The sequence below is a fragment of the Ictidomys tridecemlineatus genome, chromosome 10, assembly GCF_052094955.1.
Source record: "Ictidomys tridecemlineatus isolate mIctTri1 chromosome 10, mIctTri1.hap1, whole genome shotgun sequence".
Lineage (NCBI taxonomy): Eukaryota > Metazoa > Chordata > Mammalia > Rodentia > Sciuridae > Ictidomys > Ictidomys tridecemlineatus.
The window spans coordinates 3,125,244-3,247,139 of NC_135486.1; the positions used below are offsets into that span (position 1 = coordinate 3,125,244).

General features: G+C 54.8%; 3 protein-coding genes, 1 long non-coding RNA gene and 1 other non-coding gene across 8 annotated transcripts; 2 read left to right on the plus strand and 3 right to left on the minus strand.

Moving 5' to 3' along the window:
• Positions 1 to 12,215: 12,215 nt before the first annotated feature.
• On the plus strand, positions 12,216 to 64,684 carry Rcsd1 (RCSD domain containing 1). Of its 4 annotated transcripts, none has more exons than XM_005319844.5 (7): positions 12,216 to 12,368; positions 48,809 to 48,910; positions 49,798 to 49,887; positions 53,748 to 53,819; positions 56,470 to 56,673; positions 57,993 to 58,649; positions 63,307 to 64,684. In XM_005319844.5, exons 1-7 carry the CDS (start codon positions 12,363 to 12,365, stop codon positions 63,337 to 63,339), a joined length of 1,164 nt encoding a protein of 387 aa, XP_005319901.1. In that variant the 5' UTR covers positions 12,216 to 12,362; the 3' UTR covers positions 63,340 to 64,684. The 4 variants fall into 4 exon arrangements, with proteins under 4 accessions (XP_005319901.1, XP_040132810.1, XP_040132809.1 ...); XM_040276874.2 differs by lacking the exon at positions 12,216 to 12,368 and adding an exon at positions 42,576 to 42,684; XM_040276876.2 differs by lacking the exon at positions 49,798 to 49,887.
• On the minus strand, positions 50,059 to 73,666 carry LOC120887240 (uncharacterized). Its single transcript, XM_078022251.1, has 2 exons — positions 71,250 to 73,666; positions 50,059 to 55,586 (listed from the first exon to the last, which is right to left on the minus strand). Exon 1 carries the CDS (start codon positions 72,648 to 72,650, stop codon positions 71,517 to 71,519), a length of 1,134 nt encoding a protein of 377 aa, XP_077878377.1. The 5' UTR covers positions 72,651 to 73,666; the 3' UTR covers positions 50,059 to 55,586; positions 71,250 to 71,516.
• Positions 73,095 to 73,166, minus strand: Trnap-agg (transfer RNA proline (anticodon AGG)). The gene has a single exon. It is a non-coding gene; the product is annotated as a tRNA-Pro (tRNA).
• A 1,187-nt stretch (positions 73,667 to 74,853) lies between the features above and the next one.
• On the minus strand, positions 74,854 to 76,867 carry LOC120887470 (uncharacterized). Its single transcript, XR_013426323.1, has 2 exons — positions 76,179 to 76,867; positions 74,854 to 75,710 (listed from the first exon to the last, which is right to left on the minus strand). It is a non-coding gene; the product is annotated as an uncharacterized LOC120887470 (long non-coding RNA).
• A 132-nt stretch (positions 76,868 to 76,999) lies between these two features.
• Mpzl1 (myelin protein zero like 1) lies at positions 77,000 to 121,480 on the plus strand. Its single transcript, XM_078022252.1, has 6 exons — positions 77,000 to 77,224; positions 104,313 to 104,479; positions 109,205 to 109,418; positions 110,069 to 110,201; positions 112,666 to 112,768; positions 118,972 to 121,480. The coding sequence occupies exons 1-6, from the start codon at positions 77,134 to 77,136 to the stop codon at positions 119,071 to 119,073; spliced, it is 810 nt and encodes a 269-aa protein (XP_077878378.1). The 5' UTR covers positions 77,000 to 77,133; the 3' UTR covers positions 119,074 to 121,480.
• Positions 121,481 to 121,896: the final 416 nt, after the last annotated feature.

Genomic DNA, 121,896 nt, shown 5'->3' on the forward strand with positions numbered 1-121,896 from the left:
CCCTGTGGCCAGTGGAAGAGCTGTGCACGCTGCCTTCTGCTCTCCTGTTGCTCCTCAGCCCACTTTTGAGGTTTCAGGTCTCAAATCTGCAGGTCAGAGCTGCCCTGAAAGCCCACCAGCATCAGAACCCGGATGTTTCCGGGCCGGCCCAGCAGTGACGGGCAGCGCTGTCCAGCCTTGCAGCTCGCTCCTTCTCAAGCTCCTTCCAGCTGGGCGCTGGGCCTGTAAAGGTGTTTTCTGTATTGATGTCACACCTGCTTTCTGAGAATTTTTACCCAGTGAGCACTTACCTGGCCTTTGACCCGAGGAGTGGCACTGATGTGGCAATTTGTGGTCAGGCGTATTCAAGCACTAAACGTCTTCTTTCTCTTTCTCTTTCTCTCTTTCTTTCTTTCTTTCTTTCTTTTTTACTTTCAATTGCTCTGAGATACAGATGCGTGCACGCGTGCACACGCACACATACATGTGTGTGTGTTTTGAACCAGTTTTGAGTTCTGTAGCACTAACTGTACTCGCATTGTTGTGTAATAGACCTTTAGCCAAGTGTGGAGGTGCACACCTGTAGTCAAGCTATTCGGGGGCTGTGGCAGGAGGATCAGTTGAGCCCATGTACTCAGGACCAGTCTGGGCAGCAAACTTGAGGCCCTGTCTCAAAAAAAAGCAGATCTCTAGAAGATTTCATCTTGCAAAATTGCAACTCTAAACCTACCAAACAATCCCCTCTCCCCCCACCCCCAGCACTGGCAACCACCATCCTACTTCCTGTTTCATTATTTGACTGCTCTACATATAAGCCGGCTGGGTGTGGCAGCACATGCCTGTAGTTCCTGCAACTCAGGAGGCTGAGGCAGGAGGATCTCAAGTTCAAGGCCAGCCTCAGCCACTTAGAGAGACCCTCAGAAACTTAGGTATTTTAGTTTTCATCTAGTTGTTATTTTAGAAAAATAAAGAGGGTGGAAGATGTAGCTCAGTGGTAAAGCATCTGAGGATTAGATCCCCAGTACCAAAATAACTAAATAAATAAATATTAGCGGAATCATATGGCCCTTGGTGACAAGCCCATTTCACTCAGCATAAGGCTCATTCATGTTGGAGCCTGGGATAAGATTTCCTTCTGTTTCAAGGTGACATAATATTCCTCTGTATGAATGTAACACATTTTCTGTGCCCATTTATATGTAAATGGTATTTGCTTCCATATTTTGGCTGTTGTGAATAATGCTGAAATGGATGTAGGTTTGCAAGTAATTTTTGAGATTCTGCTTTCAATTCTTTTGGCTGTGTACCCAAAAGTGGGATTAGGACTCACATGGTAACCCAGTTTTAGATTCCTGAAGACCTCCACATTGTTTTCCACAGGGACCGCATGGCTTTATAGCCCACCAGCTGTGCACAGAGGTTCCAGTTTCCCACAGCCTTGCCAACACTATTCCTTTCTGGTTTTTAATCACCTACTTTTACCAGCAGTCCTTCTAAGTGGATGAGTGGTTTTGATTTTCACCTCCAGAGAAGGTGACATCGAGCATCGCTTCTTATACTGTGGACCCTCTGTGCCTCTTCTTGGAGTCATTGTCTGTGTGGGTCCCTTCCTGTTCTGTCTCACTGTGGGGGGCCTTTCTGTGTCCTGGGTGTGAAGCTCACAGCAGAGACGCGTAGACTCGAGCTTCCCCTGCCTGCACCACCTCTTAGCTCTGTCCTTTGCTTCGTGGTGCAGGGTTTTCAGTTTGGTGTGACCCCTTTGTCACCTGGGCTTTTGGTCTCAGAGTCAAGGCAGCCTTGAAGATTTTCCTATTTTCTTGTGAGAAGCTTAGGTCTTTGATTCATGGTGAATTGACTTTTTTATTTGATGTAAGGTAAGGGTCCAACTCCATTCTTGTTTTTATTCGTGCTTTCTAGTTAATACCTAGGTCCATAACGACGTGATCCTACAGGGAGGGAATATGATTTGTCCATTCCAGTCCCTATATGTGGATATCTAGTTTTCCTGTTCCAATTTTGAAGGCTTTTTTTTTGGTGTGGGATCTTGCTGAAGATCATTTGGCCAGACACATGATTTCTAGACTCTGTCCTGTGTGTCTGTCTTCATGACAGTAAGTAATCACATTGTCTTGACTACTGTAGCTTTAAACTCAGAAAGTATAAGGCCTCTGACTTTGTCCTTCTTTTTCAAGATTGTTTTGGCAATTTGGGGTCCCTTGAGATTTCATATGAATTTTGGAGTGTTTTTTCCTATTTTTGCAAAAAAAAAATCATTGAGATTTTGATAGGGATTACTTGATACTTTGGGTAGTATGGAAATTTTCATATTATTATGTCTTCCAATCCATTAACAAGATATGTATTTCCATTTATTTTTGAATTCTCTAATTTTTCTTAGCAACATTTTGCAGTTTTTAGTGTAAGGTCTTTTACCTTCTGCGTTAAGTTTGATGCTAAGTATTTTACTCTTTTTGATGGCATGGTAAATGGGACTGTTTTCTTAACTTCCTTCCGGATTGTTCATTGTTACTGTTTAGAAACACAGCTGCCTTTAATATTAATTTTATGTTGTGAACTTTGCTGGATTCATTTATTAGTTCTAACAGTTTTATATGTATACATAATCTTTAGTTGCCTACATATTAGATCATGCCATTTGCAAACAGAGATAATTTTACTTTTTCCCTTCCAATCTGCAAGCTTTCTATTTCTTTTTCTTGCCTAATTGCTCTGGCTAGGACTCCTAGTACCATGTTGAATACAAGTGGCAATGGTAGGCAAACTGACATTGCTCCTGATCTTAATAGGAACGATTTCAGGGCTTGGGGTTGTGGCTCAATGATAGAGCGCTTGCCTAGCATGTGTGAGGCACTGGGTTCAATTCTCAGCACCACATGTAAATAAATAAAAATGAAGTTCTATCAACAACTAAAAAATAAAGTTTAATTTTTTAAAACAGGAAAGATTTCAGTTTTCACTGTTGAGTATGATGTTCACTATGGACTGTGTACAGTTTTACTTGTGATTTATTTTGGAGGACTAAATTTGGCAGGCACTAGCCAGGCATTAAAAATGACAGCTCAGCTGGGGGTGGAACTCAGTAGTAGAACACCTGCCTAGCTTGTGTGATCCCTAGCTCCAAAAAGAAGAAGGAAAAGGAAGAGGAAGAGGAGGAGGAGGAGAAAAGAAAGGAAGAAATGCTAGCCTACTGACCTAGGATGACCAACTGGCAACAGAAGATCATTGTATGGGTTTTCCAGACCCAGCTTCATGGAGACGTGGGGTACCACGGTCTTGTAGGCTGTGTTCTCTCAAACTCGGGTTTCAAGAGACGTGAGTCTTGTGTGCTACTCGGGAAGCATTTCCAATGTGGGTGACGAAGGTGAGCCATTTGCCTGGTGGTCCTCAAAGCCAACCCTGTGTTCAACGGGAGTGAGCTCAGCGGAGTAGCTGCTGTGACAAACAGGACTTTCCCCTTGGGTCTGTTGAAGAAGAAGGAGGACTTGGAAGGACTGTTCACTTCTAGGCTCTTGGTGGCTTTAGAGACTCCGGACCTCCAAGTGTGGAGGTCCTTCTCTCGGGACCAAAGGGGAGGCACTAGAAGGACGAAGAACCAGGAGAGAGAGAGAGTTGTGCTCTGGCAAGTCCCAGAGCCATGCAGAAAGGGTCCTTCGGCAGCGAGGGGTGGAGCTGCGACTGCAGGTGAGGAGAGCCAGAGGCAGCACCTGGAGCAGGACCCGGGAGCTGAGGTGCTATTTCTGTTGTGCTGACTTGGGGTGAAAAGGGGGAGGGAAGCTTCCCTCGGTCATTCACCAACCGTTTCCTGCGGGTGAGGAGGAGTGAAGAGGCAGCTGCTGAGCAGGTGCCCTGGGACACTGAGAAGTCACACCCGCGTGTCCCTGCCACCTGAGCTAGAAAGGTGCACTTGAGGGAGCTGGGACAAGGCACACCGCGCATGACCTGGGGAGGGATGCCTCCTCAGCTCGGGTCTCTGCCCAGCAATGACCCTGGGCCAAGATGGCCATCCTTCCTAGAAGTGCCTCCCCACTGTGCTTTCTCAACACCCACTTCCTTCTTACCAACCCGAGTTCTCCTTCTGGTTGGGGCCTGACTGTAAGAACGCCTTTGAGAGAGAGCACCAGACAAAGAGCCAACCAAGACACAGCCAGAGAGAGCGCGTGAGCCCTCAAACCCAGCTGCAGGATTAAAACACAACAGGAACAGAGTGTTCCAGCTGATGAACTTCCTGTTGATGGTCTCGGGGGGAGCAGGGAGGAGGGCAGGGGCCCGGCGGGGGTGGGACTTGAGTTTCTCAGCATGAGCACCAGGACTGGGTCCCACCTGCAAGGCGGAGACATACTTCCTGAGGCTGGTCAGAGAGGCCTTGGGCCACCCATGTGCCCAACCTACAGCAAAACAGGATGTTAGCTCAGACGTGACTGAGCCAAGAGATGCAAAGTCCTCCTGGCCCACCCCACCCCACCCCCAGCCCCTGCACCCACACGCCGCTGCAGAGCCACGGCTGTCTCCAGGGTGACTGGCGTCTGCGTCCTGGCCAGCCCTGCAGCGGGGGTTAGATTCAGTTCTGACCCATTTCATTAGGGTTTCAGACTTTCGGTCACTCTGACAAGGAGTCCCCTACCACATCCCTGGGGACTGAAGGCAGTTATCCCATGGGGAAGTGAGAGTGGACAATTTGCCCTCTACAGTCCCCAGGAGGTGGCCCCTAGGTGCCTGTGCTCATTGGGCCCTCGGCTGCAGCGTCCGCAGGCCAGCATCTGGGGTCTCTCTCTCTTGCTCACTCTTACCTCTTCTCTTGCTCTTCACTGCCACCAAAAAGTCCCTTCCTGTGCCTTGAAGGAAACAGAAATTACAGACCGGAAACAATTCTGCTCAAGTTCAATTATCTTCAAAATGCAAACATCACTTCTTTTTATGGGCAAATGCCAAGCTTAAAACACCCCAGAACAGCACTCTGGGTGTGGCCACCTTTCCTGTGGAGGTGAGCAGGGGCTCTTGAGTGACCACCGCCTGAAGGCCACCTGTGCCCTGTTGAGCAGGTGCTGTGAGCCAAGGACACAGAAGTGGCCCTCCCCACAAGCTCCTCTGGCTCTGGGGCTATCTGTTCATAGGCTCCTTCTACCCAGAGCTCCGCTGTCCAGTGTCCATCGTCCACCCCACCACCAAGCACATCTAGGTCGGCCTCCTCTGCCTCTCGCCCCTGGGGCTTTCCTCAGGACGGAGCAGCGGTCAGCTGTTGGCGGCCTCGGGACACGGGGTAGTGTATTTAGTGTGCATTCTGATGCAAACACTAGGGACTGTTGTCACTTTCTCAGATAAATGACACCCATAAGGCAGGCTCCTGGGTTTGCCTCAGGGGGGCAGCACAGCAGGGGACACCAAGAAGACTTTTGGAATCCCAAAACCAGGAAGCAGAAAAGGTAAAAGAAGACTGAGGCCACGTGATAATGATCCCCAACAGCAAAAGCACAGAGAAGGGGGGCAGGGGTGGTGAGAGCCAGGGGGTGGGAGCAAGAGAACCAGCCTATGGGAGGCAAGGCCTGGGAAGAGACCAGAGCGCCCCCTCCCTGGGAGGCCGGCACCAGCACCTCACCACTGAGCCACCTCCCCAGCCCTTAGGTTTGATTTAGAGACAGGGTCTCACAAAGTTGCTTGGGTCCTCGCTCAGTTGCTGAGGCTGGCCTTGAACTTGTGATCCTCCCGCCTCAGCCTCCCGAGCCACTGGGATTACAGGTGTGCGCCACGGCACTGGACTCTGTAGACCTTTGTAGATGTGTTAAGTCTGAGCGATATAAAAACCCCTTTCCCCTCCTCCTCCACCTCTTTGGCATGTGCAAGCAAACAATTCAGAATTGCATCTGAACTTGGAATACTCAAGAACCATCACATAAGACAGGTGAGAAGAATTAAGGCAAAGACAAGCCCTTCCGTTGAGTCGGGCTGTAGTCGAGTAGACCCGTTTATAAGTAGAAATCGGAACCACAAGCCGGAGGCTTGGCACTGAGAGGTGAACTTGGAGTCCCGCTGTGGAGGAGACCACGCCTGCTGCCGGAACCTGCCCCTGGCAGAGAGCATGTGGCTGCCCTTCCTGTTGCTGTGACAACCATGACCCACGTCTGTCACACCTGCTACATGTGGACCGTTCCCCTCCCAGCAACCCTGTGTGGTGAGTCCTTCCTCCTCATTCTGCAGATGAAGGATCTGAGCAGCAAAAATGTATCTCGTCCAAGGTCACCGTTGGCCCCGGGCGGCCTGGTGCCAGAGCGGACCCTAAGTGGCTGTGCTACACTCTGTGTCACCACAGTTGTAGGTGGGCGTGGAGAACCGGATTACAGATTTGATCACCCACCTTCACACAGGGATGGTGCACGTTTGTTTGTTCACCAACATGTGTCCTTACCAGACTTGAACCCAGCGCTGCTCATGGAACTTGAAGACAGGGTGGACTGGGCCTTTGTGGGGCTTGGGGTTTGGTGGAGGACACAGCAAACAGGTGGTTCTAAAATCCTCACCATGACAGCAGCAGGAGAGGCAGGAGCTGGCCAGGCCTCCCCCCAGGTGGCCAGGACCGTCTTCGCAGGAGCCTACGCTGAGAGCTGAAGGCTGTGAGAGGCAGCTCCGGGCAAAGCAGGGTGGACTGCAGGGGAGGAAGGAGCCCACCGGGAGGCCCAGTGCTGGGCCGCAGTGCGAGGCTGGGGGTTCTCCGAGGGAGGCCAGGGAGGGTAGCGCTGGAGGCAGGGAGGACAGGTAGGAGCTGCCCAGTCCAGAGGCCAGCGGTGGAGGGAGGCGGAGGGCAGCACCCAGTAGAATCACAGCACCCACTGGGAGAGATGAAGAGGGACCAGGAGGCTCCCCTTTCGCCATGAGCAGAGAGACGCGCAGCGGGACCACCCAAGAGGGAAGAAGAGCAGGAAGGACAGAGGCGCGTAGCTGATTTACCAGAGTCGCACCTGGAACTCAGGTGCAGGGGCTTTTCTCTGCCTGCTGCTGTCCCTGAGAAGACAGGGATGCGCTGCAGGGGGACTCAGCACCCCTCCCAGAGTCCATGCCACCTTATCAGGGTAGAGTCACTGGGAGACTCCAGTGGTGGCCACGTGAAGCTGGGGATGGCCACCAGGCCACTGCGGCTCCTCACCTGACAAGAATCTCACACTGTGCTGCGGCCTGGCTTCCTGCAAACGGACCTTTGTTTCTGTAAATGTCACCCCGCCTCCACTCTAGAAAAATCAGTTCTTTTTCTTTGTAGGAGAATAAGGCAGAAAATGGTGGTCCATGTCACCTGCTGCTCTAAATTTAGACAGGAGCTGAGACGTACGGATTGTGATGATGACTTCAATTTCTCAAATTATTTTTTTCCTTCTCAAAGGACACTAGTTTCCAACCCCCTCTTCTGCCACACACTCTCCCTTCTCTGCGCTTATCTCTCTGTGTTTCTCTTTCTGACCTTTCTGGACAATTTCTTTCTCCCCATCTCTGCTGCTTAGTATTTGGAGGGACTGTCTCTCTCTGTGCTTGTGTGTCTGATTTTGTCATATTGCAAGTTTGTATCTATCTGGATCAGCCAGATACCTTCAGCTATCACAACAACAACAAGAAAAATAACTCAAAAAAGTTTGAACTATAAAGAAATCCCAGAGGGAAATCTCTCCAGGATTGGTCAATTTAGTACCTCAACAAAGTCATTGAGTTCTTTATTAAATGAATATTTACTGAATGCTTATTTGTGCTTGGCCTTGACTTTGGCATACAAAATAGATACCAAGAAAAAAGAAACAAAAGTATCTGTGTTCGGGAAGTTCTGCCTCATGGCAACAAAGTGGCTGCTTCAGTTCCAGTTATCAGGTAGAATAATATTTCTTCCTGCATATCTCTTTAGCATAAAAGATAAACATTTCTCATTTTATCTCAACCAAAATTTCTTTACTTATCCTCCAGTTCTACACAGGGAAAAAGGTATTTCCACAGTTGGCTTAGACTATTCAGGATTTACCTGTCTGCTGAAACTAAAAAAACTAACAAAACCAAGCAAACAAACAAGACAAAGCCCACGGACATCAGGCCTTGCTCCCTGTAGGTCTGGGTGGGCTCACGAACAGGTATTTCTTCAAAGTTCCCTTGGTCGTCCCCATTTTCAGCCAGAAGTGGAGCTCGTGGGCAGGTGGCTGCTTGGCACACTTCCTCAGGCTGAGGTTGATGGGTCTTTGGTAGATCTGCCCAGTTTCACTCCTGACCCTGGGATGGTGCCTCAGAGGGGAAGGGCCAGCCCCTGGGACTCCGTCCAGTCCCCTGGGGTTTTCACCAGTGTTGCTCTTGAGCCCCGGCGGTTGGGCCTGCGGCCTGCCCTCAGCCACAGCCTGGCCAGCCTCCCAGAGCCCCTACTGACTGCAGGGGCAGAACTAGGCCTCCCCAGAGAGACCCAAGGCCTTGAGCACACTCCGATTTGGGTATCCAAGGAGGGGCAGGGGTGTGCGTGTGCGTGTGCATGTGTGTGTGTGTGTGTGTGTGTGTGTGTGTGAGAGAGAGAGAGAGAGAGAGAGAGAGAGAGAGAATCTGTAGAGTTATGAAAGAGATTTTGCTTCTCGCTCTGAATTTTGAAAACAGGTGATCAGCAGAACAGGGTGGCCCCATACGAAAGCTGATTGATCTGAGCTTTCTATAGTTCTGTTGGAAACTAACTCCGTTGCTACTTATCATGGCCTTGATGATCTCTCCTCCCACGGGGTCCTTCCCCCATGGCAGCCCCATTTCAGAAAGGCTCTGTCTTTGATTTAAAGGTAAAGATCCTACAAATTTGCTTCATTCATTCATTCATTCTTCCATGTATCCATCCATCAAATATATGCCAGAGGCCTGGCTGGGCCTGGGGAGCCAGCGCCTAGGGCTCCTGGCTGGGCCTGGGGGAGCCAGCGCCTAGGGCTCCTGGCTGGGCCTGGGGGAGCCAGCGCCTAGGGCTCCTGGCTGGGCCTGGGGGAGCCAGCGCCTAGGGCTCCTGGCTGGGCCTGGGGGAGCCAGCGCCTAGGGCTCCTGGCTGGGCCTGGGGGAGCCAGCGCCTAGGGCTCCTGGCTGGGCCTGGGGGAGCCAGAGCCTAGGGCTCCTGGCTGGGCCTGGGGGAGCCAGCGCCTAGGGCTCCTGGCTGGGCCTGGGGGAGCCAGCGCCTAGGGCTCCTGGCTGGGCCTGGGGGAGCCAGCGCCTAGGGCTCCTGGCTGGGCCTGGGGGAGCCAGCGCCTAGGGCTCCTGGCTGGGCCTGGGGGAGCCAGCGCCTAGGGCTCCTGGCTGGGCCTGGGGGAGCCAGCGCCTAGGGCTCCTGGCTGGGCCTGGGGGAGCCAGCGCCTAGGGCTCCTGGCTGGGCCTGGGGGAGCCAGAGCCTAGGGCTCCTGGCTGGGCCTGGGGGAGCCAGCGCCTAGGGCTCCTGGCTGGGCCTGGGGGAGCCAGCGCCTAGGGCTCCTGGCTGGGCCTGGGGGAGCCAGAGCCTAGGGCTCCTGGCTGGGCCTGGGGGAGCCAGCGCCTAGGGCTCCTGGCTGGGCCTGGGGGAGCCAGCGCCTAGGGCTCCTGGCTGGGCCTGGGGGAGCCAGCGCCTAGGGCTCCTGGCTGGGCCTGGGGGAGCCAGCGCCTAGGGCTCCTGGCTGGGCCTGGGGGAGCCAGCGGCTAGGGCTCCTGGCTGGGCCTGGGGGAGCCAGCGCCTAGGGCTCCTGGCTGGGCCTGGGGGAGCCAGCGCCTAGGGCTCCTGGCTGGGCCTGGGGGAGCCAGTGCCTAGGGCTCCTGGCTGGGCCTGGGGGAGCCAGTGCCTAGGGCTCCTGGCTGGGCCTGGGGGAGCCAGTGGCTAGGGCTCCTGGCTGGGCCTGGGGAGGCCACAGTCCCTCCCTGGTGTTCCTTGCTCTTAGTCCGTGCAGACTCCCACTCATCGCTTGGCTGGTTCAGACCATCAGGGCATGTGCAGGGGAGGCCCAGGGACTGAGGAGGAAGCAGATCCTTTGAGGCCTCAGACCCCACAGGAGGGGGAGGCACTGACTGCTCAGAGAGCCACTTTCCCTTCCCCTAGCTGTCACCTCCTCCCACAGAGCTGCTGCTCATTCAGCAGGCCCCAGCGCTTCCCAGCTGGGTTCTCTCCAAGCTGGCTTCTGGGGGTCTGGTAGAGGTCAGTTCAGGGAGCACACACCCACGGCCACTCACTCACCGCCCCTCCTCCTCCCCTCCTGTCTTCCACTGCGTCCTTGGTCCATGGTCTCTGCCTGGGCCCAGGGAGCTCTGTAGCAGCACCCCACTTTGCACTGGGGACCCAGAAACATGGGAGGGAGGCCATGCATTTGCTTTGCGGGTCATCTCTTCTTGGCCCAGGGAGGGCCTGGGCAGGGCGTGGAGAGCAGCCACAAGGCACCTCGGGTGGCTGTCATGTGGTCAGGGCCTAACGGTTTCCTCTGGGTAGGCATTTCCTCCCTTCTGTTTGTGAAGCCAGACACCTGTATAAGGCTGCCCCATTCTGAGCAGAGAGCAGGATGGGTTGAGGGAGAAGGGAGAGGCCCAGGGTGCCGGGTTAGAAGACATGGTCATACATGATGCTCCGATTATCAGCTCAGTCCTGTGCCTTTAAAAAAAGAAAGAGAAGGGCTGGGACTGGGGCTCAATGGCAGAGCTTTTGTGTAACATGTGTGAGGCACTGGGTTTGATCCTCAGCACCAGATAAAAATAAATAAAGACATTGTGTGTCCATCTACAACTAAAAAAAAAATTAAAATAAATTAAGTAAAGATATTGTGTCCATCTACAACTAAAAATATTTTTTAAAAGAAAGAAAGGGAAGAGTTAGGCACACAATATGCATTGCTACCAGGAAAAGTGCTCTGCCCCCACCAGCCCTAACCTGGAACCTCACCTCTGCAGCTGACAGTCTTGGATGGGAGGGGCTTTGCCTGAACTCCTGGGATGCGCGCTCTTTTGCCCACCCCGGAGTAGCTGGCTCTAAGTGAAAGGCTCTTATCCATTTGAAACTTACACGTGAAGCTAGGGATAGCGTATCCTTCCAGAGCACCTATTACTTCGTCAGGGTAAGGAAAATGAGGACCCCAGGCCGGAGAGGTTAAGTGACCTGTCCAAGGAAACACAGGGTTCAACCCTCCTTCTGCAGGTTGCTGAGATGGGGTCTTCCCCCTGTGCTCAGCTGGGTAGATGAACTGTCCAGCCTGGCAGGAGGGCTGCGAGTGATTTAGAAGGTCAGGCCTTAGAAGTCTCTAGGACAGGAAGGCGGCCACTTCTTTAAGACTGGTGCACAAACTAGCAGCTGAAGTGCTCAAAGGCCCACGTGCGCTGCTTGAAGAAGGGTAAGGGTTGTGGCCAGTTCTCAGCTCCTTCCTCCCCCACGGTGTCCCCATCTCCCTTGGCAGGGCTTGCTCACCTGTCCCACTGTCCACCTCTGGGAGGGACCCCTTCCCTAGCTGAGTTGGGATCAAGGCTTGGAGACAGGCTGGGGGTAAGAATGCTGCAGCAGGACACGGGCACCCAAGTCCCTTCTGCTGGCCAGTCCCAGGGGCATCTCCCCTGTCTCTCTGTCCTGGGAAGCGGGTCCCAGGAGGGGCGCCTAGAGCTGTGGCCAGCACATGAACGGCAGCAGACAATGACCTTGGCACTGATTCCAGTCCCATGTCCTCCCATGCAGACTCTTTGCGGTCCGAGGGCTGGGCCGGCCCTGGGAGAGTTGCAGGCCGGGCCTTATGGGAATGGACGCTCAGGATCCTGCCCTTGCTATATTTACTGGGAAGGAAGGAAGGGCCCTTTGAGGCAGCTGTGGGAGCGGAGATTCCCACAGAACCCAGAGCACAGATCAAACCAGATTTGAGGAAAGTTTTCCAACAGCGACTGGAAAGCTTTGCCTTGATTCCTTACTTTTCTCCTCCTCCCTCCCTGAGACACAGGTGGACGGCAGGTGGGCAGAGCGCAGCGGTGCACAGACCTGGGGAGGGAGGGGCGTCGGGGAAGGTGGCCGCCGCGCCACGCGGAGCCGCGGCCTGAACAGCTCCCGCAGGTGGAGGGGGACCCCGGGAAAACCAGGGTGAGGTTCACTGCGAAGAGAGGAGAGCGCGGAGCCCAAGGCAGGGAGGGTGGACTCGGGAAGGAGGAGGGCGGCCGACGCCCCTGACCCAGGCCGCGCGGGCGGACGCGCAGCCCCTTGTTTGGGCAGATGGATGGAGTCGCCGGCCGCCGGTCCCGCCCGAGCAGGGACAGTGTCTGTTTAGATCTGCGTCTAAATTTAAACGCGCTCGCCCGCCGCCTCCGCCCCGCCCTCGCCCGGGCCCTCCTCCTCCGCGTCTTGTGCGCGCGGCCAGTGCTGCGCCTCGCCTTCGCCCGCCGCGGCGCGACTCGCCGGGGACATGGAGGTAAGGAGCGGCCCGCGCCGCGGGGCGACCTGCCGGGCAGCCGGGCGGGCGCGGGGGCCTTTCCCGGCGCGGCTCCTGGCCCCGCACTCGCACGCTGGAGAGAGACCGAGGGCGGCCACCGCTCTGATGGGACAGAGTGCGGCGAGGACCGGCCAGAGGGCAGAGCCCCAACCTCAGAGGTGGCCCTGAAACTGAAACAGCTGCCGCGAGCGGCTGGCCCTCTTTGCAGGTCTGGGGCTTCCCTTGTCACTTGCAGACTGGCCTTTCCGGAGTCCATCTGTCCTCTTCTGAAGTCCCTCTGTGCCTGCCTCATCTGTCATAACTTTCTGAAAAGCGCCCCTGACCCGCCGTCAGATGACCTTATTTCTAGTGAGACCCTAGGCTCCCGGATGCCCCTGTCCTCTGAGACTGTGTGTCTTGGGACGCGTTGGTCATCTGTGGGGGAGCTCCAGAGGGGACCCAGGCTCCTCTGACTGCTGGGAGGAGGGCTGGGGACTCTCTGTCCCGTCTAGTCTTAGTGGGTGAGGGCCACCACCGTTCCTAAGAGGAGTGGCTTCCTCTGCCCCTTAAAACTGACACCGAACCTAAATCAACCTTAGCGGGACCTGGGCTTTTGGAAAGAGCAGAGAAGCCGCAAATGTCATGCTGTTTTTCAGGTGGTTCCCACTGGTATCTAAAGGACACTGCTCCCCTCTGGGCTGCGGTCTGCCCTCCTCGGTCTGCCGTCCTCGGGATGCAGTAACTGCTGGCTCTCACTAGCCAGCTGTTGCGCCTGAGGCCAGTCTCCCAAGCTGGACTCCTGCTGGCCTTCTCTGAAGGGACAGTGGGTTTGTCCTGCATGTTCACCTCACCCACTGGTCTCCAGGAACTGGGCTCTCCTGGGGGTCTTCAGGGAGGGAGGGACCATGAGATCCACTGGGGTCTGAGAAGGACTGTCTGTGGAAACAATGGCAAAGCAGAGAAAGTCGCTATAGACGCAGGACCCCTCCTCTTGGAGAGCTGGGCGGCGCTCCATCCTCTTGGAGACTTGGGGTGCCTTAAACCTGGGGGAAGGGGTTCAATACGAATTACGCCTTTTCTAATCCCTCCAAGGATGGACTGAGATCAGAGGAAAGCGAATTTACACTTAAAGCCAGTTGGAACTTCAGGAAAACCTCCAAAGGGCTCCTGCCCCTGGGTGACTTTCTCCCCCACTCAGTTGAGGAAGGAGCAGTGGGTGGTGGAGACCCTGAAACAGTCAGCACAGCAATTTCCTGTGTGGTTTGGGGGTGGGGCATGAAAAGGGAAGGCCCACCCTTTAGGAACTGAGAGATGGAGAGAACTCCCTGGAGTTTGGGGGCCTGGGAGGGGCCTGACAGGAAGCCTGGCAGATCACTGTGACTCCCGGGGATGGGTTTGCTGGTTGGGAATGGCTGCTTTTGAAGTGTCTGTTGAAATCTCCTGGAAAAAAAAAAAAACAACAACAATCTGCCACTGCTAGTATTGGTGAAGTGAAGGGGCACAAGGGGCAGGAGATGGCGATGCTCAGCTAGGAAGCTGGCTTGCCCTGTGGGCACAGCATGCTGGTGGGCTTGGGGATTCCTGAAAAGCTCAGAGTGGTTTTGAGAGGTGAAGGCCACTCTTGAGACATGGGGGAACTGCTGGTTTGGGAAGAAACTGAGTTAAATTCCTTCCAAGACTAGGAATTCAAACCAGACCTGTGAGGCTCACCTTCCTCTCTAGAACCCTCTTACCTAGCAGGAGCCATTGGGAATTTTTTTTTTTTAAGTCAGTTTTATCTTGTCCTCGACATGGGTCCTTCCGCCAGCCTGCCGTCGGCCCTCTGGAATAAACAGGAGTCGGGTGGCTGCCGTCAGACCCCTGCCTTTGACACCCACAGTCCGGTAGGATTCGCTGTGTCCCGTCGGGTGTATGATTTTCGGTGTGTGTGCTAAGTAAGTGACTGCTCAGAACCTGAAAGGAGTGCAGAGCAGGCGAGCCTCAAAGGAAGCCTCAAGCAGGGTGAGAGGAAAGCCTGAGGAGCAGGTGCAGGCAGAACGTGCCCCTCTGTTCAGGAGAGTAGACCAGTGGCTGGAGGGAGAGCCAGAGAGGAGGGGCCACTGAGTCACCGCAGGTGCTGCCCAGCAGGTGAGTGGGGGCTGGGACCCAGGCCATCTGCAGGAAGGAAAATCCCCTTGCCTAGCTGTGTGCCTTTTTCCAATTCGTGCAGACTGTCTTCTCTAGAAAAGATTCCAGGTGAAGTTATTGTAGATTCCCGGGGTACCCAGAGGACAGAGCAGTGTAGTGAAAAAGGAGCTGGAGCCTGAGAACTTCAAATTGAAATCAATAGTCTCAACTCCTTCTATGCAGATGGCAGGCCAGCTGGTGTGTGTCCCCCTGGATTCTGCTCCGTGGGCAGTAGAGACTCTGCAGTGTTGCCTAAGAGAGTGGCCCTGAGGCAGCAGGGGTGAGAGGGCAGAGGTGCAGCTCATGGAGTGTGCGAGGCAGTAGGAGCCCCTCTGAGTGCAGGTGTATTCTGACTGAGAGACAGCAAGAATGGAGACACAGCAGAGAGGGAAGACCGTGTGCTGGAGAGACTGCACAAGTCACTTCCTGGATCACCTAGGTTCGCGCGCACCAAGGTGTCCAGGCAGGGGCTGTGTGCAGGTCTGCAGGCCTCCAGAGATTAGCACCGTGCAGGGCCTCAAATCACGGTTCTCAACAAAAGCTCGCTGGATAAATTTAGCAGAAACTGGGAGCTCCTCCCCGTCAATCTGCAGCTCAGAAGCCACCGCCTCTGCAATCCCTCCCAGAATACTTTGTTCAGCCCGCCATTGGGGCATGGGGCAGCTCTGTGACTGTCACCTGCCTGGCTCTCCCTGAAGGTTGCAGGAGGCAGGGCCATTCTGACGTATTCTAGGGTCAGTGCCATCCAATAAAGACTTGTTGGATGAGTAAGTTTGTTGCTAGAAATGAGACAAAGATCAGATTTTTAAAAAACAGTGTTTAGGTACGTTAGCTTTGATGGTTGTAGGCAGAAATTTCCATGGCTCCATGAGAAATACAGACCTCTTATGATACAAATGTGGTTCTTCTGTAGGAAAAAATAACGGGTGAAGTTATCATAGATAGGACCCAGAGAACATAGGTGTTTAGTAAGAAAGAGCTGGAAACTCTGAACACTGAATTTAAATTAGTATTCTCAGTTCCTTATACTCAAACCGTAGGCACTGCCAAGTAGCCTGAGGGTGCTTGAAAAAAGTTTCTTTCTCTGACTAAATCCTTCACTTGTTCAGCTAAATAGTAGATAACATGAAAATCCAAAGTGTCTCCCCACCAAATGGGTCTGCTGTTTAGTTGAACCAATGAAAGGTTTAAATGAGTGAAAACTAAACTTTATCACCACTGAACAAATCAGGAATTCCTGGATGGAGACGGCGAAGGAGCCTGCCCTCCTTGAGGCATGCCAGGTTTCTCCTGGATATTGTCTGCACCGTTTATTTGATATCCGTTGAGCATTTATTCGGTGCCACATCTTGTACTTAAAATGCTACTTAAAAATATAGAGCCTTGGGTCTGGGGCTGTGGCTCAGGGGTAGTGCTCTAGACGCTAGCATGCACGAGAGGTTTGATCCTCAGCACCACATAAATATAAAGGTATTGTGTCCACCTAAAACCTAAAAACAAATATTTTTTAAAAATATAGAGAGCCAGGTGCAGTGATGCACGCCTATAATCCCAGCAGCTCTGGAGGCTGAAGTAGGAGGGTGGTAAATTCAAAGCCAACCTCAGCAACAGCGAGGCGCTAAGCAACTCCGTGAGACCCTGTCTCTAAATAAAATACAAAATAGGGCTGGGGATGTGGCTCAGTGGTTGAGTGCCCCTGAGTTCAATCCCTGGTGCCACCCTCCTGCCCCCCAAAATAGAGAGCTGCCACGTCTTCATCCTCAAGGAGGGACAGTATCGATAATGACAAGAGTCCGCGCCGGTAGACCTGACGTGTCCACTTTGGGATCTGTTTTCATTCATACCGTTTGGCCTTATTAAACATTTCCTAAGGCATTAAAAAATATCACGAGGACGGAGGAGACCCCAGGCCCTAGAAGACGTTATTTGGAGGTGTCCCGGCAGAAGCCCACACTCTCGCTGCCCTCCGCCCACAGGCTGGGCCGCGGGTCATCTTTGGAGGGATCGCAGCCTCTGGAGCTGGAGTGAGGACTGACACAGGCCCTGCCTTCCTCTCGGCTCCACCGAGCTCTGCAGACCCTGGCAATGGCCTCACTTGGTGGCTTGTCCCAGGGGAAGAGGGGCAGTGGGGCCGTGGGGCACCCTGGCCGGCCCGATGAGCACTGGAGGCCGATTGCAGAGCCTCCGTGGGAAATCTGAGCACGGCAGCTCTGCAGCCGGAATCTTATCAGGGCCGCCAGAGAAAGCATTTCAGTTCCAGAGAAATCCGAAGGCAGCTCTGCCCCCCACCCCCAGTGATAACACCAGAGGCCCACGGAGCCAGCCTAGCCGGCTCAGCTCCCTGGAAGTCCTGGAGAAGTCACCCAGCTCTGGGAGGAACAGGGCTCTCTGACTGTCCCCACACACAGTAAAGAACAGAGGTCTGTGGCGGGCAGTGCGGCCCCATCTGGGAAGGTGCGGCCTGGGCCTTGGAGTGGCCCCGGGGGAGTCTTCTTATCAGACTTTCCTCACAACAGCAAGATGCTCCTCATGTTCAGCCTGCAGGATGTCGTGTGGATACTTTTATCTCTCTGTGCCACACTCCAGTCAATGACAATGCTGACAAGGTAGAGACTCAGCAACCCCAACCACATGGCCCCAGGGCCCTGCAGGAGCTCCTCGTCCATGGGGGTCCGCCTGGGCCAGACCAGAGAGGACACTGTCCCTGTCCCTTGGTCTTTGGGCAGTGAGCACCCCATCTGTTTCCTTTTGGGCTTTCTGAATACCTTTCTCCTGGGAATCGCGGAAACTGGGCACACCCTGTAGTCATGTGTTCGGATGCATCAGACCCTGTTCCAGGGAAAGGCCTCACTGCCGATCCAAGCCTCTGGAGTCTCTGAGGAGGAGACAAGGTGGACAGGCAGGGTCCCCTGTGAGGGACCCCTCTGAGATGCCACCGAAGCTCATCCCGTGTGGGAGTGTAAGCAGCCTTAGCCAGACACTGTGAGATGGGACCCTGAGAAGCTGGATGTTGGAGCTGACATTCTCCCCGTCTGAGAAACAGGTGTCAGTCACATCAGAGCTGGTCCCAGCCTTCCTTTCTAATGCGTTTGCCCTGCATGTACACCTGCTGGCACTCCACCAGGGCCATCCTCCTGGCCTGGGGACAGGGCTCACAGCTCTTTCCCAGGCTGGACCTTTGTAATCATGGTGGCAATTCACAGGATGCCACGCTGGCATATTAGACTCAGCCAACACCCACGTGCCCTGGGCCCTCACTGCCCACCAGCACTGGGCATCCAGACCAGAATGTATCTGTCACCTGGCTGGCCCCCGAAGATCCTGCAGTCTAGGAGGGGAAGCACCTAGACCGGATGCCATGCACTGCAGGAAGGAGGGGGCTCCCAGCCTGGGGCTCATCCGTTAGAGATGGCAGAGGTGGGTGTTGAGAGGAAGAGGAGTCAGCCACCCAGCTCTCCGAGGGGCAGGTATCCCAGTCAGAGGGCCCGGCGAGAGCGGAGCCCTGGGTGCCAGCCGGGCCGGGCTCACAGCTCGCTCCTGGGAGAGAAGCCCATAAAAGCGTCTGCAGTGGGAGGACTTGCTGGGGTACACGGAGAAATGTCAGGTGCCATGGCTGCCATAAAAGGCACTGTCTTCTATTTGGGGAAACAAAATATACGCCCATGACATGACATAAAAAGTACAAGATACTATCTTGATGAACTCCGGGGTACGTGGGAGTTCAGAGGCAGCTGCTCTGTCACGGGGTGGAGAAACCCCGCCTCAGCCGGGATTCCTGGGCCAGGGCCGTCCTCCCCTCCTGGCAGCCCTGGGGGTCTGTGGGGACAGGAGACCGAGTCTAAGGGTGAGCACACTCCTGCCTGGGTCTGCACCCCCCAAGGCTCCTGCTGAGGAAGTCGATTTGGAACAGGTCTTGGCCCCAAGGGCGTCCCCCAGCTGGGGGCTCTCAGATGGGGACCCTGAGAAGCTCTGGAAGTGGCAGCTAAGGTTCAAGAAATGGGCGTCACATCAGATGTGTCCCCAGCGTTGTTTGTGAATTCTAGGCCAACCCACCAAAAGGCACCGCAGGCCCTGCACTGCTCCGCCCAGAGGCCTCTGGGAGTAAACCACACACACACACACACACACACGCGCTCCTGTCCCACTCACAGCCACCACAGCCCACTCGTTCCTCCCACTGGGGTCAAACCCAGGGCCTCACACAGGCTGCGCTCACGTCTGCGGCTGAGCTCCCCGCCCCACCTCTGCGCTCTCTGAAAAGCCAGCATGTCCCCTCCGAGCCCAGAGCTGCCCAGGGACGAGCCAGGTGGAGCAGGAGTAACAGCCTGCCACAGGCCTCAGCCCCCACCCAACTAGACCAGGAACGGAAACGAGAAGCAGAACCCGCAGCTGCCATGGCACAACCCAGGCACCTGCCCCAGGGCACAGAGAATTTCATCACTGGAGGCTCCGGCCTCCTTGGGCCTCCCTGCTAGACCTCTGCCTGAGTCGTTCACTGGGCTAGACGGACCCTACCCCCACCCATCTCAGCTCCTGAAGTACATCCCCAGGCCTCAGGCCCGGCTTGTCATGCTCTCCAGATGTGCTCTAGGGATAGTGGGGGTTCTCTTCTGAGCAGCCGCACCGCCGTGGTGTGGGACAGACCTGAAAGCTGGCCGTCGGGCTCCCGACTGCCTCTGCTGAATGCCCGCCATGTGGACTCCTGCTAGAGTTATCATTTTAATCTCTAGGTAAGGATGTTCACTCGGCTGGCGCAGACCTGGAAGGTGGCTGCCAGAGAGCCACACTTGAACCCACGGCTGTGGCTGGGGTCCTGGGCCCTGTTCCCTCCCTTGCCCCCCTCCAGGGCGGTGTGGTTCCTGGAGAAGCCACAGGCCTCCCGGACCCACCCCCGCTGCCCGCCGCCGCGAGGAGGCTCAGGGCTGGGCCTTCACCTCGGGTTGCCTCTTGGCCCTCATCTGCACCTCTGGAAGCCTCCTGAGGCCCTGTCCCTAAGGCGGGGGAAGCAGCGGGTTTGTAAGGGGTGGCAGTCAGGGTATAAGCACTTTGAGCCAGGGGGAGCGTGAGCACTTTTTCTCACCCCCTTAATTTTAAAGATGAGGACATGAGGGAAGGCAGTGGCCCAGCCGTAGCGGGTCTGGGCCTCCTGGCTGCAGCTGCAGCAGGACCCTGGACCCTGGTGCTGAAGTGGGCCCGGGACTGTTTATTTCCTCCCGGCTCTGAATTGCCCCTCGAGTTCTCGGGGGTCTCCCACACCCCAGGTCTCCCCGTCGGTCGGGCACCACCTCCTGTGCAGGTGGAGAGGGCGGGTGAGCAGCAGTGAGCGTCAGAGGGCCCAGCCCCCGGGGCAGCCCGCACCTGCCTTCCTACCCAGAGCCTTTCTCAGGGCCCTGGCCCCTTTGCCCAGTCACGCTGGGTTCCCCTCACGAAGGCTCGGAGTTGAGCGTGGGGAGGAGGGGACCCGGAGGATTGTAAGTGGATTTTCTTAGGGGAGATGGATGGGAGGCGTGGGGACATGCCTGGTGCTCTGGCCAGGTGCTGCGGTACTGCACGGGGGAGGATCCCAGCCCGCCGAGCGGGCAGGCCTACCTGAACAGATGGCCACCCGCTGGCTGGCTCCGAACACAAACGCCGATGCTCTCCATTCTGGAGGCCAGAGTCCAGGTGCCTCCTGCACCTCTTCTGGTTCCTGGTGGTTGCTGGGTCTTGACTTACAGAGGGCTCCGTCACTCAGCCTTTGCTGGTCCTTGCCTGTGTTCCTGATAGGGACGTGTGTCACTGACAATTCAGGATGACCCCTCATCTCAAAACCTTTACATCTCAAAGACCTTCCAGACACGGAGGGGCGGGCTCTGGGGTGATGGGGAGCATTTCCATGAGGCACGGGTCACTTCCAGTGTCTTTCCTGAGAGAGCTGTGGTGCCGCAGGGTGGGGACCTGCTCCAGATCACGTGGGGTCCCCACCTCTATAAAGGACCAGGCCTGGCACGATGCTACGTGATCTCCTTCGACATTTTGCTCTCCCATACCCAATGCCTTCACTGATGAACTTTCATCCCCTTATTAAAGCTGTGTGCTGAGAAATTAGCAGTGAGAATGATTAAGTCACAGTGTTTACCCAGAAGACTCCAGAGGCAGAATGAGGAACAGAGGCAAAAGAAATGGTCACAAAAGAGAGGACTGTAAAGAGCTCCGCAGCCTGAGTGTAGAGAGGCCCGAGTCGCCCTGACACAGTGCCACGGTTTAGTGGCTTCTCACGCGTGCTGTGCGTCTGTCGGGGTGGCTGGGGGCTCTCTCCAGGTCAGTGTTTGTCCTCCTGTGGGACCGAGCTGATGAAGCAGCTACCACCCAGAACATGGCTGGGGATCGGGGCAGAGGGGAGGAAAGTTCTGCAGGACGTGCAGTGGCCATCAGGTGCTTTCTCCTGGAAGGCTCAGCTCAGCCGCAGGGGCCTGGCAGATCTGCAGGCCTCACGGAGCTGGTCTGAAGTGAGACTGCCTCCCGCTGACCTGGCGGGAGGCTGAGGAGGAGCCCTCCCGCCTCCTGACCTGGGCTTCGCGCTGTCCTGGGAGCAGGCGCTCTTCTTGGTTGACCTGAGGGCTCCACCCAGGCACAGGGGCTTCAGTGACGCCCGCTGCACTTCAGGCGCTGAGGAGATCTAGAGAGGCAGGCCGCGTGACTGGGAACCCAGGGGTGCGTGTGTGTCCCATTTCTACAGAGAATGACAGCCATTAGGAGAGCCCTTTAGGCTGCTTCTTGACATCCTGGGACAGTCCAAGAGCCACACCATCCGGAGGAGCCATTGCCCCCCTGGTGGTGCCTGGGACTGTGCTCCTTCTGCTTCTGGTGCTGATGGTAGAGGTGCCCATGGCGGGGACTGGGCGCCTCTTCCTGTGGAGTTGTGCGGCTCCTCGTCACAAGTCCTGCCTCTCGTGCCCATGGGAGGGTTCGTGGAGGTCACTCTGCTGGTCACGTGGGAATGAGGTGGTAGTCTGAAGGACCGGGCGGCCACAGGCTGTGAGAGGCCCAGGGATGGATGGGGTACAGAAGGCAGATGGCGAAACCGGGGTTTCAGGTCCACAGTGGCCGTCAGGTCCTCGTCTGTGACACCTGCTTTATTTCTTTTTTTAAAAAATATTTATTTTTTAGTTGGACACAAGACCTTTATTTTGTTTATTTATTCTTATGGTGCTGAGGATCGAACCGAGGGCCTTGCACGTGCTGGGTGAGCGCTCTGCCACCGCGCCTCCAGCCCTGACACGTGCTTTTCTGACGGACAGGCTGTGTTGAGGAGGCAGCGGGATCATGCCTGCGATAAGTTAGGTGACTGATGAATCCACCTGAAAGACTTGAGCTGTCCCAGAAAACCAAGGTGCTGGTGTTAAATCTAACTGAACCAATACCGCCAACCATCATCACAGCCCGAGGGCGTCTTCTAGTGGGAGGTGGCAGAAGAGGGCGACGCTGATGAGTGTGAGCTGAGCGATGCGCAGAGTCTTCCTGAGCAGGACAGGGAGGTTTTCTACAGCAGAAAAGAAGCTGGGCCTGTGCAGTGGCCACAAAGGAAGCGCTCTTTCCCATATCTCCTCTGGACTCTAAGCTCTGAGACCCCGCCCGCTGTCGGCCTGGTGTCCCACGGTGAGCATAATGTGTGCTCTGCATACCTCAAGAACGAGGGTGGGATGTGGCTGCACACAGTGGAGAGGCAGCCACGTGGGAAGAGCGCAGACGCCGAGCCAGGAGGCTGGGTTTGCATCCCGACTTTCCCATTTAGTAGCTGCAGACCTGCCTGCAGCTTGGCTTGCACGTCTGTCCGTCCGTCCGTCCAATGGAAACGCTGATGGCACCTGCCTGGGAGAGTCCTTAGGAGGGCCGACTGAGTCAGTGCTTGTCCAAAGTAGGTGGTTAGAATGGTGCCTGGCACACAGTAGGCCAGCAGTTCTCGTCATGGGAGGGAACAGCCCACCCTACCCTCCACCGTTAGTGCAGCTCTGTCTGGGACATGGGATGGACGAGACCATCTGGGGTCCTCTCCAGCCCAGGAGTCTGGTGGGGTGGTCAGGGCTGCTGGCTAACTCTCTGTACTTCCATGGGACACTGGGCCTTCTTAGGGCAGTGCTGGGCCAGAGCTTGTGTCTCCTGCATCTGTCCAGACTGCACCCTGGGGAGTCTTGGCATGCCAGTCAGAGCTCAGCTCACAGGGCCTGGACTTTCACGTAAAGGAAGCCCTTCACCTTTGCTTTGGCAGACCTGAATCACCAGCGTCGCTCCTCATGCACTTTGGGCCTTTCTTAAGTAGAATGAGGGTTATTTGAACACAGGCTCTGGATCTGAGCCAAGACAGCTGCCAAGTAACCAGCAGGCAGGTAGCACATACCGTGGGGAAACACTGGACGGAGAATGTGATTCACATGCTGGGCAGGCAGGAACATGGCAGCATGAGATTCCATTGTGGTATTCAGAAGGGAGTGCAACTTCAAACTGATAAACTGTTTATTTCTGGCATTTTTAATTTAATATCATCAGACTGCAGCTGACCACAGGTAACTGAAACTGCAGAAAGTGAAACCCTGGCTGAGAGGTGACCAGTGTGTAGCTTTCCTGGCTTCCCCCTGCCTCACCTGGTTCTGTGTCCTGACTGGTCTTTTGCCCCACGGGGAGGGTAGAGTCTGAGTCCACAAGATACCTGTGGGGAGTGGAGGGTGAGGCCAGCCGTTCACAGCAGAGCCATGCCCCTGCCTCAGTGGGCAGCAGTCTGGAGCTTCCAGTGGGTTTAGGGAGTTGAGTGCCTTCTGGTTTCCCGAACAATCACATTGCTTTTACAACAACGGGTATTTTTGCTAATTGGATTCAGAGTAGTCGGAGCTACCTTGTGGAAGCATCCTCATCCAGGACCCCTGGCCTTTCCTGAGCATAGGAGTCTCAGTGGCAGGACACAGGGCTCTATTCTTGGTCCTGGCTTATTAAACATTTTTGTTAATGACTTGAATGAAAGGTAGAAAGAATCCAGATGACCCACAGCTGGAATCATTAATGGGACACACGACACACTCAAGTCGAAAATGATTAATGCAGGATGAGACACGGGCCAGAACCAACAGTATGAAGCTAAACAGGGAGGGTGCGAAGCCCTCTGCTTAGCTGTAGGAAGGGGCCTGGTCTGGAAGCGCAGGACATTGTTCAACCATTCCACGAACGTCTAGGGCGACCCCAATGCTCGGTTCTGCCCGAGAGAGTGAGAGCCGAGAGGCCTTGTGGAGGCCGAGGGAAGGGGCTGGCCCTGGAGGCAGAGGCCGAGGGAAGTGACCTTCGGGTAGAAGGAGCTGCGGAGACGCCCAGGTGCTGCCACCCCCTTGGTTGAGGACGTCAGCCAAAAAGGACAGCCTCCATGTGCTGAGCCGCACCCGACAGGCGGCCACGGTGAAGAAGTCAGGCGGGGACAGCGGCTACCAGAACGCAGGGGCTCCCGAGTGTGGGCGCGGGCGCACGTGTGGCGCGGAGGGATGGGAGAGCAGGTGGTCACGGCCAGGGGGCTGACGAGCAGGGCTGCGCAGGCCAGGAAGAGGGTGGACGGTGCGCTCTCTGCAGGCTGCAAAGGGGGGCCCTGGATGGCAGGGCTCAGGGCACCACGGGAGCACCAGGGTGGCCCTGCGTCTGGCCCCGCGTGCTGGAGCGCGTCCAGAGGGAGAGCCGGCGAGGCCGCGGGCCGCACCCCTGGGAGGGAGGGCTCAGAAGAGTGGAGGAAAGCCTGCGCTCAGGTTTACGTGAGAAGGCCTGAGCTTTTAGCTGACCACCCACACTTTCATTGATGATTATTTATTCACTTATTAGGAGCCGGGGATCAGATTTAACCCCAGCCCAACAACTTTTTTTTGAGGAAAAAGATAACTCAATCTCAGACTTTATTTTCACACCCCAAATGCAGGATTTGAGTCTCTCCTCCTGCCCCGGCCTCCCGGACTCAACTCAGGTCCTTTTCCCAGATTCTCTCTCTAGCTCCGGAAAGGAGGCCTCAGGGACACGGGAGCCTGTGGGCTCTGGGCTGTGACCTGAGGCTGGAGAGGATGGGAGTGGGGTAGCCAGGTGTCCTCTAAGCCTCCGTGGCACCCAGGCTGTGGTCCTGCAGCAGATGAATCATGAGGCTTCAGCCGTCCACTGACAAAGTCTGAAGGAGGAATGTTCTGGTTCTTGTTTCTCAACCGATGATCAAAGTGTGACCAAGAAAAAACCCTTGGTGCATGCCTGTGATCCCAGCCACCTGAAGGCCTGTCTGCGCAACTCAGTGAGATCCTTCTCAAAAATAAAAAGGGCTGGGAATGTGGCTCAGTGGTAGAGCACTAGTCTGGCATGCATGAGACCTTGGGTCCTCTACCCAGTACTATAAAAAAGTAAGATATTCATTTATTATTAAGCTAATCTTGAACATTTTCAGGTAAACCATAAACCTTCATCATCCTAACACAATGACTATTTCTCTCTCTCAATTAAAAGAAGGGAGAAATGGATAATTCCACTAGGTATAACTACTTTCAGCTTTGGGTCTTTATTATATTTGGCCACACAGGATTCTTACATAGCTGGAGTCAGCATAGACGCAAGTCTGCACTCTTCTTATTTACTGTTATTTCCAAGATGACGTCCTTGTTCTGCGTAGCCATATTGTCATTTCAAACGCCTTCTCGAAGGTCTATGATACTCTACACCATCCTTTATTTAGTCGCTTTTCTATCTTGGGCCATGGCGTTGGCTTCCACTTTCTCCTGTTATAAATAACCCAGCTATAAACAGTCCTGTGTCCTTTTCTTCTTCTGAATGATTTCTTTGGAAGCAATTCCCGGGAGTGGATTATTAGGTCGAGGACATGGATGTTTTTATGGCTTTCCATGCATGTTGCCACTTTGGCCCTGGCCTCCTTCCTTCCTTCCGCGGAGGCTCCCCGTACAGCTTGCCGGCTCAGCAGGATGCTCCAGGAAGGGAATGTGGGGTGAGAGGGCCCAGGAGCCGTGTCCAGCCAACGGCCCTTTCCTCCCAGGGTATTGCTGCCAGCCCGGGCAGCGGAGGAAGGGGGTGTGGACACCCTGGGAAATGAAGCAATCCTCTGGTACTTCCCCCTGGAGCGCAGGCCGCTGGGGGGAAGTTACATACCAGATAGGGGTGGGGCAGGCAGTGACAGTGACACTGGGGACACAGGAACCTCCTGTGGGGTCAGGAAAGGAGCAGAACCTGAGTGTTGAAGCTGGCTTCTAGGTGACGGCTTGCAGTCTGGGGAGCGTGTCTGCTCACTGGCTGGCTGAGATCTGCGACGAGCACCAACTGTGTCGGGTTCTCTGCTGGGACCATGGATACCTTGGGGAATGAAGCTTGGCTCCTGCCTACAGGGGCCTTGCAGCCTAGTCAGGGAGTCAGAAAGGCCAGGTGTGGTTGCAGCAGTTCGGTCAATACTGGGCAGACGCGGTTCTATGTGGCGATCTGCACATCCTGCCTGGAGCAGGAGGAGTCCCGGGCGGGGAGGCCCCCAAGGAGGTGATCCTGAGCTCAGTCTGCAAGGACAGGGAGGAGAGGGAGCTGAAGGGTGAAGAGAAGGGTGCTGGAGGACCGAGAAAGTGTGTGTAAAATAGGACCCTGTTTAGTGGGGGGACCATGCCAGAGGGGACCGGACCTTCAGAGCCTCTCCAGGGCCTGATGGGGAAGGAGCCGGGACCTTCTCAGAGCAGCGTTCAGGATCAAGTTGCCAGGGAGCCTGGAGGACCCACCCTGAAGCTGCGTCCATGCAGCCAGCACACTGTCCCACTGTGCTGGGTACCACTGATGAGAATGTGACACCGAGAGCCACCTCTTGGTGTCACACTCATTTTACTCCTGGAGCAGGGGTGCTGGGAGTTATATGACCAGACCTATCTTAGGAAGCTCACTCTGGCTGTGGCTCTGAGGATGGACTGGAGAGGGATGTCATGGAGGCCTCTGGAGGCCGGTCAGTCACCCACACTAAAGACCAGGAAGCTGGCTGCCCGGGACCAGGGAGGGAGGGGGGACAGGAATTTGAGAGGAGGACCCTTCTTCACGGGGGCAAGATGTAGCTGGAGATTAGGCACGGTTCCCAGGGGCCTGCTCGGACAGGGATGCCCAGTGCACCACGACATTTAAAAAGCAGACAGGCCAGGGACTGGGTTTCTCATGTCTCCCAGGCACCTGGGAAGGTGCATGGTGTGAGTGTGGGTGTGAGTGTGCTGGAGGAGAACCCAGGGAGCCACTCAGGGGGCCAGGCCAAATTCCACTGCTAAAGCATCTTGGATCAATGGTGCAAGATGCAGGGGCCTCACCAGCTTGATAACTCCACCCCATCTGGCTCACAGGGAGAGTTAAGTGAGATAACTTGGAAAATGTGTGTAGGATCCACATGAGCAGGGATTTTACCACCACATCTTGGAAAATGCTGGGGACAAACCTGGAGATAACTTGGCCCATTAGGAGAGGCGGTGCCCTGGAGCCTAGGCGCTGACGTAAGGTAACAGGGTAAGCTGCTGTTGTCCACCTGCACCTAGGCCTCTGCTTCTTCCTCCTCTGTGGCTCCTCTTTGAAGCTCTGGGAGGCCAGATGGGGTGGGGCACTCACCCTAGGCAGAGGCTGTGTGTGATGCCATCAGCTGTGGTGCATGGAACTTCCTGAGTCCCCGGTGTTGGGTTGGGCTCCAGCCTGGGGCAGGGAGAGACCTGCTGTCCACCCCAGAAGGACCACTGCCATCCCTGGCATGAGCTCTGGCCAGTGTCCAGGAGCTACAGGGACTCCGCTCGGTCTAGGGAAGGATTTTGCATTTTCCGTAGAGAAGCACCAGTTAGGACAGAGCCGGGCCAGGATCCCGGCCCTGCAGTGGCTGTGCTTGTGCAGGCCGGAGAGCTTGACCAGGTGGGAGAGGACCCGAGGCGCTCTCGCCTGACGCATGCTGTGAGCCAGGGAGTGTGCCCAGAGGCCCCTTCCACAAGGCCACCATGCCCCAGTCGTCTGCTCGGCTGTCACGACACAGAGAGGTCGGCTGGAGCAGCAAAGCTCTGCTTCCCCACAGCTCTGGAGGCTGGGAGGCCAAGGTCAAGGACTGCAGGTGGCTCCTTCCAAGGCCTTGCTTCTGGGCTTGGGGACGGCCACCTTCTCCTTCTGTTCTCACATGGTGTGTGTCTCCTCCTGAGGACGGCAGTCAAGTGGCATTAGGCCCCCCGTGAAGAGCTCACTCCGACCTAACTACCTCTGTAAAGACCCTTTGTCCAAACACAGTCACATTCTCAGGGGCTGGTGACCAGGCTTCAGTGTGGGGATTGGGGGACACAATTCAGGCCTCACCTTCAGCTGTGGTGAGAACAGAAAGGACATGGCAGCTGTGGGGGCCGAGTGGCATGCCGAGGGCTCCTTGGAGCCAGGTGACCACTCCCACGGGGCCTGTCCAGCCGCAGCCTGGGGAGAGGGCCAGGCACAGTGCTGCTGAACAGCCTCCTGCGCCCGCCCAGGCGCAGTGCCCACCCCCTCCTCCAGGGTCCGTGAGCCAGCACAGGGTGTAGTGTGCTCCGCGGCCACCTGAGCGGCCCCCAGCCGTACTGCCTGGGACGCCCCCAGCCTCTGCCTGTGTCCTGCGGCTTTCTTCCTCTGGGGCCTGTGGTGAGCGGCTCTGCCCAGCCCAGTGGAGGAGACGGGTGGGCAGGCTTGGGGGAGAGCCTGGCTGGGAACGTGCACCAACCCTTATCAGCCCTCTGTCATCCCAGGCGACCAGGGACGGCTCCAACAGGCTGCGTCCCCCCACCCCCCTCGTCTGGGGCTGGGCCCAGATGTTTCTCCTCAGCCGGGACAGGGGACAGGTCCGCTGCCTTTCTCACAGGAGGGCGGCCTGGCTACCAGCTGGGTGAGGAGGCCCTGGCTCTCGTCTCTCCTCACCCTCCATTCCTCGCAGAGGAGCTGCCTCCCTTATCATCAGGACCCGGAGGGGGTTGGGCTTAAAAGGGGCTGGGCCCCTTTAAAACTGAACTGCACGGTGCCCAGACGCTCCAGGGTATTTTCAGCCTGGGCCAGTGAAGAGACACGAAGCAGCCAGACTGGCACCAGGCACTCCTTCCCAGGGCCAGGCTGGGTGGCAGCCCCGCAGGGACACAGGATTGCCAGTGGTTACTGTCTAACTCCGGGAAGCGGAGCAACTTCAAGGCTAGCGCACCCAGTCTTGTCAGGGCGCACACGCGGGTGGGGACGGATCGTGTGGGTACCGATGGCTGGGCCCGAGCTCTGCAGGGTTTCCAGCCGATGTCGCAGTTCCATGTGGACCTCTGTGGACCTCGTAGCTTTAGAAAGTCGAGGTCTGTCACCTGTCACTTTAGCGGGCGCGTGCTGTTTTGTTACTCTTGTGCGTAGGTTCTCTGCAGCTCTTCTCTAAAACAGTATCCAGGTGGCCTCTGACTCCTCGAGGTCATATAAACTGCATTCCCCACTTCCTGACTGTGTTTTCTAAGAAAGAACAAGGCATTTTCAAACTCTCGTGGCACGGCCCCAGGTTATTGTCTCAGAAGAGGCAGAACGGTCAGGGCGCTCGCTGCAGCTGTTTTGAAGGGGCCACTCTTCCCGTGGTGGGGGCACCTTGGTTTACCATGGACACACACCTTTGCCAGCGGCCGTGCAGTGGTGCCTTGCACTGCCCAGTGATGGTCAGGGTCACACCTTTCTTCCCAGATGGAGACTGAGAGGCTCTCCTCCTGGCCTTCTGGGGCTTTCTGGGGCTGACTGCGTAGGTTTCACACTCTGGATGGGGGTTTCTCTGCATCCCCCGGCAGCTTTCCCTCTGCCAACTTGTCTTCAGGCTCAGCTGGGTGGACGCTGGGGTCCATGGGGAGAGGTTCTACAGCAGCCGAGCTCGTGGCTGGTCCTGGGCTACTCACAGAGACGTGAGGCCCAGCAGCAGAGACAGTCTACCATGCAGACCTGCCTTCTCCAAAGGCTGGGGCTTGAGGTCAGCAGATAGTCATTGCACACCTGTCACGTGTGGGTGCTAAAAGTCCACAGTACCTCCTCCACCCGGAGGTCAGGCTGGTGAGAGGGACCGATGGGTCAAGGTTAGCAAAGCAGGTGGTCGTGACGATACTATCCAGGGGTAGGTCCCTGAAGGCTTCCCAGAGTGGGCAGGGAGCTGGGTCTTGGAGGAGGAAGATCCGAGTAGGTGGTGGCAATGAGGACCACAGCGTTGGAGGTGGGAAGTACATGGTGTTCAGAAAGGCACAAGAGGCTCAGGATGGGAAGAGCCGGGGCCTGCTGTCAGATTGCCAGGGCTGAACCCCAGCCCCTCTGCAGCTCAGAGGCCTTGGCCACTCATCAGCCTCCCGATCCCCACTCCCACTGTCCAAAGCCCGACAGCCAAAGCATCGGAAGAGCTGGTCTCCATCAGATGCCCGGTGTGGCCCGCAGTCTGCTCAGCAAGTGCTGCTGCCGTGAGGAGGTGTGACCTCGTGGGAAGGAGAGGGGACTGGGCTCATGGTCTAAAAGGGTGCCTTATTCCAAAGACTTGGGCCCGGGGTGTTTTTGATTTTTAATTTTTCCAGATTCTGGAATGTTTGCGTGTGCCTATCTTGAGAGATTTCAGGGATGAGACCCAAGTACAAACGTGAAATTCATTTGTTTCGCAAGCACCTTATTCATATGGGCCAAAGAGAATTCCATGTGATCATTGTTAGAGTTCCTTTGTTTCAGCCGTGCCCATCCCGTGAGGTCAGGTGTGGACTCTCCCCTCATGGTGTCAGGTCTGGTCGCTGTTGGGAAAGCTTTCAGTTTTGGAGCATGTCAGATTCCGGGTTTTCAGGAAGGTGACCAGGTGAAGACACGGCAGACTTACAGCTGAGAAAGACCAATGGACAGCAGAGGGGAGAATGGAAAAGCGGAAGAAGAGTGGAGACCAAGAAACCCCCCACAGTTGCAGGAGAGATAATGGCATCCTGAGGGTCAGTGGCCACAGTGAGGATGAGGAGACAGAGCAGAAATATAAATAAAGGACAGAAGGACAGGCTTGGTGACCAAGTAGGTGTGCGGAGCCAGGGAGACAGGATCTGATGTTTCCCAGTTGCTGTCCCCAAATCTGCTCGTGAGCTTGGCCACGTCCTGCAGACCCAGCACCCTCGACCTCTCCGGATGGGCCTGTCATCGCTGTTCCTCACGGCTCCCAGGGACAGACTTCCTGGGGTTGAGGAGAGTGTGGGGACAAACACAAGGCCCCTTGTTTCCAGAGCGGGATGGAGGACGCACCTCTCCCCAGGGAAATGAGCTCAGCTTTCCTCCTGCTCCCCGCCTAACGAAACCCGGAGCCTGAGACTTAGCCCCTGCTCCAGGACCCTCGCTGACCGCCACTCTCAGGCCCACGTCCGCCCGGGGAGGGGCGGCTCCAGGAGGGGCGTGTTTGGCAAAGAGGAAATGGCTCCAACCAGATATCGCTTTGTTTGTTTTCCCTGTGAAAAGAAAAGAGACCATTTTTCCTCTCTCATTTATTTTTTTTAGGGACCAGGCAGATATTTTTAATTCCTCTGGTTCCCTGCTGTCTACAGGTGCTTCCTATGTGCTGCTGTCGGGCAGGACAGAGCCCATGACATAACCGCTGTGCCCTGAGATTTCCAAAACCCCAGCTGTGCCTGTGGGTGCCGTCTCAGATCCCCTGGCTGGGCAGGAATGTGCTGCTCCTCCACAGCCTGTCCCCCGTGGAGGAGACAGGGCTGGTTCCCCTAACAGAGTGACAGGAGGCCCCGGGGGCGATTTGGAAGGAGGAGCTCTCATGTGCAGCAGTGCCCTGTGGTTGCTGACTCCCCAGGGATTGTGGCCTCATGGCTCATCAGAAGCATCATCTTTGCTTCTGATCCAGCGGACAGCAATCCCTTCTCCACCCAGTGGGGGCAGCCCCGAAGGACCGGCTGGGAGACAGGCATTGAGAAGATGGAATGCTTGTTCATTTAAAAAAAAAAAAAAAAAAGTTTTACGTAAGCAAAAACTAGGGAGAACAGTGTGTTCTCCATGCACCCAGAGAAGCCCATTATGGGAAATCCTTTCGTAAAGTGAAGAGACTATTAGTAAAACAGCAGTAATCCCTCCCAATTTATTTGTTTACAGTCTGTGTGGATTTATGGAGCCTCGTGTCTGTCTTCTAGAAGGAGTGGAGCAAATATTTATGGAGCACTCTTATTGCACAGCTTGTCATGAAAGCCTCGTGGGCATTCCGTGAGCTGGTCATTCTGACTCATTCTGCTGATTCGGGAACTACCATTCAGGGGTCTCGAGGCTGGCCAAGGGTAGAGGACGCTCACCCAGGTCTTCTCACCCCGCCTGAGTCCTGTGTTAAGATCTGATACTCCTTAGACTTCAGTGAGATGTGGTAGTACCTTTGCTGTTATTTGATACTGAGAACAATGATATAATGATGTGCATAAAATAATTAGAAATAAATTCATATAGTGAACCAGAATTGTCCACCTGGAGTTGTCCAGAGAATGGTAGGGTAGGATCAAAGCATTCTTCCCGGAAACCAGGAGCAGCAGACAGGGGCCCTGGGGATGGAACACGGCAGGCAACACCACCCATCCCACTCAGATTCTCTTGTTTTTAAAACATGGAGCTAATTTTTAAAAAACAAACAGATCAAACTTAAAATCTTCTGTGGAAACATCAGAGCATCTGATGATGCTGGACCTTGAACCATCTTTGGAAAAATGACCCACTGTGCACATGCAGGCGGTGGGCTGGGGCTGGGGGGCAGCAGCACCCTCCTCCCGTAGGTGGACTCAGGTCAGCACCCACCCACTCTCTCACCTCGTCCGCTTGGCCTCTGAGGACTGGAGTTGGCAATGCATCCCCCATGATGGCCAAGAGGGGGAGAAGACAGCTGCACAGGCACCCCACCTGAGCCGACCCTGCCCCATCCACTTGGAGGGCTCGCGGCTCCCAGGAGTCGAGCTGCGTTCCCAGAATGGCAGCTTCTGTTCAGAACTGACACCACTGACACGTGGAGTGGAACCGTGACTCCTGGGACACAGGCTGGGAACTGTCCAGTTATGAGTCCATGCAGACCTGTCCAAGAAAACCAGGGGCACGGGGCCCGGTGGAAACGCCTGTGTGCCGGCTCCTCAGTCTATGGTGAGGTGCACGAGACTCTTTGGGCTTCGGGTTGGTCATTTTCTGGAGCAGAGAGCAGTGGGGCTTGGAGAAGGGACTGTGATTTGGAATTTGCCACTGCAAGTGGGGCCAGCTGCCCTGGACTTTCATGAGGCCTCAAACTTCCTCACAGAGCTTCAGGCTGCGTAGATTTAAATTTAGCTTTTGTAGGGCCCGGGCTGTGGCTCAGAGGTAGAGCACTTGCCTCCATGTGTGAGGTAATGGGTTCGATCCTCGGCACCACATCAAAAAATAAATAAATAAAATAAAGTTACTGTGTCCAAGTACAACTAAAAAATATTTTTAAAAATCTTTGTAGAATTATTAGTGACTCTCCACCTCCCTTATGGGCATGCCTGCCTTCTCCCCAGGCCCCGGGGACTTGGTCTTGAGGTCTTGACATTTTGAGAAGGTTGACAACTCACTGCTGGGGTTTTCCAAGTGTTTGCCCCGGCTCCAGCCAGGCTTTCCCAAAGCAGTTGGAGAGCAGAGCTTGAAATCTCATTTCAGCTTTTCTTTACTTGATATTTTTCATATTGTCAGGTATCTTAGCAACTTGCCTTATAAATCAGCTCTATCTCGTAGAGCAGAGGAAGGAGACAGAGGAGAGAGGAGGGAGGGAAAGGGAGGTCCTGGAGTGTGAGAGTGACCGAATCACGTTCTGTGCCTGTGTGAGTACGTGAAGGTACCCCCTTATTCTATGTGATTAATGCACCCGCAAAAAATAAAATCACACCACAACTGAGAACCCAGGAGAAGATATTGATAAAGAGCCAAGGTCTCTATATAGAAGGTATAACAAACTCTTAAAATTGGAAAGAGTAAAAAGCCCATAAACCTGAGAGAGAAAAGAGAGCAAAAGATAAGTAGCTGACTCACAAAAAGATATAAAATCATCTCCAATCATTTGAAAAGGTTTCACTTACAACAAGACAAAACCAGACCCACCCTGAGGTGCCGTTTCTTCAGACCTTCCCGACTGGAAAGAAGTTAGATACCGTTCAGCACACTCTCCGCCAGGCTGTGGGGCCACCGGCTGGCTCACACGTGGCTGGGGACGTGCAGAATGGCACCACCTCCATGGCAGGGCATCAGTCACACCCACCAAGTGGGCACACACCTTTGCTGGTGGACCTCACAAGCCCGCCTGAGAGAACTTGCCCGAGAGCTGCACTTCTGTCAGTCTGAACATACAGGTGCATGTCCGTCAGTCTGGACATATCGGTGCACATGATTAGTCATGGCAGTGCAAGTGTAACTGTGAAGTACTGCAAAATGGGCTCAGTGTCCGCATGTCAGAGAGGAGAGGTGTGCACTGTGGTCCACCCCAACAGCAGGTCACCATGTGGTGGTGGGAGGAATCCCTCTGGACTGGTGTGGATTGATTTCTGATGTAAGTGGAGCAAAATCTTAAAGGCTTTCTGTAGTGTGTTTCATGAACGTGTGCATAGGGTAGATCCAAGAACTCAGAAACTGGTCAAAAATGAAACAAAAATAGGCCGCTCAGCTCCAGCTTACTCACACACACACACAAACTTTTAAGTACCCGAGGTGTAACTCAGTTGTAGGCTGACTTTTATTTTTTACGCATGCATTACAGTTATACGTAAGAGTGGGATTCCCTCCCATGTTCACAGGCACACAGCGTGATTGGTCACTCTCCCCTCCAGCTGCGTCCCACCTATGCTACACACTTAGGCACCCAGGTGCACACCCGCGTTCTCAGGGGCTGTTTCTTGGTAGATCTCCATGCCCCTCTTGGCAGCCTACTATTCTCACCACAACTTGGTGAAATCGGAGCGTGTCATTCAGTCTTCTTCAGAGTTAAAATGGCCCACTGGGCGGATATGGGGCAAGCCATTTCCCTTTACCGGCTCTTCACTCTCTCCTGGGCCCTGCTGCTGTAAACAGCTGCCCACGGCCTCCTGCTCTTGAACTTAGAAGCCTAAGGGGCAGGGCGGGAGCTGGGCCCAAGGGTTTGTGTCATCTCATTTCACAGATGCTGCCCGTCACTTTCCCAGAAGGCTGCACCACTCACCTCTCCTCCAGCAGGATCTGGGGTGCTTCCTGGCTCCCAGGTCTCCGCCCAGACACCCTCCTTCCTCTGGCCCCCTCCCCCCCCCCTGCTTCCCTTGGTCCCCTCCCTCATTCCCCTGCCCCCCTCCTCCCTTCTGATAAGTACAAAGAGAAATTATGTGAACTTGCGTTTCCCTGACAACTTTTCATGTTGGCTCTTCTCTGGATGGTGCATGTCCTCTGTGGTGTATTGTCCGTGTCATGCTGTACTTGACAGCTGCGACCTCTGCTCCATCTGCTACAAGCACTTCCAGAGCTGCTATTTCCTCTTCATTTCATTTTCACTGTGAAAAAAAGTGCTCCATTTTCACCAAAAAAAGTTTTACATTTTTTAATAGATAGACATTGGGGCGGGGGACGCTAAATAACTTCTAGAATTCTATCTTGGTTAAAAAGGGAAACATTGCAATTTTTATTTTTTAAAAAATGCCTATTGGTGCATTCTAATGGCACGTGATGGTGGATCTGCTGCTGCGTGCTGGCCGCTGGCCGTGCACACAACAGGACAACCTGATCTGGTCCATTTGTGTCCGTACCTTTGCTTCGCATCCTTGCTCCCTCCCTCTGGTCCCTTCCTTCCACTGGTCTCCCTTGGACTGGGAAGTGTTTCACTTAACACTCTCCTTCTACACTCTGTTGTCACGTGCCGCGTTCCCTAAGAACCTCAGTCTGTCTTCAAAATGTCACAAACTCTGGAGCCCGGTGTGGGAGGTCAGCAGCCCCTCAGGTCCCCTGACCCTGGCCCATCCTCTGGGCAGCTCCTGCACTGACACAGTCCGGAATGCCTGTCCCCTGCTGCCAGCCTCCTGCGTCTCTCCGCTCCCTGCCACCCACCCCCATTTGCTCCTTAAATGGAAGTTTTCCTTCCATTGTCCCTGCTCTCTTCCATGTGTTGCCCTCTCCTGGCCCTGCTCTGGGGCCTCACCGGGTGGCCCACTCTCCCCTGGATCCCCAGCCCCCTCTCCAGCAGGAGGCTGCATCGCAGTGGGGCTGGCTGGGACTCCCCTTTGCAATCTTGGTTTGGCGTGGTGAGAACTCAGGACCAGTGTCTTCCCTCAAGATTCCCGCCACACGTGCCCTGAAGGGTGGATTCCAAGTTCCCGGGCTTTGTGTTGAGCAGCAGGGTTTGCTGAGCGTGTGTGACACTCAACAGCCACCTGGGCCCTCCCGTTGGATTCTCATATGGTCTGTGGGGCTAAGCGGCATGTCCCCACTGCACAGGTGAGGTTGCCTGCCCATGGTCACCTAAGGAGTAGAGGGAGCCACAAATGAGACTCTGCCCCAGAGCCCGTCCTGTCTCTCCCCCCTCCCCCCACTCCCCCCCCCCCGGGCTCTGACAGCACACTGGGGCTCCTGCAGCTGCTTGGCCAGGACCCCCTCACAGATTCATCCTCATGTGCTGGTATTGGGTCCCCCTTTGCTTCTGTCAGCTTCCTCGAGCAGGGGCCTTGGCTTAATTTCGAGAAGCTCACTCAAGATTCCTAGAGATCTCAAATCTTAAATGTCACTTGCACAACTATGAACCGGTAGAAGGCCTGCTTAAGTCAGGGTTATTAGCAGGTCCTAACCCCAGCCCAGCCAGTGCCCAGCCATACTAAGTAAAATCAGTGTGAAAGAGAACGACAGATGGGGGGGGTGCAATATTGTTTTAAGGCATTTCTGTGCACATTATCTCACTCATAGTCATAATGATCTTCTGTGGTGGACACCCTCATGTTACAAAGGAGGAAAATAAGTCCAAAGGAGACTAGTACCTTACCAAGTCCCTGCTAGGGAGGCAGATCCAGGACATGCTTCGGCACGCGCTAGCATGCACACGCTAGCACACGCTAGCACGCGCGCGCGCGCGCGCACACACACACACACACACACACACACACACCAGCCTGTGCCCCAGAGTCAGGGTGGCTGCAGACAGGCAGTGCGGGCCAATCTGGCCTCATGGCTAGCAGTGTGCTAACCTTGGGTGGACGTGGGCACCACTTCTGCCTTCTGCTTTCTGGGGGGATCCAGAAGGCCCTTTTGCAATTTCAGACCCTTTCTGTATGAGGCCAACTAGAAGCCACTAAGAGAGGAGCCTCCTGGCCTAGGTAGGCCGCAGCAGCCACCGTCCCAGGCTCTGGAGTCCACTCAGGAGGGTGTGCTGAGGCAATGGGAAAGGTACTGCTGGGCTGTGCCCGGCTCCACTATGGGTTAAAAACAATGTGGGCATCTGCTCAAATACCTGCCTGAGGAGCAGAGGGGGTGTAGGACAGGTTCTCTGTGCCATGGGTCTGTGAGCCCTGCTGCTGGGTTATTTCAGCGCTCACTCCTCGGAGGACCTTCTTGGGTTTCCCCCAGGAATGCAACGTGCAGATTGGTCTGTGGCACCTTGTACACTAACCTCTGCTCGGAGCCTGGTAACCGGGACCAGGATCGCCCACCCCGGGGGTCAGTGGAAAGCCCTCCCTGGAGGACTCATACTCTCATTACGGCTCCACCCCCTGTGTGGATCCCGCCTGCTGCAGAACCGGAGCTCCCGGCAGAGCTGTGCCCTGGTGTAGCGCACTGCAAAAACGTAACAGGAAAGTAAGCAGATCTTCATCCCTCTTGGCATGACTTATGTTAAACAGGAAGTGAAGGTTACTCTTTGCCCTCCTGGGCAGCAGCAAGGCCCGTAGGGCTGGGAGGTGGTGGAGAGTCCCCCCTAGCCCTCTCCGGGTCCCCCTGCGCTCCCCCATTCACTTCCCGTTACCATAGCTCTTCCTGGCCTTGCACCCTACAAGGGTTCTGATGTCCCTCTGCTGGTCCCACCCACCTTTTCCAGGTGCCCCTGGAGGCCCCTAGACAATTTGAGCCTCCCTCCTGCCTTCTGGGAGCTCCTTTCCAAAACGGTTACTGAGCCCAGCTCGCTATTTGTGGTGGAAGGCCCCACAGGCTGCCCGTGGTTCTGGGTAGGAGAGAGAGGAGAGGCTCCATTCTTAGGCTCTGGCCCAGACGCGCCGTCCTGCGCTTGCCGCAGCCTCCAGGTTGTGAGTTCCTGGACGCCAAGTGCCTGCCAACCCGCTGCTCTGCGCATTCCTCCAGGGCAAGTCCCTTGTGAAAATCACTTGGCCATGGCAGACCTCTCCCATCTCCTGAAATTGTTTTGTTTTGTTCAATTTAAAAAAAAAATGTAGATGGATACAATACCTTTATTTTATTTACTTATCTATTTTTATGTGGTGCTAAGGATTAAACCAGGACCTCACACATGCTAGGCAAGCCCGTCTGCTGAGCCACGTCTCCAGCTGCCACACACGTCCCCCCCCCCCCGAAATTCTTTAGGGCCAGACTTGCACCCGCCTAGCATCCCCATGAAGAGTAACCCTGCTGTGTGCCAGTGGGCATCTTAGACCTCCACACCCATGGCTGAAGCCAGGGAAGGTAGCTGGGCGCAGGGCCCTGTGCTGGACCAGGCTGCTCTAGGCTCCCTAACAGTCCTGCTGGAGAAGTGCTGCTCCAGACCTGCTTCACAAGGCCGGCGCCTCGGGGGCTCTGTGAGCTGGGGTGGGTTGCCTGAGATCACGCAGGATTTGAGTAAGCAGTCAAACACCATCTCTTGGCATCTGCGACCCAAGAGGGTGGTGTGACCCGCATCTCAGAGACTCTAAGCAGTTAGGTCAGTTGCCCAAGATCCCACAGCCCAGAGATGGGAGAGTGGGATGCACAACTGGGCTTGTCAAGCCCCCGTTCTGTTCTCTCTCTCTCTCTCTCTGTGTTGCTGCAGGAGCCAGGGACTGGACAGGAACGGCAGATGAGGCCTGCTCGTGGCAGCTGCCAAAGGGTGCCCTCCTGCCCGGGCCCTGGGCTCCTGGGGCCAGCACATCACAAGACGAAGTGCCTGTCAGCCTTTGTATTTGAACTGTATCAGCGCTTCAGCAAATTGTTCAGCCACCTTTACAGGATAAGGTTGACGCTCAATACGATTAACCTGCTTTCGTGCCCAGCTCAGGGAGTGCTGACTCGGTGCAGTCACGCCCACCACTCCTGCACCAGGCCACATTCCAGGTGCTGAGCCTTTCCCTCATGCCAACTTCCTCCTGCCCCTGCGGTTGATTCCCCACCTGGACCCAACCCAGCCCTGGCAATCAGTGACCCGCTCTGGTCACTTTTTAAGGGCAGGAAGTAAATGAAATCATGCAGGTAGTCTTGGTGGTGACTCCTTCCACTTGCCATAAAACTTTCGGGGTTCACTTGTGTGGGTGGGCCAGCCTCTGCCCTCTCACTCTGCGCGGGCTTGCATGGTGACATGACACAGTCGGCCTGTCCACTCTGAGAGGTGTTCCTAGACCTGGGCTAGGAGTCACGATGCTTTCCTGAAGATTTGCACACGGGTCTTCCTGTGCACATGCGCTTTCCCTTCTTTGGGTAAACACCTACAGTGCAATTGTGAAGTCCTTTGGAGGATGTAGGTTTAGCTTCATGAGAAGCTGCCAGAATATTTTTCAAACTGGCTACACATTTATCACTTCCGGAGCAATGCCTTGCCGTGGGCCAGGCAGCGGACTGGGGATGGGGATGTGGCTAACACGGAGTCAGTGCTCAGGGCTTCTGTAGGAAGAGACCTTGCAGACTGGGGGCATGGTAAGTGCTCTCTGAGTTCCAGCAGCACAGGGCCTCCGTCTTCAGTTCCCCAACACCCCTGGTCTCAGCTGGCCAAGGCTTTTGTGCAAACTCCACTTAGGGTACTCTCAGCCACCTCGATCCCCTAACACACACACACACACACGTACACACGCTCACTTGGCTGGGGTCACACCTACTTGTCTCAGTGTAAATGTCACATCTTGGGACCAGGCTCCCTTCTCCTGTGATCTAGTCCTTTCCCTCCATGGCATTTGTTGCTCTAATAAATAATAAACTGGAGTTAAAGTGGCGGTGGTTGGAAGCAGACCTTCCTGGGGGGACTGTGATTGGTAGGAAAGGGCCTGGTGCAGGCGCCGGGTCCAGGAAGGAGTGGCTGAGTCAGAGGAGTGCTGAGACACCAAGAGAGGCAGCTGTTCTGCTGAGTGGGGCGGTGCCCAGGGGCACGGGCCCCTCAGGGTTTGCTGGAAGGACCGGCAGCTCTGCTCAGGTGGGCCTTCCCCGGGCCGTGTTCTCTGGGGCTCCTTCTGTGGTGCTGTACAGTGTCTGTGAATGCAGCTAAACAGGTCTGTGAACTTGATAACTTCTAAAAACTCGGGATTTCATTCTTCTGATGTTATTTAAACCCAGTTATTTTCTTCTGCTTCCAAATTAGAAGCTTCCATGTGCAATTCCAAGTACAATCACGAAAGTAAACGGTGCCTATGAAGAAGTTTCTTCACATCTGCCAATAATCTCATGACTCTCTGACTTCAAAACATTGGGAAAGCCCGGTGTGGGCGTGCGCGCCTATAACCCTAGCTACTGGGGAAGCCAAGGCAGGAGGATGGCAAGTTCAAGACCAGCCTGGGCAACTTAGCAAGAGCCGGGGGTGTAGCTCAGTGGTAGACTGCTTGCACGGAATGTACAAGGCCCTGAGTTCAGTCCCCATCCCTGGAAAAAATAATATGGAAAAGCCTTGACCTATGAGGTTAGGGCTTCTGGAATTTTCAAGGGACGGTCAGTTTGATCACATGGCCATATTCTAGGCCATGTGCAGCACATACTGATCAAGTGGAAAACCTTCTTTTTTTTACTCACTTCCTGCTCACATTGCCTCAGCGACATGAAGCAGGCCTCAGCTGTGCCCTGGGCATCTTTCCCTGCCTGACCTGTCCCCTCCGGGTCAGCACATATGCAGCCGCAGAGCCAGATGCCCCGTGGCCCTTGCCCCGCTCCTCCTGACGCTGCTCCTGAAAGTCCTCATTCATGGCACAGACCCCGAGGCCTGAGCGAACTCTGCTGCCACCACTCATTCTGTAGGCTTTGGAGAGACACCCACCTTCTCTGGCCTCAGCTTCCTCAGTTGAGTGGGGTGCCTCGGTGACTCTCCCTTGGGTGCAGTTGTGTGAATCAGGTGAGACCACCCACCTGGGGCAGGCACATGGCGGGTGCTCAGGACACTGTAGCTCCTGGAATCATGTGACCTCCACCCTCAGGTCACATGATGACACTAACGTCTCCTCGCCCGCCCCTGTCCACCTGCTCTGTGGCCTTCACGCCCTGCCAGTGTTCAGCCTCTTCCACCTGTAACATGGCCAAGATGCCACCCTGGGCTGCCCTCGTCCCCTGCAGGGCATCATGCCAGCCTCTCCAGGGCAGGCACCCGAGGGCCCCCTGTCCTGAGGGCCTCCCCACTGAGTCCAGCTCCAGAGCTGCTCTGTAGGCAGCTGGGAGGGAGGGCTGAACCAGGAGAGGCCGCGGCGGACTGGGAGGCAGGCCTGGCCTGGACGCTTGCTGTCATCTCAGAAGGCAGGTCTCCTGTGGCCTGAAGGGCTCACTGTCCCCTGGCCCCTGCTCAGGCAGAGGAGCGACCCCCAGCCAAGGGTGTTGGAGCAGGTGGCCCTGGCTCACCAGGTGTGCTACTGAACTGACCAGCGTGAGAGTGCACAGGTAGGGGTTTCTGGACACACTGTGGAGACAGAGGAATTGCACGTTCACTGCAGGTGCAGTTGAGGGGACCCGTCCCGATCACATGTACCTCTGTCCTGTGGCACCCCTCCCCACTCTTCCCCTTTGCCCTCAGCCACAAGAACCCCACAGTCCAAGAACCACTGGCCACCAGGCTGAAGCTGTCCTGCTTCCACCTCTGTGCTCTCTGGCGAGAGGAGGAATTTCAGAGACGTGGCCCAGGAGGCCTGGAGCCTGCGGACTCTCCTCAGCCACCCGCCCACCTCCTCTGCGGCCTTCACACCCGCAAGTCTTCAGGCTCTCCCACCTGGTAGCATGGCCAAGGTTCAACCATGGGCTCCTCTGACTCCAAGGATCCCCAGCAGGTGCTTTTGGGTCTGCCTGGCCCTCTGCTGCGCCCACTGCCTGCTCTGAGCTCGCCCTCTGCTGCGTCCACCGACTGCTGTGAGCTCACCTCCTGTGACTTGCCACCTCTCTCCTCTCTCCTTCCAGCCCTGCTCCTGCCTGGGCTCCTTTTCTCCGCATCCTGCAGAAGCCCGAGCTGGAAACGCAGGTGGATCTTGACTCTGCCTATTCCTACCCCTTCAGTCACCCACTCTGGTCAGTCTTTCCTCCTAAATGGCCCTCGCGGCCTGTGCTCGTCAGCCTCCATTACCGGGCGAACACTTGAGATAATCAACTGACAGTGAGAAGGGTGTATTTGAGCTCGCGGTTTGGGGGTTACGGTTCACGATTGGTGCCATTGCTTCTGGGTCTGTGGAGGAAGTCCAGGGCCAGCTGGCTCACCTTGTGGCCCAGGACAAAAGAGGAGGACAACTCTGGGCCCCACAGTCCCTTCAAGGGCACACCTCCCTGTGACCTAAGTACCTCCCCTAGGCCCCCCTCTTAAAGTCTGCCGTCTCCCAAGGGTGCCAGGTTGGGGACCGAAGCAGGGGACCACACAGGCCTTAAGGGATTCTGCAGACCCAACCTCTAGCAAGTCCTGTTAATGTCTCCATGGCACTGACCCTTTGAGTCCTATTAATGACCTCTAGCTCCTCTGACCCCATGCCAGGCTAGGCTACCATCCTCTTCAGTTTCTCAGACCCCTGAGGTCCACAGAGTGTCAGCACCAGTCTCCACCCAAAGCCATCCTAAGATGTTGAGTCATTCCCAGGCACAGCCGTGTGCTCAGGGCCACCGCTGGGCGCAGCCTTCCGCCTCTGCTGACTCCTTGTTCTCCATTCCCCTCTAGGCCCATCAGACCGGGCACCTGCCCTGCTCTCAGGTCCCTAGACCGGCCCGGCCTGGCTGGTGGCGGCACTCTAACACCCTCTGAATGGCTGACTCGCTCAACTGCAGGTCTGCAGCTCTTCCCGGCCCTCCGAAGGTGGGCCACAGGCTCGCTCTTGATTCTTGCTCCTCCCCTTAGAAAGGCCCACAGCGAAAGGGTCTGAGCCCCCACAGCAACAGGGAGCTGCACATCTAGAGCGGGGCCTCCTGGACCTCAAGCCCTTGCCAGAGGCTGCCTCCTTGCCCTCACCCCAGAAGCGACTGGCCGCTCTTCACTTCCTGGCCTCTGCCCACTCCTTCCCAATGCAGCTCCCAGCTCCCTGGACCAGGCCAGCGGAAGCTCAGCTCAGAGGGCCTGCCCTCTGGAGCCAGTGTGCTTGCCACTTTTTACCTTCTGCTTGATCTTCCTCTTCTGTAACAAGGACTGTGGCCTCCAAATGGGCCTCCCTGCCTCATGCCTGCCAGCCCTGTCCCCAGCCTGCCCAGTCCCCACACTGCAGCCAGAGAGTGCTGCAGATAACCCCCACGGCGGTGCTCTTTTGCTTAAAACCCTCCAATGATTTGGGAGGCCTCCGCACTCAGACTGTTTTCCTCCCCAGCCTCATCTTGCCTCTCAGGCCTGGGAGCCCTGCTCCAGGCTTCGGAGCTTCCCCCCCTCCACCCCGTGGCTCGCTGGCCTGGGGCCGGCTCCGGACAGCTTCCCAGCCAGCGTGGCCAGTCTCTCTGACCTCCCTCCCTCTGACCCTGACTCTCCTGCCATCTCCTGCACTCTGAGGCCCCTTCCTCCTGGAAGCCGCGTGGCGCCTCTGGCCAGGTCGGGAGCTCCCACTGAGCCTTTCACCCGTGGCTCCAGACCACAGCAGCCTCCACTGGGTCTGCTCCGCCTCCTCTCCCCCTCGTGACCTCCCTGGAGGTGGGCAGTGGTGCCCAGCACCATCTCTCCAGCCTCTATCAGGAGGGTGGGTGCCAGAGAGGAGCAGGGACGGCCTCTTCTTCCCCGCTGCACTGTTCCCGGAGCTCAGAGCGGCCTGAGGTCTCAGTGCCCGTGGCTGCTGTAACAAGTGACCGCCCCTTAGGGCTTGCACGCTGCAACTTAGCATCGGACGGTTCAGGACATTTCTCTGCACCAAGTCGTCCCAGGGCGTGCTCCTCTGGAGGCTCTGGGAGGAGCCCTGTGGCCTTGGACTTCGAGGAGCACTGCATTGGTGGCTTTCTGGCCTCTTCCTCCAGGCTCCAAGCCAGCAGCAGTGGCCAGTCTCTCTGACCTCCCTCCCTCTGACCCTGACTCTCCTGCCATCTCCTACACTCTGAGGCCCCTGTGATCACGAGGGCCACCCACACAATCCGGGGTGGTCCCCTGCTTCGAGGCCTGTGCTGGAAGCCTGGATCCATCGCAGCCTCATCGCCCTGAGCCACGGGGCTTGATTGCTGGCAGGTTCCAGGCTCCCTGGAACAGACTGAAATGCCCCTCGGTGCAGTGTCTGCTCAGGAGTGTCCTTCTGGAGCCAACCCTCCCCCACCCCGGCCTTCTGCGGTGCAGCCTCAGGGACGGCTGTCCCCGGGACTTCCCGTGTCCTGAGTGGGCACTTGAGGTGTGAGCAGGTACCGAGGAGACCGAGCGCTGCTATGAGGACTGCTGCGAGGACTCGTCATCACGGCCTCTGTGGCGCTCCCTGACCGCCAGGCTCTCCAGCCCAGAAGTCCCCAGGGACCCGCTACCCAGCCAGACATCAGGACCCATGCCCTCTGTCCCTTCCTCCCACCCCTGAGCCCTCCTCCCACCCCACCCTGGGACAGGCCTGGTCCACTCACTGTCACTTCTCCGCTGAACCTTTCCAGGACCTGCCTCCTCTCAGCTGGACCTTGCCAGGGCCTGCCTCCTGGTCTGCTTCTACCCATCCGTCCTCCATAGAGGCCTGTCAGTGGCAGCTCAGTCCCTCCTTGGGACCCTCCGAGTGGACCCCATTACTCAGCAGGAGGCACCATGCTTGCCCTGCTGCTGCCCCAGACTGCCTGGCCCTTCCTCTCCAGTCCCCTCTGGTGCACAGCCTGGCCTGCCCCACTTCTCTGTCCCTGTCCCTCAACCTGGGTTCCCATCTGTGTTTCTTTTTTTCTTTTTTTTTTAACATTTATTTTTTTGTCGTCAGTGGACACAGTATCTTTATTTCATTTTTTTTTATGTGGCGCTAAGGCTCGAACCCAGGGCCTCACATGTGCTAGGCGAGCACTCTACCACTAAGCCCCAACCCCAGCCCCATCTGTGTTTCTGTTCAGAATAATTTTCCTCCCGTCTTGTCCCTGAGGGGGATCCAGCTGGATCCCCCCTCCTCAGTGCGTCTGCCTGCGCCCCGAGCAGAGGTGCCTATTCGACGTTCTCAGGGCCTTGGCACAGGCCTGGCTGACCCCTGGAGGTCGACTGCTCAGCGTCAGCCCCCGAGGCTGGGACAGTACGAGAGGCGGTTAGGATCAGTCTTGGGGGAGAGCCGGGGTGGGTGCCGCGCGCCTGGCGAGGAGGGAGCTGGGCCCCGGAGCCAGGCCCAGGGTCCCTGTGCCAGTACTTACTAACCTGAAGAGCAAGGTGCGGCCCCTCTGCCAGCCTCCCTGCTAGAAGTGGTCCGCCTCACGGGGACACGCCCACTGTAGCCGCAGGTGCTCTGGGTCAGCAGGTAGGGCGAGGGGCCTACGAGGTCCAGTCCCGGGGCCTTCCCGTCATCCTGCAATGGCGGTGCTCAACCCTGGATGGCTGGGGAGTAGAGGAAAGGGAAGAGTTAAAGGACCAGCAGCATGCCAATGAGAGACCACCTGAGCCTGAAGTGACACCGGGGTGCCTCTTAGGTGACGGCTGGCGTCTGGGAGGGGTGGCCCCCAAAAGGCTGTCTTCGGCTCTGCCGTCCTGCAGGATGGAGGGGGCGAGCCGCCATCTGCCGTGGAGGCTCTGGTCCTCTGGCCTGTTCTCCTGAGCAAGAGAACCTTCCTTCTGGCCAAGAGCAAGGGTCCTCGGCCAGGCAGAGCCTCTCGTTTCCCTAAGCCGAGGCCCAAGGCTGTGGGGCACTTGGACCCTGGAGGAGGAGCAGCAGAGGCAGACGAGGGAGAGCCCACTCTGGCTCCACAAAGGCTGCCCTGTGTGGACAGTCAGCAGCTTCCAAACCGTGTTTCCTCCACATGGCAACCATGGTCCACGCAGTCCAGCCACAGCTCCTCGGTTCCTTCAGAAGAACGTGCCAAAGGAATGGAAAGAAAACACAGAGGTGACTTTCCTCTGGCCTCGGCACAGCCGGACAGCACCCGCAGCCGTCTGTCTAAGCTGGCGGGTGGGCATGGAGACAGGAAGGCTTAGCAGGCACATCAGGTCCCGGAGGATGGAGGGAAGGCCACAGTCTGCGGAGGCCAGGGAGGACGAAGGCAGGACAGGGAGAAGGGTCCAAGACGCTGTGTTGCCAGGGGTGAGCTTTGGGTGTCCTTGGCCTCTGGAGCCAGTGCCCAGGCCCCGACGCTGGCAGACCAGGTGGGAGGCAGGAGGGGAAGGGACCAGCCTTGGTGAGCACCTCCCACCTCAGGCCCTTGCCCGGTTCCTCGTGGGCCGGGAAAGGAAATGCAATGCCGGGGAGCCCGAGGGGTCTCAGGAAAGCCGGGGAGTAAGCGCGGACGCTGAGTCCTTCCCAGAACTAAGACCACGGTTCAGGTGAGAGTGTGGCTTCCCCAGCAGCCCAGGGTTGAGCGGGAGCTGGCCAGGGGCAGAGCTGGACAGGGAGGTTACTGGTCTGCTGCAGAATTGCCCGGCAGAAATGCAGGCAGAGCCTCAGGCAGACTGAGCCGCCAGCCTGTCCATCCCCAAGACCATGCCTCCTCCCCTGCACCTGGCACCCGGAGGCTGATGACAATTTGGAGCTCACATAGCACCTTTTCAGCTTCCAGGGCAATTCCCCCAGCTCCACCTCTTAACGGACGTCCATTGCTGTCTTATCGGGTGTTGGGACAAACGTTTATTCCCCTCGGCTTCTCCTGTGTGATTCTGCCTAAGTTACTTGTTCTCTCTGGGCTCTCATGGGCCCAGTGGGCAGCAGGCAGCGATCATGCACAGCACGATGGCAGGTGTCTGGGCTTGCCGGACCCAAGAGCTCTGGCGTCCTGGAGCCTAAGGCCGACTCCCTGGGCCCCAGGAAGACACATAGAGGGGCTAGTCTTCCCTGCGACCCAGCTCTTCAGCTCTAAATGCACCCAGAGCCTTACGGTGCTGCTGCTGAGCCCCTGCCAAGCCCGGTTTCCAGACAGGGAAGTTCGGGAGGAGGTTTTGATTCCTGCCCTGCTCTATTTTTAACTGGAATGTGTGCTGGGCCACCAGCGCCGGCGCCCGGGAGGCCGAGGGAGAGTGCGCTGTCAGCAGGACCCGCGCAAGAAATAGCAGTGAATGGAGGCCGATAGGTCCTGTGGGCAGGAAGCTGGACAGATGGACAGGCCAGTGGGCCAAGAGTGGCTCGGTTCACCACGCCCGCCCCAGAGGCTGTCCCTGTTCCAGGAGGACAGGTTTTGGTCTCTGACGTGGCAGATGAGAAGGCCCAACAGGTGTGAGTCCTGTGAGCCCTGCCCCGTGGGGCGCTCCCGGGGTGGGGCGCTGGACATCTGTCCAGCACTAGAGGCAGTCTGGCGTCCTCAGTGCAGTGAAGTGAGTCTTTCAACCTCTCAGTGAAGCCAGTGTGGGTGTTGGGTCGGAATGCAGGTGAACTGGCAACAGGACGAGGTCGCTGCCCAGCACAGCCCTCAAGGTCAGCAGTTCTCTGACCCTGGAGACCCTCCGCCTCTGAAGGAGTCTTCTCCAAATTCCTCTCATTTACTTAACTCCATTATTATTATTAATATTAATATTATTATTATTATTATTTTAGTTTTTAGTGGTAGATGGACACAATACCTTATTTTGTTTATTTTTATGTGGTGCTAAGGTTCGCACCCAGGGCCTCACACGAGGGAGGCAAACGCTCCGCTGCTGAGCCCCAGCCCGGCCCCTTGACTCCACTCTTGGGAGTTGGTGGGGGCTGGTGGGGTGGGAGAAGCCAGGACGCTTTGAGACAGTTGTCACACAAAAAGGAGGCCCAAGGAAATGGGTGTGTGCCCCGTGGGGGTGCTGGGCGCCTGCTGCTGGAGCCTGTCTTTAGGGCCACAAGACCGCTGGGCAGGCAGAGCTGGACTTTCTCAAACTGCTGCCAGTCCTCCCAGTTTCCAGCTAGATGTGCAGGAGGGAGGTGGCAGAGGGAGTTTGCAGTCTAAGAAATGTCCCCATTGTGACAAAGAGGGTGAAGCCTGCTGCCTGGGATCAGACCTGAAAGTGTCATTAAAACCAGGTGTCATAGGCCACGGGTAACGAGGTGGGAGCAAGGGGCATTCCTAGGGCTGCTGCCTGCCCTGCCTCGGGACACAGCTCGGTGACATGTCATGTCACGTCTTGGCCTGGGACTTGACAGTGAGCAGGGACCCGAGCTGGAGGCGGGATGACAAGAACCCTGAAGCACTCGGAGGGCTCCAGGCCTCCTGCCTCTCAGCTGACCCACAGAGCAGCCCTGCGAGGGGCACCTGCAGCCCCGTGGAGGCAGGGAGAGGTCCAGCCAGGCAGGAGGGGCGAGTCCGTGGTGGAGTCTCAGCGGCCTGGTTCTCACCCTGCAGGCCACCGCCTCCTGAGGCACCTTCCTAGTGCAGCAGGTGTCTGCGGAACAACTCTTTGCCCAAGGCAGTCGATTAAGTAGGAAAGCCAAGGCCCGTGTGTGTGAGATTCAGCAGGGACGTCTGCTCACCCCTTTCCTACCAACAAAGGCCAATGTCTCTAAATGCACGCTGCAGCCCCCATTTGTGAAAGTTGCTGGTGACGGATGGAAACCACTGTGCACTGTGCACACAGTCCTTCTCTGGGTCCTTGCAGAAGGAGAAACCCTGGCCTGTGCTACCCCCACATCCCTGGGCCCCCTCCAGGACAGGACCAATGCAGTTGCCCCCAGGCCCCCAGAGGCAGATGGGGCAGAGTGTAGTGTAGATATTTGCTAATCGTGGTTGACCGCAGGCTTTGTAAAAATTCCTGAATACAGGCGCCGACGGCAGAACACCATCACTACCCTGTCACCGCATTCCTGCTGGTGGCCACAAAACAGTGCCCCTCGTGGCACTGGCACTGAGACTCTGAAGAGCCAAGAGCCCACTTGCTGATCCACTTTTGCTTCTCTTTGGCTTGCCAGGAAAGGCCAGCAAAGACAAATGCCAACGTGGACAGCTCAGCACCCCCGTCGGTGGCCCAGCTGGCCGGGCGGTTTCGGGAGCAGGCGGCTGCAGCCACAGAGGTGAGCCTCCCGGCTTCCTGTTCTGGGAGGGAAGGGGAGTCTGCTCGGGCTGAGAAGAGGAGGGAGAGGCTTGCTATGGCCAAATTAGGAAAAGAAGCCAGAGGGGTCCCTCATCCGGGAATGTGCCCTGGGGGCAGAGCCTGAGCAGGCCTGCACCAGTGAGCAGGGACCGGAGGTGTTGAGAACAGGCCCACAGAGCGGGCTCCTCTGGCTCTTCCACTGGCCCAGACTGAGCCCCTGCACCGCTTCCAGGCCAGGCTCCCAGGGCTGCCCTCCCCCAGAAGTCAGGAGCAGGCCCCGGGTTGAGCAGGACAAGAGGACGCACTTCCTGGAGCAAGCCGGGCATGGGGGACGGAGGGAGTCCTGCTCAGGGGGAAGTGTGGAGACGCGGTGGCTTTGGGGAGAGCGGGGCTCCGTTTCTCAGCCTCAGGGACCAGGGGTGAGCGGAGAGGAGCAGGTGGGAGGCCCCTGGCAGCATGCTCACCTTCTCAGGTGCGCTGTTTTGATATTTGGTTTTCTCAACTGAAAAATTGGGCCCATAATTCCTAGACTTCATAGGGACGTCCTAAGGGACAGAGGAGATGACATGGATCTCAGGTGGTGGCACTGCCTAAAAAGCTAAAGAGGCTGGATGCGGCTGTCACTTTGAGGCGCTGGTCCAGTCAGGGAGTCGGGGGAAGGAGGGTTCTGCAGGGACGGAGATGCAGAGTCCCAGAGCGGCCACATGGCGCTGGGCAGCCCACCCACACGGCCTCCTCCATCCGGCCTTCTCCAGACACCCTCAACTCTCCTGCCCGCGGTGGCGTCCACTCCTTCCTCTTCCTCCCTGTGGCCTGATGGGCTGTCTCTTTCTCTCTCCGTGTGTCCGTCTGTCGCCCTCCCTCTAGACACCAGCCACTAAGCCAACAAGAAGGAAACCACCCTGCTCCCTCCCCCTGTTCCCCCCCAGGGTAGAGCTGGGCCAGAATGGTGAGGAGGTAAGTGTCGCTGGGCGCAGGCCGTCCTGGGGGTCTCCCCCTCCTCAGGAAGAGGCACAGCCATCGCACTTGCAGGCCTCCGAGGTCTGGGCAGGGAGTTTCTCCGTTTCACATTCAAGGATGAATCTCTCTTTTTAACTTTTTTTCCTGGTTGCTTGTTTATTGTTAGCATTTGGGGTTTTATGGTGCTGGGGACAACCCAAGGCCTTGCACATGTGGTGTATGAGCTCAACGCTGGCTACACAGCCACCCAGAATCTCTCTTCTTTCTGCTCCTTGGATCCTTTGCCTGGGAGTCTCAGTGCCCACTGAGCCCCTGCATGGTCCGCCGAGGACAGGAGCACCACTCTTCCAACCTCAGGATGCCAGCCAAGAGTGGGCCACCTACTGTCACCGCACCAGGTCAAGCTTCAGGGAAGCCAGGTCCTGTTCCCAGGCCTGACGGGTGGGTTCGAGATGAGGTGCCCAGAGGGGCTGTGTGGCCTCAGGGCCCTCCACAGAGCAGGCCAGCGCTGTGGTGATCACTGAGGAAAACGGCACAGAGGCCCGCTGCCTTGAGGTCAGGAGCCGGGCCGCGCACACCAAGGCTCTGGCAGACAGTCCACGGGGCAGCAGACCCCGCCTGCACACCCTCCCTGGCCCAGCGGCAGCTGTGAAAGACTCCTCCAAGGACCTGCAGTGCCAGGAACGCATCTGCATGTCCTGTCGTCCCACCTGCAGGCCGACCCCAGAACAGAGCCAGTGAGCCGGGGACAGTGCAGCTCCCCGACCCTCTCGGGCCACCTCTGCTTCCTCCCCTCCTGTCTCGGGGCCAGCATCTTGGCACGCATACCGAATACCACGTGAATTGGGGCGAACTTTGTGGCGCCTGCGTCCTCTCCTCCGCCATGGGACGGGGCGAGGTGAATGCTCTGGCCCCCGGAGGCTGCTAAGCAGAAGCCCATCAGAAAAGAACAAAACATGGCTGCAGCGGTCAGGCGGGAGGAGGGCAGGGGGCCCTGCTGCTCTGAGAGTGCCTCCCTCCCTCCACTGAACCCCAAGGAGCAGAGTTTTCAAAACACAGGGTCTCCCGCTGGCCTTCCGGGCGCTAGCGTGACGGTGCTGGGGTTTCGTGGGGTTCCAGCCCACGCCATCACGAGACACACACAGCAGCTCCCCACAGAGGCCAGCTTCTCCCCGCGGCCTTGCCCCAGGACTCGGGTCCCTGCCGCTGCAGGCTGGCTGTGGCCATGCAGAGTGTGCTCTGAGGACCTGGGCCTGGCCCGGGAGGTCGGCACACCATACTGACTGCTTTCTTCTTCACAAAGTAAGGACAGAATCACTCACCAGAGAACCCCGGAGGCTGGGAGCGCTTACCGGCTGGAACAGAAGGAGCGAGGTCGGGTTGAGGGTGTTGGGTTTCCTGAAGTGAGCTTCGAGGTCCAGCCCCTGGGGCACCCCTCCTGGTGCTGGGAGGGAAGGGTAGATGTCAGACTGAAAGCCCTGCCTGGAGTGACCGGCCGCTTGAACCTAGGAAGGACCCTGTCTCCAGGAATCGGTGACTTTTTGTCACCTGGAAACTCATATAGAAATCAAGTGGGCAGCCAGCTCTGTCCCTCTGGATGGGTAGAGGCTGCAGGCCTTGCTTCTCCTGTGCTCTGGGAGATGCCAGGAACCTCAGGGCCTGGCAGGGGGAGGCCCCGGTCAGGCTGCCCTCCTTCCCAAAGCTCAGTGCTAGGAAGGGCCACGTTGTTCCTTCTTCATGTGTGTGTGGTCCTGGGGATTGAACCAGGGTGCTTTGCCACGGAGCACTTTCTTATTTTCATTTTGGAGGGGGTACCGGGAACTGAACTCAGGGGCTCTCCACCACTGAGCCACACCCCCGGCCCTATTTCGTATTTACCTTAGAGACAGGTCTCACTGAGTTGCTTAACGCCCCGCTTTTGCTGAGGCTGGATTTGAACTCGCGATTCTTTTATCTCAGCCTCCCAAACTGCTGGGATTACAGGCGTGTGCCACCGTGTCTGGCTGTTTTTCATTTTTGAGACAGGGTCTGGCCAAGTAGTCCAGGTGGCCACCTGCTGAAGTTTGCGGTCTTCCTGCCTCAGCCCCCTGAGCCTCTGGGATCGCAGACATGTGCCCTGAGCCCTGTGCTTCACCCTTCTTCATCCCTGCCCTCTCCCCATGCCCGCTGGGGCCTGAGGCCATGGGTTCAGCCCCTGGAGGCACCTGCTGGCTGCAGGGCCCCTCCTGCAGGAAAGTGACCAGGGGTTTGCCTTTTCTGCAAGAACCAGGATGTTTAATGCAGTCACAGATCCTGCCTCATCTGCTCAGAAAAAGGCTGAAAAACACTCCCATATGAAAATTTAGGTCCACAGCTTCTATGGTGCGCTGACCTCCTGGGCTGGACAGTATGGGACATGATTGGCATGTCACTAAGCACGTAATACACAGGCATGAATGGAAGGCTGTGTCCCCCACCCGTTGTCAGCCTTGTTAAACTGTAAAGGAAATGCTGCCACCTGCTGTCAGTCCCAGGAATTGCAGTCACGACTTGATGTTCAAATTACTGGTGCATTGGGCACAGAGACTGGATCCCCAGTACTGTCCTGTGGCTAACAGATGGCATTTGTTGAATTTATGCTGTCTTTAGAAGGCAGTTTTCAGTCAGGGAGGCATTTATAGCATTACCTAGAGTGAGCTTTGTAGCAAAATTGTTGCTGCAGATTCTGAAACGGCACCTTCAGACACGCATTCCAACCACAAAGCACAGCTGCTGAGGACCAGCCCACTGGGACTGGGAGTTCTGTGCTCACCACGGCAGAAGGCTGCTCCAGGAGCATGTCTGATGTGGAGGCAGGGGAGGCCGGGAGAGTCCTCAGCATCGTCCATTTCACCCCACTGGGGAGGGGAGGCTGTGGCCAGGGCACCCTCCTGGTCCTCCTAAAGCGAGAATTAAAAAGGTGCCATGTCCCGGCCAGCGGTCATCCCTCCTCAGCATGCTCCCCCTTGGTGATGGGCCTTAAAGGTGACAGGGATCTGTTGAGGCAGGCTCCCTCCTGTTCCTTCTTCGTGTCACTAAAATAAAGCCCTCTCACTCTGTGGGCACCTCAGAGTGCTCCTCAGAGGTCAGCCTTCTCCTTCCTCAGGTTCAGGTAAATGAGCACCTGGCTGAGGGCAGGCAGGACACGTCGGGCCCAAGCTCAGGAGAACCCCTTCCACGCCTGGAAGAGGGAGAGTCGTCGTCCCCACCAGATGGTCCTACCCCCACCGTCACCCCTCTCGCCTGGCTGCAGGGAGTTTACAAGAAGCAAGGAGTCCATCTCATAGAACTGTAGAGTCCAGAGGCAGACAGGGTTCCTGGCCTGAGCTCATCCCAGACACACCTGTGACACGTGTGACACGAGGGCGGCTGCCTCACGGGCAGGAGCTGAACCACCCTCATACAACTCACTCGGTGGCTGGAACGCGACAATCCACGTCCACTTGGTTAAAGTGCCTGGGAGAATGGAGAGTTCTAAACAGCGCCACAGGCGGGGGCTTCCAGAAGAGCTGAGTGCAACAGAGGCCTTGCCTCTTGTGCCCCCAGGGGGTGACTCACCTTGCTGGAGGTTAGCAGGTGCCCATGTGCTGCCCACAGACACAATGAGGTCATTCTCCCTGGCACAGGGGACTCTGCCCTGACTTTTCCTGGGCTCAAGTGGTCTTGCTGGTGGTGAGATGGGGGACCGGCCTGCCTGGGCCTGAGGCCAGGTTGGCATGGAAATAAGCAGCGGGGTGAGGAAGGCCGGTCTCCTCTTGTCCTCCACCCGGCTCTGGGCTCCACAGAGCCCGCCCTCTTCACCTCGCTCACTTGCTCGTGTTGGTCCATTTGTTCCACAGAAATCACCGCCCAGTGCTGGCCACCCGCCCAAAGTCAAGGTGAAGAGCTCGCCCCTGATCGAGAAGCTCCAGGTAGGTGCAGAGTGCGTGGCCCGCTGCTCGCTTGCTTCCATTTCTCATCCCAAAGTTGCAGGTCTCCAAGGGGCGCTCCCCATTTTCACCTGGATAGTTGTCCCCTGTAACCAGTTAATGACCAAATTGCCCTAAAGGGCGAGACTGGCAGCCTTCACCTGGGGCAAAGATCTAACAAGGACCACATCATGCATGAGTGGACAGGTAATGGGTGCCTCGAGAGTCTTGGAAAAGTACACTTTAACTGCAAGAAACACTCCAGGAAGACGGAGCCCTCTGCTCAAAGGCCTGAGCCAGCCACACACCACTTCAGCCTTACTCAGGGCTGCAACAGAGCCACTGTGTGTTTCGGGGACCTGACCAGATCCCTTGTTTGGCCGGCATTCTGCCCTGCCCCTCCACTGTGTGCCCAGAACCCTTGCACACTGCACCCACGGCTGGGCAGGCCCATGGGGTGTCCATGAACCGCCGACTCTGCCCTGAGCTCAGAATCTTGTGGGGGAGACAAGGTTTTCACACCTGACACAGTGAGAGACATGGAGGGAAAGGCCGAGATCTGGTGTGTGGTGGGCCAGCTCCTGCTGATCCATCAGGGCCTCTCAACCTTGGTCTTTGGGGGCCGAGGTACTGTCCTGTACTCTAGGCTCCGGGCCCCACAGACCCTCCAGGGATCTAGAAGGGCCCAGCACTCCAGAACTCCTCCTGGCAGCCCGCTAGGGGTGGAGCCGGGGACCCTGCCTCCGCCTCCCTGCGGCCCTCCACACTCTGGTCCAAGGGCCCCAGATTAGTTCCCAAGTTCTGTTCCCTGTTGTGCGTCCGTTCCCTTTCCCAGTCACTAATGAGCCTTTTTGGAAAACTTGGCGAGTTCAGAATGAGGTCTGGACGTGTAACTGTTGAGCCTCCTTAAGGATGTCAGCCAAAGCCCATGGGGAACGGGTTGGGGAGGGGACAGGGAAGCCACCGTCAGCGTGGGTTTTCCGCTCATGCCCTACTGCATCAGTTCGGAACTGGATTCTCTTCACTAGAGTGTCCTTGATTCAAAGGCCAGCTCTCTTTGTGGCTGTGTGGTTGATTAGTAAGATCCACTTTACTTGCAAGCGGCCACAGGGAGGGATTTCCCTGCGAAAAGTCTGGAGGGGCGGGGAGCCTCCTTTAACAGCCAGGAGAAGGCGCTCTGCCCCCAGCCCTGAGCTGGCCCTGCTCGACTCCCACGGCTCTGAGGGCTGAGCCTCCCCGAGGCACGGATTACGTGCTGCTTCTTCACCTGGCTTGGGCTCAGCGTGTCGCTTCTTCACTTGAATACTTCATACATTTCATTTTTGGTTTATTTATTTATTTGTACCAGGGATTGAACTCAGGGGCACTTGGCCACTGAGCCACATCCCCAGCCTTTTTTACATTTTATTTAGAGACAGGGCCTCACTGAGTTGCTTAGCACCTTGCTGTTGCTGAGGCTGGCTTTGAACTCACAATCCTCCTGCCTCAGCCTCCCGAGCTGCTGGGATTACAGGTGTGTGCCACTACACCTGGCCACATTTAATTATTTCCACGATTCGTTCTTGCCTTATTCATCCTTTATTAGGATCACAGTGAAAATACTGATGCTTTCTTAAACTCGTGAGCACTCTGCAGTTTGTAAGTCCCGAGGGTTCTCCAGGGCAGCAGCCTTGGCTGGAGGAGGTGGGGGCCCAGGGCAGTCAGGAGGGTGAGAGCTGTGAGCCACAGAAGCAGCAAACAGGGTCCTCTATAAAGACTCTGGAGTTCAGCCTAAAAGGAATGGAAAGATAGCAACTGAGACTCGGGCTCCTGGGCTGCAGAAGGTCACACAGCAGCTGTGAAGTGCAAGACCGAGAACCCATGGACCTCCGGTTGCAGCTGCCTGTCCTGGTCTGTCTCTTCTTGGTGAGGTCCCACTGCTGTCTGGAGGACACACAGAGAGGGCAGCAGGGGGCCACTCGCCCACTCTCTTCATTGATGCCTCCTGCCATGGCAGTGGGTGGGTTGGGGTCTACCCGCCCCCCCCGCCCAACCCTCCCTTTGGTCACCCTCGGCGATTTGGATGCAGACTCACCTGCACCGTGACTTCCCAGTGAGGCACGCGCGTGCCGGTGTGTTCTGCCCCTCCCACCTGAGAGGAGGCAGCGGTGGCCACCATGCTGGCCACCCACCAGGAGGGAACCGGGAGGCTGAGGCCCAGCTCCGGGGAGAGGTCCCGGCCAGGTTCCCGATGTGTTCATGAGAACAGACCCCACGCGCAGGGCTGCTGCCGAGGTGACCTCTGCCAGTGCCAAGCGGGGCCTCCGCTGCCTAGCAGCTGCTGCTGAGTGGCTGGCAGCGGTGGGGACCGACCTTCCGCGAGACCCGGGGACTTGCAGTGCCTAGCAGCTGCTGTTTGGGCTACCAGCTGGGGCGGTACCAGTGCCGGCCCCTTGGTTGGACCCGCCAGCATTGGAAGACAGCGTGTGGCAAGCCAGGTGGCTGGAGAGAGGGAGCAGGCCATGCTGTGGCCCCAGAGAACTGGCTGCCAAGTAACAGGAGAAGCCTCGAGTTAACCTGTCTCAGCCAGTTCCGAGCCAGTGACCCACAAGCCCAAGTAGAAGCCCTGGTCCTCTCCCACCCCTATTTGAAACTCCTCACCTTCTCTCAACAGGCCAATTTAACCTTCGATCCAGCGGCTCTGCTGCCCGGGGCCTCGCCCAAGAGTCCTGGACTCAAGGTCATGGTGTCACCGTTTCACAGCCCCCCGTCCACCCCCAGCAGTCCTGGCGTGCGGCCCCGGCCTAGCGAGACAGAGGAGGTGCCTGTCAGCTTCGACCAGCCACCCGAAGGTAGTCACCTGCCCTGTTACAATAAGGTAAACTCCGGTTCCCAGGTGCCACGCTGGGCCAGGTGACCCTGCATGTCCCCTCCCCTGTTGTCCTGGAGGGGAAGAAACCACTCCTCTCCCCCACTAGTGACTCCTGAACTAAGCTCACCTTCCAGCTAGCCGCCTCTCTCCTCCCTCCCTGCCTTGTCCCCGTGGTGGCCTGACACAGTCTGGGGACAGAGTAGGCTCTGCTTTATGGAGAGCGTGGGGATTCAGAATGGAGCCCAGCTGCACAGGCAGGGACCTGAGGACCCGACCTGTGGCTCACACAGAGGGCTGCCGGGCCACCAGGACCGCAGGATTCCCTGTTCTGACCCGATGACGGGCAGGCTTGAGCTGCTGCCTGGGCACAGAGCGGAGTCCTTCACCACAGGGTGCTGGGACCCGAGGCAGCTGGCGCCCGGTGGAGAGCCGTCCTTCCCACAGGACATCCACAGGGAGCAGCAGGGAGCAGGACAGTGCCCGGTCACACACCCAGGGGCTCCGACAGCAGCTAGGGAGCAGGTCCAGGGAAGTCCCCTGAGAAACAAGAGCTTACTCCAAGCCTCAGCCAAGGAGCTGGGATCGACAGATACCAAATGTCATCAGCGGGGAAATAGGGTGACAAAACAGTTAGTTGACATAGTGTTAAAGGAGACATGGCTTCCGTCACGTAGGGCAAAGCCTAGAGTCCCAGATGAAGCCTGATCCTGAGCCCTACCTGCTTTTGATGCAGAGGATCACACCGAGCTGCTGAGGTAGGGCCCCCGACCTGGGCCTGACTCCCAGGAAGCAAAGGATCCGCGCTCAGCTTTGCAGTGTGAGCCAGCTGTGAGGGCCAAGGCAGGCCCAGCCGGGGCAAGAGAGGAAGCTGGTCACGGCCGTCCAGCTCGGCCGTGAGGTCCCTGACCAGGGCCAGGTCATCTCCAGACCTCAGGCCTCTTCCTTTGCCTAAAAAATGTTAAAGCCCGACTCTCGCAAACTAGAGCCAGATTGTGTCCAGCTGGTCAGTGTAGGAAGAAGCCCGGCGACCGAGTCCACTCAGAGCATTTGAAGAACTGACGGCTTGTAGGAACAGCCTTAAAAAGATCTTCCCACAAAATTGCCAAGTTAGACACCAAACTGGGGGCGTTTCCCGGGGCAGAGCCGTTCCGGCCACCTTGTTTCTCCTGATGGAGAGCAGCCTCAGGGGACAGGCACGAGGGCTTCTCGGGGAAGCTGAGCCACGGTGGGGGGCAGTTGGGGAGCACCAGCGGGCCCTGGAGGGACAGCAGCCCTCTGGGCCCTCTCACAGGTTCCGGGTGATTTCTCTTTATCCTTTCCTCCAGGTGCGGACAAGGGGCTCCATAAAAAGGCGGCCTCCCTCCAGGCGGTTCCGAAGGTCGCAGTCGGACTGCGGGGAGCTGGGGGAGTTCAGGGCCTCTCAGGAGAACGGCACCCGGGAGGAGAACGGGGATGAAGTCTTCACAGCCAGGAGCAGGGCCCCAGGGGCGCCCCCGGCCAGCCAGGGGCCAGAGGGAGAGGGGGACAGGGGAACCCCAGGATGCCATGGGAAGCCAGAGGAGAAGGCCAGCACCCCAGGGGAGGCCAAGCAAGGGGAGGCCGGGCAGAATTCAGCAGCAGCTGGCCAGAGCCCAGCACAGGAGGCCCCAGAACCTCCCCAAACGGCCAGCCCAGAGCGAGGGGCTGGGCCAGGGGGCCGGGTGCAGGAGGAGGCAGCCGGAGAGGAGAAGGAGAGGGCAGAGCCCACGGAGAAGGGGGAGAGCGATGGAAACGGAGAGGACCCGCCTGGACGCCAGGGCCAAGGTGCTGAGGAGCCGGAGTGTGAAGCTGTCGGGGACGGGGCCCCTCAGCGTTCTCCTGAAGACCTGAAGGACGGCCATGTCCCTGCACAGGAGCAAGGCCAGGGAAAGCCAGAGGAGCCGGCGGCTCTGCAGCCAGGCTCCAGCCACGCCACACTGGAGGCCAGCAGCAAGGTCCCCACGGTAGGTGGCCCGGCTCAGTCACCCAGGACAGCTGTGCAGGGCCCAGGAGTGCCCTGTCACACGCCCTGTGCTTGTGCTGAAGCAGCTCAGTGGGCGGAAACCAAGGCGTCTGGCTCCAGCCTCGTGCAGGGAGACAGGCTGTCGCTGACAGGACAGGAGGGGAAGCGTGTCTCCCGCGGTCAGCAACTCGCTGGCGGGGACTTCTGGGGGGCTGAGTGTGTGTGGAGGGCGAGAGCCCTGGCACAGTCGGGAACTGGGGCCACCAGTGCAGGGCCCTGGGCTCAGGCTGTCGGGGGCCCGGGGGAAACCAGGGCGCTCCTTCCAGACCAGCAAGTCGGCCAGCGGCTCCTCGGCACGTGGACGTGGAGGCAGGACACTCCTGGGGAAGCCCAAAGCACAGGGGGCGGAGAAGGGGTTTGTGTGGGCATCGGGGGAGGAGTTGAGGACGCTCCGGGGAAGGTGGCACTTGAGCTGGGCGGTTAGCCCAGGAGGCTGTCCGTGACATCTGCTCAGGCCCTGGGCTCTGCTGCCCCTGAGGAGGGACCGCTGGCCTGGCTACCTTCCTCTCTTCTGGACCTTCCATCTTCCCCTGGCTCTTCCCCTCCCCAGCTCCCAGGATCCCAGCTGGAGCTCACCTAGCTTTGCTTTAGGGACAGAAGAGCCCCCAAGACTGGGGAAATTTCCCCAAAGACCTGAAATTTCCCCCCAAAATCTCACTGGGCTGAGCGTGGCACTTGCCTCCTGTGTGCCTGGGGTTCGATGCCCAGCACCACAAAAAGACAAAGGCCAGACCTTGGCAGCACCCGCTCGTCCCCGTAGGCCCAGCACCCCGGCTTCTCCCTCGCTGGGCCTCAGGGGTTCACGCGCCACACGGCATCCTACCAGGAGCCTCCCCTGGCTCCGCTCCCACTTTTATTCCCACCGCGTATTCTGTTCCTGTGCAGCACCCCAGGGTGGGGGCATGGTGGGTGGTTAGTTGGGTCACCTGCTCTTGTGTGGGTGCTGTCTATGAGTGACCACAAATGTGGCAGCTTAAAACCACAGAAAGACACTTCCTCACTGTTCTGGGGACCTGGGCTCCAAAATTAGGTGCTGTGACCTCTGGACCAGGGGCCTCGGGAGGGAGAGCCGTCCCTCCCTGCCGTGGCCCTGCAGCCTGTTCCAGCCTGGGGCTCGTCAGCACTGTGGCCGGCAATTGCACCTTCACATGGCCTTGGGCGGCCCCCGCGGGGTTCGGATTTTCCTCTCCTCTCCCTTGTAAGGTACCAGTTGGACAGAGGGTCTGCCCTAAATCCAGAGTGATCTCACCATGAAATCCTTAGTCACATCTACAAAGACCTCATTTCCAAATAAGGCTGCACTGGCCAGCTCCAGGGGCAGGACTGGACGTGCCCCTCTCTCCCACCCCTCCCTGCTGTGTGCTCAAGCGGGGATGATGTTGTTGTGTTCCCCAGACACCGGGTGCACTCATTCCTGCCTTTCCCCTGGAGAACTTCACCTCTGCCCCCTCGCATGGCCACCACCACCCCCCACCCAGCTCTCAGCTTAGATGGCCCCTCCTCGCCTAAGCGTCCATCCTCCCCGTCAGTCACTGTCCACTAGCCCACTGTGTCACTATGGTGGGTATCACATTGGGAAATTCTCGTGTTTGTTTTATTATCATCTTTTCTACTCTTTTCCCCCAGTGTATCCCTGATACCTACCTACCCAAGAACTTGGAATGTAAAAGGTTCCTAAAAAATATTTGTTGAGTGAATGAATGAACTTTAAAAGAGGTGAGAAAATTGCTGACCCCAGAGCAGTAATCCAAGGACAGGACTAAGGTGGAAGGGAAGTGGGTGGTGGCAAAGCTCCCGGGCGCCCTCCACTCCATCACGCAAACCAGAGGGAGGACAAGGAGGTGTGACTGAGACCTCTTGGGCTTCCGATTTCCTACACCCTCCATCCTAAGGGAGATACCTGTAGCCTAGATTGTGTGTGTGTGTGTGTGTGTGTGTGTGTGTGGTGCTGGGGATGGAACCCAGGGCCTTGGGCGTGCGAGGCAAGCACTTTCCCAACTGAGCTATGTCCCCAGCCCCCTCGCCTAGATTTATAGTGCGCCCCTGGAGCTGAGAGAGCCCACCAGGCCCCAGAAGGCACCTACAAGCCTGTCCTTCCTCCTTCTAGGGCCCAAGCGGTCCCTTGGTTCCCAAATCTGATTGTGCTCAGGCTAGAGGTGCCTGCCTTGCCAGGAGCGTCTCATCTCACCAGCAGCATCTTGCCGTCCTGAAGGGTCGAGTCCCTTGGACTTAGAGCTAGCAGGGCAGGACGGCACCTCAGGCGGGTCTCGGGGAGGAGGCTTCCCGCAGCCTGGGGCTGGCTCAAGGTCTCCCCTTGGCACATGCCTGACAAAGGAACCCTGGCGAGGCCCCCAGGGGTCACCCCCAAACACAGCCTCTCCACGCTCCTCCTTTCCTTAATTCACTGAGAGGCAAAACCCGGGTTTCAACCCAGTCCCTGGGTTCACAGAGAAGACATCCAGGCTTCAGGAGGCCCAGGAGCTGCCCGGGGCCACTGATTTCAGTCACTGTGGCAGATGGGGACCCGCTGTGGTCATAGCTCACGCGGCCTTCAGAGCTCCTCCACCCCTGTGCGGACGTCGCTCTGCCAGGGGCCTGGCCTCCGCTCTTCTGTCCCTCCCCAGCCTGGTCAAGGTGAGGATCAGACTGCCCGCGGCCCAGTGCAAAGTCAGCGCCAGCCAGCGAGGGCGACCGTGAGGCAGCCCCTGGAGCTTCGGGCACCGCGGTCCTAGGTCCTCCCCACCTGGCACAGGCAGACACCCCTAAGCCGCTCCTCCACCCGCTGATCCAGTCCCTGCCGTGTGCCTGGATTGGCAGAAATACATTGGTCAGAAAAACTAGTTCTGACCTGGTGAACGCCAGCAGCGTGCACTGACCACCACTCACCCCCACCCCGTGGGAGACACCGGGCTCCGCGTGGGAAAGCCAGAGGCGAGTGCGCGGGTCTGCCCTCCACGGGACGGGATGCCCTGCTCTTCAGGGGAAGGCAGGGCAGAGATGTGAGAGGGCCTCTGAGGGGCCAGCCCCGTCCTGGTCACCCCTCACGGGCATTTAACATTTCCTGGCAAAAGAGTGAGTCTCCCAGGGGCTTGCCGCGGCGAGCAGGTGGCGCACTGGAACAGCAGGTCGAGAGGGAGGAGGCGCTGCAGGGGGTCCCCACAGCACCCACCATCCCACTGGGCGGGGCAGCCAGGTTTGCCAAGGACGAGCCTCACTGGGGTCGCAGCAGCCTGGGCACCTCCTGCTCCCCAGCTCCAGGCTGCCCCAGGCCGGGCTCTGTGCTTCGTCCACTTTCACTTGGAACCTTCCTCCTCCGCTGAGGCCGCGGCTTTCCTTGAGAGCCCCCTCCCTCGTGCTCTCTGAGATCCTCTCCCTTAGACTGGCAGGCCCCGGGCAGGGGGCTGAGGCTCCACGGGTGGCCCTGTCCCTCCATTCCCACCTCCACCCTCCTTAGCCACGGTCCTTCCCGGGGACCCCTGGCCTCCCTCCCAGCGCTGCCACCGTCTCCTTCTCATTTCTGTGACAGCCACAGCTCCCACCAGGATTCCTGGGCTCCAGACCAGCCCCTCACACTCGCACCAAATTCATCTTCCTTAAAATACCACCTCTGTTGGCGCCTCTCCTGCCCTGAGACTGGATACTGCTGGCGGGGAAATGAAGTCCACTCTTCTCTACCTGCTGAGCTTTGCTGGATTCCTTGGCCTTCATGGCTCCCCATTGCCTCATGGTGGGAGCCAGGCTGCAGCCAGCCAGCCCCTGCACCCACCATTCCCCACCAGCACCGCCTCCTCCCTGCTCTGCTGTCCTTTCCACTGAGAGCTCTCACTGCTGCCGTTGCTGCAGACCTCCTTGGGCCCAGCCCTGGCTGCAGGCATCTCCACCCTCTCCTCCCGGGCCTTCTTGATTGTCCCCAGGATAAATGGCCAACCTCCTGTGCATTTGCTTGGGGCCAGGAAAGCTCACTAGGATGGTCCACATCACAGATCATGGGCACGTTCATGAAAGGCTCCATTTCTCAGTTGGTGGAGGAGGCCTGCGTCCCGGCCCAGCCGCTGACAGCGAACCTTAGAATGAATGGCAAGTGGATCGCTGGTGGTGTCCTTTTACACCAGCATCAGGCCTCTGTTTAGTTTCTGCAGTGCTGGGTGTCAAACCCAGGGCCCGGCACAGGGCAGGGGGCGCTGTCTGAGCCACACCCCCAGCCCAGCCATCTCTTTTCATTTCACTGTGATCTTTTCCCATGTGTACGTGGCCATAGAACTTGGAGCAATATTTCAGGAAAAGGAAATTGAATGGGAATCCCCTTGTAGTGGAGGACTCAAGCTCTGGTCCTTGGATTTAAATCTTGACTCCACCACTTATTAGCTGTGTGACCTAAGGGAAGCCACTTCCCCACTCTGTGCCTCATTGTCTCACCTTAACACAGAGTTAATGGGGATGAGTGGGTGCCTGTAAAGGTGATGTCAAGCTCCTAACGTCGTGAATACTGCTGCCCCCAGCCTGGGTTTCGCCTCATGGGGCACCCCCAGGGAGGCCTGCTGAGCGTCCAGCGTCCCATTCTCCTTCGCTTCCAGCTCATCCTCTCCCCCTCTTTACAGGATGACAGCCCCTTCCAGGATACCAAAATGTGAAAAGGAGCTCGTGGTCCCTAGTGGCAAGGCTGCTACAGACATCTCTTTGGAAGTGGCAGCAAAAATGGTAGCAGCAGCAGCAGCAGCAGCAGCAGCAAAAGAAGCCATCGCAGAAGCAGAAGATGCCGTCTGAAGCCGGCAGGGGACACGGGAACCCGGACGGCTGTTCCTGGCCTCCATGCCCAACGTCCCGGTGGATGGAGAGTGAGTCCACGGGCAGCAGCTTATCAGCTTGAGCTTGTGTCAACTGATGGACTCTGTCAATGTTTAAAGCCACTGGCTGGTGACAGCTCCCAGGGAATGGGACAGCCTGAGGACCCTGGGCACCCCCCCCCCTGCAGCCCACCGCCTGTTGAGCTGCCTGGGCTGACCTGATGCTGCCTGTGTTCAGTTCAGCCTTTCGCTAGTCTAAGATCTCTGTGGTTCTCCAAGGTCAGTAAAAGTTAACTTTGGGTGGGCAGAAAGGAAGAAAATCATCTTGCTGAAAACAGAATTCCTGTAAGTTATAGAAACTCTTAGACTGTATCAAAGCCCCAGAGACAGCTTTTCAGCTTCTGCTCATGTGAGCTGCCAGCAGATTCTGAAAACACTGGGCCCAAAGAGATACTTACTGCAGCCTTAAAAAGAAAAAAGGTTGGCTTATTCCACCCCAGGAGCCCTCCTGTCCACCGCCTCCAGCTGAGACTCCCAGTGGGTGCTGGCTCAGGGCAAGCCTGCTGCCACCAGGAGGGGGCCTGGGGGACTCCACAGACAGCTGGTGGCCAAGCTGGGCCCCTGAGCCACGCTGGCTGATTGCGCCCGCCTGCGTGGCCGTCGGTGCCCACTGGCTGTCTCCAGGAGGAGCCTCGAGCTCCCGGACACCCCCTGCCCCTGCAGACACCCCTCCTGCTCCCCTGGCTGGAGCCTCTCCTGAGCCTCAGCCCGGCCCTTCTGCTGACCCAGGCAGGTCTGTCCTCACGGGTGGCTCGTGTTTAATAGCGCTGGAGAGGACGTGGAGGTGCAAGGCCCGGCCACCGCTCCTTGGCCCGTGAGGGGAGGGGTCCCTTCGTGTGCCTGGGGTCTTCTCTGCTTGGCATCTAGTGCCTCAGCAGCTGGTGTGGCAGTGGGAGCCTGTCAGGCCCCTCGGCCCCTGGCGTCACAACAGTGCCAGACAGAAAGGCCTTGTGTCACCAGGGTACCTCAGGTTTCTCATCCAGTTTAGTCTTTCTAAACCCAGCACAGTGTTCACATTTGAGATTCTCCTGTACTTTTTTCAAATTGTTTTTAAATAGTTCGTAACTTTGTAAAGAACTTGAAACCTGGTTGGGACGATACTGTGGTTGCTATGATAAACTCTAGATTTTAACACGTGTGTCGGTTATTTTGAGGTCTGTGTACTGTTGGTCTGTGGACAGGGTCTGCTCACAGGCAGATCTGGGCGAGCTCCGGGGGGATGTGCACACGACTGTGCCAAGAACAGTGTGGAACAGGAGCCTGGGTGGAGAAGGAGGGTCTAAACCCGGTGGCACAGGAGAAAGGAGCAGGGGAGGGGGCGGGGGTTGCGGGAGCCGCCTGATGGCCAGGAGCCCTTCCTACCCTGACCCTTGTCAACCACACCATTTGATCCGCGAGGGAAGCAGTGACCCACCCAGGGCCATGCCAACTGCTGTTGGGGCCTCTGGGCAGGGGTCCCCTAGGGACAGGAGGCCCTTTTCTGGTACTGCCATAAAGGTGTCCTCTGTCCTCCTGGAGCCCTCCATCAGGCCTTGCCCCCGCCTGGTTGACCTGGGGACTTCTGAACTGGGGTTGCAGAAGGCCATTGGCATCGTAGGTGGCACAAAGTCAGAACCAGGCCAGGAAGGCCTTTATTTAGGTCATTTAGAGGCTAAAAATAGAACCCAGATCTTCCACAGCAATAAGGCAGGAGAGGAGTCGGACTCCCTCTTCCACTCTCCTTGTAGTCACGCTCGAATTTCAGACTGGGCCTTCCTGACTCCAGAGAGAGCAAGGGGAAAAATTCTGTGTGCTTTGAACAGACCTGCCGGTGCCTGCAAGGGGGCCTTGCTGCTCTTTCAGCCGCACGGGGGACAGCAACTCCGCGACCTTGAGGGCCCCGGCCTCTGAGCCTCGCGCTCTCACCCAGGAAGCCAAGTCCAGGTGGCTGGGCAGGATTTGGACCAGGACTGGCCGGCTGATGCTCAGTTAATACATGTCAAGTAAAGGAGTAACTGAGTGGAAAGGAAAGCAGTTGATTCTTTCAATGGGACTCTTCTGTTCTGGTGAAAGTTTGATGCCATCGAATGAGGGAGGACACTGCTGGTGACAGGAGCCCAACTCGGATGGGCAGAGGAAGGCCGAGCTCGCTCCCAGCCCCTCAGCACCTCTCTGCCGTCACACGATGGAACGTCCACACGCAGGCGGAACAGGTGCTCCACTAACTCGGGGTCTCACTTGGGGCCCTGCTGCCCCCTCTGGGGGGCTATGGTCTGGAATTTCCCTGCAAGCTCGCAAGTTGGCCACACTGTCCCCAGCACAGCGAGGCTCTAGGACGTGATCCGGGCGCTGCCCTCCTCAGCGGTGGCTGAGTGGATTACGGGAGGTGGGCCCAGTTGGAGGCAGTTGGTCACTGGGGCTGATCCAGTCCCAGCCCCCTCCCCTCCCTCTGCTCCTGGGCAGCTTTCCACCACGACGTCTCTGCAATGGAGCCAGCTGACCGTGGACGGAGACCTCTGAAACCGCGATCCAAACACACATTTCCTCCTCTCAGATGTTCTGAATGAGTATTTTGGTCTCAGAGACGAAAAGCTGACTCACACAGTGGGCCATATCCTTAGGCAGGCTCCTCCCAGCCTGCAGACCCCAGGGAAGGGTCCACTGGCTCCAGGGACTACAGAGGCCTCCCACGGGCAGCAGCGCCCGAGTGCCTGCACCTGAACCACCCCATGACCAAGGAGAGGCCAGATGCAGTGTCCGCTCCTGCAGCCACGGTGAGTGAATCCTGCTCATCTGCACGACCGTGACCAGGACCAGGTGGTTCTCAAAGGGTTCTTACCAAAGGACACCACACGGGGCAGGCGGAAAGCGACTGTCCCCAACTGAGCAGCACCCACAACACTCTTCCATTGTTGGCTTCAAAATTAAACTTTGCTTAGTTCTAGTGAACTTTGTGCTCCGTGAACCAGGTAAAAATAACATGGACAGAATGTCTCACGAAAGTATGATCAGTTGGCTCACGAAGACGGCGCAGGCACCGGGGAAAAATCAAATGCTGCTCAAATGAAATGGGGACTAGGTTTCACAAGTCACCAAGGAAATCAGCCTTGTTGTTCTGTGCAATAAAGTGTCACGTGCCCAGAGTGCACCTGAGCCCCAGGAGGTCCAAGACGTCACCACTGCTACTGTCACTGTGTCCAGGCCGCTTACATAGTAGGCACTCAGTGAATAGTTGCCAGATAATGGATGATGGAAGGGGATGGTCTTCAACATGGTTGCCTCCCACCCCTCCCTTGTCTCATCCAGTTGTGTAAAATGTCAAAATCAGCAACGGACTCCCTTGGTGTCCGCCTTCCCAGTCAAAAGGCAAAAATTCCAGAGAGGGATCACGTTTTGCGCCTCCTGTGTCATTCACCCCATGCTGCGAGTTGGTTTTTGAGATCCTTCCCAAAAGGGTCATGTGAGCTGCCAAGACACCACTTGGCCAAGACACCACTCCTCTGACTCCCTACGCCCCCCACCTCCCACACGACCCTGGCTCCAGGGTGGCCCTGGTCTCCTGACCACGGAGGAGGCTGAAGAGAGGCCATTATCCCAGCTCTGCCCTGAGTCCCAGGAGAGCGGCGGAACCCAGGGAGGCCCACTGTGGTCCACGGGGGCAGGAAGCTGTGGCTCTCTGAGACCCTCAGGGGAGAGGCCGTGATGAAGGAGTGACAGGCCTTGCAGCCAGAGGGAGCCTGGGAGCCAACCACCCCGCTCTGAGCGAGCAGAAGGCTCCTCAGAGGACAGCGGGACAGCGGGACAGCGGGTGTGTCCAAGGGAGCTGGAGGGCCCTGGCTCCGGCCCAGTCGAAGAGAGGGAAACAGGGTGCTGGCAAAAGCCGCGGCGCCCTGTATCCCAGCGGGTGCCCTGGTGAGTAGCGACGGAGGCCCTGCACGGTGTGACTTTACCTAGAAATGTAGGAAATGTAGGAAGATTACTCGAAAGTGGTGGACCGTTCAGGTCCTTGGCCCAGTTATGATCTGGGGTTATTTGTTTTTTTGGTGTTTAGCTTTTCGAGTTCTTTATGTACCCTAGAGATTAGTGCTCTAGCTGATGTGAGGGGTCAAGATTTGCTCCCGGATGCAGGCTCTGTTCACCTCACAGAGTGCTTCTTTTGCTGAGAAGAAGCTTTTTAGTTTGAGTCCATCCCATTTACTGATTCTTGATTTTAATTCTTGTGTTGTACGAGTCTCCTGAACAGACACTTCTCAGAAGAGGATAGACAACCAATCAACACACATGAAAAAATGCTCATCATCTCTAGCAATTAGAGAAATGGAAATCAAAACTAAGATTTCATCTCACTCCTGTCAGAATGGCAATGCTCAGGAATACAGGCAACAGTGAGTGTTGGCAAGAATGTGGGGACAAAGGCTCACTCATTCACTGCCGGTGGGACTGCAAATTGGTGCAGCCAATATGGAAAGCAGTAGAGTATGGGAGACCAACCTTGCACATGACTGGGTTACACTCCCGGCTGGGTGCTGAGGCGCTCAGTCACAGACATGTGGCAGAGCTTTCCCCACCCTTCTTGGGTTCCAGGGTCGGTGTCTCCTGCATGGGTGTGTCTTCCTACAGCCCCGTGGGTGGAGCTACGTTCACCTGTTCCTTTGTAATACAACCCCTTGCCCTGTTTAGGGTAGAATCTTCCATGGAAGTGCCTTGTGTGTGTCCCCTTCTCTTACTGAGCCCTTGGGTGTGGCCTACCCAGGTGTCAGTCAACCTGCTAACAGTGGACATCATGAAGATACTCAGCCCCCTGACCTGACCCCTTGCCTCATTTGAGTAGCTTCTCCTCAATAAAAGGGGTCAGTGCATGCTCTCTCTCTCTCTCTCTCTCTCTCTCTCTCTCTCTCTCTCTCTCTCTCTCTTCCTGTGGACCCTTAAGGTCAGAGGAGCCGTCACAGTGACCCCAATGAAAAAGGTATTTGTGTCTCTTGTGTGGTTATTTCGTGCAGCCCAGTTAGCCCAGTTCAACTGGAGTAAACCCTGAGCCTTTTAGTCGAGAGAACAGAAACCCAGCAGTAGAGATTCCTTGGAAAACTGGGAATGGAACCACCATTTGACCCAGTTATCCCTCTCCTCAGTCTATACCCAAAGGACTTAAAAGCAACATACTACAGGGACACAGCCACCTGAATGTTTATAGCAAAAAATTCACAACAGCTAAACTGTGAAACCAACCTAGATGCCCTTCAGTAGATGAATGGGTAAAATAAAATGTGGCATATACACACAATGGAATATTACTCAGCAATAAAAGAGAATAAAATCATGGCATTTGCAGGTAAATAGATAGAGCTGGAGAATATAATGCTAAGTGAAGTTAGCCAATCCCCAAAAACCAAATGCCGAATGTTTTCTTTAATATAAGAGGACTGATTCATAGTGGGGTAGGGAGGGGGAGCATGGGAGGAATATACGAACTCCAGATAGGGCAGAGGGGTAGGAGGAGAACGGAGGGGGCAGGGGTTAGAAATAATGGTGGAATGTGATGGACATTATTATCCAAAGTACATGTATGAAGACACAAAAAACAAAATAAGTAAATAAACAAACAATATCATATATATATAGTGGGTGGACTTGTAGAAGTAGTTGTCACACTTATCGATGGCTTGTTTTTGTTTTTAGTACTGTGGACTGAATCCAGGGGTGCTTACGACTGACCATATCCCCCGCAGCGCCTCCTTTTTTCTTAGTACTAGGGATTGAACTCAGGGGCACTGAGCCCCATCCCCGGGCCTTTTTTTGTATTTAGAGACAGGGTCTCACTGAGTTGTTTTGCGCCTCACTTTTGTTGAGGCTGGCTTTGAATTTGCAATCCTCCTTACTCAGCCTCCTGAGCTGCTGGGATTACAGGTGTGCACCATCGCACCCAGCTCCCCAGCCTTTAAATTCCAAGGTAGGCCAAGTCAGCGCCACTTAAACTTAAGTTGGGTCAGAACTCAGTGGTGAGCAAACACTAGTTATAAAGTTCACTAATTCCCCCAAACAGATGATTTAACATTCTGAGTTTCAACACACCCTCCAGAGTCATTCTTATCACCCTCCCCTCCTGCCGGTACTGGGGGTTGAACTGGCGTCCACCACTGGGCTCTATCCCCATCCATGCTCTCTCTTGGTTTTTGAGAGTCTTGCTAAATTTCAAAGGCTGGCTTCTCTACCTTGTCACCCTCCTGCGGCGACTCTTTCCTAACTTCATCTGCTCCCTCTCATACATTCGACCCCAAGTCAGCATTATCTTCAATAATTCTTTTTACAATAACTTGTTTGCCACCCAAACCCTTAGGTGGAATTAGAAGACTGGGTCATGGTCTCAGTGAATGGCGGAGTTACGCAGCGGGCAAGGGCCTCTGCTCCTCTTCTTCCTGTGTTTGCCTTACTTGCCAAGTCAGGCTCCTTGGTGATGAGTTGCATCAAGAGCCAGGACAAAAACAAAAGCTCACAAAAGCAGTCAAGGTGTAAAGTGTTCCTCCCTCTGACCCTGCCAACTTGGAGAGTACACCCTTTGGAAATAATCCAGAAAATGGGAAAGGTTTACACCCAACTAGGCTAATTGGGCAGTATTTATCTCAGGGCAACTTCGGACACCAGTTTTTTACCATACATAGAAGAATAAAGAAAAGGGCGCTCACTGTCTTGCTGGAAGAGTTGGAAGCCATTACAAATGGCCGTACAGGGATGGGAAAGCCACCACCACCAAAAAACATGGAGAGTGCCGCTCTGCAAAGGTGGGAAAGGTCTCAGCTTCGCCGACTCCGTGCACCCCGGTGAGCGGAAGGGGAGGGTCAGGCAGGGCGGAGGCACCACCTCCCCGGGAGGGCGAACCGTGGCTTGCCCCGACATCTCCTCCTCTCCCACACTCACGCATCCCTGAATCAGTGGGGACAGTACCCAGCTCTCACACCTTAGTTCAGCAGGAGGAGGAAAAGTGGTGTCAAAAAGGAGAGCGGTCACAGTTGACGGCGCCCAGAGCCTAAGGAGGGCATAGACGGCTCTGCCCTCCAAACAGACGAGTCCCTGCACCAGGACCGTCAGGTCTCTGCCTCACCGGTTGGTCTTTATTTCCAGTGTCCCCACTTGTATTTCTCCTTTCACACCGCCCAAAGGCTTGAGCCCTGGTTCTGACCTCCTCATTAAGTGGCGCCCCAAGAGCCCTCGGCATCAAGAGAGGGAGGGAGAAGGAGGAAAGGAAGAGGAGGGGAGCTCCCGGTCAAAAGGTGAGAGGGCAGCGATTCCGGAGGCTGAAGCAGGAGGATGGCAAATTGGAGGCCAGCCAGCCAGCAGCTGAGTAAGGCCTAAGCCACTTACAAGACCCTGCCTCAAAATAAAATAGGGCTGGGGATGTGGCTCAGTGATAAAGTGGCCCTGGGTTCAATCCCAAGTACCCCACCCCCACAGAAGTGACAGGGCAAACACACCATCTGGACCCTCGGGCGACAGGGCAATGGATCCCACACCTGAATGAAAAGTAGTCCACGGTGGAAGAGGGCTTCAGAGATGAGGGGCCTCTGCCATGCGGCCGCCGAGCGCAGGAGCAGGAAGCCGGGAGCAGGACGCAGCCAAAGGCTCAGATTTGTGCGCAGACTGGTGCTCCCCTCCTTCAAGCCACCAGTCCCCTTAACCGCCACCCTGCCCACGTTCGCGCACCTCCCCGGGTCTCAGGAGCTCACCGCTGCCGCTGCTGCTTCTTAGCCCTGTGTCCTAAGTGACCGACTGAACACCCCGGGCCTCGATTTCTTGGTCTGCAAAATGGGGCAATCACAGCAGAGCCGACGGGGTTGACCGAGCTGGCCGAGTGCGGGAGCGCGCAGGAACCCGAGTGGCCCTCGGGAGGCCGGGCTCTGCGGTTCTTCCCCGACGCTTCCTTCGTCTCTGTCCCTTCCGAGCCAGGCACGGTGCTCTCCCACCCTCCCCGACACGCGCCTTGTGGCACTGGCTCACGCCCGGGTCACCTGGCTCCAGCGGCAGTGGAGCCCCTCGGCGAGTCGCCGCCAGGGCTGCACAGCTCCGCTGCGGAGCCCGGCTCCTCCCCGTGGTGCAGGGCGCAGCGCGAAGCCCCGCTCCAGAGGCCCCGGCTCCTCCCGGGGTGCAGCCCGCAGCCCGGCTCGGAAGCCCGGTTCTTCCTCGGGGTGCAGCGCGGAGCCCGGCTCCAGAGGTCCCAGCTCCTCCCGGGGTGCAGCGCGGAGCCCCGCCCGGGAGGTCGGCTCCTCCCGGGGGTGCAGCGCGGAGCCCCGCTCGGGAGCTCGGCTCCTCCCGGGGGTGCAGCGCGCAGCGCAGAGGCCGGCTCCAGAGGTCCTGGCCCCTTTCCGGGGTGCAGCGCAGAGCCCCGCTCGGGAGCTCGGCTCCTCCCCGGGGTGCAGCGCGCAGTGCAGAGTCCGGCTCCAGAGGTCCTGGCTCCTCCCCGGGGTGCAGCGCGGAGCCCCGCTCGGGAGCTCGGCTCCTCCCGGGAGTGCAGCGCGCAGTGCAGAGCCCGGCTCCAGAGGTCCTGGGCCCTTTCCGGGGTGCAGCACAGAGCCCCGCTCGGGAGCTCGGCTCCTCCCCGGGGTGCAGCGCGCAGTGCAGAGTTCGGCTCCAGAGGTCCTGGCCCCTTTCCGGGGTGCAGCGCAGAGCCCCGCTCGGGAGCCCCGGCTCCTCCCCGGGGTGCAGCGCAGAGCCCCGCTCGGGAGCCCCGGCTCCTCCCCGGGTTGCAGCTCAGAGCCCGGCTCGGGAGCCCCGGCTCCTCCCCGGGTTGCAGCACGGTGCCCCGCTCTAGAGCCCCGGCTCTTCCCCAGTGCCGCGCGGAGCCCGGGGCAGTGCAGGCCCCTGGGTTGCAACCCCGCGCGGTGCGAAGGCTCCAGGCCCAGAGCCAAGAGCCTCCGCGAGCCGTGAATCGCGGACCAAGAAGCGCGGCGAGGCGGTGAGGCTGAAGGGCGGCGCCGGGAGCGCAGCTGCGGAGAGCGGCTCGTTGGTCTAGGGGTATGATTCTCGCTTCGGGTGCGAGAGGTCCCGGGTTCAAATCCCGGACGAGCCCAGGCTTTTTCTCGAGCCACACCTGCATCGGAGGAGGATTTTATTTTCCTCGCACAGCCCATTCGGCGACTGTTCTGTCCCCCGAGCTCCGGCGTCCGTCCCCGGTCTTCGAAGTCAGATCGAGCGGGCTCAGCTCCTGCGGTAGCCCGAACCGTGCGGCCGAGCGCAGGGCCCTAGAGCCCCGGGGCCTCGCTCGTCTCCGCTGCCCGCGGCCTCCTGCGCACCTGGAAGGCCACGGGGCCGTGGCAGCTCCGGAGCCCGCGAGCCAGGGGCGGCCCCTCAGGGAGCACGAAGCCCGCGGGCCGAGGACCCCCGGGGGGCGCCGCTCACCCGCGGGCCGGGGCCAGGTTTGTGTCCCTCACACACTGGGTCTTCGCGCCACTCCTCGTAGAGTATTTGAGAGTGAAGCGCGCTGTAAGTTCCAGTGCGTCCCTCTAGAGTTTCGTAGTCACCGCGTTGATCTACCTGTGTCCCCAAAAGTCAACCAAACTGCGCCGTGCAAAAGAGGGCTCGTCCGGGATTTGAACCCGGGACCTCTCGCACCCTAAGCGAGAATCATACCCCTAGACCAACGAGCCGCCGCGGTTCTGCGTTTTCAGTCATCATAAAGGAAGGTGGAGCAGTTTAGTCAATGCGCCCCCAAGTGGTTGTTCGTGTTTATATTCTCTGTTTTTTGTTTTCTTGTTTTAAATAGCCCTCTGTTTTTTTATTTTCCTTTTACTCCTTGAAAATAAGCGACACAGAAGGAAGCCACGATGTCATCACCAACGTAATACTGACCTCTTATTTCAAAACCATAATTCTATTTATATCCATGACTAATAAACTGCACGGAGCAGGTAGCAAAGTCCCGGTGGCAAATTCCAGACTCTCCCCTTTACGGAGTTTCGCAGGTTGCACTCGTTCTCTGTCCCTTTATGGTAAGATTGTTGGTTTCTTGCGGATACTTTTTAATGCCAGAGTTCTAAGTCCCACCTTGCCGTCCCTGTGTTTTTACTGGGACTGTTCTCTTCAGCAGGAGAACCCATCTGCTGTGTCTCAGACTCTGACCTTGCCACAAAAATATCTTTCAGCATATCGAAAACAATTTATGTGGCATATGATTGGGTTGAATCTTGTCTGATTTATCAGAGGGCGGGATACCTGGCACCATCACTGAATTCTACTGTATAATTGCCAACCAATTGTATAATTGCTGCCTATTGTCCCAATATCTTTCATTAAATGTAGAAGGAATGGCTTCTTATCTATATTTTAAATTTTTAAATACTTTGCATTGAGGTAGAACATCTTTAGCAAAGCTGGGACTCAGTGAATAATCTGAATGACTGAAATCTGTCTCAAAATCCTTATCAATACAAATTTTGGAACTTGACAAACTGTAACTGAATTCTCAATCTAGCAAATCACTAACCAGATAGGAAACAACAAGTAGGTGACTATCCAAGAAGTAGACTCGTTTGATCATTTCACAATTCATTCATTCACTCATTGTCAGTTTGTTCACTGTTAATTCATTCAACAAGCATTTGTTATATTTTGTGCTGGACAGTGAATTGTTAACTTTCTTCCAAAGGTTTGACATCAGAAAATTGCAGGCCTGGAGTTCTAACTTTCAGTCTCCACCCTTCTTTGTTTTATTTGAAACTGCCCTGGCTTCAATTCTTAGGGCTCAAGGCAAGAAGGATAAAAATATCCTTTAAAATGTTAATGAGTTCTAGATGCCAGGACAGTTTATTCACCAAAATCTAACTGGGGGGGAAATCGAGGAAGCCACAGTTTGCAATTCTTTAGGCAAAGTAACCAGTGATCACAAGCAAGGAGGGCTCCATGCTCTCCTTCCCCACGGGAATCTAGAACAGTTATTATCCTTGTAGGTTTTTTCCCCCTTTGTTCTTCTCTCTTGTGATTGAAAGGAGTTTGTCTTTTACTCCACAGGCTAATACTAGTGTGTTCCATTTGTCCCCCACAAAGATGCAGGAAGCTGACTAACAAAACTCAGAATGTCCACTGCCCATTTACAGTGGGAAGTGTCCATCTCTGGGTGGGCAGAATGTCTGTAATGTCTGTAGGTGACTACAGAGTGTGTTCTTCCTGAGTCAGGTCTCTACCGGCTGAGCTGAGGGAAAAGAAGTCTGGTGACACATGGTCCTGTAACAGTAGTGAACAACCTCCTGTCTCTCGCCCTGTTCTCTGAGTTTGCTTTCCCTGTTTCCCTGGTGAACCTCTATCTATTAGCACAAAAAGACCAGGATGAACGCAAACTTCACAAATCTGCTCAGCGCTTCATTCAGAAAGGAAATTTCACACAGAAGCAGGGGATGCAGGAATGAAATGAGCTGTGGTGGGACCCACTTTCCTGGTGGAAAATGAGCCCCCAAACAAAGAAGGGGCCTGGGCCTATACAGGTTATTCTGAGAGGTGGTCTGGTGACCATGTCAATTTTCTCTGGGCACCCAGGAATTTGGAGTTTGCTCTATCAGTCAGTGAAGGAGTCAGTTTTAGTGCTTAGGAATTGAGGGTTTGTTTGAAATGGGAGGGAGTCTAGGGTCAGTAGTCAGTTTCTGGAATTTATTGTATTGGACCTGAAGGAGGGCCTGGGGTCAGTGAAGGTTATCTGGAAAGGATTTATTTTTAGAAGGGTTAATGCTTCAGCCTCTTCCCGGAGACTGCCTTTCTAGGGCTGATGGACACCTCTTCCTCAGGGTTTGTTCTGTCACTGGGAAAGGATCAGTGCTCTCAACGTTGGGCTTTCCTTCTCACTTCCTTATCCCAGGGCCCCCTACTTTTGGGGGTTGTCATTTTCCATGTCTAATACTCTCATTAAATGTCACCTCAAATGTGACACTGCTGTGAGTCTTCCCCAGATCCTCTTGGGCCAGCTTCCCAAGCAGAGGGAGGTCTGGGTATGTTAGAGTCCACCACAGCACTGGGTCCTGGAGGACGTGTGGGTCCTTGGAGGGCCTTTGGCCTGGCTTTCCCCCTTTATTTCTCCTTCTCTTTGAGCATTTTAAGGAAACCGAGGGCACTGGTAGACTGCACACTGGTCAGAACATCCTCTGTTGAATTCATGCGTTTGTATTCTTTCTGGTTCACTCCAGACACACTTCAGAAGGACCTGGCTGAGAGAAACAGGACAGAAGGGTTGGGTTGAGGTCTTAGATTTCTCTCATTAATGATAAGTAATTAGGAGTTTGCTGGAGTAGGAAAACCAGCAGAGACTGACTCTAGACAAAACTCCCAAGTGAGAGGTGGCATTTGGGGTCTTCGGCCACTCCTCCCCTGCTCTTTCCCAGCCCCCCCCCCCAGGCCTCCCAGAGGGTCCATTCTCCACCTTCAAGGGCGGTTCAGACAGAGCCCCCTCTGAAGCCAGGCAGATAGGCAAGGGTGGGGATCAGAGAATGGGGAGGACTGAAATGTTAATTCCTTCAGAGCCCTTCCTCCCACCTTATCAAGATAACCTGCCTGGGCTCCGACCAGCGGCTAAGGTGACCTGTCCCCGGGATTGTCCCCTCCTACAGGAAGCTGTTAATTACCCGCCTTCCGGCCCAGATCACTCCACCAGGCCCCTCCAGCCCCTCTCTTCTCACCTTGGGGCCCTCCCTGCGAGCATCTCCTGGCCCAGTCACTAGCAGGAAGGAGAGAGACGGGGAAGACCAGGGGAACAAAGGAGGCCTGTGGCACCTAGAGAGGCGCACGCTCTCACTTCCTGGGAGACGGGGATAGCTACGGCCCCCTGCGCCCTCCCCCCTTTTTAAATAGGCCCTGCACACCCCAGCGAGTGGGGGACAGGCTCGGTGTCACTTGGTGTAGACGTGCACAAGTACAGCAAACACAAGGCACGGCCCGCGTGGCCCGGGGGGTGGGAGAGTCCCAGTTCCCACCCTGCCCGGCCACCAAAGGGCCGAGGACAGGCTCCGGGGAGGTGGGACAAGATGGGGACTTCTTTCCAAGCTGGCAGATCTCTCAAGTGCAGCACATAAATCATCCAGTCCAGGCAAAGGAGAGACTGGGGACAGGGCTGGGGAGGGCGGATCAGGAGCGCCCGGTCCAGGCCTGGACCTGGAGTCTCTCCCCACCGCGCTCTCAGCTCATCCTTTCTCCCTTTCCCTTTTTTTAGCTAGATGAACTCCTTCCTTCTCCCGAGCGAGGCCGGGAAAAGCCGAGCAGGGCTGAAACGGCGCGGTCGGCCCGGGCGAAGCTCCACGGCGCCGGGGACAATGGGGCGCTGGGCCGGCCACGCAGGCAGGGGAACGCTCGGCGGCGGCGCTGGACCCGGGCCTGGCTCGGGGCCCAGGCGCCTGGGTGGGACGGGGGCGGGGCCTCCCGGCGGGAGGGGATGACGGGCGGGCGGGTTGCCCAATCGCGAGCCGCGAGGGGCGCCGGCGGGCCAGTGAGCGGGCGGCGGGGCGGGGCCTGCGCGGGGAGGCTGGCAGCCGCCCGGGCCGCGGCGGGAGCGGCGGCGTGGAGTCACCGTGCGGCGGCTGCGAGCCAGCCGCAGTGGGAGTGGGTCCAGCGCGCGGCGACGGCTGCAGCGGCAGGACCATGGCAGCGCCCGCCGGAGCCGGGGCAGGGAAGGCAGCCGCAGGCCACAGGCTCTGGCCGTGGCCGGTGCTGGCCGCGGCGCTCGTGCTGTGTGAGTGGTGCCGGGGACCGGGGTGCGGGCGGGCACGCGCGGGTCACGGGGGTCACGGGGGTCGCCGGCCCTGCGCGCGCTCCGGGAGCCGAGGCGGGAGGCGGCGCAGCCGGAGGGCTGCGGGGCGGCGCGGAGCCCCTCTCCGCAGGGCCTGGGGGCGCAGGAGGGTCGCTGCCCACCTTGCAGCCTCCGGGGCCGAGGGTCCTGGAGCCCGCGCCACAGGGCCTCCACCTAAGTCCGGACTCTCCATACCAGGCCCTCCCGGGAGCGCGCTCGGGAACCCGGCTCCTGGCCGGCTCCACCTTTGGGAGGTGGCGGAAGGTGGCAGGTTTTCCATCTGTGGGGCCTTTTGTTGGTTCGCTTCCTTGTTTTGAGCCAGTGTTTTGTTTTACCCTGTAAGGTCTATTTCCAGGGCACTCAGATCCACTCTTAAGCCTCAGTGGTGGAAGAGCCCTCCGTGCGCATTGTCTCATCTGCAAAGCAGAAGAAGAAATTTACATTACTTCTGGACTTGAATGCAAAGGGCCCTAAATACCAGTGAGGTGACCTGGCTTAAAACAATTTGGTCAAATCCACAATAATTCCAGAAATAGTCACCATAATTTGAGCATTTAAAAATGCGTACTTTTTTTAAAGCTCTTTTTAATGGCGAGGTGCTAAGCAATTCAGTGAAACCCTGTCTCTAAATAAAATACAAAACAGGGCTAGGGATGTGGCTCAGTGGGCGAGTTCCCCTAAGTTCAATCCCCAGTACCAAAACAAAACAAAACAAAAAACTTTTTTGTCTCACTAAATATCCTGACTCAGGTTTAGGGTTAGCCTCAGTCTCAATTTAAGTGAACTGGATGAGTTGTTTTATGGATATCTTAAGTAGTGTCTGCCACAGGACTTTTCCTGTGTCGTTGTTCAAAGCAAAGTACTTGTTGCTGTCTCATAATTTGGTGAAGTAATGTTTACGAAGACGGCCAACTGCTAAGAAACCACAGATCTTTTCGTTTCTTTTGTTTTGCAAAGTATCAGTTGTATCACAAAATCTGAATATCAGAGCTTATCAGTGGTGTGTCTCATGAAAGAGTCCTTAGTGGAACCTTTGGAACCTGGGAAAATAGATGGAATTCTTCTGGATTGCCAAATGTTCCTTTTAACCACTGTCTCCAGGGGCTGTAAAGTGAAAGGTGAAAGCCTCTACCCAGCAGGGATTGACAGGTGAAGATGCCTGTTGTATATAGAAGACATGAGTCTTCTGTGTTATCTCTTCTGATGGAAAAGGAAAGATTAAAGTTTGGCGTGTGAGAGATGTATGTGATGGTGGTGGTTAATCGAGTAGACTAGTAGAAAGTAGCTTAAGACTGAGGCCTATCAGAAATCTGTGTGTTTCAGACAGAATCATTTTGCATGAGAAGTCAGACAACATGGAAGCACTTACCGCAATCTGTTAAATGCAGGGTAACGAAAATAGCAGAACTGGAGAACACCTGGAATGAAGTGTTGCCCAATTCTAGAGTAAGACATAAAGCCAATTAAGAGTTTTTTTTTTTTTTTTAAGGCACAACTGGAAAACAGAGTGTTGAAAAGATCACCAAAATAATAGCCATCTATACACTGGACATACCTCTTAAGTTATGAGAAATGAATGCCAGTATGTGGAAAGCAGCTACTGTTGCTGGTTAATTTTAGAAAATGTTGAATGTTTCTTCTTGCCAAATCATTTATTTTATTTTATTTATTTTGGTTGTGGATGTTGCACAAAACAGTTCCTCTCTTACTGGAAGGCTAATATTCTTTTTTCCCCTTCGGAGCTAGATTCTCACTAGGTTGCCCTGGCTGGCCTTGAACCCTGGGCTCAAGTGATCCTTTTGCCTCAGCCTGTCCAGTAGCTGGGGGGACAGGCATGCATCCCTGAGGTTGGCCAGAAGATGTTTCTTAAGTTTGATCTGTAGAGTTCCTCAGCAAACATTTTATTAAGCAGCTTTTCATTGTTAAGGACCTAACTATTCAAGGAAGGACCGTCCGGTTGTAGTAACGCACGGTTCTGTGGGAGAAATACTGTATAGGTACTGTAAGACGTCTTTTGAAACAGGTGTGCAGTGGGAACTTGAAGGAGGGCCATCACTTCAGACTCAAGTTCAGACTGGAGGAAGAGTTCTTTAAACTGCGTAGGCTTCTGAGGAAACTGCACCTGGAATAGTGAGTTAACCTGTGGGTAGTTCAGTGTGCTGGGAGGCTGAGGTGGGAGACCCAGCCAGAGGCCCAGCTCACCAGGAACCTCACCTGCCACTCCTAAATCCATGAAGGACCATTAGATGGTGTGAGGCAGAGAAACCAGGGGAGGAGGATGGAGACCCAGATGAAAGGCAGGGGATATGAGGAGAGGACACACGGATGAGCTAGTGAGGAAGTGAATTTGATAGGAAATTGATTTGGTGTGGACTTGAATTGGGAGGTGGATAACATGAACCATAGGTTTTGGGCTTGGAGGCTGGATCTGTTTCAGGAAAGGGTACTTTTCACCAATGAAGGATATGAGGTAGGAAAATAGGAATGTTGGGAGAAGGCAGCCCTGGGGGTACATTGGTAGTTCAGTCTGAAATGCTGGTGAATTGTCCAAGTGTGGATGTGGGAGACAGTAGGGTAGATGGTTCCGGAAGTGAGGAGAAAGCTCAGGTTGGAACTACAGATTTGCAAGATTTGGGTGACCAACAGTTAAAACTTGGGTTGATTGGACAAGGTGGTCCAGGGAGAAAGCACTGAAGGAGATAGGGAGGCCCAAGGGTAGTCCAGGGCTCAGGAGAACCTGGGAAAGAGGCTCTGAGGAAGAGGAGCACTGAAGGTGCTGGTGTCAGACACCAGGAGAGAAAGCAGCATTGAGGGTAGGGCACTGGCCGGAGGAGGAGAGTGGATGTGATATGGACTCACCGGATTTGGCATTTGAGTAATCACCAGGTAGGAATGAGCACACAGTAGGTGAAGAATCCGTCTGTTTTTGCACCACCCATTTCAGTAAATAGCTCTGCCCTCCATCCAGTTGCTCAAGCCCAGAAACCCAGGCTCCACCTTGATTCTTTCCACCTTTCCTTTCCCCACATCCAGTCAGTTCTCCCATCTCCAAAGGGCATCTGGAGTTACTCCCACCCCCAACTCCTGGCACTCCAAGCAAAGTCTCTGTTTCTTACCTGTTTCACCAGGATAACCTGGCTGGCCTCCCCAGTTCCTCCTCAATCCACTTTATGCAGTTACAAAAATGAATTTTATTAAAATGCAAATCAGATCATTGCTTGCTTATTTATAATTTCGAATGGCTCCCCATTGCCAGTGGATGAAATTCAGATGTTCCTACATGGCCCTCAGAGATCTGTGAGATCTAGTTTCTGCCACTTTGTGACTTCAGCTTGTGCCACTTGCCCCTTGGTTCACTGTACTCAAGCCGTTTTGCCATCTTAGTGCTCCTTGGCTTTCCCCAACTGCCCAGGGCTAGCTCCTTTTCACATGGAGGTCACGGGGTATCACTGCAGGTCCACCTATCCCAGGAGCGTACTATTTGCTAGCCCTTTTAGTTTACTGTTTTATTATGATGTTTAACTATTGACTTCTAACTATTTGATTTTTCTCCTTTTTTTCTCCATCAGAAGTTGATATGTTTTTTTTTTTAATTTATAGACAATATCCTTATCATAGTGGGTATAATAAATGGTAATAAGTGTAAAATGTCTGTGAGGCATAGACATGGCCTGACAGATTGTCAGTTGTTTGCAACGCGGTTAGAATTGGTTTGGCACATAGTAAGTCCTCAGCAAATGTTTGTTGGAAGAGTTTTTTCCAAGTGTGATTTCATGCAGAGTCTTTTTTCTTTTTGTACCAGGGATTGGACCCAGGAATGCTCTGCCACTGAGCCACATCTCCAGTCTTTTAAATTTTGAGACAGGGTCTCATGAAGTTGCCCAGGCTGGTGTTGAAACTGCCATCTTCCGGCCTAGCCACCTGAGTCACTGGGATTACAGGCATAATTTATTTTCACTCTTTAATTACCAATTTATATTTCTTCAGAGATTTAAGAATAAGTTGACATTCATAGACTAACTGCCATGATTTTGAAATTAATATATATTAAGAGTAATGTTTATTTTGTTGTTGTTGTACTTGTTTTATATTTTTGTTTTTTTGATGCTTCTTGACCAAATTTAGGCTTAGACTGTACCTCTGCAGTTGAAAGGCTCCAAATCTTGTAACCATTTCCTTAGCCTTTCACTTATTTACTGATTGTGATAGTAAAATAAAGACTTGAAGGGGCTGAGGTAGTGCCCCTCAATGGTAGGGCCCTTGCCTATCAAGAGATACTGGGCTGACTCTCCAGCACTGCCCAAAAGAAAAACCTGTCAAAGAGTGTAAAAACATACACATACACACTCTCACACACAGTCTCTCTCTTCCTCTTTCTCTCTCTCTCTCTCTCTCTCTCTATACACATATATACAATCCATATATAAGTACACATACATATATCACATTTTATATGTGCATATATATTTGTGAGATATATATGTATGTGTGTGTGTATATGTATGTATATATATATTTTTTTTCTATATGTATATATATATATATATATATATATATATATATATATATATATATATTTTTTTTTTTTTTTACTAGTATTTTACTTCAACTCCTGGATATTCACTAAGCTCAAATGCTGTCAGAAAAGAGGAACTAAAGACAAATAAAGACAGCTACATGTAGAAGTTCATAAAATGTAAATTTAAAAAAAAATTTACTTTTTAGGTGTAGATGGACACAACACAATGCCTTTATTTTTTTATGTGGTGTTGAGGATCAAACCCAGTCTCTTCTCGCCCATGCTGGGCGAGTGCTAGGCGAGTGCTGTGCTAGGTGATCACTCTACACTGAGCCATAATCCCAGCCCCATAAAATGTAAATTTATTTTCACAACCTCTTTATTTACTTATTCAACTAAATAAATAGCTACTGGGCACAGAATACTGGGGAGCCTATGTTCTAGTGGTGGCCTCAGATAGGATACCTGTACTCAAGTAAATAATGACTCTAAGTCAAGAATATTAAAGTACATCACTTTTAAGGAAATGATCCATCTACTATGAAAATTTGTAGTACTTTTAAAAAACGGAGAGCACTTATGTAGCTTAAAATGGTTTCTTTGTTTTTGTTTCAGAGATTGAACCCAGGGGCACTGAACCACTGAGCCATATCCCCAGCCCTTTTTAAATTTTTTTTTTTTTTAAATTTTGAGACAGGGTCTTGCTTAGTTGCTGAGGCTGACCTTGAACTGGCAATCCTCCTGCCTCAACCTCCTGAGCTACTGGGATTATAGGCCAGCCGCACCACACCCTGTGTTTCTGATCTTTCCATCCTCACTGAGGCTAGTTTAGTTCAGCCACCAGATACATCTGGGTGGTTAGAGCCTTCGAACTGGAGCCCAAGAGTTTTTATTAAGTTGTGTCTGTTACCTATGAATTTGAATTCTCTATGTAGGACATCACCTATGTTTCAGTCTTGGAAATATTTTAATCTTGCTAAGACCCTTGATGTCATTTTAAAAAGTGAGAATAAAATGCCTTACTCTGGTATAGGATTCTTTATAGATTAGTTTATTCTTCACCTCCCACACCTCCTTGGGAAGTTGGTTCTTGTGTAAAATGGGAAGCATCTCCCTGTGTGCTCAAGCATCGTATGGCTCTGGATCCTTAAGGCTGATGAGAAATTACTTTGCCAAATGCTTGACATGAACAATGCCCCTGAATCTAGAAAAAAGTCCTTGGAATTTTGAGTATATAAGCAGCGGAAGTCAACTGGTTGTGAGACCACATGCCTAAATTGAGGGACTATAATTTCCTCCTGGGACTTTTATGTTTTTGCCTCTAAACCTTTTTTTTTTTTTTTTTTTTAATTGTCTTTTTAGATCTATGTGACTGCTGTGGTTTTTTATTCACTTAAAAATTTCCCTTGGCCCTGTTAGATCTTTATCAAAGATGATTTCATTAATAAATTCTCCTTCAGTAATGTATTCTTTTTTTTTCAGCCAAACTCAGAAGCACTTCCAAAATTGTTACATTGTGACAATAGATCAATATTCTGATCTATTGTCAGGCTTGTAGTTTGAGAGTTTTTTAGCAATAGTGATACATTGTACCCAGTCCTAGGTTTAACTGACTGGTTAGAAGCTCCATCTGCATTCTCTCTCTCTTTTTTTTTTTTTTTGAGAGAGAGAGAGAGAGAGAGAGAGAAAGAGAATTTTTAAATATTTATTTTTTAGTTTTTGGTGGACACAGCATCTTTATTTAATTTTTATGTGGTGCTGAGGATCGAACCCAGTGCCCCGCGCATGCCAGGCGAGCGCACTACCACTTGAGCCACATCCCCAGCCCTCCATCTGCATTCTCTATCCTGTGCCTTGTGCCTGGTAAAATTCTGGGGCAGTGTGAAATCCACAGCTTGAAGTGTCAGTGTCCTGCTGCAACCAGCAGAACAGCTTTGGACTTGCAATACTAGGAGTCTGATATTCCACATGGGAATCTGGGGGGTTGTTGTATGTAATTGGAATCATTTAAAAGATAGTTTTATCATAATTGATAGTGTGATTTTTTTTTTCTTCCAACATTAAGGACGACACACAGGATAGAGATTTCCAGTCAGTATTGTAGGGCTGGAGCTGGGAAACTGGAATCTCTGATTCACAATGTTCAAGGTGGTCTGGGGGTGTAGGGCAGCGTCAGTGCTTGTTTACATGCACAAGACAGTAATCCCCATAAGATGAGGGAGAGCTTTTGAGGAATTGGCTCATATGACTTGGTAAGTCTGAAATCTGAGGGGTAGGCTGGCCACCTGAAGACCCAGGGACGGGCTGCAGTAGAGGCCAAAGCCAGTCCTGCAGCAGAAGTCCTTGAGGAGGTCACACTGTTAGATTAAGTGACTGTGTGAGGCCTCCCACCCACAGTATGGAGAGTAATCCGCTTTACTTGAAGTTCACCAATTTCAATGTAAATCTCATTCAAAACTCACCTCTGGGGCTGGGGCTGGGGCTCAGTGGTAGCACACTTTCCTGGCACATGTGAGGCACTGGGTTCGATTCTCAGCACCGCATATAAGTAAATAAAGGTCTATCAACAACTGAAAAACAAACAAACCAACCCTCACCTCTGCAGAAACATCGAGAAGGATGTGTAGCCAGCTGTCTGTGCCCTGTGACCTGGCCACGTTGGACATAGAATTAACCACCATACCAGAAATGGGTGATGGAAGCCAGGCCGTTCGTGGAGCTGTCCATTGTTGGTTTCTGGTGATCTCTGCTGTCTGTTGGAGCACCTCCTGTTTACCTCTTGTGTTAGTAACAGCCTTCTGTCAGTCACTGGGGCAAACTGCCCCACATGATCAGCTTAATGGGGGAAGGGGTTTGTTTGGGCTCAGGGTTTCCGAGATTGCAGTCCGGGGTGCTTGGCTCTGCTGTTCTGGGTCCATGGCAGCACCGTGACTCATGGTGGGACACAAGGAGGAGTGAGGCCCCCACCCCCAGATGGCCAGGAAGCCAGGGGAGGGACACAGGCTGCAGCTGGGTCCCCCTCTCCTCCAAGGGCACCCCTCCTCCCACTAACGAGGCCCTGCTGCTTGACAGTCCCACCACCTCCCATGGCACCAAGGGCTGGGACCAGGCTGTCAGCACACGTGTGGCCTGACTCCTGCCCCCCTCACTGCTTCTCACTCTGCCAGAGGCAGCCTGGTGGTGCCAACTCACCTGCTCCAGGCCACGGTTTCTGGAGTGTTTTCCTTGGCCTCATTGACCCAGGATCCTGTTCCCTTGCCTTGCCAAGTGCTCCCCGCCTGTGCCCCAGCATTGGCTTTCCTTGAGCCGGTCCTGTCCAGTCTCTGGCCGGGCTCGCTGATCCCATCCAGGTTTGTCTTAGAGGCACATCTGGCAGAGACAGACGTCCAGTTTGTTGAATAAATGGTGACTCCTTCATGTATCCTGGATACAGGTTCTCAGCCAGCTGACATCACTCCACGGGCACAAATCTGTGTCCAGGAGCAGCTAGAGCTCTGTGTTCAAACTCAGCTGCACATCTCCCCCATCCCCGGCTGTCCTCTGGTCCCCTGCTGGGTACCCTTCTCCTGTCCTGCTGTCTGTCTGACTCCCCTCCTCCCCCCCCCCCCCCCCCCCCCGCTCACCTGAGCCCCAGACTGTGTTGGTTCATCCTAGGATCCTTTCCTTCACCCTGCCTCCCCACCAAACATGCCTCTACTTCTCAGCCCACCCTTCCTTTCCATTGGACTGCGACAACTGTCCATCATTTTAAGTTCAGATTACTGCAGGACCCCCCAAATGACCTCCCCAAAGCTCATTGTGTGCCCTTCGAATCTGCCCTTCCACCTCTGTTGTGGGCAGCCTTAATTGGGCTGTTCCTCTGAGCTCCACATTCCTCCAGGATAGACTGGGACCCTCAGCTTGGCTCACCTCTTCCCTGTGTCTGCCGGCCTCTTTCGCACACACTGCCTTTTGCCCCTTCTCATGTCTCCTTGGTTTTGTGTACAGTAGCACTCTCTCCTGGTTTTCCTCCCCCCTCAGGTGTAGACTCAAGTGTTCTTGGCCTTGGAAGTCAGAGTGCACAAAGGTGAGTGTGAGCACAGCCCATGGGCATGTCCTCTACTGTACAATAGCAGAAAGTGAAAGGGCCACGATTCTCATTATTTGCTCACTTACATTGCTTTCTGCTATTTATAGCTGGGAATTTATTAATTTTTCTTATATTTATTCTTCTGTGGCTTTCCCACTAGAATATGAACCTCCAGTGATCCCTAGGAAAGTGTCTGGGACATAGTAGGAATTCTGTAGATATTTATTAAGTGTATTTATTGGTGGTATTCATAGTGTTCCATACAAATTTTTAAGTGGCAAAAAAAAAAACAAAACAAGTCAGGCACGGTGGCACACGCCTGTAATCCCAGTGGCTCGGGAGGCAGAGGCAAGAGATGGTAAGTTCAAAGCCAGCCTCAGCAATTTAGCAAGGTGCTAAGCAATTCAGTGAGACCCTGTCTCTAAATAAAATACAGAAATAATAGGGCTGAGGGTGTGGCTCAGTGGCTGAGTGCCCCTGAGTTCAATCCCTGGTACCAAAAAAAAAAGAAAAAGTTTTTAAGTGGAGAAGTTTTGAATTTGTCATCGTTTAAGCTGCCTGAGGTTGTAAGGTGGGTAGTTTACCTTGTGTAGATTAACACTGAGTTCTCCGTAGGCTGTGCTGTGGTACCCCAGGAAGCCCAGGGAGCCTGGCAAGCAGCGTGGCCTGGGGACCACAGCCAGGGCACTGGTTGGTACCTCACTTAGTCTGGCTTTACCCCTCCTTTGTCACTTCCCCTTGACCACAGTCACACACAGGCAGTCCTGACCCCTGCACCTGCCTGATTTATGTGGTCCTCTCTGACCCCGCTTATCTCTTCTGATTTGTGTCAATTACCAGAAAGTGCACTAACCTCAAAATGTAGTCCCACTCTTAAGTGCCACTTCCTCTCAGTCTCACTGCAGCGGTTCCTGGAGCTCTTGTGACTTTCAATCCTTCCCCACTTTCTTGTTTGCATTAGTCACTCCTGGCTGGTTGCCTCCTGCCTGGTCCCTAGTGCGTGTGCTGTGTTCCAATCACTGCCAGGCACTCCTGTCCCCTGCTGTGCTCTCTGGTTGCGGGAGGCCTGTCGCCCTCTGCTCATGGCTCTGCATGGCCTGTCCTCTGGTTGCCCTGGTGTGGCAGGGGCTTGCGCTGGAGCTTCCAGGGTTAGGAAGCCCTCCTTTGGTCCCACAGTCCACCTTAGCTACATTTCTAGGCTTCAGACCTCAGCAGAATTCCCCAGGCGGCATCTGCACTCCAGCCTGGCACGCACCTCTCCTTCCTGCTCTCAGTTCAGTCCAGCCCCCAGCTGCCCCCGCCGCTCCATTGAAGCTCCTCCTATCAGGGTCACTCACCTGTGGACTTCAAGTTGCCCAACCCTGTCGGTCCTTCTGTGTAGTCACTTGGTGTGACCTCTCAGCCCCTTCAGCCCACCTGGCCATGGTCCCCCAGCCCTGACCTGCAGCCTAGTCCCCGCTCGCAGTGGGGGCACCTGCCCCTGTGGTTTTCTGTACCACCCATGCTGGTAGCCTCCGGGGTTCGAGCCCCAGACCTCCGCACCCCCTACTGCTTGACTCATTTGGATGTCCCAAAGTGCCACGGACACTTCCCAAAACGTCAGATGGCTTTCCTTCTCTCCAGTTAAGTCTCTGGCCCTGTGATCACCTTAATTTATCCAGTCGCTGAGGCTGGAAGCCCAAGGGCTCTTCTTCTCCACCTGTGAGACCCCTGCCTCGCCAGTTCTCTTGCCACTTCCTCCCCTCAGTGAGATCACCGCTGCACTGCTCAGCGCTGGACCTTGGTAGTAGCTTCTTCTCCCGCTTCTTCTTTAATTTTATCTCTTGAAACAGGTCTGTGTTGCCTAGACTGGCCACAAACCCCTCAGCTCAGGCGATCCTCCTGCCTGGCCCCTGCTTCTGTTCACAGAAGGGGGACTCCCTTCCTTTTTCAGCATAGCAGCAGGAACTATTTATAGTCAGATCCCATTTTTGTTGTTGTTGTCGTTTAAAATCCTGCAGTCCTCAAAATAAATGAATAAAATCCTTCAGTTGTATCAGATTATCCTTGTCTTTTATACTATCAGAGCCCAACATAAGCATATGTATACATTGTTTAAATGCAAGATTATACACAGCTTGCTTGTTTCTTAGTACCAGGGATTGAACTCAGGGCCACTTTACCACTGAGCCACGTCCTGAGCCCTTTTTATTTTGAAACAGGGTCTTGCTAAGATGCTCAGAGTCTCTCTCATTAAGTTGCTAAGGCTGGCTTTGAACTTGCAGTCCTCCTGCCTCAGCCCTCCGGAGTCACTGGGATTACAGGCACGACTGCCATTCCTGGCTGTTTCTTCTTTTCAGTCTCTAGCTGTAGTGCTTCTAGTCTTTGGTATATGTTCACTCCAGCAAATGACAGGCAGAGAATTAATGTTTTCACTGCCAGGGTGCATACTAGCATGGGCCCATGTTCAAGAACTTCCCAGTTCTTGGTGGGTTTGCTGTGCGTTCCCTGCTGATGAATGGAACTCCCCTTGCACCCCAGACAAGTGCATGAGAAGAGGGCACTGGAAAGTCTCAGTTCCTGGTAGTGATGGAGGCTCCGGCCAGGGGCCAGCACACAAACCTGGACTCATTTGGCTGAATTTTCTGTGGCTTCAAAAGCATGCAACTAGTGAAGTCACACAGAGCCTCACACTCAAAAGGGTCCTGCAGTGAACTTGGAGTTGTCTTAGAATTCTGCATAATTTTATCTCTCAATTTGTATTTTGTGGGGCTGGGGATGTGGCTCAAGCTGTAGCGCGCTCGCCTAGCATGTGTGCGGCCCGGGTTTGATCCTCAGCAGCACCACATACCAACAAAGATGTTGTGTCCGCCGAGAACTAAGAAAAAATAAATAAATGTTAAAATTCTCTCGCTCTGTCCCCCTCTCTCTCTCACTCTCTCTTTAAAAAAAAAAAAATTGTATTTTGTACGTGAAGTCTGTGACAGGACTGTGGAGTATGTGCGGGAGCTTGGAGTGGCAGCTCAGATAAAGTTGTGACCCCTGCCAAGCCCATGCATCCCAGGACAGGTTTTGGCCTGGCACTCTTTACCCCTTGGTTCTCTGGGCCTTCCCACCTGTGAGTGCTGCCCTTCCCCTAGTGAGCAATCAGGTCCATGGGGAGGGAAAACAACCCTCTGCCCTTGCCCTTTGCCCCTCTGGGTTTAGCACAGGCCCAGCAGGGGCTTGGGAAGGTCAGGGTCAGGGTGTGCCCTGGAGTACACAGCAAGTCAGTGGCCAACTCTGCAGGATCCTCTTACCCTCCTCACTGGAGTACCAAGTACTTTTCCCCTTGTGGCTTGGGCTCTGCAAATTATGTGGCAATAGACTGGTTGGGTGATCGGTAGCAAGTGCCTTGGGAAATGTTAGGGCTAAAGTTATATTGTGTTGCTCTGTGTTCCAGAGTTTGGGTATGATCCGTCCTTTGTACTTTATTCTAGAGCAAGCCCCAAATCACTCTCTAAGAAAAGTGTTGTTCCTGCTACCAAGGGACATCCTGTGGCTCACCTCCCAACTGTCGTGAGGCCATAGATGAGGGAGGTGTGATTAGGCACCTCAGTTTTACAACTGTTAAAATGTCGTGTCAGGATGTAGGCCTACCTTGGTAAGCCACACACACCACACTGGCAGAGAACATTACTGAAAATGTTTGCAAACCAGTGTTTATCAGTGCAGCTGAGGGCGGGGTTATTTGTGAAAGGTGGTTTCAGTGACGCTGAGCTTTGCCCTGTTTTGCCCTTGATTCAGCTTTGCACTTGGATCATCAGCTGGGTTCCTTACACAGTGTCTCCTTTGCACTCTGCTGCTGGGTGCGGTCAGCATTGGACAGTGTTGAACCGTTTTCCTTACAGATTGCCTTACAGCCTCTCCTTTCCAAGGAAGGCAGACCTCACTGAGCGCTTACACTCAGCCCCAGGGCAGCAGCCTGGCAGAAGGCAGCTGAGGTGCTCCTCCTGAGACAGTGCTGTGGCAGACATCAGCAAAGACAGGCGTGGCCTGAGTCCCTTTGGACATGCAGTCAACAGAACCAAAACTGCTGGGCTCATCCCGGGTGCAGTAGTGGCTACAAGGAAGGAGAAGCCAACATCTCATTCCATGGACATTTTAATTTTTGTCCAGAACCACTCTGGCTCACAAGTAGACCTAAATGTTGTGACAGCTGCTTATTTATCAAATGTATATGGAGGAGTGCTTGTCTCGCAAGGGCAAGTCCTGGGTTCCATCCCCAGCACTGGAAAAAAAATGTATATAGAGCTCATACTTGACCAGCTACTATGCTGAGTCCTTTGTGAGTATTAACTCCTTTTGGTCCTGTAATTAGCTCATGGATTAAGTACTAGAGGTGGCGCATCCCTGATTTGACATGCTTGGGACCAGAAATGTTTCAGATTTCATGTTTCTTTTTTTATTATTATTATTTGGAGATATTTGCATGTGCATGATGAGGTATCTTGGGGTGTGCTCCAAGAATGGACATGAAATTCACTCATGTTTCATACCCACCTTGTACACAGAGCTTGAAGCCTTCTTATATAGTTTTGTTTTGGGACTGGGGATTGAACTTGGAGACATTCAACCACTGAGCCATATTCCAGCCCTGTTTTGTATCTTATTTAGAGTTGCTTAGTGCCTTGCCATTGCTGAGGCTGGCTTTGAACTCACGTCCTCTTGCCTCAGCCTCCCGAGCCAGTGGGATTATAGGCGTGCACCACTGGGCCTGGCCTTATTTAGTATTTTTGATCTCCTGTGTTTTGACTGTGATCTGTCACTGAGATTTGATATACAATTTTCCATTTGTAGTGTCATTTTTGTGCTCAACAAAACTTCGCATTTTGGGCATTTTGAATTTTCCCAAAGTTACACGTCATTTTTGTTGTCTCAGGCAGTGAGACAGTCTGTGTCTTCCATAGTTCAGGGAAAACTTTGAGATGTTTTTAAAACAACTTACCTTACCAGTGGGGCAACTTTTGATGTACAAAACAAATAGTATTCATTAGAAGGTATATCGACACACAAACGCACTCCCCTTCCACCGTACTTGGGTTAAATCCAGGGGCTCTTTACCACTGAGCTACGTCCCCAGCCCTTTTTATTTTCTAATTTACTTAGTGACTGTGTCCTGCTCAATTGCAAAGGCAAGAACCCCTGCCCTGGCTCTTCCTTATATATTTGGATACAAGTGACTTATCAGACTTTTTATTTATTTGCAAATAAATATTTCCACTGTTTTATGGAAATTTTCTCCGTTTTGTTGGTATTTTGAAGCATGGAAGTTTTCAATTTAGATTTTAAGTTCTGTTGATCTGTTTTTTTTTTTTCTTTCTTGCTCATGCTTTTGGTATCGTATCTAAGAAGTCATTGCCCAATATTACAAAATCTTGCTCCTATGTCTTCTAGTTATGGCTCTTAACAGTAGCATCTATGATCCTTGGGAGTTAATTTTTGTTTTGTTTAATATAGTTTTGTTTTAGTACCTTATTTGGTGTCTACAGTTCGCTTTTTTCACTTGATAATTTGCCTTGGAGATCATTCCCTGCCTGCACTAAACTTCCTGATTCCTTCTTCCTTCTTTGGGTGCTGCGGCATTCCCTTGAGGGCATAGACCCTTACGTTCCTTAAACAGGCTGGGCGAGCTAGCACACAGCGGTAATCCCTGTGGCTCCGGAGGCTGGCTCCGGAGGCTGAGGAAGGAGGTCGAGGAAGGAGGTTCAGGAGTTCAGAGCCAGCTTCAGCAACTTAGTGAGGCCCTTAGCATCTCAGTAAGATTCAGTCACTAGAATAAAATATATATTTTTTAAAAGGGGTGAGGCTGGGGATATGGACCAGTGGTTAAATATCCCTGGGTTCAATTCCTGGTACCCCCCCCCCCCGACAAAAAAAAGTTGCTTGAGCAGCCCTCTTTGCTGGAAATTTTTGTAAATGTTTGGGTTTTTGAAAATTATTTCAAAATGTCAACATGGCGTGAAAAGTTATTTCATGGGGCTGGGGTTGTGGCTCAGCAACAGAGTGCTTGCTTAGCACGTGCAGGCCCTGGGTTTGATCCTCCATACCACATATAAATAAATAAAGTAAAGGTATTGTGTTCAACTAAAAAATAAGTATTAAAAAAAGAAAAGTCATTCCATGATAACCTCCTCAAAATACAGTTTAAACCATTTGGCAGACTTGGTTGCCGTAGACAGTTCTCCGTCCAGAGGCCTTTGGTGAGCCCCAGCGCTCTGGAGAACGGCCCTGAGGAATTCAAGAGGCTTCTTTTCTTTGAAGAATCCCGGGGAGTCAGGGGGCAGGACATAGGTTATCTGAAAGTGCCTGGGACTTACCTCTAGGGGAAGCAGGTCCCTGCAGGGCTGTGGTCCTCCCTGATCTGGTTCCAGATGACTGACCCTGCACTGGCCTAGTGGTCTGTAAATCAAGTGGTAGCCATCTCAACTTGGATCAATACCTCCAGCCACAGGGTAGGCCCTAAATACCCAGAGATTATGAAACCCAGGTTTCTGTGAAGAGGTCGGTTAGGGGGAAATCCTGAAATGGGCCAAAGTTGGACTGATCTGCAGAAACTTATCTGACCAGGAGAAAGTGAGCAGAACAGGCCAGTGGGAAGCCGAGATCACTGATGAAGTCCTCCCCGCAGGCCCTGCTACTGCTAACAGTTCTTCACTGAGAGGCTGGGAGCTCCTATTGTATGCCCTGCCATATTAGCATGATAACATGGAACTCTGGGATTATTCAAATCCTATTCCTGTTCAGTAAATTAACCTTTCTGGGCTAGAGTTTTTTCATTTGTAATATGAACATGCACTGAAATAGTTTCCAAACCTGCCGTAGATTAGAGAATTTACTTAGGATGTCTGTGTGGTACACACTTGTAATCCCAGCTGCTTAGGAGGCTGAGGCTGGAAGATGGCAAGTTTGGGGCCAGCCTAAGCAATTTAGCCAGACCTCATCAAAAAAAGAAAATACACTCTTGTTAAATGTTTTACTTACTTATTTATTTTGTGGTACTGGGGGTTGAACCCAGGGGTGCTTTACCACGGAGCTACATTCCCAGCTTTCTTATTTTTTATTTTGAGACAGGGTCTTTCTGAGCTGCCCAGGCTGGCCTTGAACTTGGGGTCTTCTTACCTCTGCTGTCTGAGTTTCTGGAGTTACAGGTGTGCACCACTGTGCCTGACTAAAAAAATAAATAACAGACGAATTTAAAAAGTGAAACTTACAGAGGTGCCTCAGGGGCTGCTGAACAACACAGCTGACCTGATCCAAGGCTGCAGAGAGTAAGAAAGTTAAAAGCATTTCCACAAAGTTCAAGGCTCTCTCAGCCTTGCAGAGCCAAGCCGCCCCAGAAGGCATCACTGGGTTACAGCGTGTTCCTGGTGGCCACCTAAGTTCCAGGTTACCAAGTCAAGGTTAAATGGAAAACTGCGTTATTTTTCTTATTTTTGATTTCAATTTAATTTCAGACTTACAGACAAGTCGTGAAAGAGTGCAAAGAATACCATCTGTGCTTCACTTGGATTCTGCAGATTAACATTTTTCCCACTGGCTCAGTCTCTCCCTCCCTCTCTCCCCTTTCTCCTGGCTCAGGAGCAAAGGAGCCGTGTTCTTCCTGGACACTAAGGACATGGTCTTTGTAACCACAGGGTCATGATGGGAGTCAGGAAATGATCCTGGAGCGTGGTGCTGACTAACATGCCACTCATCCCAGGTTGCAGCAGCAAGTCCCGAGCACGTGCCTCCCCCCCCCCCGCCCCCCAGCTCTTTCCTCACCCTTAGTCTGCGACGCTTCCTCCTTTTCTTTAGAATTTTTCATTGACTGTTATGTGGTAGGTGGACGCTGGGCGGGTGTGGACGCTGGGCGGGTCATCCGCACTGGCAGGAGGCCACATGGTGAGTCCTGGGTGGTATGATCTGCGGAGCCGTGCTGCTGCTTGTCCCATTCCTGGGCCCTTCTCTTCACTGTCAAGAACTGTTTTTTCTCCTTTGGAATTCCTGAGTATCTCGTGGGGACCGTTTTGAAACTATGTAAATGTCTTGGTTCTCCCCAAACATTGTACTCACACTGGATCACCTTTTTATGAAGACAGAAGAAAGCAAAACTCCTCAGCAAGATTCCCATCAAAATGTTTGTGGTGTTGAAAAATGTAACTTGTACAGCACTTGATAACTATCAGGTGGAATTCCTTAGTACTCACTATGTTAAAGACTTCAGGCCTCTGTGACACTCTCTTTTCAAAACATCTTATATCTAAGGTGGATTCAGACTCACGACTCATGCGGTGTGATTTTGTGAGTGCTGTTGTCTTTGAGAGATGAGTTACTCCCACCACTTTGTATGCCTACTATCAAGAGTGTAATAAAATAAACAAAAATGCTTTTTAGAAAAGATTGATTCCAAGTGCCTCTTCTTTCCTCCTTTTTCTGTGTATCTGCCAATCTCAACCAGACTCCACTTTTACTGTATTGCCCACCTAAAAATCCCCAGCGGGGTTTCAATTCCAACTCTTCATCCAATCTAAGCCTCCCCCTCAACTTAAGAACTTTTCTCTCTTCAGTCAAATTAACCTACATAATTTGCTTTTAAACACCAACTTTGTTTTTCTCTTTCTGCAAAGTGCCCTTCCAGACTGGCTTGATTCTGTCCACATTCCAGATAAAATCAAGGGCATCTCCATAAAGGGAGCCTGACCCCTCCATTGACTGTGACTTCAACTGCACATGGTCTGTTTGGTACTGTAGGGGAGATGATGCAGGAGGGACTTACACAGGAAAACAGTGTATAAACGACATGTCAGATACAGACCGGGTGGTCCATAACCTCTCTCCCACAGGCCGTTTTCCGGTGTTCTGCATTTGACTAGACCCTGCACACAGCACACACACAGCACTTTTCAGTACACGTTCCCATGTGTGTGTCCTTGTGTGGTAGCTAATGAGGCTGCATCCCCATAGAACCCAGCATTTATTAGCTATTCAATAAAGAGGTGTTTTATTGACTTCTTTTTTTTTTTTTTTTTGGTATTGAGGATGGAATTCAGGGATACTTTACCACTGAGCAACATTCCCAGCCCTTTTTTAAAAAATATTATTATTTTTTTTATTTTGAGGCAGGGTCTTGCTCAATTGCTGAAGCTGGCCTCGGAGTTGTGAGCCTCCTGCCTCAGCCTCCCCAGTTGCTGGGAGTAGAGGCGTGTACCACACCCCCATTCATTATCCTTTTTGATCTGGTGAAGCCTTCTCACAACAGGATGGGGGACAGATGTTTCCATTCTTCGTGTCTTAATTCATGTCCAAGTGTGAGTGTTTACGCTTGGAGCCCTTTCTGGCAGTGAGAAATCGGTGCTGATTAGTCTGGATGCCTTTACTAGGTTTCCTAGGAGTGAAAGAAGGAGCCCATTTGAGGGCAAATTGTTTGTTGTAGTAAAACACACATAGGTGCTTCTGTTTCATTAACCGAAGGTTCACGGTAGAGGGATCCTCGGACCTGCCTGTCATCTGTTTAAATGTTTGACAGCTGTCTGGTCTTTCGCAGCTGGTGTTGGGGCACAGAGGCCGGGTCAGGCTCCTGCCTGGAGATGGGAGTCCCGCAGGAGTCAGGGTTAACTGTAACTAAAGGGAGTTTGCTTCAGTGGACGGTAGCCATGGTGTGCGCAGGGAGTGCTGAGCGCTGAGGGAAGGGGTGGCCCCTGGGGGCTTCAGCCCGCAGGCAGAGGTCCCAGAGGCAGGCCTGGCCTCGGGGTGGCTGGAAACCAGCATCCTGCGGCCAGAGGAGCACGCCCTGGGGGCTTGTTTGCCGCGGAGGACTGCGGGCTCTGGGAGGCGTGCGGGAGCTTTTCACCTGGGTTTAAATAAGAAACGGGTACAGACAGGTTAGCAGTAAGCTGGGGTTCACCCAGAGCCCGCCCAAGGATAACCCAGCAACGGACCAGCTCCATTTGAGTCACTCCCCGTGTGGGGAGGGTGGCCGTCGGGCTAACTCTGCAGGCCAGTGCGGCTCTGAGATGGCAGGGTTTTGTTAGTTCTCTGGTCAACGGTCACTGATTCAGGTCACAGAGCACTACTTTGGTCTTGGAGAAGCTCAGGTCCAAGCCTGCTCACCAGGCACCGTCTGTGCAGGAGCTTCGCGTCCCCGCATCTCACTGGTGTGTTTCGGATCACCCCAAATGCCCGGGCCACACCCCATACCAATTAAGTCAGAGTGGGGAGAGGTGGCAGTGGGACCCAGCAGGAGTCATCTTTTTAATAGACTTTATCTTCTAGAGCAGTTTTACAACAAAATTGAGAGGAAGACACAGAGGTGACCCCTAGTTTCCTGCCCACAGGCCCCCCAGAGAACGTGGTGTCCCCCTGGGGTCACGCTTGCTGCTGTGTGTTTCATGGATGTGGTCCCTGGGTCGCGATGCCTCTGCCATTATGGGGTCTCACATAGAATGGCTCATCACTTTTCAGTGGTTTCAGTTTGAAGGTTTTTCCTCTCTTTTGGGCCGTATTTGGGGTCAGCCCGGGTGTCCTTCGGCCTCTTGTTCTGTCCCTGCGGTGGTGTTTTGTACGGAGCTCTCTCACACGCTGTGAACCACCATCTGGGAGCTCAGGGACATAGGTTGAAGGTGCAGCTGTGGTTCTCGGCTTGAGGAGTCTGTAAGCCCCTCGAGCCCTGGGAAGTGTGAAGTAGGAGTATGAGTCACCTGTCAGACAAGCCCCGGAGCACTCGACACGGATGGTAAGACAGACTGCGGCAGCTTACCAGAAGTGAAGTTGTCTGACTTTGTACCCAAGGTGTCTTATTTTCATCTGCTATGATGAGAAAATGTTCGGGGACTTGGTGCAGACCGTCGGGCCGCCCCACCAGCGACTCTGGCACTGATGTGTGGACTCTAGTCTTCCACGCAGCCCCACCCCACGTAGCAGCCCCCCAGTCGGGGCCAGGACCCAGCCGCTGCGGCTGCACTGGAGGTGTTTGTCCCCGTGGGCTGTCAGGACCCAGGGGCTGAGGCTGCGTCCTAGCTTGTGTGGGAAGAATGAATGGCTGATTGAGGAAAGGGAATCATCACCCGGGAGAGCGGAGCAGATGTCGAGGGCCAGGAAGGAACGCCAGGGCTTGCAGGGACCTTGATTAGTCCATGACTGGCCCGATTCAGGACCTTTTGGACATTGCTCATTTCAGAAACAGAAAGGTCTTTGAGGCTGGGGACGTGGCCCGCTGGCCATAGACCATGGGGAAGGCATTGGCCTGGCGTGGTGACCCTGTCTGTGAGATAGCAGGCGGGAACCCCCCTTTGGGAGTCCCCTGAGAGCACCCTCTGTGCCTCCCTGGACCCACAGCTGCGGACGCTGTGCTGCTGGCACTGGCTGCAGCCACTCAGGGGCGGCCGCTGATCTTAGGGCTGAGCTTATCTGAGCTGTTTGGTAGTTTTTATTCTCCTTAATTTTCTTTCATTCACTTTTCCCCAAATTCTGACAGATATTTGTTGAACACATTGCAAAAGTCCAGTGTTCATCCGGCGATAAGGGTGTACACACTGGTGAACGGGGTCACCGTCCCCGCATTCTGATGGCCACAGACATTGGTCCCTCCAGCAGAGTGTGAGCCAACAGGGGAGGACAGGATGTGGGGGGGCTCGGGGCGGATGCTGGAGGAAGTCGCCTGGAGATTGGGCCTGCAGCATAATTTCAGACAGAGTGCAGCCGAGTGTGTTCCCGACAGTGAAAAGCTGGCTTATTAATGTGTAGGGCTCTCGGGGTGGAGTGTGTTTTTGTCGCCTCCCCTACTTTGTGCCATTCACCTAGGGAGCTGGAAATAGCAGAGAGGAGCCTGCATAGCCGCAGGGTGGCCCAGCTCTGAGGAGTGCGGCTGCCGGATTCCATGCTTTCCCTGGGACGTCCTGGAATTTAAAGGGAGTTCCCTCCTCACCTTACTACAGTCTTCCTTCTCTTTTAAAAAGTTTTTATCCTAAAATGAATGTACACATGAGAGAGACCCACTTCCAGGGTGGATGTGAAGTGAGCCTGGGCACTCTCTCCCCACCTGGGAGTTGAGCCTGCCCCGTCCCGGGAGCCATTCCTCCAGCTCTGTGCTCAGTGCGCTCCTCACTCCGCTCTTTTAGTGGCCACATCTGTGCTTGTTAGGAGATGTCGCAGTGTCAGACTGTCACAGCATAGCGAGAGAACAGAGACAGGCCACTGTCGCTCAGTGGCTCGGGGAGGTATCCTGACCACATCAAAGTGCTTCAAACAATTTTTCAAACAAAACCCTCTTTCAGTTTCAAGGAAGTAGCAGGATCTGTTATACAGATAAGGATCTTACAAACCCGCTTGCTGCAGGTGGACGCTGCCACGAAGTGACCGGCCAGCTGGGCGCCAGGCCAGCCTCGACTGCCCCGTGATTTCTGCATGGCGATGCTGCTCAGTACATTTCCAGTGACCTCACGGTGTGAGAGCTAGAATCACTCAGAGGAAGCGCGTCCTGGCGGGGAGCTGGGCGCCACCGTTGCCTTTGTGTTACTTTAATAATTCAGAATGTTGAAATGGGCCGCCTCGGGAAATAGCCTCTTGGGTGAACCATTCCCAGATTTGCTTTTGTCTTTGTTATGATGGGCGTTGTTTTGTATTCTGTCTTTTCTTCATTCTCTTTTCTTTCTAAAATGCCCCGTGTCTCCATCTACTGGGTAGGAACATCAAGCTCTGAATGTCAGTCGGTCATGGGAGGGGTGACCCTGGCCAGCTGGCCCTGAGGACCTGTTGACTGCTTCTCAGATGGCTTTGCAGGTGTCGTTGGTTGGGCTGGGTCCAGGCTTGAGCGGCACTGCCACTTTTGACCACATGCTGCCTTTAGTGGTGAGGTGCGTGTTAGAGCCCTGTTGTCTGGGCAACGCTAAGGGAAGGGTCCTTTTGGTTCTGATTTCGTTCCTACTCTTTAAACTCTGGCATGACTCAGCAGACTCCTGGGAGAAGGCCCAGGGAGAAAGCAGGCCCACCCAGGTCACCACGCAGGGGCTCCGACGTACAGGGGCTTGTGTGGAACGAGGACCTAGAGCTGGCCCTCCGTTCTCATTTCACCTCGCTCCCTAGGCTGCTGGTTTTCCCAGAAGTCAGCAGGAAGCTTGCTTCTTCTCTCTGTGAGGTTCTGGGCCAAGGCTGGAATCATGTCACCGCCTTCTTGGCCACTGTGCCATACTGCAAATCCTAGGCTTGAAAAGAATCTGTTCTGTGTCTTATTCAGACTGGGGTTCCAGTCTCGAGTGACATGGAATGTAGACTAGAACAGTGCTTTCTGTATATCTCAGTGTTCTTCATGTTTGCATTTTCACCATTTTAATGAGCCCGTAAAACCTCCCTTTTGTGGCTCGGAGGGGAGCTGCCTGAATCCACAATACTTTCACTATGTATTTCCATAATACTCTCAGTCACTTAAGAAGGTGGGGGTGGGGCTGGACAAAGTGCACCATTCCCAATTGTTTAAGAAACCAGTGAAATCGTCCCTGGCTTGAGCTGCATGGAATGCAGGCTGAGGGGGAGACCTGTGTGCAGTTTCTCTTTCCCACCCAGGAGAGCATCTCTAACAGATGCTGTTCACGGTCACATGCACTTGGTCAGGGACTGCTGCAGCGAGCTTGGCCAAAGTCCTTTGGATTCCAGGCTGGGGGTATAGCATGGTGGTGGAGTGCTTGCTAGTACGCACAAGGCCCTGGGTTCAATCCTGAGCACCACAAAGAGGAAGAGGAAAAGGCGTTTGGATTCTGCAGACAGTGAGGTGCATGGAAACCATGTGCACCTTGAAGCAAGCGTTCCCACTGAACCCTCCTTGTCCCCCATAGTGTCACAGTGTCCCAGGGCTCCCAGTCTCCCCGTCCACAGCATCCTCTGTCCTGAGGTACCTTAGTCAATGGTCACCTTCATCACAAGGTGACCAAGGTGTTGCTGGAGCCCGAGTAGGATGGTGGGAGATGAGGTCTGAGAGGTTTGCAAGACTTGGCCACAGAACGCGAGGACTGAGCCCATCCCGATGTGGGGGCCGTGGAGAGCTTGAGCAGAGAGGATCTAACTTGTGTCTCTCACATCATTCCTCTGGCCCTGTGGCCCACCATGCCCAGTGGGGAAGACACCAGCGTGCCCAGTGGGGAAGGCCCTGCAGCAGTCCACGAGCAAGACCACGACTGGGTGGGGCAGGGAGCTTCGTGCGCTTGTCACGGGTCTCAGTGGAGATCCTCTGTTTTGCCCACAGCTTTGCAGGCCGTGGTGAGCAGGAGGAGTCGGGGAAGGTCCCAGCCCCCGGAAGGCTGGTTGCCATGTGCCGAGGGAGAAGAGGGTGGGAAGGTACGATGAGGGGCGGGACTCGGGAGCTGAGTTTGAGGCAGCGTCAGTTCAGCCAAGTGACGCTGGTACGTGGCGAAGCGTGTGCTTGGCATGTGGAGCTGCTCCGAGTCTGAGCCTGGGTGAACCAGCAGAGGAGTGTGGACTAGTGCTCAGGGGATGACGGGGACAGAAGAGGTCAGGGAGAGCAGGGAAGGAGCGGCAATAGGAGAGGAATAGAGTCAAGGGGAGCGGGATCCAGAAGAAGGTCTGTAAGACAAGCTGAGAAGGAACCCTGATCTAACCACCTGGAGGTCGAGGCAGCCCCTGAGGAGGACAGCGCCAGTGTAGTCGCCATGTGGTCGCGGAGGTGAAGGCTGAATACCCGTGTTCAGGAGAAAATGGGAGACTGGACACGGTGAGCAGGGCACACAGTTCTTCTAAGATTTGTAAAGAGAGGACCAAAGGGCCACGGCTGCAGGGTTGAGCTTTGCCCCTAAGACTGAGATTGAGTGTGAATGTGGCACTTGGGTGGCTGGCAGTGGTGATTTCACAGCCAAAGGAAAGGTCAGGGGCAAGACGGAGAACTGCCGGGCAGAGGAGCTGCAGGTGGCGGGAAGGCAGGACCTGTGGGCAGATGCTGTGGGGGCAGAGGTGGCTTGGGGGTGTGAGAAGTTCCCTCCTGGTGTTCGGTTTCCAGGGAAACAGGAAGTCAGTCAGTAGTAAGAAGGAGAAGCTGGCAGAGGTGGAGATTTGGAGGAAAGTGGGCTGGGAAGGGCTTTCTGCATCCCAGATTGCCTCATGCAGAGAGTGAAAACGGGAGAAGTACCCTCTGGCCTGCCTGGTGCCAGGGAAGCTCAACTTGGTGTCCTCTGGCCAGCACAGCCTGGCGAATCTCCACGTGGGTGCCATGGCTTTTGTCACAGTGAGACAGAACCGAATCTGTGGGACAGGCAGAGAAATTTAGCTGCTTCTCCTGGTTCGATCAAGCTGCGTGAAATTCGCTTTTCCTTTTTACATCCTTGGCTTGCTGAGGCTGGTGGTGGGCAGCTGAGTCTGGCCAGCTAGATCCAGGCACTGTCCCTGGTCTGGCTGCAGTGATGGGTGGATGGGACATGTGTCGGACTGCTGGGCCCGTTAGGAGCCTTCATGAGAGGCAGGGCTGTGGGGAGTGGCCGACGCACACTTGGTATGCAGGGGTCGCAGGTTGTCCCCGCACCAGGTGAGAAAGGCAGGGTCTCCTGGAGGTCAGCGACCACCTGTGGAGGGTGAAGCCCGCCCTGTGGCTGTGTGCTTTGGAGGACTTGGGGAGCGTGTGCCAGGTGGCACGATGCTGGGGTGGCTGGGGGACGGTGGGCTTTAGCTTCAGACCTGGCAGCAGGATCAGTGAACCAGGTGTCAGGGACACCAGGAAGCCAGGAGGAGACGTGGAAAAGCCTGACTGTGAGGACTGGTGAGGACGCAGGCCCTGACACAGATTCTGGAGCACCGGGACCCAGCTGCGGCTGTCACAGCCTGGGGCAGAAGAAAGGCTACCGTCACAGTCCCGACACTTGACTGTGCTCCACACTCCCCTACAACACAGCACCGTCTGGCCCAGTTGTCAGCAATGCCGAGCCAGAAAAACCTGGGTTTAGGTATGGCCATTGGGGTGACTGGCCGCGGTAGGCCCAGTCTTAGCCAGATCACCAGAAAAGGGAAGGTAAACACGGAAACCAGGAGCTGACTAATGGCCAGGGCGAATGGCCAGGGCAGCCAGAGCGCCCTGGGGAGGACGATGGTCAGCAGGGGATGGGGGAAGTGGGCTCACTGGTCGGAGTCCCTTCCTCTTTCTGGAACTAGCCCATCGTCTAGATTTGGACTCAGTCCTGGCTCCAAGAGCTGCGTGTTCCCATTCGCCAGAGTGATGGGATGGTTCAAGTGAAAGGCACGAACTAGTAACCAGCGTTGGTGCAACTAGGTCAGGCCTGGCCTCGAGTGCCTGAAGCCGGCTAGGCATATGGGATAGTCTTTCTGCTCAAAATCATTAATGTGAACGTGGCTGCTTGGCCTCGAGCCCACAGCTCCGCAGCCAGGCCTTGATCTGGCTCAAGAATCCCTAGGAAACTTGTTTGTGACTTTAGAGCCTGGCTTTCCTTGCAGGGCTCTCTGTGGAGACAGCTAGTCAACAGGGCAGAGTGAGTCAGGGCTGCTAACTAGCCCCTTCCTGCATGAACTGGTTAACCGGCTCTCCTGGCTTCCTGCTTGGTTCTGAACTCCAGTGCCCGGGGCTGCTTTTCTGCCTACCCACAATAGCAAGGGACTTCTTTTGTCTGCTTCTGGTCTGAAAGAAGGGCTTGTTTTGAGGTTTGGACCACAAATAATAATCTATTGTTCCCTATAATAATAATCCACCCTCTTTTAGCAGAAAAAAAAATCTGCTTGATGTAGTATGGCTATCAGTTTATTTAAAAGAATAGCCAAAAGTGCCCATTGTGTCCTGAGAATAAATATTTGGAAGATGGTTGGGAGGAATGGGGGCGTGCCCTCTTCTCCCTGGCCAGAATCATCCTTAAGGCCTCAGTAAGATTCTGAAACCGACCATCAGTGCTGGCGACAGTACCGCTCCTTTTCTGCCTGTCACGTTTTAAGAATCGTCAGAACACTGCACATATTCACTACCAACAGCTTGTTTTAAAATATCTTATTTTGAAGGGCTGGGTGAGTTTAAGCTAGGAATTTTAAAGAGCCTCCAGAAGCAGCTGAGCTCAGTGCACCAGCGTGTGTTTTGCCCACTGAAGCTTTTCCACTAGCTGAGCCCAGGACATGGCAAGGAAAACACCCATCGCTGGCTGCATGAACACAGCTCTGTTCTCAGGATCTGAAATCAGAGGCCACTGCAGGAACTATTATGGATTGCTGCTAAAATGGGAATCTTCACTCAAAAAAACAGACGCAAACTAAGTGAAGGTTAGAAAGAAACGTATATGGCCCTAAAATTCTTAGCTTAAAAACATGGAGTCCAATGCTTTAAATGTAGGTGAAGAAAGTTCCTGGGGTCACAGTGCAAATCTGAGAGCTGCTTAGAGGAGCAGGATGTGCCTCAGTTTGCCACAGACAGGCCACGGGGGCAGCTGCCAGCTCTCAGTGGGTGAAGGAGAATTCTGGAACTCCATGCGCCAGGGACACCGTGCCACAGAGGCCTCGCAGGAGCGGAAGTGAACTCTGCTGGGAGGGGCCGTTGAAAAGGCTACACGCTGGTTCCAGCTGTAGAGCGTCTGGCGAAAGTAGAAACAGGCCGAGAAAGGTCGCCAGGGATGGGGCAGTGAACCAGGGCCCAGCTCTAGAGATGCTCTGTGTGGCACTGTGACAGCGGACACATGTCATCGTACCCAAAGAGTACACACAGAGTGGCCCTCACGTGAGCTGTGGGCCTTAGTCAGCAGTGCTGGGACAGGCTTGCTGACCAGCTGAGAACAGCATGACTAACGGGAGGCGGGGTCGTGGTGAGAATTCTCCACTTCCCATTTCGTCTGTAAACCTAAAACTGCTTTCAAAACGTCTGTTAGTTCTGAAAACATACATGTTAGATTTAGTAAAACTGATAAAACTTACACAGAGATGAAAAATTGGGCTCTATATGTGTAATAGGAATTATAATGCATTCTGCTGTCAAAAAATTTAAAAAAGAGAGTACCAAAAAAAAAAAAAAAAAAACCTTTAAAAACTTAAGACCATCAGCAGTTACTCTGTAGGAAATCTTTAGAATATCCTGCCAGAAACGTATAGTTCTGTTTTGCTTTTTTTTTTTTTTTTAATCTTCTTATTTTTTGGTGGGATTCTTTTTTTTTTTTTTTTGGAACTGGCGGTCAAACCCAGGGTTTTGTGAATGCGAGGCAGACGCTTTGCCACTGAGCTACATTCCAGCCCCCGTTTTACTTTTTTAGTATTAGTTTTGAGACGGGTTCCATGGGTGTGTGGAGCTTGCTCGCCCTGCCCCGGCCTCCTGAGTCGCTGGGCGTAGGGGCGCGCACCACCCTGCTCGGCAGTGTGGTGTGACAGCAGTGAGTTCCTGCCGACCTCCTTGTGTCTTCTGTGTCACCTGGTGAGTGTGCGCGTGGTAGTCACACCAAGCCTCACTCCTGTGCTTTCCTTCTCTCCAGGGACAGCGGGTGTGTCGGCCTTGGAGGTGTACACACCCAAAGAAATCTTTGTGGCCAACGGGACACAAGGGAAGCTGCCGTGCAAGTTCAAGTCCACTAACGTGACCGGCGGGTTGACGTCCGTCTCCTGGAGCTTCCAGCCCGAGGGGGCTGACACCACAGTGTCGGTAGGAGTGCCCTCTGCCCCACCAGGCCTGCCGCCGGCTTCTGTCCTGCTGTCCTGTGAGGACAGCCCATTCTTCGACTGTCCTTTTCCAGTGTGGTCCTGGTCTGCTGTAGGCTGCAGGCTCTACTCCAGGAGAACATGAGCAGCGTCTGTCCTGCTCCTGACGCCCACTTCCACGCCCCTCCGCGGTCAAGCCCTGTTGTGAAGTCCTCTTCCCTGCAGGGTGGCCTGAGCTGACTGCGCTCCCTGGTTGTGGTGCGCCTGAAGCCCACTTGCCCGGTTTCCATTTCTGCTGTTTTAGGCGTTCGCCTTGCTCCCCTCCCGCCTCCTCCTGAGCCCACAGGCTGACCGTGCGACAGGCGTGTAGGGTCCTCAGGAAAGGTCCCAGCACGGCTTTCCTCTCACCCGTGGGCGCCTGGAGAGGCAGCTGAGGGCGGAACAGGCAGGGCCTGGGTGGGGGGTTAGTTAGAAACTGGGCGGGTGCAGGTGGGGGCTTATTAGACCTGGGCTCGTGGTCTGTAAGGGGAGGTGATGCCCCAGAATGGGGCGCTGGAGGAGGAAGGTGGTCAGGAGGACCTGGGGAGCGGGCCCCGAGGCACCACCCCCATGCACCTTGGTGTGTTGCTGTTGTCCTGTCACACGTCCTTGGAACTTCACCCCTACTTCAGCAGTGCCACACATTTCAGGTTGTGAGCACTTTGCAGGCACAGAGTCTGTCGTCCACCTTAAGGAAGAACACCCAGAGAAGCACCGTGGTTTGAACATCGCAAAGTCACGTGCTGGGAGTGTGACCCGTGTTCCCGCGTCAGTGGAGTGAGAGGAGCTTGGGTGCCATCACAAGGTGGAGCTCTCCATGGCCCTAGGGCTCCAGAGAAGAGGAAGAGGGAAGATCTGGCACTGGTCCATCTCGCCGGGCAGTGCCCCCAGCCGTGCCCTGACGTAGCAAGAAGTGCCCACACCTCCCCCTGGAGCTCCAATGGGAAGGCCGGCAGCAGTGACCGCCTGCTGCTGTTGGGGTGGCCGAAGGCCGTGGTCTTGGGACTTAACTTCTGGTGTTGAGAATGTGCCATCTGCCATTGCTGGAGGGACAGAGGATTGCCAGTCCCTGGTCTATAGACCTCGAGCTGCTCAGGGTCTCCTGGGGAAACTTCAAGTGCATACAAGATAATCCTAGCGAGTGGAAGAAAGCACCATTCTGCCTGGCCAATTGGCTTAATTTTTGCATGTGGTATTGCCAAAGCCATGACCTCTGTGCCCCAGGTGAAAGCTGTTGCCCTGCGCTGGGACCTAAACCTTGTTTGCAGATTCCAGGACTTAGAAGAGGAGGACCTCTGAGTGGCCTGTGTGGGAGGCGGGGAAGGGTGAGGTAGAGTCAGGGTGTCAGAGTCATTCAGCTTCCTCACAGGGCCATGTGGGTGTGCTTCTGGGTGGGACAGAGTGTGGAAGGCATGGCCTAGAGGTGTCTGCAAGGAGCCTCCCCTCGGGTAGCTATCAGGGTGAGAGCAGACTCCAGGTAGAGGTCTCAAGGACCAGGGACGGAGTCGTTCAGCTGCTCTAGACGGGGCGAGGGGCGCAGCCATCAGCATCGCAGGAAGGCAGACTCCATGCATGTGTTCTCTCGACAGACTGCAGCCAACTTGTGAGGCCTTCCCTGTGCTACCCTCTGAACAGGGGGCTGTTCAGTCCACAGACAATAAAGCAGGCCAGCCACACTGCATCCTGCCACTCAGGAGCTGCACAGGAGGATCACGAGTTCAAGGCCAGCTGCAGCAGTTTGGAGAGACCTTTCTCAAAATAAAATAAAAAGAGCTGGGCATGCAGCGTAGTGGTTGAATGCTCCTGAGTTCAACACACAGAGCTACAAAAGAGAGGAGAGGGGGACGGAGGAGGAGAAAGGGGAAGGAACCACCGAGCAGTACCCCAGTGCTGGAATTCTCCCTGTTGTGTGGGTTGAAGAAGATCCGCATAATCCCAGTCGTAGTATTAAGAGCATTGCTGGAGCCGGTGAGGTGCTGCACACCTGTCATCCCAGCAGCTTGGGAGGCTGAAGCAGGAGGATCACGAGTTCAAATCCAGCCTCAGCAACTTAGCAAGACCTGTCTCGAACTATAATGAAGCCTGGACTAGAGCTCAGTGGTAGAGCAGCCCTGGGTTCAATCCTCAGAACCCTCCACACACACAGATAAGAACGTGCTGTTTCTGGTTCACATTTTTACCTCATCAGTTTATACTCACAGTTAACTACAGAATGCAGTTACTGATTAAAGGATTCTTTATTTCTAAAATATTAGGACACATTCAATCAGGGAGCAGGGAGCCCTTGTTAGGGCCCAGCACACCTCGGACGGCTCTCCTGGTCTGTGGACCTGGGTCCCCGAGTCTGACACGCACTGGCTCTTCCCTGCCTCTCCTTCCCACCTCATCCCTTCGCGCTCTGTTTCCCTCCTCCTGAGCTCCAGCCTTGTGCCGTCCTTCCCTCCAGATGCCCCAGCTGAATACAGTGAAAACAGGTGTTAGAGAGGAGATAGACCTGTCTTACAACCTGCAGCTTGAACTTTTTAAATACTGGTTGAAAACGAGGCCTGGATTTTCTTGTGTCTTTCACTGGTTTGACCAAGGTCGTCTTCATCAACTCAGTCCACAAACGTGATTCCTGCTGTGAGCTAAGGAGTGCAGAGAGGCACATCTCGTCCCCTGTCTTCTAAGGTCACAGTCCAATACAGGACACCTACCAAGAGAACCCACTGCAGAAGGCGGCCGTGGGCAGCATCGCAGAGCTGCTACCACTGCTGGCCCAGAAATGCCAGGCAAGGGCAGACATGCTGTGGGGGAGAGGCAGACTTCCTGCAGGAAGGGCTTGTTTCCTGGGTTGAGAGTTTGTTTATTTCCTGCAAAGAAGAGAGTGAAGGGCTTTGAGCAGGCAAGACGTGACCATTCCTGAGAGGCATTCAGTAATGGAAGAGCAGGAGCCTTGGCATCGAAGCTAGGTTGAATTCCATCGGGAGGGCCTGTGACCTTGGGCAGGTGGCTGTGTTTCTGCTGAAGTTCCAGGGTGGCCGTGGGAGTATTTCTGCGTGGCTGGGAGCAGAGCAGCGTGCCTTGTTCTGGAGTTTCTTGGTAGGTGACTGGCTTTGGAAGACCAACGCTGTTCCCCTCTGGGGAGAGGACACATTTGCCGACTGCCCAGTGTAGTAAAGACACTGTGTCCTTCGGGGTGAGAGCTGAAGATTTGGACTTGAGGTTGGGTGTGGCGGGGCACACCTGTAGTCCCAGCCGCTGGGGAGGCTAGGGAGGGGATCACTTGGCCAGTTCAGGACCAGCCTGGACCGCAGCAAGACCCTGACTCAGACAACAGACAGATCTGGGCTCCCACGTCCCACCAGGAAATTTGTTAGTTTGCAAGTAGGTTAAAACCTCAGACCCTTCAGTTTCTGATGAGTATTTGGGTCAGCTTAATTGCAGGGCATATATTGGATTAGCAATACTAACAGTTATCTTATTTCTGCTTGTTGGTGATCATTTAGCCATTTTATTTTATTTTATTTTTTTTAGTTGTAGATGGGTACCATACCTTTAGTTATTTACTTATTTATTTTTAGGTGGTGCTGTGGTCGAACCCAGGATCTCACACCTGCAGGACAGCTGCTCTCCCACTGAGCCCCAGCCCCAGCCCTCATTTAGCCTAGAAGGTAGATTAGCCTCCACTCAGACTGGAGTCGACCAGTTTCGAGGCCACTCTGATGAGCATGACTCGGGTGTTGCTATGGAAATGTGGAGACGGGACAGGGAACCGCAGATCCGGCAGCGGGGTGGGAGTCACCTGGAAGAAGGCAGGGATCAAGGACCGCTCCAAGGCTGGTGGCTCCAGTGAGTCTTTCCTGTCTGAGCCCATTCTGTGCTGGATAAAGTGTAAGGAACTAAGCTTATTTCCTATAGATGGAGGCTGGGCAGACCAAGACCAAGGGCCCAGCACCTGGCGAGGGCCGAGGGGCAGGAGCACGTGCTCTTTTGGTTGGACCCCTTATCATGTCGTGGGCCTGTCCCGAGGGTGCAGTCCACACTTCCCAAGGCCTCCTGCTAGCCCCCTCCTGACACTTGCAGGGGGAATGGAGGCCCAGCAGGGTTCAGACAGCAGCCTCGGTGGAGATGAGACGAGTAGGCAGAAGTTCACAGCAGGTGACAGGCTTGGAGGGCAGGGCAGCCACCCGTGAAATGGTGGGCCATCAGGTGAGATGCTAATGCCAGGCCAGGACATGGGCACTCACAGAGTAGAGGTGCTTATGAGGTCAGGAGGTGGTAGGGTTACCTGCCAAGTCACTGTCCCCAGCACCACGTCACCTGTCCAGGAGGAAGGAGAGCAGAGGCCCCCAGCACAGCTGCTGGCTTAGATCTGAGCTCCGGGACGGTCCCCTTCCCATGGTGCCAGGTCTGAAGGTCTTTGAGAAAGTTCTCTGCTAAAAGCAGGTCTGAGGAGAGCATGAGGACGCTGGAGGACGGGGCTGCAGCTCAGCCTCCAGAGGCGGGCACCTCTGGCTTGGGTTCCGCGTCTGAGACCTGTTGTGGGCGTGGCATGTCTTTCAGTGTGGAGTCTGACAGGTGGTGAGGGGATCAAACCAGGGCCTCGTGCATGCAGGCAAGCACTACCGCCGAGCCTCACCGCAGCCCGTCCAGGCTCCAGGGGTTCTGCCTCTGAGCGTGGCTCACTGTGCTCTTGCTCCAATTGCAGTTCTTCCACTACTCCCAAGGACAAGTGTACCTGGGCAACTACCCCCCGTTTAAGGACAGAATCAGCTGGGCTGGAGACCTGGACAAGAAAGATGCGTCCATCAGCATAGAAAACATGCAGTTCATTCACAATGGCACCTACATCTGCGACGTCAAGAACCCTCCGGACATCGTTGTCCAGCCTGGGCACATCAGGCTGTACGTGGTGGAGAAAGGTACTCGGCCCTTCAGCGTCTCCACAGTGGTGGCCGTCCTCTATCCCAGGCTCCACTGGGAACAAGAGTGACCTGTCGGTTGTATTTGGAGGGAGGGCTTTAGCCAGACAGCTGTGCTGCCTGTCTCTGTGGACCTGTGGCCCACCCCCCATCCCTGGCTGCTGGGAACTGCCCGTTGTCCGGCTGTGTCACTCATTCCCCCATCAGGAGCCTGTGGATTGATCCTAGGGATATTGGCTTTTCAGTGTTGATTGTACAGAACCTGAATTGATGGTGGCTAGTTGTAGAGGACAGTGAGAAAGAAGAAAATCAATGCTGTTCCGATGTCTTCTAGGAACAAAAATTTGACATTTCTAAAAGCAGTACAAATATTCCCCCCCCCTTTTTTTTTTTTGAGAATCAGCAGGAAATTCATGTCCACTTTGAGTAGAATGATAAGGTGCACCTCTCAGTCTTGCTTTGGTTTTAGGACCAGGGATCAGAAGTGCTCAGTTCTGTCGTTGGTTCTTCATAGCCGACGTGTGCGTGTCCTCACTTGGGTACTGGTGTCTGGCTGGGTGACAGCTGAGTGGACAGGGAAGGTGGTGCCTGGCTCTTGGAGCTGCCTTCCTCCCTGCAGAGTCCTCACCGCTGTCCTCTTCTCTCTCCAGAGAGTCTGCCGCTGTTCCCGGTCTGGGTGGTGGTGGGCATCGTCACTGCTGTGGTTGTGGGTCTCACCCTGCTCGTCAGCATGATCCTGGCCGTCCTGTACCGAAGGAGGAACTCTAAGCGGGATTACACTGGGTAAGATCTGACTCGGAGGTGGGGAGACAAGGCAGGGTCTGCGTGTGTGGAGAGAGCTTGTGAAGAGTGACTTGCATTGCCTCTGCCCCTATCTGGCCTTCTCCAGTCGGTGCCTCTCCCGGCTGTGGACAGGAGGCTGGCCCCTGCTCTGCAGGTCCCTTTTGGACAGGGTGGGCTGCACTGTTTGGGATGGTCCACTCTGCGTTTGGGATTCTGAAGCTGCAGATTCACTTACCCTACCTGAGTTTAATTTCTTAGCATTAACCTCACGAGAGTCTGCTTTCCCACTGGGTCAATTCAAAACCCTGGTCAGGAAGTCCTAACTGTCCTAGCCTGGTGTGATGATGTGGGGCTCCTCCTTTTAGTAATTTCTCTCCCCACCCCAAACTGGGGCCGTAAGACAATAAAATCTACCAGCAAGGGCTGGGGATGTGGCTCAAGCGGTAGCGCGCTCGCCTGGCATGCGTGAGGCACTGGGTTCGATTCTCAGCACCACATAAAAATAAAGTAAGGATATTGTGTCCACCTGAAAACTAAAAAATGAATATTTTAAAAAAATCTAACAGCAAGGAAAAAAAGTTTCTGTTTGTGACTTCTCACAGGACACCTTTGAGCACGGTGTGTCTGATGGCAGGACCTTGCCTTTCCCGCCTGGGCTGGAGAGCTAACCCACATAAGCTACGTAGAGCTCGCGTGGGGAGGCTGGGGTGACGGGGACTGGGGCCGTGTCTCAGGCGCAGTGCTGCAGGTGCGGGACGTCCTGTAGGGCTGGCCGAGCCGTGCGCTCTCTTGCTGGTTGACAGCAGATCCTCGTCTGCTGGCGTGGAGCTTAGGAGTGCTGCGATGGACGGGCTTGAGTGCTCCGGTTCGGGCGCGGCCCGCCGCATGGAATGCTTCTCTGGGGCTGGCTTGGTTCGCTTGCATGGCGAGAGTTTTCCTGAGCAGGCAGAGGGTTGGGTCTCAGCACAGGACTAATCCAGGTGGTGGAGCTCTTGCTTTGGGGCTAATAAAGGCAGAGCGATGTTCTTTAGACCCTGCATGGCATTCCGAGCTGCTCTTCTCACTCTGGTTTTTTCCCTCCCCTGCCTCCCTCCCTTGGTGTGCTGGTCAGCTGCCTCTCCCCCACTCCTAAGGAGAGCTGACGTAGAAGACGCTTGGGACTGTGGCAGGGCTGGGCTCCTCCTCTCCAGTAGACACATGGTAACTAATCACACTGCCTGTTGCTGTTCACGTTCCGTGTCCGTTCAGCCGTCTCCCTGTGGCCACTAACCAGCTTGCTCCGCTAACCAGCAGCCCTCGAGGTCTGTCCACAAGTATGTCAGGCAGCTGCGCACGACGTCCAGATGAAGTTGGTTCCTGTGGCTGTGTGTGCTCTCATGGGAAATGTGCGCGCACGCGCGTGTCTGTGAGTGTGTGTGTGCGCGCACGCTTGTGTGCACGGGCGCGTCTTTGTTTTCTTTATTCATACATGAGTTTTATCATCGGTCACTGAGCCTTCTTATTTCAGAGCAGTTACACGACCTTGGCTCAGCCAGGCAGCCTCCCATCCCAATGGACGCAGTGTCTGTGGTGTGCTTCAGTCTGAGCACTGACACTTTAAATGTGCTTCTCCCCGAACTCCAAAGTTTTCACAACTCTGCCCTAGAGGATTTAGGCCGAGGGGCTGGGTTGTGGCTCAGTGGCAGGGCGCTCGCCTAGCATGCCCGAGGCACTGGGTCCGATCCTCAGCACCACATAAATGTAAAGTATTGTGTCCACCTAAAACTTAAGAATGAATATTTTTAAAAAAGGACTTAAGCTATGCTGATGACACATGCCTTAGGGACCGCTGATGACCCCTTCCAGGAGCTCCCGTCCCCTCTCTCAGTAGCCTTGCTGCTGAAGCCCTCTCACCGGGAGAGTTCACCTGCCGAGTGGCACCCCACACTTCCCACCCTCATGACTTCCTGGGTGGTCTCTTTGTCTGCTGTTTGCCTTTTTCTGTTGCTTTTGGTGTGGTTGTGTTACCCGTGGTGAAACAATACGGGGAACCAGAGGATGGGGGGAAGAAAAGCCAAGACTCACTCTGGATGTAGTTTTTAAATACATTCAGAAGACGTTTGCTTTTGACGATAGCAGAAGCAGATTGCATTAAGGTATAAGCTCACTCCTTTGGACCTTTGTCCCAAAGTAGGGTTTAAAAAGCAGCCCAGGCTGTGCTGTGATCAGAACTCCCTGTTTTCATTTGAAACGGGGCTGAAGGAGTGGCACCACACTGATTTCTGCAATAGATCCACCACTTAAGAGAACGAGTATCAGGTGGAAAACCGTCTTCAAGGCGGGTGACCCTCACGTGCCCACTGTCCGCTGTCTGTTCACGTATCTGCGCTGCGTCTGGCCTCACTCACCGTTCTGTGTTTGTTTTCATTCATTTTAATTTTTAATTTTCTTTTTACATTTGTTCTCCAAATTGCCATTACATCAGCTGCAACACATCAGAGAGTTTGTCTCCGGTTAAGCAGGCTCCACGGAAGTCCTCCTCCGACACAGAGGGTCTGGTAAAGAGTCTGCCTTCCGGATCCCACCAGGTAATGGCCGACGGCAGTCCTGCCCTGGCACCGAGCTCCAAACTTTGGTCTCTGTCTTTTCTGGGTTCAGGAAGGAAGCAGAGCTGAGAGAGAAAGAGAGAGCGAGCGAGCAAGCATGAGCGTGCTCAAGGTCCACTCTGGAGAGACCACAGCCTCCGTATGTGGAGGACACTGCCCTGCTGAGGTTTCCACCCAGCCACACTAACACATTATTTGCTCAGAATGTGACTCCTGTGGCCCAGGTAGAATTAAGAAATGGCTTTCTCCGCTGAGAGAGTCTTCAGTGAATTGCCCAAGGAAAATCGAGCAAATTGTGTTCTGTACTGAAGTCCTCTAAAAGAAACTCACAGGAAAAGCCATCTTCCTGGGGTTGAGTAAAACAAAAATGATTTTCATGGATTCTGTAGAAAACCATGGGAGGCTTTATCTGGATGATTGGCAGACTCGGTTCCCACCTACTGCAGAGATGCAGAAGTGACTTCACTTGGAATCTGGCACAGAGTGGCCTTGTGGCGTTGTGGGCAGCGCTGTCTGGCCATGCTGTGGCCTTGCCGGGCAGCTGCCTGGGTGCCTGAGACCACGTGGTGCTTCAGGGCGCGGAGCCGGCTGAGCTGGCCAGCTGCCTGCCCCACGGAGGTGCTAGTGGGACAGAGGCTTTAGAGGAAGTAAAGACGGCGGCCGTGCTTGAGAGACCCTGTGGGTGAGGCCTGCACCTTGCTCCCTGGCGCGCTCCGTGGTGAGGAGACCTGGTGCTCTGCTGCCAGGTGACTGGGATGGGGTCAAACCTGGGGTGCGAGGCAGCATGGGCTCCTGGCCTGGTCCTGCTCTCCCTCTCCCTCCCTCTCTGTGTCCGGAGCCTCAGTCTCCTATTTGGACTGAGAGTGGCTCTGGGTGTGGCTCTCCTGCTGAAAGCGTGTTAGGAAGGAAGAGAAGAAACAGGGCTTTAAGACATTTGGGAGTAGCTTGTACATCTCTGTGATCCGGGAGAAAGGACAACGAGCCCAGGCCCTGGCCACCAGCTGGCAGCCCTGCAGGGTGCTGCTGCCCTGCAGGAGGGGAGTGGTTTGGGGAGGTAGGTGCAGTGTGAGGTGGCCGCAGAGTGCCAGAAACAGACACTCCAGACAAGGAAAAGGAAGCTAGCACTCTAGAAGAACACAGCAAACCCCATGGCCAACTCTGTGCAATTCTCCATGTCTGCACCCGTCAGACTCACTAGGCATACACAGAGGAGAAGAAGACTAACCAGGAGGAGCCGGCCGAGAGGCCGTTGGTGAAATGTCAGAGGCAACAGTTCATAGACAGGGAGCTTCAGACAGGTGTTGTAAGTCCCACAACAGACTCAAGGATATAAAGAAAACCCTGAACATAATGAGGGGAAAAGTAGATCTGTAAAACAGAATCCCAGGGAACTCAGAACTGAAGAGGCATGGGGTGCCATGAAAGACCCATCAGATACCATAGAAGAAAAGGTCAGTGAAGTGGAGGGCAGAAGTAGGAACATCCAAAATGAAGTATGGAGAGAAAGACTTGCCCGTGTCTGTTTCTGAGCCGTGTTTGGCTGTGGGTAACTGAAACCACGGAAAGCAAAACCCAAATCAAGAGGGGTCTCCTGTGAAGCAGTAGGTCAACTCACCACACTGATGGTCACCTTACATTAATGCTCAGAGCACTCCAATTAAAAGATAGAGGGCTGGGTTGAGGCCCAGGGGCAGCATGTGTGTAGCTCGTGGGCCATGAGTTCAATCCCCAGCTCCCCCCAAAATAAGTGAAACAGCGATGGTCAGATTGGGTAGAAGTCGCTTTTGTCAGCAGAGTGGGTGGCTCATACCTGGAATCCCAGGCACTCAGGAGGCTGGGGAAGGAGAATGGCAAGTTCGAGGCCAGCCTGGGTGCCTTCTTAGAGAGATACTGCCTCAAAATAAAAAATAAAGATCAAAAAAGAGGGCTGGGGTGCAGCTCGGACACAGGGCTGTGGGTTCAGTCTGTCATCCCTGGGGAGGAAAGCAGAGCGCCAGCCTTCCTTGCTGTCTTCCAGGTCCTGTTTGTACCCTTTCTGTCAGACTTACCAAGGGTAAATGACCTGGGTGTGCAATCCGCGTGTCCTTGGCCCGGGGTGAGAGACGGAGGTGGCCCTCTCACTCTGCAAGTGTTCCCTCGTGAAGTGTGCTGTGCTGTCCGGCTTCAGTGTCACACTAACTGCCTTGGAGGACACTGTCCCGGGTCAGAACATTGGCCTCAGATACTCCGCGGCATTCTAAGCCCTCGGTGTGTCTGCGAGTGACCCTGCTGGCTGTGTCAGCGTCACCACGGTGCTGCTTTGCACGATCGGGGGTGCTTCCCTTGCAGAGAGCCCAGGCCCTGTCTAGCGTAGTTCTCGGCAGAGGCCCCAGGAGACGTACCGCCCTCCGTTTGAGCTGATGTGTTATCTGACTGTGTCCGCCGTGTCCTCCTTCGTCACTTCTGTGGGCATCTGAGTGCCCACATGAGCCATGCGGCTGGCTGTCACAGGACCAAGGCAGAGATCAGCACCCAGCGCTGCTCTCAGGAGTCTCCCGGGGTGTTCAGAGAACCCCAGACTCTTCCACCAGGTAGAAAAGTGTTTGAGGATATTCCGGCAAACAACCTTGGGGAGATTTTCACGTCTAGATAAGTCCCGTGTGGCGCTGTAGGGGTTAGTCGTGTGTTCCAGACCCGGGTCACCCTGGTGTTAGCTTGGAGAGACGTTTAACATGGGCATCGCTTCTCTTGTCTCTGGGGTGTGGTTCTAACCCTAGGCCTGCGTGATGTGCACATGGGTCTGTGACAGTCAGAGCTGGGAGTGGGGACATGGCAGGAATGTTGACAGACCCTCCCTTGAGTTCATCCCAAGGGTTCTCTCATCTTCCTGCGTTTCCCTGTGCAGGCGCCACCTGAGAACTGAACGGTGTCAGCGGTCACTGTGGATGAGTAAGTAGCTCCCTGCTATTTCACCATAAGAAGAAAAGGATAATAGCTCCCCACAAAGGGGACTTTAAAAGGAGCACCCTAATTTCCAGGCGTGCGCCCTTGGTCACCACCGTGACGAGTGGAGAAGACTGATTAACAGAAGCCCCCCAGCAAACATGTCCTCGATCCCATTGTCCAGGAATCAGGCACACGCTGTTACGTCTTCCAGTCACCTGCAAGGGGACATGAATTTTGACTGGCTTAGATGTCACCCTGCTTCGCCCCGAGGGGCAGAGGAGGCAAAGGGAGGGTGGACAGCAGAGCCAGAGCCCTCCCCAGCACAAGGCATGCGTTCATGACGTGGGGGTGGGAGTGGGGGCAGCACAGGGAGGAAATGAGCCAGAAATCCCTTATGAAGCTTAGTTTAAAATAATTTTTGTGTAAGTACTTGATGAGAATTGGTTTCCTGGGCATGGTTTTGCAAAAGGCAGCAATTTTGGAGAAAGGTGGTTGGGATATTTAAGAGTTTGCTGGCTCTAATACGCAGACACCGAGATGCGCAAGATCGCTGCGTGCATGCTCGCCTCTCGGCAGCTGAATACGCTGCGTTCTTTGTGGCCCCTGTAGAAACGGAGCTGTGGCCGAGGCGCTGAGCCGAGGGTAGTCGTCAGTGGCGGAGCTGGTGTCAGCCTGTCCACCAGGTCCTGAGAAGGGTGCTCCTCCTGTCCTGCTCCAGTTCCGAGTTGATGGTCAGTATCGGTCGCATTTGCCTCAGAGAGCCACGGGACTTAGGTGCTGCCCTTTCACCTGGCTCTTCACACACTGGAGTGAGGACTGAGAGTGTCTTGTCAGCAGCCGTGAGCGTGAGCTCAGACAGACCTCGGCGCAGTGACCCCTTCCGGGTGGGGAGGCGCTGCCCGGCTAGCCGCGGTGCCTGCTCAGGGCTCTTTGTTCTTCCAGAACCCTCTCTTCCTGGCCCACCTTCCAGGATGTTTTTACTTGGGAATAAATTTGATGAAGGAGGATTCAGAGGTACATTTCTCTCCAGTTATCACTAAAAGGATCCATCTACGTCGGGCCGTTTGTTTCTGGAAACATTTTCAGTACTTAAGGCCCGTTGTTGGAGTCAATATTTGAGGGAAAATATCGAAACAAAGCACATGGAGGAGAGTGTGGGGGAGGAGTGTCTGGGTGTGGCCCCTCAGTGAAGAAGAGATTTACTGCAAAAAGAGGTAGGCAGGTGTGGTCTTGTCGTCCTTCTCCTTATTATTCCTGCGTAGCCAAGTGACCGTCTCTGCAGTGGCAGGGTCATCTGCAAGTTGAGCTGGTTTCATGGTGTCCTCTGCAGTCCTGAGTAGTCTCGTTGGCCCTCAAAATCCAGGTCTGTGGGGACCCCGCGTACCTCAGCTTCTCAGCACCCTCTGGAGCAGACTTCCCCCAGCTCTGAGGACCCGCTAGCAGGTCCCGAGCTCAGGGCACCTCCTCCCTTCCTCTGGACCCTCCTCTGCCAAGACCTGAGTCGCTCTGTCACATCCCACGGGGACAGGGGGAGTGACCTCAGACAGCCGAGCAGCTTGAAGGAAAACCGCGCAGCGTCCTGGGTGGGAGTGGGAAGCCCCGGCCTCTGGGGCTTGCTGGCAGGTGCAGGTACTTGTGCAGCCTCTGTTCCCGGCTCCTCTGTGTTTCCACTCATAGGGTTTCTCGGTCGCCTCCCGTGTAAGAGCCGCCGTGTGTTTGGCTCAGGCTCTCCTGTTGACAGGGCGAGCAGTTGACTTGTGCACCTGCATTGGCTGGAGGGATGACCAGCTGGGCGGCCATAGTGTGGTCTTACTCACAGTCTGACAGTTGGGCCGTGTGTCCCATGTCACCAGCAGGCTGGCCTGGGCTTGTTCGCAGAGTGTGGGGTGCGGGTCCCACGACCAGTGCAGGAGGGGAAGCTACGAGACCTGTGGGGGGGGGCCTAGGTGTGACAGTGGTGATGTCCCTTGGGCCTTACTCCGTGGGTCAGAGCAGGTCAGAGACTGGCCCCGATTCCAGCAGTAGAGGGGTAGATCCTGCTCAGTGGACGGCGCTGACTGCACTGCGGAGATGCTGCTGCACCCTGCGGACCCCTCCCCGCGGGGGTCATGGGCAGGGCTCTGTTATCAGCTGTGGGAACGCTGTCCTCTGAGCGTCTTCTGCGTCTTCTGCTTTGGATGCAGGTAGGAGGTCTCTGTGATTCATGTGGACGGTGTGGTCTGTTGATCTCACCCACGAGGGGCCTCAGGGAGAGCACCCCCACCCGGATGCCTGCACCTGGGCTTCGACCCCCGGTTAACCCGTCAGTTACTTCAGCCTGTTTCAAATTGTGTTGGTGTAATAAGAGGCCCGGGTAATGGCAGCTCGGTGGTAACTGGTGTATGTGTAGTCGGCCTGACAGGCAGACCTGGGTGCCCAAGGACCTCATTCAGCCTGTGGATTCAGGTGTGGATGCCGTTCTCAGGGCCGTGTTAGAGGTGAAGAAACTGATGCACCGAGGCTCTCCTGCGCTGGAGCCACATGCGGTGCTGGGGGACTGTCCTGTGAGTCACACGGGCCCTGCTACATTACCAGCCCGCACCCCGTACCTGGGGCCTGGCCCTCCTGGGGAAGTCGGAGCACACTGTGGTGCACACTGTGATCCCAGCAACTTGGGAGGCTGAGGCAAGAGGATCCCAAGTTTGAGGCCAGCCTCAAGCAGTCTATCTAACAAGGCCCCAAGCAACCTAGCAACCTGTCTCAAAAGAAAGAATAAAAAGAAAAAAACTGGGGATATAGCTCAGGGGTAAAGCACCCTTGGGTTCAATCCCTAGTACCATACACAAAAAAATAAAAGTACCTGTTTATCTAAAATGACCAGTTCAAATTGATGGTGTCTTTGAGTGGCACCCAGTGTGTTTTCCATAGTTTCCACGCGTCTCAGGTTGACAGACGTGCCGTCTGGTCCTGAAGACTGATGGCTATTGCTAAGGTTGCAGAGTGCTGTGGGACTAAAGCAAGGGATATTCCTGAGGAGGAGTGTTATGTGGTCACGTAACGAGAGAAGTGTAACAAAGTGCCCGTGCTGGCTTGAGAGGCACCACCCGTGCCTAGCCTTGGTGGACAGGGGTCCAGGAGGTCCTGCAGGGGAAGTCTTCTTGTAGACACACAGACGAGGGGGTTCTGTGCTTTAGAACCAGAGCCACAACCCGACCGTGGTTGAGACACCTGTCCTGTAGGCACGCGGTCGCCCAAGACCTCTAATTCTCCTTCTCTTCCAGGGCCCAGTCATATATGCGCAATTAGACCACTCCGGCGGCCATCACAGTGACAAGATCAACAAGTCGGAATCCGTGGTGTATGCGGACATCCGGAAGAATTAAGACCCAGAGCATCCTGGACAAGAAACAAACCCAAACTGGACTCTTGTGCAGAAAATGTAGCCCATAACCACGTGTGGCCTTGGGGACAGGCCAGAACACACACATGTGTAGACCCAGAGGGAGGAAAGGATGTGGATGAAGGACATGTATATTCTATTTAATCTTCCTGCTGTGGGGCCAGCGTTGCATGTCGAGAAGATGGTGTGAGGGTGTGAATCTGCCTACGTATAAACGTCTTGCCGTTTTTGTACATGCTTTGGGGGTCATTAACAGTTGGGACATTTCAGAAACATTCCTGTCACCACCATTTAGATGTGGTTGCCTTTCAGAGACAGTAGCAGACTTCTGTGTTTCCAGTGGACGTGGCCTTTTAATCCAAGGGCTCAACCAGTCTTAGCATTTACTGTCATGGGAGGAAGGAGATCCCGTGGCGCACACGCAGCCAGGGGCCCTATCACACGCGCCAGAACCGTTCATTTGGTTGTAGCTTTTAGACAGCATCTGTTAACTGTGCCGCTTACAGAAGGTTCGAGAAATTGGTGTTGGTGCTTTTCTAAAACACGGGGCAAATTTTATGTGTTGTGTCGACTTACTTAAATGTCACACCCTTTATGTCCTGTCAGTGTGTGGGTTCATGACACTAGGTTAGCAAGGATTGCCACTATGTGCCACTGGTACCGCTCCCCTCCAGGAGCCTTGGATCAACACATGGGGGTGATTTGATGGAAGGCCAGGCTGAGCGCGGGAGTGTGGCACCTGTGGAGGAGAAAGGTATCAATCACATTCTGGGCCCTGGTCCTTCCTCCTTGGGCCAGAGTGGCCATAACACAGGAAGCCAGAGAGGCCTTGGCTCCCTCCCACAGGGGATATGGGAAGGGACCTGGGCTGGCTGGATCACCCTGGTGGTCAGATGGCCCTGGTGGTCAGAGGGCCCTGGCCTTGCACTGCACAGGATGACCTTCCTCCGGAAGCCTCAGGCCTCCAGCAGAGCAGGCCCCGGCAGTCGGCCTGGTCTCCCCAAAGCTTCCCACCCCCAAGACAATTGAGGTTCCAGGGGTCAAGACGTTTAGGAATCAGTGGGAGTAGAGTGCCCGTGTGCTCTCTTCTCTTCCTGTTTTGGTGTTGTGGTTGGTTTGTCCCTCCCCCCTTCACTTCCCCCCTCCCCCTTTGACCCCCCTCCCCCTTCCCTTCGCCCCTCCCGCCCCCTTACTTGAAACAGTGAGCAGTGGTGGAGGAAGGAGAGGGATCTGTTTTCTCACTTTCCTCCACGGCCGCCTCTGTGCGTTTTCAGGTTTTCCTGGGCTGGCAAAGCTCCTGAGACCGCGGTGCAGGCTGCCTTCTCCCATCTCCCAGAGTGCTTTGTTTAAAGAAACCTTTTCCCCTTTAGAACTGCCCGGAGCCCTGGCTATGGGAAGAGAGTCATCTAGAAGGTGGGGGCAGGGGCGTGGGCCCTTCCCCTGGAGTCCTGAGAGCTGTCCCCTTCCCACCTCGGTCCCCTGTGGGAAGTGTGGGAAGCTGCATCCCAAGAGCATTTTAAAGGGAAAAGGCACGACTTGGGTTAGAGGTGCTCCAAGGTGGTGAGTGGAGAAAGGGCTGCTGCAGAGCCCGCCGTCCACCCCTGAGCTCTGCTGCTCCCTGAGACCTGCTGCCACTCCCCCGGCTGCAGCCACACTGCGTGCACTCGCCAGCCAACAGGCGGGCTCGGTGGACACCTGCTGGCCGTAGCTGCCCTTCAGCTGGCTGCCATTTCCACCCAGCACTCTGGCCCGAGACCTTTGCCTGTTTTCAAGACCTCGGGAGCCCTCAACAGGCTCCTGTGTGGGTGGCTGGCCGGGGTGTGGCCGGGAGGCCCAGTGCCAGAGCCCAGGTGTGAGCCTGCCTTCTCTCCTTCCTGTAGGGCCATGCGAGTGGGAGGCCGGTGCCCTGTGGGCTCCACACACTTCTCTTTCCTCCCCTCCCGACTCCTGGCCTCCCTGCCCAGTGGACACCTCACACTGTCTGCCTCTGCCTCATGGGAGAAGACCCCTCCTGACCCTTCCCCCAGGGCAGCGAGCATCCAGAGCGCTGGGCCTGTCTGGCCGGCCTGCCTGCCCTGGAAGCCGCTTGCAAAAGCCTCTTACCAGAGGCTGGTGTCCAGGAGCAGAGCCTCCACCCACTGGTCCACCACTTCCCTCTGGTTGTCTGGCCCTTGTGACCAGGGCCAGACTTGTAACCAGAGAAAGGCCAAATTTCTCATGAGTCTTGTGAAGGGACACCTAAAAGGGATCACCTAGGAAATTAAGAATCCTGTCTAGTTGCTCAATGGAAATGTATCCAACTAGGGAAAAAATGTCAATTCATTATTATTTTTGATCTTTTTCAATTGTATTTCTGTGAATATTTTAATACATCATTTTTAATTTCTGAATGTTATTGTGTGGTCATTTTTAATCAAACAGAAAAAAAATATAAAACCTTTTCATTTCTTCCACCGCAGCCACAGCTGCCTCTTTATTCTTCAAACACACGAGCCTCTGGGCCTTTGCACAGCCACTCCCTCAGCTGTTCATGCTTGTTGACTGGGTGAGCAGATGGGTGGGTGGATGCATTTATCCATTCAACAATCTGTACTGAGAGCTCTTGTGAGCCAGGCACTGTGCTGAGCACAAGGAGACAGGAGTTAAGATAAAGCTCCTCCCAGAACCTGCTTTGGCGTGGGGACCACAAACATAAGTAGGAGTAACAGACACCCTAGAAATAGTTACTTGGTGCTTGGTACAATGTGCCAGGCACTTGGCATTTCTTACTCTGTTACAGCTCTATGAGCTAATAATAGTTGCACTA

Excerpts from the sequence above, each read along its gene's own strand:
- LOC120887240 (XM_078022251.1), bottom strand. The coding sequence starts at position 72,650 with ATGGGCTGTGCGAGGAAAATAAAATCCTCCTCCGATGCAGGTGTGGCT.
- Rcsd1 (XM_040276874.2), top strand. The coding sequence starts at position 42,634 with ATGGCTGACTCGCTCAACTGCAGGTCTGCAGCTCTTCCCGGCCCTCCG. Across the intron at positions 53,820-56,469 it reads CCCTGATCGAGAAGCTCCAG|GCCAATTTAACCTTCGATCC; the intron begins GTAGGTGCAGAG and ends TTCTCTCAACAG. Across the intron at positions 58,650-63,306 it reads CCAGCAGCAAGGTCCCCACG|GATGACAGCCCCTTCCAGGA; the intron begins GTAGGTGGCCCG and ends CCCTCTTTACAG.
- Mpzl1 (XM_078022252.1), top strand. The coding sequence starts at position 77,134 with ATGGCAGCGCCCGCCGGAGCCGGGGCAGGGAAGGCAGCCGCAGGCCAC. Across the intron at positions 109,419-110,068 it reads GCTGTACGTGGTGGAGAAAG|AGAGTCTGCCGCTGTTCCCG; the intron begins GTACTCGGCCCT and ends TTCTCTCTCCAG. Across the intron at positions 110,202-112,665 it reads TCTAAGCGGGATTACACTGG|CTGCAACACATCAGAGAGTT; the intron begins GTAAGATCTGAC and ends CCATTACATCAG.